Source organism: Oncorhynchus clarkii, chromosome 2, assembly GCF_045791955.1.
Source record: "Oncorhynchus clarkii lewisi isolate Uvic-CL-2024 chromosome 2, UVic_Ocla_1.0, whole genome shotgun sequence".
Lineage (NCBI taxonomy): Eukaryota > Metazoa > Chordata > Actinopteri > Salmoniformes > Salmonidae > Oncorhynchus > Oncorhynchus clarkii.
In genome coordinates, this window is record NC_092148.1 from 34,187,051 (window position 1) to 34,331,229 (window position 144,179).

Genomic DNA, 144,179 nt, shown 5'->3' on the forward strand with positions numbered 1-144,179 from the left:
TTGAATGACCTATAGGCACTCTCTCTCAAATTCCAAATTAAACTTTACGTTTTTTTCTATGTGGTTTGGAAACGGAGTTTGTTTGGTCGTTCAATTATGAACAATAGACCAATGAGAAGTGGTCTTGCTCAAAATGGGCCTATCACAAAATGTGCACCCTTTCTATCACATTGAACACCAACAGGAAACGTATTCTCAACGATAGATCTTGTCGGGAGTAGTACCTGCATGGTTAAACTGTGATTTCCACCAAATGACAAATGTCTATTCATGTCTCAAAAAGCTAGTGAATTGCAGTGCAAGTTATTCTCATTTTAGGATTTCAAAGAAAACATATAGCTAGCTGTATGGCTTTGACTCGGATGTATTTAATAGTCTAATTTGAATGGATAAATTGGGAAGACAATGATCATCATCAATGTTTTATCTTCGTCGTCATTGTCATTTGCTCCCAAGAAACAAGAATGCATGAACTTCAAAAGCTGCAAAGGCCTTACTCTGGGAGAATGTCATGTGATTGGACAACTATTTGCTCCACTAATGAATGTGATATAAAGTTAATAACTTTAACGGTTAAACAATCTACCTAATCAATTGACACAAAACTAAAAATAATTAACAAACCATTAGCATCACCTCAAAATACCTGAGGATAGGCCTACTACCTGTCCTGAAAAAAAATAAAAAATCTCAGGTTAGGCCTTACTTCAGATTTCCTGATACCCACAAGGTCCAGTGTTCACCTCCTGTTCTGGTAGAAATAGGATGTAAATGCTGTACCCCTTTGGACCACTAGGTGTGGCACTTAATCTTTTATTTATTCTAGGAAATTAGTTTGTCAGGTGCTTATCAGGACAACTGTCTACCACCAAATGGGAAGCAATATCCTACTCAAAATAAAGTGTTTTAGGAAATGACTGAGGTCCAGGGGTTACAGATTGGTGTAAAGCATTTGCTACGCTCCATACGTAGTCCTTGTATAGAAAGCACACGTCTAAACCTTGGATGTTTTCTTCTGAAAAGCCAGAGGTCAATTCAGTCTGACCAGTCAACAAGAAAATAAACAGTAAGGACCGTAAAAAAAATTGCAATGAATGTTTTAAATCACTACCAAAGGCTTTGTAGTGAAAACCATTAATGATTTGTATTTACCAATACCCTGCTCGAGTTATATAACATTCAAACAGAGCACGATTAAAAATGATTTATTGTAGACAATGGAGGGAGGAGCTGTGTCATATAGGAATATCAACCCCCAGACAAAACCAGAGACCGTCCGTGACATTTACCATTTTTACACATTGTCACACTGGTTTTATACAAGACACAGGAGACAAGGGGAGAGTGTTCTAACCTCAAGCAATAACACAATGCACGTTTTCCATTTCATCAGAGGATCCGCTTGCAAACCTTTTGTGGGAGGAAAACCTCAGACAATATGTAAAAACAAAATCGTGGAAGTTTCCTAGCCAAAACCAATAGTGAACTTCTGCCTGTTTATTACTTTATTCTCGTGCAGTGACAGACATTGTGGTCAAAGGGTTGTTTGCGGCAAGTCTGGTATTGGTCTGGACATTCTACTAAAACAACACAGGAGAGTGCACTGGTAAGGTGAACGATAATTAAGGGCTAGGATAACTTATTTTCATGATGCGTCATGGCGAAGGACCGGTAAACCAATCACTTTATCCTCCCCGCTGGCCTGGTCCAAGGTGACGTCAGTGTTTGAATCGTCTGGCTCCGAGCCCCGAGTGCCATGGAAGCAGGAAGCACCTCTTCCTTTCTCTCCAGAGATGCAGCAGCCTATGGAAGTTTCAGTCTACCGAAGGACCACCAGTCACACACAAGAGTAGTCACCTACCTGAAACCATCTCCCCGTCGAGAACAAGGTAAAGTTGAGGTAAAGGGAAAGAAAGTTACATGAGAACACAGAAGCTGAAGGAAGAGTTGGTGAGAGCAGGAGGTGAAGAGCGCTAGAGGCACATTAAACTGATTCGTCTGGCTAATGGAGGTTTACGAGTCCCTCATGTCCTCAGAGGGAAAGATGACTGGCAGAGAATATGACCACTATTAACTGTACATCACCTCTGTCTGCCCCCTCCTCCCACTTCCCCTGCTGTGTGACTGCCATGGTGAACTGGGCCACTAAAACACCATAAAACCCAATAGACTAAACAGTCATTCATCATTACAACGCATACATGAGCCGTATCACCCAAAACAGTATTAACTGTCCCACTCAGTGACTTAATGCGCACATTAAAACTTCCAAGTATTACCAATGCAAAGTCAGACCACTTAGGCCTCAACCGCCATCTGTAATGTCCAGAAATAAAGCAATCATTGGTGGAAATGGTTTTTGCACGTCTGTTTTATTGAATCACTGATGACTTGAACCAAGGGAGAAAAAAAAATCCTCTGCTCCTTGAGGGACAAGCAGAAAAAAAAAAAAAAAAAAACAGGATGTTGTTGCTGGATGGGAATGCTGTGTAGAAACAGGAATAAAAACATTCTCGGTGGTGTCTTGCTAAAAGCCAGTCTCTTGACCTGCCCAGTTGGGTGTCTAGGGGGGAAAAAGTTAGAGAAAAGGGAGGAGAGGTTAGACTACCAGTTGACAGACATACATTATTTTGTTTGAGATTTAATGAATTCTGTGTCCACATTACAAATAAATTATGTGACGAATTAGAAACATAGAAATCCCCATGAGTGTATGTAGTTGTACACTTGAAGTGGACTTAAAATGGAATGCATGCCGAACCCCCAAACAGCCCATCCAGACAGCAGGCAGTAAATGTATTAGAAGTGATTTGTAGCCCTGAGGATGTAATGACACTGTTGTTTGCGGTCTCTTGTCTAATTACAGAAATCACTTAATGAGGGCCTCTGCTTTTAATGAACAGAGTTATAGCAGCTCTCTTACTGCAGATATTCAAACAATAGGGAGGTGGTAACTAAACACATCAAAAGATACCTACTCAGAACTGGACATTTAAAAGGGGGGACATTTAAAGCACACTAGTTGGCCCCGTCGTGATTAGATAGTTATTATAAATATAATCTGAGAGGGTCGGTGAGGCGGTGGACTGACTCATTTAAAAAAGGTTAAGAATCTGTTTGACTGTGGTTTTACAGACATGTCCTTCTCTCCCCAACTTCAAGGAGCACTGCTGGCATGGGGAGAGGGTTGGGCTCAGGGATGTGCGCGATCAATGAAGATTGCCTTCGTGGAATAATCTTACATACCATTCATACACAGTCAAGATCAAAACAGACCGAAATTTGGACCCCAAGCCAAACATCTGTGGGGACCTGTACTAAGTGGAGGGAACTCCGTAGTCTGAGTAATGTTCAGTGAGGCTAGTGTGAGAATCAACCTTATTTACACAGAGGTAGCTGAGTCACAGCCCTGTTTTACAGCGGTGTTGACATCTACCTTGTCATTAGGCCTATGAAGATCAAAGGGATGATGAAAGTGCCCGCTAGCTCCGTTAACTGCTCTTACTGGCTGATTCCGTGTCAAGTGGAACGTTTTGATGAAGCTGGTTCGTCGACATTCTTCTAGCCCCGTTCTCTGAGCTGATCATTTCAAGAGGGCTTTGAACTCTGTCACCCACGTAAGAGACACAGTCAGCTGGAAAAGGAAATAGGTAGTCTAGTCTTTGACAAGGGATGGGATGGTGGGTAGTGGTGACAACTCGCTTACCTCGTTCCTGCTGGCATGGGCCATCTTCTTCTCGATGTTCATGGCCAGCATCTGGCTCCTGAAGGACAGGCTCTTTGTCTTCTCAATCACCTGCTGGTACGGCGACACAGCGTTGTTCCCCATCACCACGTGACCCTGGATAAGAACAGGACAGGGCGAGGGGCGCACAGTTAGGCCTAAACACACAGCGGGGAGAGCCAATCACATCTGGTCTCATAGACACCGTACCACCAACCGCCAGCCTCTCGGGACACATTTATGTAAATCTCAGTACACATCAAGGTAATTCTGTCATTCCAGACTGAGTGGCTAGGGTATGATTTGATGATTACAGAAAACTCTGCGCCGTGACGGGTATGCCAAAACATGCAAAACCCAATGTGGAGGAAAACAAGGACATAAAAAGGTTACGGTATTGTGGTCGCTTACTTCATACTGTGTTGATTTCCCTCCTATTATGCTAATAGAAGACAAATCCCATGCCTTGGTATTCTAGTCTAAAATCATTCTACAGTTATGCACTTATACTGCATCTTGAGGTACACCGCAGAATAAGCTCCCCGATTAGGAAGGAGTTTAATTTTTTTTTTTTAAATAAACAAATCAATTGCGTGGGAGCCGAGGTCATTGATTGACGAGGAAGACGCAGGGTGTCAGTCTTACCAGTTTGGAGTCTATCTTGGCATCCAGCCTGGCGTTGCGGATAAGGTTGACAATCCACCTCTCCGCCTCCTCGGGGGTCATGTTTAGCTTGTCTGCCAGCATGCTAAGGAAGAGCAGAGGAGAAACCGGGTTTTTAGAAGCCGAGTGGAACAATACACGTGTTCGCCGATTAAATAGGTGGTACAGACGTTTAGTTGCTAATTGTTTAAAGAAAAGTTCATATACACACAAATACGACGTCACATTAATCAATTGGGCCGTGGAAAGGTGTACCCCTCTGTCCAATGAGGCCATTTCTGGGCAATATTTGTCCCTTTAGTGGAAGAAAGTTCAGTACAGCCTCTAATGTACTGAAGCAGACCGTAGAAAAGTCCACTCATCCACTCAAGGAAAAAAAAGCCAAGATTAACAGTGTACAAAACATGCTCTTTCCATGAGAGACTGATCAGGTAAATCCAGGTGAACGCTATGATCTATAATTGAAGTCACTTGTTAAATCCACTTCAAATCAGTGTAGATTAAGGGGAGGCGGCATGTTTTGAGTCAACATGGGCCAGCATCCCTGTGGAACACTTGCCACCTTGTGGAGTCCATGCCCCGATGAATTAGGCTGTTCTGGGGGTAAAAAGGGGGTGCAACTGTATATTAGGAAGGTGTTCCTAATGTTTTGTGCACTCGGTGTATATGACAATCCTTTTCAGTGGATGTCTGATGCCATACCTCCACATTTGCTACACTACTCAATATGATGAATGGGCTGCATTAGGACTGTAACAAAGCTAACAGGACACCGCTAATACAATAATAAGTCATACACATTCTTAGGCTAAAAGGCATATAAAAGTAAAATACAATGACATGTCAAAGCAACGGGATCAGGGGAACATAGCAAATGGTCTTACGTGAACTAGAAAAGAGGATGTAATGACTCCCCAGGCTAACTCAATTAGGAGTCCGTTGGAATCCCGGGTTTCTCTCCCCCAGTCACTTTACTCTTTGATGTTCTCTCCTGGACACACACACACTTACATTCTCCCCACCTGGCCCAGAGCCTGCCATGACAGAGTGGGACCTGCTACTGTCCCCCAAATGAAAGCCAGGTTGCTGCCGGGGTGCTCTTTGATAGAGCGGTGGGACATGGATGTGTCACCGAGAGAGAGAGAGGTGGGGGGGCGCCTGGCGCTCTTTGAACCAAAGCCTCTTCCAGTGCAGCTGGCCTCCCTTGCGGCTTTGAAAATAACTAAACCCCCTTGATACTACTACCACCACCACCACCACCTAGACCCACTCTTTCCTGCCCTCCACATTTCCTGCTGGTCCCCCATTTCATATTAGGGACCTATAAATATACCCATTTCTTCCACCACCACAAGCAGTACAGTTCATTCTCATCCCACAACCCAGTCACCTAACACACAAATGGAACACACTCCGCTTTGAATGAACCTCATCAATACGCTCGTTTAACAGATACTAGTGTGCGAGAGACCGTGAGTTCTGTAAGAAAAGTGCACCCCACTAAATATAATTTCATGCTCCATTAATCAAGTTTCTTCTCCCCCACGGAGGAGATCAGAGAGACAGACCTGTGAGTAAGCCAGATCCTCGCTGCCCCAAACCACCTCTCACGCTATGGGTTCAGACCCAGTCCACAATTGTCGCCAATACCAGCAGGCCCGTTTCAACTGTCACTTCCCAAATGCTGACTTCTTTAAAGACTTTCTCCCTCGTAAATTCCCATTTGGAAATAACCTCATTTGGGATAATGTTTGCCTTACCTCAAGGCCCGACAGCAAAAACACATTCGCCACTGACCCAGCTTGGCATCTTTTTTGAAAAACGTAGCAAAACCACGTACAGAGGGGGTTGAAATTACATCAATGTCTGAAAGGGGCATAAAAAAAAATCCAACAAATAATAAACAGCATTACCTCAGCATAAAGAGGCACTGCCTCGGGGCATTCCAAGTAACAAGAGCGTGATGATCCATCACCACTTTCACCACAGCAGTGTTGAAGGAGGTGGGATACCAGAAGAGAAAAACACCAGTTAAGCATTGATTAACGTTGAATCCCCACGGGCTGGAAGGGCACAATCAACCTGTCACTCACACCCAAATAACTAAATCTGCCCCCCCCCCCCCCAATGCCTCGGCCGGAAAGCCGATTACGGCAAAATGCTGTGGAAAGCGAAATTGCACTTACGGCTCATTATGAAGGACCTAGCAAGCAGGAACACTGTCAGTTGTCCACTCACGTGAGTTTAGGTTGTGATGGCTAACATGTGTCTGCCATTCAGGAGTGACAAAAACACTAAGGAGAGACAGGCCGTGCCAGTCGGGGCAAAAAGACTCTGGTGTAGGTCTATAACAAATGTTCATGAAGTGTAAACTCGGCATTGATTGATAATTACAGCAATTTTCACAGCAAAAGCAAATTCATTTAACAGACAATCTGTGTTTAACAAAGTCTAACAGTAGTAGGCGTTATCCAACTTTTAATTCCCTTGTTGAAGACTGTACAAAACAGTCAGTCAAGAAACAGGGTAGGTGGACAAACTGCGTCTACACCCTAGTCCTGACACTCGCCACAATTTAATTAAATGATCTGTTTCAAAATATAACCCCAGAGATTTGCGATTGCCGCAGAGGGGTACGAATAGAGTGTTTGTTTGGCAATTCCATCAAGTGGAGGGCACATGTCAGTCAAACCAGACTCAGATCCGAGATCAAGACAAACATGATCCTGTTTCCTCACAGGGAGTTCACCTCGGCCCTAACTCCCTGCAGAATGTGATCTCCCCAGCAACACGCAGTGCCCCGGGTCTTAACTTTTATCTTAACCTGGAGCTCCAGAAGATGGGGAAGGGGATATGAATGGAAGAGGGGGGATGGGGGGGGGGGGGGGGGGGGCAGACCTACAAACTCAACTATAGGCATATCCCTTGGCCCTTAAGCCAACTAGACAGCCTACTTGACTGGTTTTGTTTTACACAGCCATAGCCCTGTTCCTTGGGGGGGGGGGGGGGGGGGGGGGGTCTCGCTTTCATTTCAACCTCTTACTCACTCTGGCTTCTCAGCGTTCAATTTCAGGCTGGGGCTGGGGAGACGGAAATACTCCTGTGAGTCTCTCAACCACCCTCACACTCGGGGAGAGGTTAGGCATGGGGGGGATAACTGTATTAGAGAGGGAAAACTCCCATAGAAGTGCCCCCCTTCTTAAAGTGGCTGGGCTCAGACGAATGCATTGTTAAACACTACCATATGATAGCATTAAGTAAATCCGAGCCATTTGGAACGACCCCCGCTTTCAGCTTGTTGGGGTAAAATACATTTTTCGGGAAAACGGAAAATGACCGTGTGGTCTTTCTAATGACTCAATTGTGAAGTGGAAAGATCTTCCATTTTACATCCAAGTCCACAACAATACTACTCCAACTATCAGAGAACTTAAGTGTTAGGAAAACAGTGATGGGTGATGGGAAAAGACGTCCACTACCTTTCCATGTGCCACATTTCAATGTCAGCTGACAGACCGTCTTATGCACGTACTGACAAAGTCACTGGACAGTGTACCAATTGGGGTCAATGAAATACGACTGGCTATCAACATTCAAAGGAAGTCAAATATGGTAATATTAAGTTTGTGACTTCAAAAAATGAAAACCAAATTGTAAAAACATACCCAAGTCTAGACAAAAGGATATGTGGATGCAATTACGGAGCATAAGATCAAATCGTGGGGTCACATTTTCACTGCCTCCTTTTTTACATGAGCCTTTCTGCATAAAGTAACTAAATTACCCGCACTTCTGGTCTACTTTTGGCCCATGCCATGGGCAAAAAAAGCAAGCTAAATATCTGTGAAACCTTCATAGCCAACAGCTGTAAAAATGTATCATTAAAAACAGGCATCAGATTCACTTGAGTCCATGCTTGGATGCAGAGAACTTCTGGGTAGCCGACTAATGACATGGAATTTGAGCGTTTGTCAAAAATAAACTACGTGTTCTGTCCATCGTCATCGCAACGATTTTAAATAAACACGGAAATCCCTGACACTGCCGATCGCCGCTGTGTTTGCACCTCAACTCAGCTTGTTACCTCAGCTAACAAAGACCTACAAACACAGGAGAAAAAAATTGGAAAAGTCACAATTCAACTTCCTACTGTTACCACTAACCTTTGTGGTCTTTAACAAGTAAATATATCCAATTGCAGCAAGTCTGCCAAAAAAAAAAAGAGCCGGGACTCCTAATCAATTCCAGACAATCTGGAGATTGACAGAGCCCTATCGTGTTCCATGGTTCAACCTTGACTACAGACCCCCACAGCTCCATATAACAGGCAGTGCGCAATCATTTCTGTCAAAAGTTACAATTCATTCACCCTTTCCATTCAATGTCCATTACAGCAAATTCCATATATTCCATTCAAAGTTTGAGTAACCATTTTTGCCTTAGTACAGTTACTATATCTTTCTAAACGCATTTCCATAAGCACAAATGTCCAGTGTAGACTAAAAGCATAGAGGTAAAAAATAAAAAAGTATATCAGACTAGAGTGCACCTAATCTGCATTCGTTATTTTCTAGAATTGATGCACAAGAGGTAGCCAAATCCTTAATTGTGGACCATTATCTTTTCCCCCTAATGCTCACCATAATTATCATTGACTAAATGTATTGTTTTGAGGACTATCCAAGGCAAATGTATTATACTGGATGTGACAAGGCTTAGGAAGCGAGTGAAAAGAAGAACTTCAGAACCCTCTGAACACCAGCCGCCCTGACCCAGCAAGACTCAGAAGTGGAGCTACGCGGTTCCTCTCCATCAGCAGCTGGCAAAATCTGAAGCCATCAAGAACCTGACCTCTCCCTGAGAGAAACTTGTCCTTGGTTTGGTCTCTCACTCAGGTGGTCTTTAAAGTTTAGTGAGCAGAACAACCAGGAAGCAGTTAACGCTCCATTGCCTTATCCATAAAATGTATATGTGGAGATGAGTATTTGACTGGGGAAGGGGGCAATAAACACTTGTGTGGGGGGCATTCCTGTAATCACTCCACATATCCACCCTCTTCCTGCAGTTGGTCTGCTTAGCAAGCTCATTGGCTGGTGATGACCTTCCTGTGTAAATCTTTAGCTAGTCTAAGCTGACCACTGCAGTGCATGGTGCACATCTTAGCATTTGGACAGTGATGGCAAATAACGGTACAGCAAAGACTGATCTCTTGCAATGTTCACCATACTTAAGTCCTGCAGCACCTTTCCTTTCTGTCAGTTCCCCAACTGGTGCTTTACGTCACTCCCTTGGTCTCACCTGATGCTGATGCACTGGTGGATCCTGCAGAAAGTCTCAAAGATGAACAGACGGGCATTCTCAATGAAGTCCTCCAGGCAAGCCACCAGGAAGAAGTCATTCACAAGCACCTGGAAGAGATGGAGGGAAATAAAAGTTAACAGTAACACAAATATTAGTGAGTATTTGTCTGTGTATGCATTTCTATAAATTACCACTGCAGGGTTTCAGGAAAGTAAAGCAGTTAAATTGAGGACAGAGTTAAATGACAGGTAAGCTAATTTGTAAACTCATTACTGCAATCAAGACTGGGTTCTGACTGAGTGGCCCTGGAGAGCCATAAAAGTGCAGGAGCAACAGGTTTCCCCCGTGCAGTCCATATTTGGGATTGAAGCCTCGATTTAAATTGTGGGAAAACCCAAGTCACCGTCAAATTAAAATGGAGCAGAAGAAAGCTTTTTTTTTTCCCATACATGCAGGGGGGGTTGGGGGGTGTCTTGCTCTAGCCACATTTAAGTAACCAAGCGATTTACTTTGGCAAAGTCTTAAAAGGAGAAACCCCCATCTGTTAAATGTTTTTTTTAAAGCCCAGGCCACTCGGGGTGCTCCAAAAATCGACCACAAATTTTTTAATTCAGCTGCCTCCACATGAAAACGGGAAACAAGAATGAGCCAGCCAATGACCACAGAGGCTGTGACTTATCACCTGTTCATCTGTGCCCAGGGGTGCAGGGTCAATTGTGCAGTGCGGGAGAAACCAATTTATACACCAAACTCTCAGGGGTTCTACAGCCACCATTGGGGCAAGAACACCCTCTGCTCAACATTAGAACACATGGGCTAGGGGCACTTCCAGGTCTAGCTACACTGACAAACGGGCTACAGAAAAATTGCAAAGTTTACACCGCCATAAAATAGCAGTCAGAGAGCTACTTTAAGTGTTCATGAACCCATTGTGCATTCAAACATTGCTTCAAAAGGCATACATTCCTTTGTGGTCATTACTGCGTTCCTACGGTCTTTGAGTACTAGTTCACATCACAGACCTCAGTCTTCATAAGTTCTCCAAGAACTCAAAACTCTGTTTGCCTAAAGCTTAGAGCGGTTTCCACCCTCCATTTCTGCTTGAAGAAAACTCAATTACACAGCACTATCAGGCAACACCACATTTCAGCTATGACAATGCTTATCTAAGCATGATAAACTTTGAACAGCTAAGTGTCCTAATCACTGTCATCTGTGATTTCGGCCCAAGATCCTCAAACAAGTTTTGAAAGGGCTAGAAGTGGCCTTTTACGCCTAATCTGATGAGCTCAACTTGGAGGTAGGTTCCCCCTCCGCTTTCAACATGCAAAAGTCACCAACATCTGACAGCGATTCCAGTCGGGGGGGGGGGGTGCTAGGAGAAAAAACACTGGGCGCTTACTTACATGACAGGGGGCGGATTCAAATAAGACTGGTCTCTCCACTTCACTTTTCAAATCAATTGCCACTCACTGTTGAAGGTTGCAGTGAAGACAGGGAAGTTGGGAAACAGTACCGGTATCTGACTATTACAGCAATCAGTATCACCCAGTAATGTATCCCTTTTGTTCTCTTCAATGACACCAAACTGATGCATTACACATGCAACCATCACTCCACAAATTTGACTGGATGTTCTTTTTTGTGGCGTGTGTCTGTCTGCAGAACCCCCCTGCTTTTATTGCTTTCAAATGAGGCCAGTTCGTGAAAATGTTTGCAGACCCACCACACTTAATGCACTTAAAGGTGGAGTGCAGCAGCTTAACTGTTGCACAGCCACCCACCTCGACAGACAGGTGGTCCTGCATGTGAACGGAGCGTGCTCTGATTAACCCTTTGGCGTGTACAACCACATATTTGCAATAATTGTTGAGTGGTCCCTGCAGCAAACCATCCCAAAAATGTGATTGGAACAGTAGCAACAGAACATATGATGCTAAAACAGCATGGTCTGTAAAGCATCTAAACAATATGTACTGATGGGAAATAAAGGTCTTCAACCGTATTCCTCAAATTCACCTTTTATTGTAAGAAATGCTAACGTCATCATCCAAACATCACACAGAACACATCCAAACTCATTCCATAAACCAGTCTAAATAACAGATTTCACCCCCCCAAAAAAACTACCTAACAGCTGGATTTGTTTAAAATTTGCTCAGAGGGGTTACAAGGGAAAAATGAAATATAGTTTGAAAACAAGATACGTGTCAGCTAGCTAACAGCAGCTAAATTCTTTGATGGCAGCCATATTTGTTTATATTTGACAAGCGAAAACTCCAATCCCATTCACTGTAAGACAAATAAATTACAGACAAATATGGCTGTGCCCATTGCATGAAAAACTTAGTTTGGCCACTTTTTAGTATATTACAAATATTTTATGTACTTGTTAGTGTATTCAAGGACCGAAGCACATTACTTTTAACCTTTTGACAAAACACAAAGCAAATCGATCACCAAATACAAGCCTACCGCCAAGCCTAACTTTAGCGGGGGGGGGGCAAACAGAAGTAGATGCAAGAATTCAAATATAACTCCTGGAAATGGAATACCATAGATATCATTCTGATACCGCATCAAAAACAACTGGGAACTTGGAAATTTCCAGCTTCTGAGCTTCCCCAGACAACTGAGGACTTGCAAGATTTGGAATGCATGATTTGTCGGCAGTACTTAAAAACATGTGAACACATTAGGCTCCATACATACGGTATGCTGCAGTAGAAACGACAAGACGAAATACAGAACATAAGGCATTTACTTTGATAGGAAGGCACACATGTCCAAAGTTATTATTGGTAAGGAAAACAATGAAGGCAATGCATAGGACAACCAGAAAAGGTGCCAGAGGAAAAAAAAAAAAAAAAAAAAATTGGGCCTGGTCTATTTTTATTTTATTTTTTTACCCCTTTTTCGCCTCAATTGGTAGTTACAGTCTTGTCCCATCGCTGCAACTCCCCTATGGACAAAGGTCAGGAGAGATGCGTTCTCCGAAACAAGACCCTGCCAAGCCGCACTGCTTTTTGATCAACCGCTAGCTTAGCCAGGAAGCCAGCCACACCAATGTGTAAGAGGAAACACTGTCCAGCTGGCAACAGCGTCATCTTGCAGACACCCTGACAGCCACAAGAAGTCACTAGAGCGCGACGGGACAAGGAAGTCCCGGCCGGCCAAACCCTAGCCTAACCCGGACAAAACTGGGCCAATTGTGTGCCGGCTTATGGGTCTCCCAGTCAAGGACAGCATGGGATCGAACCCGGGTCTGTATTGACTCCTCAAGCGCCGCAGTGCCTTAGACCACTGCACTACTCGGGAGGCCGTGCAAGGCCTGTTCTCACTAGAGATGCGCAATGTCTTCATACTTGATCTGGGGAAACACTGGGGAAGTGCTTGGGCACTATCTGACTCAGTAAAACCTCAAATTGTGCGCAACAGTGAAATGGGCTACTTCATGTGTGAATTCATTTACACACTAACTCAAACTTCTCGAAAATAATTTGCAATTGACAAGTTCAACCATAGCCTATAGATAATTAGCAGGCAGCATGCCTTGGTTTGAAGGCAGTGGGGGTTAACTGTCCTGCTGCGTAACAAATCAGTACATTGACAAAAAAAACTTGCGCTGGGGCGACTTTTACAGATATTTGGAACTCATGGGCGAAAAAGATGAAGGCTTGTGTGTGTGTGCTGGGCCTGCTCTGAGAAGACTGACAGGACACTACTCCCAAGGCAATGCTGCTGAAGCACCTTAAGGAGATCTGGTCTCCAACATGAGGAGTAACAGGGAGCAGCATCTGCTCCAACCACATGAAGTCTCTAAACAAGACCCCAAGCGGGGAAGTTGAGAACAACCTAGAGGGCTCTTTAAAAGTGTGCGAGTGTTCAACGAGCTTGGTGATTGAGGGCATGTGTAAAGTCTTCGCTGAAATGGGATACAGTTCCAATATTGTTGGTTGTACGTCATCTAGCGATTGCTGCCGCCCCCACCCACCGAGGCATTTGCACAGAAAAGATAGAAAGATCTCATTTTTGGAGGCAGTGCTTTGGATACTGTCAGAGCACAAATTTGTCAGAGAAAAACGATCAAATCAAAAAAAAATATCTATACAAGTTAGTTTAGGTATGGGTTCCTCATTCGTTAAGAATCAGACTGGGGGAGCTAGAGGCTCTTAATATTAGCTGAAAATAAGATGAAATGGGACCTTCAGTAAAGCCTAGACAATTTACTTCTGTGAAAGAGCCATTTGATCAGGCCAGATGTTTTTCCATTGAGCGTTTATCATCAAGAAGCAAAGGGGGCAGAATAGCCCAAAGTTTAGCCTTTGATTTATCTGCAGGTCCAAATTAACAAATCATTTGGGAAATCTCAATTATACCCTTATATGCACAGAATGAGGCTGGGAGATTATATTCTCTGAAATCCACACAGAGCACTGCACCAATTAGCACACCTGCTCGGTCTCCAGAACATGTCCAGCCCCTCTTCAGTAAATGAGCAATCTCCTGGGAATATTAAATCAAAGCACCACATAATTTACCCTAAATGATTGACAAATTCACACAATTATGAACTTCTGACCTGTTAGGAGTGGATGAAACAAACCACAATTTCTAAATATGTTCACAGGGACATTATCAACACTCACACCTAGGAAATCTTAATACCAATGGTGTATTACTAGTTCATAGTGTTATTCCGCAGCATTTCAATCTGAGTGGTTTAGTCTTCGACCTACACTCGAAGATTCTGAACTGAGTGATACGTTGGACAGAACTACTCCCAGAAATTCCCTAAAATGGGCAGCTAGCGTCTGATTAAAATAAAACAAATACTAACATTTCAACATTACCTTGGATGCTTTTTCCCTTGTTTGACCACAGTTGTCTAACTCAGTCTCCTCAAGCTATGAACAATTATGCCTAAATGTAATATCTTCAAGTGTTAGCATGAACCCTTATTTGAGTTTTGCTACAAAAGGAGAGACAATCCATTCCCATGCATACAGCTTTTTGTCTACAAACTGCAACCTTTCTAAAATTGCTTTCACAACAGAAGCCTTCTGTAGATGCAAGGATCCATCCTTCTGCTGGTGCGCCACAACGTACTTCAAATAAAAGGTGAAACATTTTGAGCCGAAGGGCTTAGAAAAAAAAATAAAAATCAGCCATGGTGGGAACAGACTAAGTAGATCATTTCTATCTTGCCATCCACATGTACTAGAGAAGTAATTCCTCTTGCCGAAGGGTCTTCCCTTGTACCTCACGTTATTTTGTAGTACTAATCTACTCTTAATGAGGGGCTTCAATTCAAATCAAGTCTCTGGCTAGTCCGCACAAACGAAACAGCCTTCCTGTAAAATGTCTGTCTTGTTTCATAAACTGGAATAAAAGGATTCCAGAAATGTTCCATACACACGAAAGGCTTCTCAAATTATGAGCACACATTTGTTTACGTCACTGTTAGTGAACATTTCTCTTTTGCCAAGATAATCCATCCAACTGACAGGTATGGCATATCAAGAAGATGATTAAACAGCATGATCATTACACAGGTGCACTTTGTCCTGGGGACAATAAAAGGCCACTAAGATGTGCAGTTTTGTCACAACACCACAGATGTCTCAAGTTGAGGGAGTGTGCACTTGGCATGGTGATTGCAGGAATGTCCCCCAAAGCTGTTACCAGAAAATGTAATGTTAATTTCTCTACCATAAGCCCCCTCCAACGACATTTTATAGAATCTGGCAGTACGTCTAACCAGCCTCACAACCGCAGACCACGTGTAACCACACAAGCCCAGGACATCCACTTTTGGTTTCTTCACCTGCGGGATCGTCTGAGAACAGACACCCAGACAGCTGATGAAACTGAGGATTGTTTCTGTCTGTAATAAAGCCCTTGTGGGGATAAACAAATTCTGATTGGCTTGGCCTGGCTCCTAATTGGGTGGCCTATGCCCTCCCAGGCCCACCCATGTGAAAGCCATAGAGAAAAGGGCCTAAATGAATGCATTTCAATTTCCTTATAAGAACTTTAACTCAATAAAAATATTGAAATTGTTGAGTTTATATTTTTGTTCAGTGTGTCTGTATGCATGTTTGGTTTTGTTAAACTAACACGCTGACCACACCACTCGCATCGGGAGCCGCGCAAAATAAAATTACACATATTTTATTCAAGCAAAGTTGGTTGCCAACCGCCATATAAAGTCCAAAGAAGAAGCATTGAGGAGAGATTACTAGAAACTCGGTTTACCCTTTTTATCAACATGTGCGTAACGGCACATGAACGAGCGGTCTGGTCAGCACGTAACTCTTAGAAATTAACTGGATTTGTTAGCTAGCTATACCTAGCTAGCATAAAAGCACACTAACAATCACTATGGAAACTAACTGTGTGAACATAAACCAGAGATAGTTAATCTCTGCATACCAATCTGAAAAATAAACCTAAATTCACCACCTACTACAGTCTGCACGAGTGAAGAGTTCTGCTGGAAGCAGCCACGGCAACAACCACCGGTAACCCTCCCACCATTCAATTTGACCCATCACAAAATGGTGGTTGGCGTTGACCAGAGTCGTTTTTGTACATTTTGAAAAATGTCCTCTTCACAGTCCACCGCGAGCCAACACCTCTGACGAATAGCTGGCTCGTTATTATTACCACATTTTTGGCACTGAGGACCAGGCCTAGATGGACAAAGGCGTTGCTGGAAGTAAAGTGCAGCCTTTATTTTTAGCTGATGCACTACAGTCACTTCAATGGTAGTACACATCAAGCCATTACACACCAAAACGAAAATAAATTATCCCAATGGCTGTCTATGACACACATCTCTTGAGTGTCTGAACGCCTCTGCATAGACCTTTGCTTATAAAGCTTTTACTGTTAACTATCAGGCTGATGGACAATTACACGCCATCATAAAAATCTGTCCAGACCAATGAGTCATAGGGTTTCCCAGAGGACTTCTGTATCACCCAAGTGACCTAATACAATTCTACCATCGGACAATATGTATAAGCCCATGTTTAAAAATACATTTAAAAAAAGCCCAACGCTGTGAGAAAGCATGAGAGGTTGGCTAATCTTGCATGATAACTAGCGGCGTTTACGTCTGTGCTAGCTACATGGGAACGTTGGAAGGACTGGTTGGCCAATCCAAATCAAGGAATATATAGAGAGCGGGACACAAAACAACCATTCTGAAAAGGATAAATTACTCATTGATGAGTGGGTGCGTGCCGGGGGAAAGCTGTGACTTACCGACTCACACTCCCTCAGTTTCTTCTGAGCGCTGTCAAAGTCAAAGTTCACATACAGGCACTCCACAAACTCTGTGATGGGATCTTTGTAGGTGTAGGACTCCTGGAAATGGAAAAGAAGATTTCTAACAATTTGCACATGCCGGTGTGTGCTCTCTTTACTGTTCAGCAGTGGACATAGCACAGGTTCGACAGGCAAGGCAGCATGCCTCCAACCCATTACTAAAAACAAAAGTCAAATGTGGAGAACCATGGCTAACCAAACAGTAGAATTTACAAGGCAGTGAATAAAAGCAGATTCAAAAAGTCCCCTAAACAATTCCAAACCAATGCTAGGGGGAGAGACCCAAGAAGACCAAAAAGACGGAACAAGCATAGAGCACATGTTTTAGTGATTACACAGAGCCCACCGAGACGGCGCTTATTTAGCTTTCAGAGCCATTGATCTCTGAAGAAGCTACCGATGTTGGGTTTGGGAAGAAATCGGTACTCTACAATCAGACCGTCTGCTGCCATTTATCAAATGTAATGGGTTCAAGACCTCTAGCCAGGACCAGATCTCTGATAGAGTATACTCTAAGAGAAGCATGTTTATCAGCCAAGGCCTTACACTGCTCATAGATGTGTGGATTCTGGCCTTTAATGGGGTTGGGTTAAATGCGGAAGACTTTTCAGTTGAATGCATTCAGTTGTACAACCCCTTTCCTTAATAGTTGGTGACATCGTGTGTCAAAATGGCCAATCCTACACTGAGGTTGGCTAACATGTTACTGTGATAGAAAATTTGTAAGAAATGTGTTTTGAGAAATTGGGGTAAGGAATGTGTTCAGATTGTTTATACCTGCTGTATGACCTTGACCAGATCTTTCAGGACCTGCCGCCGCTTGCGAACGTCTTTGTTTGTGATGACAGCAGTGGTCAGGTAACGCAGGATGTGTGGGCACATGGTCTGAATGGCGTTGAGGTACCTGAAATGACAAAACAAAAAGGTTATGACAAGAACAAATAATCAGGGGTCTTAAGGACTGGAGGAACTACATGGCAACAAAAAAAAGCGAGTTGATATTTATGGAGGTGAAGGCTATACGAAGTTGATAAACTGTTGGTGTATGCATAGGTTGAAGGGCATAAAGGTCTATTTTTGGTACACAATTAACTAAGCAATTAAGCCCATGCATTTAGAACTTCTGACCTTATCAACCAAACAGACATGTGCATTGTAATAGCGCATTCTCTGCATGACATGGTTTAAGCACTCCTTTTCATTACCCCCTGTATAGGCAGAGGGGAGGAAAGGAAACCCTGGCCTCCGCAGTAGACACAGATCACCGAGCAGGGGATCTGCCCAGTAGCTGAAACCCTATCCTTCAGGGCCTTGTTTTTCAGCCACAGGTCAACTTGCTAAGGGCTGAGCACGAGAGGGGACCTTGTTAGAAGCCAATTAGAACCCTAGACAACATTCTTACTCTGCAGACAGTGTTACAAGTCCTTTCCCAACACACTTCCGTACAAAAAAACTTGCACACATACAACCCCATTCCTTTTCAAAAGGAGTGTTCAACATGAGTTAATTGTATAACTTCTCTTCATCCTTATCTGAATAGCTATCATTGACCCCCCCCCATTCAATCCACAGACCAAACTTAATTTCTAAAGAGGAAGTGGGGTTTCCCTGCCACTTCCGGCTCCTTCAGCTCTGATAGATTAGGATGGAGAAACGTGTTTTTCAGAGGGAGGGAACACCGCAGACGACAGTTTAATTAGTTGAAACAATTACAGGGACAAGTGGGCCTGTGGCACTTGTGATGCTGGGGTCTAAAATCAGCAGTGAGCAGGCGGGCTAGGCGGTGAGCGATCCTCCACCTGGTTGGAGAAGCCCCCTTTCCTCTCCTTTTGTAGTTGTCGGACTTCGTGGCAGACCACAACACCCCATGCTCTGTTCCCGATGAACATATGCCTACTCTCTCTCGAGGGGGTCTCCAATAGAGAGCAATTCTAGACCTGCCAACCCTGTCCAACTTTTTAGAGTACCAGACGCGCGGGGCAAATTGGGAGATTCAACTTGTGTGCCGAATTGGACCCCCGCAAGCTAGTGCGTGCAGTTGGTAAAGTTCTATAATTGCGATCAGACTCCAACTCAAGTCTATAAAAAAGGTTGGAATACTTTGACAGCATTCCATTTACACATATGGTAAAAGTCAAACAAGATCTAATTAGCAGTTTCACATTTTCAAAATTGATAAAATCTCAAATCTAGTGCAGAGGGATTTTAGAAGCATTTCCTCTATAGCTAATACCGGACACTCATTAATTCTTCATTGCGCAGTCTTCTAAACTCCTGACTCCATTTAATGCCAAGATAATTATTTTTGATAATACTTTTGTAATGCTTTTTGTGACATAGTGGGGCAAAAAAGTTATCATAGGTACACTTCAACTATGACAGACAAAATGAGGAAAAAATATCCAGAAAAATCACATTAAAAATCCTACAATGAATTTATTTGTTATATACTCTTTGTTGGCAATGACAGAGGTCAAACGTTTTCTGTAAGTATTCACACACTGTTGCTGGTATTTTGGCCCATTCCTCCATGCAGATCTCCTCTAGAGCAGTGATGTTTTGAGGCTGTTGCTGGGCAAGACTTTCAACTCCCTCCAAAAATTTTCTATGGGGTTGAGATCTGGAGACTGGCTAGGTCACTCCAGGACCTTGAAATGCTTCTTACGAAGGCACTCATTCGTTGCCCGGGCGGTGAGTTTGGTATCATTGTCATGCTGAAAGACCCAGCCACGTTTCATCTTCAATGCCCTTGCGGGTGGAAGGTTTTCACTCAAAATCTCACGATACATGGCCCCATTCATTCTTTCCTTTAACACGGATCAGTCGTCCTGGTCCCTTTGCAGAAAAACAGCCCCAAAGCATGATGTTTCCACCCCCATGCTTCACAGTAGGTATGGTGTTCTTTGGATGCAGCTCAGCATTCTTTGTCCTCCAAACACGACAAGTTGAGTTACCAAAAAGTTATATGTTGGTTTCATCTGACATTCTCCCAATCTTCTTCTGGATCATCCAAATGCTCTTCAGACGGGCCTGGACATGTACTGGTTTAAGCAGGGGGACACGTCTGGCACTGCAGGATTTGAGTCCCTGGCAGCGTAGTGTGTTACTGATGGTAGACTTTGTTACTTTGGTCCCAGCTCTCTGCAGGTCATTCACTAGGTCCCCCCGTGTGGTTCTGGGATTTTTGCTCATCGTTCTTGTGATCATTTTGACCCCACAGGGTGAGATCTTGCGTGGAGCCCCAGATCGAGAGAGATTATCAGTGGTCTTGTATGTCTTCCATTTCATAATAATTGCTCCCACAGTTGATTTTTTCAAACCAAGCTGGTTACCTATTGCAGATTCAGTCTTACCAGCCTGGTGCAGGTCTACAATTTTGTTTCTGGTGTCCTTTGACAGCTCTTTGGTCTTGGCCATAGTGGAGTTGGGAGTGTGACTGAGGTTGTGGACAATACTGATACTGATAACAAGTTCAAACAGGTGCCATTAATACAGGTAACGAGTGGAGGACAGAGGAGCCTCTTAAAGAAGAAGTTACAGGTCTGTGAGAGCCAGAAATCTTGCTTGTTTGTAGGTGACCTAATACTTTTTCCCACCATCATTTGCAAATAAATTCATAAAAAACCCTACAATGTGATTTTCTGGATTATTTTTCTCATTTTGTCTGTCATAGTTGAAGTGTACCTATGATGAAAATTACAGGCCTCATCTTTTTAAATGGGAGAACTTGCGCAATTGGTGGCTGACTAAATACTTTTTTGCCCCACTGTACATACGAATTACAGTGCATCAGGTTGTGTGATCCTCGTAATGTTACATGGAAAATAGAACTAACGAGACGCAGAATTAAAAGTATATCACACTCGCAAATGCGACTAGTTAGTTTCGTATTTGCATTTAATGTATTTCACTGGCAAATGCGAGTGAACTGCTGGCACTTTAGAGCCCACTGAATGTCCATCTTATGTTCGCTAACGTTAGCTTGAAACAATTAGGGTGTACCTTTCCACAACAGTCAAAAAGGAAGGATTTCAACCCAGTGCGTGTGAGTGAGCGTGAATAATGAGGAGAGAGACGGGATAGGAGGGTGGAGATGAGGGGTAGAGAGCGAGATTTCATTAACCACCTGAGATTGATAGAACAATGTAAACCAACGGTGAGAGCTTGGATAGCATTACTAAAGTATTAGTTTCCCCCTTTGAACCTACATCATAGATCACCTCATGACAATATTCTCACCGTGAGTGCCCTTGAACTCAGTAGAGGTTTTCAATAACAAACTACGAAGGCCTGATGCAACTTTTGCTGACTGTGGGTAACAGAGGTCAAACATTAAACTAAGGCCTAGCCACCAACTTTGGCTAAAGGAAGTAATGGTCAAGGGGTGAGGGAATGAGGCCAAGCCTCACTGTGGAATTAAGTGGTTTCTTGACTGAAATTGCAACGCAAACACTCCCTCAAGTTTGTCCAAACAGATGTTTGTGTGAGCTTTTCATGACTAATTATTGGGCAGCCTTTCATTCATGTGTCACCAAGATGGCATAGCAGTCAGACGTCTTTTGTCCTCGTCTTGTCTCGTGTGTGTGTGTGTACATATATATATATATATACACACAACTTTCTTCGCATACCTTTTTATACATACACTGCTCAAAAAAATAAAAGGGAACACTAAAATAACATCCTAGATCTGAATGAATGAAATATTCTTAAATACCTTTCTTTACATAGTTGAATGTGCTGACAACAAAAATCACAAAAAATATCAATGGAAATCAAGTTTATCAACCCATGGAGGTCTGGATTTGGAGTCACACTCAAAATTAAAGTGGAAAACCACACTACAGGCTGATCCAACTTTGATGTAATGTCCTTAAAACAAGTCAAAATGAGGCTCAGTAGTGTGTGTGGCCTCCACATGCCTGTATGACCTCCCTACAACGCCTGGGCATGCTCCTGATGAGGTGACGGATGGTCTCCTGAGGGATCTCCTCCCAGACCTGGAGTATAGCATCCGCCAACTCCTGGACAGTCTGTGGTGCAACGTGGCGTTGGTGGATGGAGCGAGACATGATGCCCCAGATGTGCTCAATTGGATTCAGGTCTGGGGAACGGGCGGGCCAGTCCATAGCATCAATGCCTTCCTCTTGCAGGAACTGCTGACACTCCAGCCACATGAGGTCGAGCATTGTCTTGCATTAGGAGGAACCCAGGGCCAACCGCACCAACATCACAAGGGGTCTGAGGATCTCATCTCGGTACCTAATGGCAGTCAGGCTACCTCTGGCGAGCACATGGAGGGCTGTGCGGCCCCCCAAAGAAATGCCACCCCACACCATGACTGACCCACCACCAAACCGGTCATGCTGGAGGATGTTGCAGGCAGCAGAACGTTCTCCACGGGGTCTCCAGACTGTCACGTCTGTCACATGTGCTAAGTGTGAACCTGCTTTCATCTGTGAAGAGCACAGGGCGCCAGTGACGAATTTGCCAATCTTGGTGTTCTCTGGCAAAAGAAAAACATCCTGCACCGTGTTGGGCTGTAAGCACAACCCCCACCTGTGGACGTCGGGCCCTCATACCACCCTCATGGAGTCTGTTTCTGACTGTTTGAGCAGACACATGCACATTTGTGGCCTGCTGGAGGTCATTTTGCAGGGCTCTGGCAGTGCTCCTCCTTGCACAAAGGCGGAGGTAGCGGTCCTGCTGCTGGGTTCTACGCTGACAGACACAGCAAACCTTCTTGCCACAGCTCGCATTGATGTGCCATCCTGGATGAGCTGCATACCTGAGCCACTTGTGTGGGTTGTAGACCCCGTCTCATGCTATTACTAGAGTGAAAGCACCGCCAGCATTCAAAAGTGACTAAAACATCAGCCAGGAAGCATAGGAACTGAGAAGTGGTCTGTGGTCCCCACCTGCAGAACCACTCCTTTATTGGGGGTGTCTTGCAAATTGCCTAGAATTTCCACTGGTTGTCTATTCCATTTGCACAACAGCATGTTAAATTTATTGTCAATCAGTGTTGCTTCCTAAGTGGACAGTTTGATTTCACAGAAGTGTGATTGACTTGGAGTTACATTGGGGCGGCAGGGTAGCCTAGTGGTTAGAGCGCTGGACTAGTGACCGGAAGGTTGCAAATCCCCTGAGCTGACAAGGTACAAATCTGTCGCTCTGCCCTTGAACAGGCAGTTAACCCACCGTTCCTAGGCCGTCATTGAAAATAAGAATTTGTTCTTAACTGACTTGCCTAGTTAAATAAAGGTAAAATAAAATAAATAAAATAAACATTGTGCTGTTTAAGTGTTCCCTAGCCAGCTTCTTTACTGGCTAATCGTTAATATTCAGCTAACCACGGTTTGTGGTCATCAGCTATCCTTTAGCTCGAAAATCTATCCCCAGTTTTGTGCGGCTTGGATTGGAACATACCGGACCTATTTTTCTCTCCATGTCCCCGGATTTCAACCGCAAGCTCTGGACATTTATACCTGGATCTTGCAGCTAGCTAGCTGCTATCCGTGTGACTATCGGCTTACGTCGATTTCGGAGCAAACATCAACTATTGCGGAGCTAGCCAGCTGAAGAGTTCCATCAGTCACTCCTGGGCTACAATCACCTATCCGGACTCGTTTTACTGCCAACACGGAGCCCCACCGGGCCTTCACAACTGGACTACCGACGTTATCTGCCCGAGGGAGTTATCCAGCTGGCTCCTCCGTCGTGAGGTTACCTGAACGTCCATCTGCGGTCCGCTAATCGCTAGCTGTCTTATCGGCTGCTCTATATCAATTTTTTTCTTTCTTCGAATTGGATTGATCCCCTCTAGCACACAGAACCCCACTAATCCTACCGACGGAAACGCACGAGGTGGCTAAAAACAGACCTCCATCCAATGCTAGCTTGCTACCGATGGCCCGGCTAGATGTCTGAATCGCCGTGACCCCAAAGAACCTCACTACTCACTGGACCCTTTTGATCACGACTAAGCATGCCTCTCCTTAATGTCAATATGCCTTGTCCATTGCTGTTCTGGTTAGTGTTTATTGGCTTATTTCACTGTAGAGCCTCTAGTCCTGCTCACTATACCTTATCCAACCTATTAGTTCCACCACCCACACATGCGATGACATCTCCTGGTTTCAATTATGTTTCTAGAGGCAATATCTCTCTCATCATCACTCAATACCTAGGTTTACCTCCAATGTATTCACATCCTACCATACCTTTGTCTGTACATTATACCTTGAAGCTATTTTATTGCCCCCAGAAACCTTTTACTCTGTTCCAGACGTTCTAGACGACCAATTCTCATTGCTTTTAGCAAGAAAAATAACACCTCCCAGCTGCCCACTGCACTGAAGATAGGAAACACTGTCACCACTGATAAATCCACTATAATTGAGAATTTCAATAAGCATTTTTCTACAGCTGGCCATGCTTTCCACCTGGCTACCCTTACCCCGGTCAACAGTACTGCATCCTCCACGGCAACTCGCCCAAGCCTTCCCCATTTCTCCTTCTCCCAAATCCAGTCAGCTGACGTTCTGAAAGAGCTGCAAAATCTGGACCCCTACAAATCAGCCGGGCTAGACAATCTGGACCCTTTCTTCCTTCTAAAATTATCTGCCGAAATTGTTGCCACCCCTATTACTAGCCTATTCAACCTCTCGTGTCGTCTGAGATTCCCAAAGATTGGAAAGCAGCTGCAGTCATCCCCCTCGTCAAAGGGGGGGACACTCTTGACCCAAACTGCTACAGACCTATATCTATCCTACCCCGACTTTCTAAGGTCTTCGAAAGCCAAGTCAACAAACATATTACAGACCATTTTGAATCTCACCATACCCTCTCTGCTATGCAATCTGGTTTCAGAGCTGGTCATGGGTGCACCTCAGCCACGCTCAAGGTCCTAAACAATATCTTACCCGCCATCGATAAGAAACATTACTGTGCAGCCGTATTCATTGATCTGGCCAAGTCTTTCGACTCTGTCATTCACCACATCCTCATCGGCAGACTTGGTTTCTCAAATGATTGCCTCGCCTGGTTCACCAACTACTTCTCTGATAGAGTTTAGTGTGTCAAATCAGATCTGTCAAATCTGTTGTCCGGACCTCTGGCAGTCTCTATGGGGGTGCCACAGGGTTAAATTCTTGGACCGACTCTCTTCTCTGTATATATCAATGATGTCGCTCTTGCTGCTGGTGAGTCTCGGATCCACCTCTACGCAGACGACACCATTCTGTATACTTCTGGCCCTTCTTTGGACACTGTTAACAACCCTCCAGGCAAGCTTCAATGCCATTACAACTCTCCTTCCGTGGCCTCCAATTGCTCTTAAATACAAGTAAAACTAAATGCATGCTCTTCAACCGATCGCTGCCTGCACCTGCCCGCCTGTCCAACATCACTACTCTGGACGGCTCTGACTTAGAATACGTGGACAACTACAAATACCTAGGTGTCTGGATAGACTGTAAACTCTCCTTCCAGACCCACATCAAACATCTCCAATCCAAAGTTAAATCTAGAATTGGCTTCCTATTTCGCAACAAAGCATCCTTCACTCATGCTGCCAAACATACCCTTGTAAAACTGACCATCCCACCAATCCTCGACTTCGGCGATATCATTTACAAAATAGCCTCCAATACCCTACTCAACAAATTGGATGCAGTCAATCACAGTGCCATCCGTTTTGTCACCAAAGCCCCATATACTACCCACCATTGCGACCTGTACGCTCTCGTTGGCTGGTCCTCGCTTCATACTCGTTGCCAAACCCACTGGCTCCATGTCATCTACAAGACCCTGCTAGGTAAAGTCCCCCCCATCTCAGCTCGCTGGTCACCATAGCATCACCCACCTGTAGCACGCGCTCCAGCAGGTATATCTCTCTGGTCACCCCCAAAACCAATTATTTCTTTGGCCGCCTCTCCTTCCAGTTCTCTGCTGCCAATGACTGGAACGAACTATAAAAATCTCTGAAACTGGAAACACTTATCTCCCTCACTAGCTTTAAGCACCAGCTGTCAGAGCAGCACACAGATTACTGCACCTGTACATAGCCCATCTATAATTTAGCCCAAACAACTACCTCTTTCCCTACTGTATTTATTGTATTTATTTATTTATTTTGCTCCTTTGCACCCCATTATTTTTATTTCTACTTTGCACATTCTTCCACTGCAAATCTACCATTCCAGTGTTTTACTTGCTATATTGTATTTACTTTGTCACCATGGCCTTATTTTTGCCTTTACCTCCCTTCTCACCTCATTTGCTCACATCGTATATAGACTTGTTTCTACTGTATTATTGACTGCATGTTGGTTTTACTCCATGTGTAACTCTGTGCTGTTGTATGTGTCGAACTGCTTTGCTTTATCTTGGCCAGGTTGCAATTGTAAATGAGAACTTGTTCTCAACTTGCCAACCTGGTTAAATAAAAAATAAATGTAAATTAAATTAAAAACGAAGTAAAACTCAGAGAACCAGACTTCCATATCTGCTATGTTGTGGTGGCATGTCATACCTTCAGTTGACTACAATCATCGGTTCAATTACACAAACCGGCAATCAGAATGGGGGGATGCATTATAATAGTTTGTGTGTAAATTTTACGCAGTTCTGAGTTTTTCTGATCTGCAATACACATGGACTAACTTGCAGCTTCGAGAGTAAAGAGACCACACAAAAACAAACAGACTGAAACTACTTTTTTTTTTTAAATACCCCAAGTAGGTTTTTGAAGCAGCCCCCTTCCCAAAGTTAAGAGTAAACGGCTTCCTTTTCAAAATCAAGTCAGTCTAATAAAAACGTGTACTTTCTCCACAGTTAGAAGGACCTGACCCAGGCGGCTGCCAGCTGAACCACTTTTTGTCTCTCCTGGACCAGGAGCAAACCCTGGGGCCGAAGGTTCAGCCCTCTACTGTGCCTCTTCTTTGGGGAGAATGGAAGGAAATTATCCCTACCAAGGATGCCAGCAGGCCACATTTTAACAATCACCTCTTGGGTCACTCAAGGGTTTAGTGTGGATCAGTGAAGACACTGCGCCTCAGACTGTAGAGATGGCAGCTTCTACAGAGCAATATGTTAAGGAGGGTTAGTCATCAGGTCTAAATGAGCCAACAGTGTTTTACAGAACTCCAGTGTGTCAGAGATGAAAATACTTACTGTGGCTGATACAGGAAGAGCTCAATGATGTTGTCTCTGCCTTTGGGGTGGTTAAAGAAGACAAATAGGGACCAGTGGATCAGCCAGGTCCTCTGCTGAAGAGACTGGAGAGGGGAGCTCACCGACTGGACAGGAGAGAGTTGTCATTATTTACTAGTTCTGATTGAGGTGACAATACAGTATACTTGAAGACAATTAAAAGTTCAGAGTACTTTAAGAACGGGAGGTCTCAGTTCCCTTTTAAATGTTTTCCTTCCAAGCCAGAGGCCGCACCCCTGCATCCTTCCCAGCTATCCATCCAATAAATACAATTTAAAAAACTAGATCCACATAACTGCCCCATTTCCAGATCCTCTGGAGTCAGGACTGAAATGGGGTGGGGCATCAACCCGCAACATCGCTTTGCTGAAACACGAAGCGGTCAATAAGGGAGTCTAATCTACGTAAGGGAATCAGAGTGCAGTGTCAAATTATGAGAAGTTGGGCATTTACATTGTTATCGATAGTCTCCCTCAGGCGGGTGAGGTCTTCCATCGCAGCCTCCCAGTTCTGCATCAGGATCTCAGAGGCCAGCTTCCCCCACAGGGAGTTCAGGGCATTCCTGTCTGTGGCCGGGACCTGGGAAAAGACATGTCATACTTGTTAGAACATAAACAAAGCATCACCTCACACAGCAGCAGAAACCAACCCACCTGCAAAATGACCAGGCACTGGCAGATCTAATCCCGATAAATGCCTCAGTGTACAAACCGTGTGCTCGCACACACGCACGCTCCGGGACAGTCAGTGAAGTAGTGGCTGTTGCCACCGCCGCTTGGCTTTGGCAAGCAAAACTGTTCGGTGGAGTTACTTTTCTTATTTATACTGGATAAACGGATTAAATTATGTCATCCTGAGGGAATGGGACTTGACAGAAAGAGAAATGAATGTTTAGCTTTTTATAAAACCTAATTTGCTGCACTTTGTGATACGGCAACCGCTGCATTGCAGATGTTCCGCAATCCTTTCAGATTACCACCCTAACTAGGAGCACATTTGAAGCATATGTGAGCTTCTCCGTACAATGTACTAAAACATTGTTACTGTTATTTAATTAATGCTGCAACTCTTGAAAAATGTGCAGGGTGGCACACGGCCTTGGGAAGACAACACACATCACTAAAGATGGACATAGGGCATTTCAGCTTTGGCCCTACTCTGTAGTCAAGAAAGGAATGTCATTTAAATTTAGCTCTGCCTAGTTCAAGCTACCACCTTGGTCCCTGTGGTTGTGACGTTTCTGGGGCAGGGTCAGCAGGTCAAAGGTCAGCTTGTCGGTAACATCTCCATACCACAATTACATGGTTCAGATTCTATCTAAAAGGAAATGGTTGAAGAAACCTTGAGTTCACAACTGGGTTCAGATATTAATCCCTTAAAATAACTCAATTGGATATTTAAATTAGCAGTTGCAATTGGAGAGAACATTGAAGATATACACACAAAATGAGAGTAGATGGAATGAGGGCACATCTAGCATCTTTGAGGGAAAACTCTATCGCTGTTTCTCAGACCTCCGGTCAATCCCCTCTTGCCTTCAGCCCCTCTCTGAATGGACATTAATGAAGTGTGTATGGTGCTACTACTTCTGGTGGTTTGTGCAACATCTGATAACTTTGATCAACAAGGCTACAAGGAGAAGCATGCAGTAGAGGCAGAGTTACCAAAATGTCTATCACTTGGAGTTCACCAACAACAGAGGTCCTGCTCCAGCCACAGTAACCTTGATGCACTGTGACCAGCAACAGCCTGGGTTTCTCAACACCATCTGGGAGGTGTTCATAATTAACGCCGAGCCAGGGTAATCCGTCTAGATAAATGACAGCGTTTGGATGCTTAATTTGATGGAAAAGGGCATCGAAAACAAATCTGTTAATGCCCTTAGGAAATGTCCCCGATTGGCTATCAAGCTTTTAAAAAAAAGTCCTAACCAGATAAAATGCTTTTCCAAAGTCTATGCCTGGTACATTGCCAGGACACTTAATTTCGTTTAGCTGTACAAACTGCATGTCTTGAGGAATGTTTCAATAACTTCTACAGCTTTTCAAGCATGTTAAAATATAATTGCGATAACCTCGTTCTGTTATAGTCACAGACATTATTTAACCAGTTTTAGAAACTTGAGTGTTTTCTATCCACACCTCTTAGAGCCATGTGAGACGCTAGCGTCCCACCTAGGCAACAGGAAATGGAAGTGCGCAATGCCAAATGCTAATAGTACTCGATAAAACTCAAACTTTCATTAAAACACCCATGCAGGGTACTGAATTAAAGCTACACTCGTTGTGAATCTAGCCAACATGTCAGATTTTTTAAATGCTTTTAGGCAAAAGCATGAGAAGCTATTATCTGATAGCATGCAACACCCCAAAATACCTGAAGGGGACGTAAACAAAAGAATTAGCGTAGCCGGCGCTACACAAAACGCAGAAATAAAATATAAAACATTCTTTACCTTTGATGAGATTCTTTGTTGGCACTCCTATATGTTCCATAAACATCACAATTGGGTCTTTTTCCCCGATTAAATCCGTCCATGTATGCCCAAAATATCAATTTATATAGCCCATCTGATCCATCCAAAAGCTCTGTTCCAAAACGCAACGTCATTTTTAAAAATTAAATAAGTTGCCTATATTCTTTGACAAAACACTTCAAACTACTTTTGTAACCCAACTTTAGGTATTTGTAAACGTTAATAATCGATCAAATTGATCACTGGGTGATCTGTATTCAATAGCAGCTTCTCTAGAAAACGTTGTCCTTTCTCTCTCTTCCAAAAGTCTCTTCCTGTATACTGGACGAAAGGAAGGATCTACTTCTCATTACACAAAGGATTTTTGCCAACGAAAATGGCAGTATTGGCGACATCGTGTGGAAGTTGTAGGAACTGCAAACTCACCGTTATATATTTTTGCTTGCAATAAACAATTCAGAGACTGGCGGATTAATACTTTTCTGTGGTTTTTGTGACCAAGTTTTTCTTGGGATTTCGCTTGCTGTTCACGTTCTGTTATAGTCACAGACATTATTTAACCAGTTTTAGAAACTTCAGAGTGTTTTCTATCCACACATACTAATCATATGCATATACTATATTCCTGGCATGAGTAGCAGGACGTTGAAATGTTGCGCGATTTTTATAAAAATGTTGAAATAATTCAGGGGAGCTTTAAGAGGTTTTAACACAAAAGGAAAACCTCACGTTGAATCATGCCATCTATAGTCTTAATACAACTCTTCCATTATCACAGGCTAAATGCATTGATATATTACATGATGCTAACAAGAAACAGTTGAAGGGATAGCCATCCTCAAAGTCATGAGTTCCTGTTTATTTGTTTTTACCTTTAACTAGGCAAGTCAGTTAAGAACAAATTCTTATTTAGAATGACGGCCTACACCGGCAAAACCTGGACCAATTGTGCTTAATCAAAGCTAGGCCTCCACCCTATGGCTCATGGGAACCGCCGGCCCACAGTAGCTTATGATAAACACCAAACGCAGTCAGTGACAAGAGTCAACCAGGAAGTGAGGGCGGGTGCCTGCTGTAAGGCCACAGTAACCTAGACGCAAACCACCACACCCGCTTCTTTCAGACAACAGAGTGGACTGTGAGACACAAATGATCCATGGATGGAGAAGGAAACCAGCTGGGATCTCTTAGTGATTGAGAAAAACATAATCAAGAAAGGATTAATACATATTTATATTACATACAACAGATAATTTCACCTAAGTGTTGTTTTACAAGGTCAGACATAGCAGTACAGCGCCCCCGAGCAAATTATGGTGCCTTGCTCAAGGGCAAACAGATTTTCACCTCATCGGGTCGGGTATTCGAACGAGCAACCTTCCAGTTAGCGGCCCATCGCTCTAACCGCTAGGTTACCTGCTAGGCTACATGAAGACTATTTGGCTACACAGTAACTTTTCAAATGAACTGCGACATAAAAAGGGTGATCTGTGGAAAAGAATACTGGTAAGGAAAAAACAAGTGGGGAAAGTCAGCAGCAAGGTAGTCTTCCAGAGTAAAACACACAAAGAGGAGCAGAAGCCCATTCATCCACTCACAACAGTAGAGTCCTTTGATCATAAAACAAAACTTGGGACTGCTTTAAAAATTGTTTTTTTTTTTTTATAAAAAAAAAAAAGTGAGACCTCATAAGAAAGATTAAGCATTATAATTTAGGAGAAAAGCCAACCACGGTGCCAATTTAAAGCGTGTTGTTTCATCTGTCAAAAAAAATTATATATATAAAAAAAAGTTTGTTTGTTTGTTTTTTCTGCCTTGGACGTCCCTGCCTGCTAGGTTTGGCCGATCTCCATGTCATTATGGCAGCTTTCTACACACTGCCTGACATTCACTGGTGGCCACGCAACAATAGTTTCAATACCAGGGTTTTTCCAGCAGTTACCTAGAGTTTCCATTTGTTGGCGAAAAGAGGCACATTTTCACTTACTGACCAGCAACAATAAATTTACTGTGCTGAAGAGCCGTCGGGACACTCAATCTTTATTCGCAACATCCAATACCTACATTCACTGATGCTATGAATAAGTTGCTCTTTTCGCGCTACGCCACACTGTAACAGAACCCGAGGCCTGGATTTTGCAAGCCTGGCTTCCTCTGTTTAATTGACTGGCTTTCCCACGTTTGATGACTTGAGGAGCCTGAATACTTGTGCACATACCATGGGGAAGTCTGAGAAAATGGGAGGTCCACAACAATAGGGGGGGGGGGGGGGAGAAATAGGGCAGCAGGTATGAAGTATAAAGACGGACATGTAGGCATTTTTTGTAAAAAAAATAATATTTTTTTTATTTTAAATAAATGAGCCTTTGGATTGCCAAGAGGAGGCAGCGGCTATCTAGTAACAATAACTGCCCTGGCTGAAATTGAAAATGAGGGGCTAATGATTTGAGCAGTAAATTAATTAATAATCTACATAACTTATTTAGACTGAGCTAAAAACCATAAACTGTGCGGAGAGGGAGCGCATCGATTGCATGCTTTGATGTGTGGGGGGGGGGGTTGCTCATGTTTAATCAAGAGCCGCCATCATCTGGTCTTCAATGTCTCTCGCTAGCATACTTAAAATGTGAGTGCATCACATAAAATGGTTCCTACAGTAGAAATTAACCTCATTGGCCAACAGATTATTTTTTGTTTGGAAATTAGGTTTGACGCCAAGGCTTTCTGAAGAACATTAGGCGACTTAACTCAAAGTCAACGATAGCGCAAAAGGTCAGCCGAGCATTCAGACAATGAGTAGCCCTTAGATGCCACTGGTCCTGGAGAGAGACTAACAAAGGCAGCACTGAAGATCTGGTGGCACCTTCCACTGAGGTCACAGGATGTCCATTCCCAGGACTTATCTAGTGTTACACCACTCTATTGTGACACAAAACACTCCTCTGGCCTCCCCTCTCAGTCAGGTTACCACCTCTCTTGGCCTAAGAGGTTTCCAACTCTTTACAGCAGTGCACAGTCCTACTGCACCTTTCCCATTCTCTGTGTAGTTCATCTTTCACTGATTTCTGAGGGCAGCGGGAGAGAAGCCACAAACACCAGCGCAATGATCCCTTTGTTTAGAGGAAATAAGATGTACGCATGTGTAACGAGAATACTGCCAGTACTTTCAGTGAACTGTAATTACTATCCACCCCAACCCTATTTGGTATTATCTGATTTCCAAAGCATTTTACTGCTGGTGAAAATGATTTAATCCCTCCTCCATGCACCACGGACTCTCGTATGTTAGCCAAAACAACAAAAAGGAAATACTGTGTATAACCACACAGGTTGAGGAACGCAATGGAATTAGCTGCAAAACATTAAAAACCAGCAATGTTATCAGTTAACCGAAAATACATTTGACCGGTCAAGCTCGGTCTATAGGTTCATTTTCATAATTTAGTGGAATTAAATTGGCACCGCATATAAAGTATAGTTAGAGAGGAATATTACCTAGCAGCTCCCCAGACAGCAGGTTGCCGCTTGAAGCAAAATTCAGACCTTTGCATTTAGAATTGTACATTAGTGAAAACAGAGTTGAGTCACTCGTATTTTCTGTTGGTCACGTCAATTTTACTGTTTGGAACGAATTAACCGGGGTTAGTTAGTAGGCAAAAAAATGTGTACATCCCTAATTCAAACAAGATAGGCCTAAATGAGTGGACTTTGTAAATGTATAGCCTAACTGGTAGGCCAGTTCTTTGTTTAGTAAACCTGTTCTCTCAGTCAGTTGATTATTTTTGAGTGTGCCTATTGTATGTACGCATGTACACACTTTTTCAAAGCCCACCAGAACACCAGTAACTCATAAGCCTGACAAGGAGTTATCTGGCTATCAGTGTTATAAAATCAATAAGTCGTCCACTGCAGCCCGCCCAGCGAGAGGACTAAAGAAAGATTATGAAGTCTGCTGCTGAACACTTGGCACAGTAAAAAAAAAAAAAAAAATATCCTACCCTTGTCCTTGAACGTCAACTCATCCTAATACTGAAGACGTGTGGAGAATTGAATGAGGGAATGACGGCAGTTTTTCACATGCAATTAACGGAGGGTGTTCTCTTCCACCTGCTAGCCCTTTGAAAAATTAAAGAACCTGGCCAAACAACCGAGCAGTGAAGTAGGAAATTACATTTTTCATAACACGAGTCAAGCCAAAAAAGTATACATCAACAGAAACATTGTGTAATTCCAAAAATGCAATGTTAAGTGGATGTACACTGCTCATAATTTATGGCGTTTGACACTGTCCACTGCTGGGGAAAAAAATACAAATCACATGAACAAGTGATTAATGCACAAAATGGGAGTCGTTCCTGAGAAACTAATACTTCTTAATGAAGCTTCAATCATTGTCTGTTTGCCCTTAAAGAGCTTGCTAATATATAGCACTGACCAATAGTGTCCATTTGTCAGTGGTCCAGTTATTATTCCAAAAACTACTGATGAAAGTTTCAAGGGTACAAATCTGTAATATCAAATAAATTAAAAAATTTCTCGAGATCTATTAACTTGCTGTGAACATCTAGTATCCAAGGTCGCCAGTTTGATATTTCATAAGAGTACACTGAAATAAGGGGTACTAGACTTACCAGGACACGGAAGAAGTAGAGGTACTCGGCAGCCCCAGAGTAGTTTCCACACTCGTACTGGAACTTGGCATATCTGTACAGAGTGTCCAGGTACTCCTGACGGAACTGGAAGAGAAGAGGGCTGATCAATGGTTTCGTCCGATAACTATTTAGAGCATATACACGAGACCAGCAATTGTTTATGATGACCATATTGTCATCTTTCTCACAGGCCTCATGTAAGATTATAGTCCAAGATGAGAGCCATGGTGTTACATCCAGTCAATGCCAGACCACCCCACTGGGAACAGAGTGGCTGAACTAAGGAGGGCAATTCTAGAATCATGTTCGATTTCAGCACCCATTCTGTTTGATTACCATCACTAATTATTGGGGTCAGCATGTAGCCGAGCAGTTCATATCTGTATTTATTATGGATCCCCATTAGCTGCGGCCTAGACCATTTACACAAGTGGGAGTGTTGCTGGTTCGAATCCCTGCTCAGACAGTAAAATATGGTGCAGAGTGCACGGTCAACCAGAGGTTTGCTGGTAACATCCTTGAAACCGTTATCTGCTGCACTTGAGCAATTTCACTGTGTAATTGTGTGTACAAGGAGCTCCATGTCAACATCCCATACGGACTGTCACAACATTACTATACGTAGGCCTATTTACTTTTGTCACCTGTGGCTATTTGGGAAAAGTCTTCAACAACCGACCTGAGCCCTATACTACGGATAAGGTATGAGGAGTCAACTTTGGTCAAGTCTGAGTTCAACTTGAGTTAAGTGGCTAACTTTTTAGCCAAGAAAAATTTCTATGAGTACAAATCCTTCAGAACGAACCTACTCTGGGGCAGGCTAACTCAGAGCCAACTCCATTTATCCTGAATCTAGTGTGAGCCACTAATTGAGGACCAATGAAATCAGATACCCTCGCAAAGAGTCATCCCCATCTTTACGCCGTAACAATGATAAATGTCCATTAGGTGGGTGGGGGCCATGTACATGTTCATGGGGGGTAGAATATCTCTGAACAGTACACTCCTGCTAACTCAGGACATATCACAGCGTGCTGCCGTCAGTTTGGGAACCGAGGCCAGTCTCAGATGCAGTGTGGCTTTGACAGGCAGTGGTTGCGAGCCACTGCGAAGCGGAGGGAGACCGCCCTTTCCAACAGCCGAGTGGCCTTCGCGCTGCAGAGGTGCATTGAGGACAGAGTGCAGGTCAGCGGGATGCCAGGGTGGGAGGATTCCGGGGGGGGGGGGGGGGGGGGGGGGTCACGCCAAATCTAGACAACCAGCATTTCTGCGGGTAGACCAATGTGTCTCGAGCTGTTCTGTATATTCTTAACAATTCACCACAGACTGTAAAATGTCCACAGATTTTTCTGCAAGCTGTAAAGCCCCTAAAAAAAAGTTAACGTTTTGGGAAGTCATTACATGTCTCCCTGCTTGGGCCTTCCCGCCCCCCCTTCCCTAAATAGCAGGTTCACACAGGAGTCATGAGAAACGCAGTTTAGAAGTGAAATGTCAGCAAAGTGGTCCAAACTTACGCTGTGTTTCTCCGCCAGATAGTTAAAAAGGGCCTGTCCATCCCTGAAAGAAAAATTATTTCACAGTTAGTGGCCTTGTTTCATTAGAGTTGGCTGATGCAGGTTGGGTGTTTTGAGCCCCATTCAGATGTACTTTTTCAATTTCTGGAATGTAGCAGGTCTAGAGTTCAGGGCAAATCAAGGGCCTTTCATTTTCAAGCTTTGAGCTGCACCTTTTGGCCTTCAAGAGTCTGACAGGGAAGCAAAAGTACTTTTATTTGGTGTGAACATTCACAGGCTGTTTAAAACATTCAACACGGACACCATTAAACTCATGGTCCAACAACCATTAGGGGGGGGGGGGGGGGGGAATCAATCTGACTTTACAAAACTGGAAATGCAGTCTTATTTAGAGTCATAATCTATGGTGTTATATGCCATAAACTGAGTCACCTTTCCCGTCTACATAGGGGAGGCATCAAAAACACACTACATGACCATAATTATGGTGAAACATGCTCAACAAACATCTCATTCTAAAATCACAGGCATATATAGGAGTTGGTCCCCCATTTGCTGCTACAACAGCCTCCACTGTTCTGGGAAGGCTTTTCACTTAATGTTCAGCCACAAGAGCATTGGTGAGGTCGGGCACTGATGTTGGGCAATTAGGCCAGTCACACACTTGATGTTCCAATTCATCCCAAAGGTATTTGATGGGGTTGAAGTCCATGCACTGAGCAGGCCAGTTAAGTTCTTCCACACTGAACTAGACAACCCATTTCTGTATGGACCTGGCTTTTTCCACAGGTGCATTGTCACGCTGAAACAGGAAAGGGTCTTCCCCAAACTTGGAAGCACAGAATCTTCTAGAATGTCAGTATGCTGTAGAGTTAAGAACTCCCTTCACTGAAACTAAGGGGCCTAGCCCGAACCATGTAAAACAGCCCCAGACCATTATACCATATTACTCCTCCAACAAACTTGACAGTTGGCACTAGGCAGTCGGGCAGGTAGCTGTTCTCCTGGCATCTGCCAAACCCAGATTTATCCATCGAACTGCTTAATGGTGAAGCGCGATTCATCACTCCAGAGAACGCATTTCCACTGCTCCGGAGTCCAATGCTGGCAAGCTTCACCCACTCCATTCAACGCTTGGTATTGCTCGTGGTGATCTTAGGCTTGTGCGGCTGCTCGGCCATGGAAACCCCTCACGAACAGTTCTTGTGCAGACTTCGAGGCAGTTTGGAACTCAGTAATGAGTGTTGCAACCGAGGACCGACAATTTTTACGCACTACATGCTTCAGCACTTGGCGGTCCTGTTCTGTGAGCCCTACCATTTCGTGGCTGAGCAGTTGTTGCACCTAGACATTTCCACTTCACAATAACAGCACTTAGTTGACCAGGGCAGCTGTATCAGGGCAGAAATGTAACATCCTTGTTGGAAAGGTGTCATCCTATGATGGTGCCACGTTCAAAGTCACAGAGCGCTTCAGTAAGGCCAGTCTACTGCAAATGTTTGTCTATGGAGATTACATGGCTGTGCATTCGATTTTATACACCTGTCAGCAAAGGGTGGGGTGAACTAGCCGAACCCAGTAATTTGAAGGGGTGCTCAGATATATGTATACACCCCCCAAAGAAAGTACTCAGACCCCTTGACACCGTTTCATTACAGCCTTAATCTTAAATACCCCATAATAACAAAGCGAAAACAGGTTGACTTTTTTGCAAAAGTAATTAAAAAAAATAGCTTACCCTTTGCTATAAGACTCGAAATTGAGCTCAGGTGCATCCTGTTTCCATTGATCATCCTTGAGATGTTCCTACAAATTGGAGTCTACCTGTGGTATATTCAATTGATTGGCATGATTTGGAAAGGCACACCTGTCTATATAATGTCCCACAGTTGACAGTGCACGTCAGAGCAAAAACCAAGCCATGAGTAAGAAGGAAATGTCCGTAGAGCTCCGAGACAGGATTGTGTCGAGGCACAAATCTGGGGAAGGGTACCAAAAAGTGTCTAACACTGAAGATTCACAAGAACAGTGTCCTCCATTAGGGATGTACCGACATGTTTTAGTCGATACCAATATCCAGTATTTTCCGTGCCCAAAAACACCAATATTTAAAAAAAAAATCCTTATAAGCATTGTAGTACAGTTAAATAGTTAACACACACACACACACACACACACAGCGGTCTAAGGCACTGCATTTTAGTGCAAGTGATGTCACTACAGTCCTTGGTTCAAATCCAGCAAGTATCACATCAGGACGTGATTGGGAGTCCCATAGGGCGGCGCACAATTGGCACAGCATTGTCCGGGTTTGGCTATCGTTGTAAATAAGAATATGTTCTTAACTGACTTGCATAGTTAAATATTACACAAAAAGTTATTTTGTTGGCATTTACATGTCCCCATTACCAGTAAAACATAATCCAAACCCATTTGTTCAGTCGTTTCATTCTCAGCCAGGATTTCATCATACAGTGCCTTGCGAAAGTATTCGGCCCCCTTGAACTTTGCGACCTTTTGCCACATTTCAGGCTTCAAACATAAAGATATAAAACTGTATTTTTTTGTGAAGAATCAACAAGTGGGACACAATCATGAAGTGGAACGACATTTATTGGATATTTCCAACTTTTAACAAACCAAAAACTGAAAAATTGGGTGTGCAAAATTATTCAGCACCCTTAAGTTAATACTTTGTAGTGCCACCTTTTGCTGCGATTACAGCTGTAAGTCGCTTGGGGTATGTCTATCAGTTTTGCACATCGAGAGACTGACATTTTTTCCCATTCCTCCTTGCAAAACAGCTCGAGCTCAGTGAGGTTGGATGGAGAGCATTTGTGAACAGCAGTTTTCAGTTCTTTGCACAGATTCTCGATTGGATTCAGGTCTGGACTTTGACTTGGCCATTCTAACACCTGGATATGTTTATTTTTGAACCATTCCATTGTAGATTTTGCTTTATGTTTTGGATCATTGTCTTGTTGGAAGACAAATCTCCGTCCCAGTCTCAGGTCTTTTGCAAACTCCATCAGGTTCTCTTCCAGAATGGTCCTGTATTTGGCTCCATCCATCTTCCCATCAATTTTAACTTTCTTCCCTGTCCCTGCTGAAGAAAAGCAGGCCCAAACCATGATGCTGCCACCACCATGTTTGACAGTGGGGATGGTGTGTTCAGCTGTGTTGCTTTTACGCCAAACATAACGTTTTGCATTGTTGCCAAAAAGTTCAATTTTGGTTTCATCTGACCAGAGCACCTTCTTCCACATGTTTGGTGTGTCTCCCAGGTGGCTTGTGGCAAACTTTAAACAACACTTTTTATGGATATCTTTAAGAAATGGCCTTCTTGCCACTCTTCCATAAAGGCCAGATTTGTGCAATATACGACTGATTGTTGTCCTATGGACAGAGTCTCCCACCTCAGCTGTAGATCTCTGCAGTTCATCCAGAGTGATCATGGGCCTCTTGGCTGCATCTCTGATCAGTCTTCTCCTTGTATGAGCTGAAAGTTTAGAGGGACGGCCAGGTCTTGGTAGATTTGCAGTGGTCTGATACTCCTTCCATTTCAATATTATCGCTTGCACAGTGCTCCTTGGGATGTTTAAAGCTTGGGAAATATTTTTGTATCCAAATCCGGCTTTAAACTTCTTCACAACAGTATCTCGGACATGCCTGGTGTGTTCCTTGTTCTTCATGATGCTCTCTGCGCTTTTAACGGACCTCTGAGACTATCACAGTGCAGGTGCATTTATACGGAGACTTGATTACACACAGGTGGATTGTATTTATCATCATTAGTCATTTAGGTCAACATTGGATCACTCAGAGATCCTCACTGAACTTCTGGAGAGAGTTTGCTGCACTGAAAGTAAAGGGGCTGAATAATTTTGCACGCCCAATTTTTCAGTTTTTGATTTGTTAAAAAAGTTTGAAATATCCAATAAATGTCGTTCCACTTCACGATTGTGTCCCACTTGTTGTTGATTCTTCACAAAACAATACCGTTTTATATCTTTATGTTTGAAGCCTGAAATGTGGCATAAGGTCGCAAAGTTCAAGGGGGCCGAATACTTTCGCAACAGTGAAACAGTGAAGTTCCAGCTCTGTCTGTCCGTGGCCCCTCTTCCTCGGTGCGCATGGTCACCGTGTCAGTTTCTATCTTGTCCAGCGGTGTATGTAACATTTCACGTAAACCCTTTGTCTGCATCGAAGTAGTGGTCCTTGCACATAGCATTAATGGAGCATGGTGGCAACAGTAAAGAGGCTCAGAGAGAATGACACCGAATCGCTTGTTCGCAGCATCGAGTACTTTTCCAAGTTTATTGCAGACATACTGTGGGGTTATGTTGAGCAGGCATTTCAATGCCATGGCAGGGTATCACTTTGGCTGCAGACGCAGTTGATTAGCTTATTTTGAGTCAGTTGTACAAATGGCGCTTGGAGTGTGTTCATGTTTCAAACAAGTTCTCAAATGCCATTGAAAATGGCAGCAGCAGGTTGAGAACCAGCACATTCGAGCATGCAATACGGCTTTCCTCAGTATGAAATCTCGCCGACCCACTGTGCTGTCAAACTCAGCATGCTCATGGTGCTGAAGTCGCTGGTCCAAATGTCAGTCGTGAAGCTAATAGCAATGGCACCCATAGCAAGTAGCTCATGGATGAGTTTCAACAACACTGTGCAACTCCGGTAGGGCAACAGCTGAAAAATAGCGCCAACTTGGTAATGTGCACCGGTGCTCGACCAGTTGGCGAAAGCCATAATCCACAACAGAAAGGTTGAACGTCAAGGGCAAAGAATTCCATTATCTTGGCATTAACGGATTTCACCTTTGAATTGTCACACTGAAATTTTCTTGATCTTTCAAATGACTGCTCGACCCGAACTTGTTTAGTTGTTGGAAGTGTGCGCTTAGTATTTTTCTGCTTAGCGCTGTATTTTTTGTGGCGTCATTACATCTACCGTAGGTACATATATTTATATAGGTAGGCATGTCAGCTTTCATATCAGTTTTGCACATCGGCGTTAAACTAGACATCGGGCCGATGTTGGCATTTTTAGCTAATATCTTCCGATATGCTCACCGATATATGCATCACTAGCCTCCATCATTCTTCAATTATAGAAGTTTGGAAGCACCAAGACTATTCCTAGAGCTGGCTGCCCAATGGAAGTAGAAGAGCCTTAGTCAGGGAACTGACTAAGAACCCGATGGTCATTCTGACAGAAGTCCAGTGTTCCTCTGTGCAGATGGGAGAATCTTCCAGGAGGACAACCATCTATGCAGAACTCTACCAATCAGGCCTTCATGGTAGAGTGGCCAGATGGAAGCCACTCCTCAGTAAAAGGCACATGAAAGCCCACTGAGTTTGCCAAAAGGCACCCAAAGGACTTTCAGACCATGAGGAACAAGATTCTCTGGTGTGATGAAACCAAGATTGAAATCTTTGGCCTGAATGTCAAGCATCACATCTGGAGGAAACCTGGCACCATCCCTACAGAGAAGCATGGTGGCAGCATCATGCGGTGGGGATGTTTTTCACCGACAAGGAATGAGAGACTAGTCAGGATCGAGGGAAAGATGAACAGAGAAATATAGGAGATCCTTGATGAAAATCTGCCCCAGAGCACTTTGTCAGCCAGTGATGGTCAAGCAAATAACTGCTGATATCACGGTAATTGACCGTTAATTAACAAACATTTAACATCTTCTGGCTTCCACACAGCTTACAAGCCACTGATGCAGACCTTTGGAACCTCTACAATTTAACAAGTCTTATAAATCCATGTAATTTACCTTACACCTTCACAATAAAGCCATTATGTTATACGGGTCTAAACAAGATGAATAAAATGTATTTCAAAACAGTACATACTCCGATTTGTCCTTATGTTAGGTACTGATCTGGCTGTGCTATATGGCTGTAGGCTACAGTAGATCATTTCAGGCAAGATTCGCTTAGAAGAAGTCCATGGCATTATTTTATAGTATGAGCAATACAATAGAAAGGATATTTTCTCCAAACGATGAAGGAGTGCGCACATGAGGCTGTTCTGTTATGAGCGGTTAACAAAGAAACAGCTAATCCTATATGCTTAGAGTTATTTATGTAACTTTAGTTATGATTAAGGTTGGGCTATATACACATGTTTGGCTTGTTAATACATTCTCTGGCTGCATGATGCAACTAATTATGATTTGGAAAAAGTTACATAAAAAGGTATGAGCTCTGCCTCTTTTCTTTTCTGTAGGAGCTACACACTTCAGTCTCTCATTCATAATTTGACAAGCACTTAATGCCTCGAATTTCCCTACAGCAACCCGTGTAGTCGTATTGCCCACCCCCCACCAAAAAAATGTCATGCCGTTTGCAGCCATTGTGGCCTCGGGGTGAATATAATAACAATAATCCCGTTCTCCCTGCTTGCTCCGAAGAACCTCTCATGGACCACTGTCACTGATTGGGTCTTTCTCACAGGCTACAAGTGAAAACAGACACATTGGGGACGTAACTGAACGCGTCCTTATCCAATTCCGAGGTGCATATTGAAGATATTGGAAGAACTGTCCACATTTACTTTGTCAGCTAACAAGATGAGTAGGCCTAACAAACAGCTAAAGCTCTAGCCGATGCCATGTACCCCATGGTACAAAAGTTGACCTATTCTACGCGAAAAATAAATATTCCGAACATAATCTGGGACAGTTGTGGGATGCGATAGAGCCAAAATGAATACAACCACTAGCATCCCAAAAAAACGTATTCAAACGCACGGAGGCTGACGCAACAGATCAGAATGTTTAGCTTAAAATGCTAATAAACCTATTAGGCTATTTTGTCACATTATAAAGCACAGCAATGCACAGACTGCAGTAGAAGATGAGCGCTAACGGTCCATTACCACCATTACCAAAAATGACCTCAAATGCAATTATGATGTACTGCTTTTATTATAAAAAGGGTGCATTTATGGTCAAAATGATCTTCTCCAATCTTCCAACTCACATGCCGGATATGTATGCTAGTTAGGCTCTACACCAGTTTTAAAGCGGATTGATGTGCTTAATTTTAAGAAGTTATTTGGCCACCTTAGTTGTGATTACAAACCTCCTTAAAAACATGGTGCGTGTGACTGATTTGAAAAAGTCCAACAAAAAAGTATGCATTGTTTCTTGCCTTAACCTGGGCATCATTCAAAAGTGATAATGTATAATTCACAAGAAAAAGGCTAATATTTTCACCCATCATACTATTTTGATTTAATCTTGTCTATACATATAAATGACTTTCCTAGTTAAAGTTTTTTTTTTTTTTTAATTGTTTGAAATTTGTTTTGATTTAGAATGGACCATTATCTTGCACCCGACTTAAAACAGGGGCAAAAAAAATACATGACATCTATGCACTTAAATAGCGAACGCTTTTCCTGTGGTTCATTTTCATCCCAGCCAGGTAATACACCTGTTGTAAAGCGAAGTAATGTGCTTAATATTAGGAAAGTTGAGAAATAAATAGGCTTAGCCTATAGAAAGCTGGTGGGATCCTTTTTTATAGAAGCCATCACTGTTTTCTCACAATTGCATAGCCTATAGAAATGTTGAGCAACATGAGCCCTCATGAAGTGTTCGATTAGATGTCAGAGTGATGAGGCAATAGAGTGCCGAGTACCAGGCAATTAGCAAGTTTGGTAGGCTACTAATGACCATCAGCAGCATCAGAGCTGGGAGAAGCGTAATTACTGTGACTAAGCGGTCACATGGAATTTGACTGCCTTCATGACTGCCGGTGTGGTGGTAATATGGTCACCGTAACAGCCCTAGTCTTCACCAAGACCTACCCCAGGTTCTCACATCCACAACTGCCTTGCAAGATATAGGAACAATGGCAAGAAACCCCACATATCCAAATGTAAAGATCTACATTGTGCCTTATTAAACCCTTTCAAAAGAGACACAGCATTATATTACTAGCACCAACTTTGGGACCAAAAAGAGCAAAGAAGCAATGGAAATTGACAAACTCAAGACCCATTGAATTGTTTAATTTCCTTAACCTATCATCAGAAACAAGGCAATAATCCAGAAAGTGAGTGACAGAATTTGGCTAGGCCTAAATGATATTTGCTTCCTGGAGATATTAAGTTGAGGGCAGGCCTCCTATTAAGCATGTTGGCAAACAGTGCACCTAAGACGATTCGGAATAGAAAATAGCTGTAGCACAAAAAGTTTGAAGTTACATTCACAAGGCTTCAAACTCCCATTACAATGGTCAGTATAAAATGCCTGCTTTGATAAACAAACATGTCTCAAAACCAAACCTTTAATAAACAATTCAAGATTGGCAAGTGGATGAAAAGTGTCCTTTGATGTACTGAACTCACTCCTGCCAAGAAGCCAAGTAAAAAATGAGGACTTGAATTTAACCGAACTATTTTAATTACGGCAAAGTCAGCGCCATCCTTAACATTCACCGCAGCATCGTGTATCGGTCTCCTCGTCTGCTGAGTTAATGTAACCCTAAAGCAACTCCAGGGAAATTTATCCAAAAAGTAGGCATATCAATTTTTTGGATTACCATCTCAATTTAACACCACTTGAACTTCATTCATTAAGCCTGCAAAGTCAGACAGCAAGACCACTACTCTGGGAAATCATGAATTGCAAAAAATAAAAAAGGCATTGTCCATGATTGACCATCTATAAAATGCAAACGACAACTCCAAAACCATCCATTGGTTAAATGGTGGGACAGGAGGATCAAACTCACCTGGTTGACTGCATCTGTTTTGTGGTCTCTGGGTCCTCAAACATCTTCACAATGGGCTCCGTCTCACCCTGCAGCTGCTTCAGCTGAGCCACCACAGTGATCCTCTTCTCCTTTAGGGCTTCACATGGACAGACAGAAACCATTAGAGGCTTTGACCAAGGCAATACCCGGGAGAATACCATTACATGCAACATTAAAGATTTGTGTCTGTTTATACTAGTTTTTGGAACAGTGTTGTATTAAGCATGACTAAAATGTGAGGGGGATGGTGTGCAATCAGTTTCACCGCCATCTTGTGATTTATTGATGAAACAGGGTAAACACTGAACAATACATAATCATTATCACTGTACAGCTTTCTTTAACAAAAATGTTAGGAGGTAGACTACGCAGTGTACAGTCTACTTACTGGCGGGGATCTCTTTCTCAGGGAAGAGGTTTTTGTGAACATCCATGGCAAAGTCCACCATGTTGGTCTCGCTAAGGAGATCCAATTTTCCATGAAGCAGTTCCTTCTCATTGTAGATCTGAAAGTGGAAATAGTTAAAGGGGTAAATGGGGTTATTTTGTCATGTACAGTTTCAAATTCTTATCTTTACCTACCCAGTTTAAGAGAACTGCTGACAACGACAAGTTCAGGAGTTCAGCTACTAAGCTGACTAACAAAGTTAGAAAACGTGTTTAGCTGTAATGGATGCCTGGTTGTTAAAAGGCAGCCACCAGAGGGCAATGCCACCCTCATTTTGAAGCAATTCCTGCCCTAGAGGGTAAATGCTTGTTTTGGTTAAAAGCTACCTGTACATATTCACGAATTGGAGCTGGGAAAGAACGCTGTGGTGATTTCCACACGGAGTGGAGAAACATTAACAAATAGATTACTGTTAGTGTAGCTAGCTAGCATAACCATAGCTAGACATCTTGCTAATCTTATCTAGCTAGCTAACATTATCGGTTGCTCGTTCAAAAAAAAAAAAAAAACTTTTTTTTTTAACTACACCGTATTCAAAAGATTAACCAGCTCTCTAGGCTGAAATCTTTGCCACAGATGGAAACTAGCATCTTTGACTTCACCATCAATTGTGATTCTCTTGGCCTCTTCAATAAGAGACATGCATTTTTTTTTTACATTACACTGCACACGGTGCAACCTTTGGTAGGTAGGTTGCAGTACAGCAGATCAAAATCAGCTCATGGTTCTCAAAGGGGAAGTGAACTGATAGGCAACAATGACTAATGCACATCGCAAATACCTTGAGGAGCATCGGACACGAAACACCAATACAGATTTAACAGGCCAACAAAATAGATACAAGTTCCTTGAATGTTCATTATAGTATAGACACTTGTGGTTTAGCTGCACTAATCAAAGTGGCGAAGCATGTCGTGAAGCAATAGTTTAGTGGTTAAAACCATTCATCTTGGGGCGACCAGGGGAGCAGGGTTGTAAAATGAAATCATATCACGCATTTATAAAATGGTCATATATGTTTGAGGAATACAGAGCAGCAAAAAAATGTATGGATACTTTACCAAACAAGTTTACACCCCTTATTGCTCCATGGCTAAGGCAGCCAAGTGCATGCTACTTCAAAAAGCATTTTGCTCAGTTGCAACTTGAAGATTAAGAACTTGCAGGTGTTGCTGATTAATAAAAACAATGCCATGCTGGTAGGTGGTAACATTCAAATAAAAGCCAAGATCAGAAAATTAACATGTGCTAATATTTTTCCGTCCATCATATCATAGGAGAAACACAGAAAAAAAATCCTATGTCCCCATTTCGGATTTCCCACTTCAAGCCCAAATACATCATACTTTGACTAAAAACAATAACTTCAATTTTAAGAGCTGTCCACACCAAGGACCATAATTATATTATTTTTTGTTATAATAATTCAAATGAACAGGAGAGTTCACACTACAACTACAAAAAGAGTTGAGAACGATAATGATAGCTATCATTTGGATCCACTTTCAGAGTTAATTTTTCCCTGTCCACCCAATGACAAAACAATGACAACCAATCAAAAACGGCTTCTATTTTTTTTAAAATTATATTTCACCTTTATTTAACCAGGTAAGCTAGCTGAGAACAAGTTCTCATTTACAACGACCTGCGACCTGGCCAAGATAAAGCATAAAATCGAAGCGTTCTTGGTGCACGAGGCTGCCCGGAGAGGAGATGAAGCAGAGCGCACCGTATGCTTTCCTGAATAACTGAGCATATTTGTGGCCACATTAATTCTAGTACGATTTGGGAGACTGAGCCACAAACAGAAGGCCATATTTTCCGATGATAACCCCATCTGTTAACGCCGATACATCCTGACAAAATACACATTATGACTGTCCTGCTAATATGCCTTTCTGGACCTGGTAAACTCTCAAAATATCTAGCTTCTTACTTCAGCTACACATCTCTAGCCTCTCTTCCAGATGTTTCTGTGCGCAATAGGCTATTCAAGCCTCTCCGCTATTTCTCTTCGCGTGAAATCTCAGGAAAAGCCATAGGATATTTATTTGTTTAATTGTTTATACTAAGCCTAACAGCCTTTCTCTTGAGTGAAGGAGGCTTGCCCTTGCTAAATGTAAAATAGTCCTAGGCCAAATGAACTGTCGTCATGGTCAGACATGAGCACAGCGAAAAAGAGCCAAACAAATGGACAGTCATTCGAAAAATGGAATTCACTTGCAAACCACGCTTTAGTGGCTAAACTGTTCGCCCCATTACTAAATTTAAATATGAGTTTCTATATAACATGTACATTGAAGTATTATGTGTATTATGTGCAGTTACTAAGAACACACCCTGAAGCACTGAAAAGTCTTGTTAATAGGCCTACAGGGTGCTGTAGGATGCATTGATTGATTGGCAGGTGTCCTGCAGAATGATAAATGATATGCTGGTAGGCTGGACACCTTACATTTTTAACAATGCTTTTTTTCTGATAAAAACTAGTTTATTGCATCTGCCGTGGAGCCCTGTTTCATAATATTACCTTATGTCCCAGCTGCTTGCCATAGTTTTGAAGTAATCACACAAAAAAACAGGCCTTATGTTTTGGGCATTTTCACCCTGCCAGCTCCTATTAGTTCTATTGAGTACCAACTCGCCTTCCGAACGTTCTATTCCCAGCCTAATGTTCTACGTCCCAATGCCTGCTTTGCCATTGTTGACAATGGAACCTGCTGGTTGTTAAAATGTAAACAAAAAATTACTTGTGGAACTCTGAGGTTGTCCCATTGGGAAATATATACATGTCTTTCTATTTAGCCAAATATCTTGCAATGTGTATGGATATTTGGATATTGGATATTTTCAAATTGTACACCATTTTAAACATGAGAATCTCTTTCTGATTATTTAAGGCGGTACAGCATACTCCGCTGTCATCAAATGCTAGCAAAAAAATACCTTTTGCCCTTGGAACGCTGAGCTCCCCCCATTGTTTTCCTATGGAAAGGATGCCGGTATATTTCGCTAACTATCTCGCAATACGTATAATTCAATTTTTTTCTTCCTTCTTGCCCTTTGTCCTGTTGTCTGTGCCCAATAACGTTTGTATCATGTATTGTGCTGCTACCATGTTGTGTTGTCATGTGTTGCTGCCTTGCTATGTTGTCTCAGGTCTCTATGTAGTGTTGTCGCTTTTGCCGTGATGTGTTTGGTCCTATTTATAATACCACCCCCATCCCAGCAGGAGGCCTTTTGCAGGCTGTCATGTCATTGAAAATAAGAATTTGTTCTTAACCGACTTGCCTAGTTAAATAAAGGTCAAATAAAGAATGCAGATATAAGCTCACTTGGCACAATCGAGGTGTGGATGTTTAAAGGAGCGCCAAGTCTAGGTCCAATAGGCTTCTAAACAGCTTCTACCCCCAAGCCATAAGACTCCTGTACATCTAGTCAAATGGCTACCCAGACCATTTGCTGTGCACCCCCCACCCCACTTTGCACCACTTCTACGCTCTGTTATTACCGATAAAGAGTCACTTTAATAACTCTACCTACATGAACATACTACCTCAAATAACCGGTACACCCGTTTCAGTACCCCCCTGTATATAGTCTTGCTATTGTTATTTCACTGATGCTCTTTAATCACGTCTTACTTTTACCTCATTCTTAACTGTATTTTTTAAAACTGCATTGTTGGTTAGGGACTCCTAAGTCAGCATTTCACTGTAAGGTCTACTACATTCGGAGCATGTGACTAATAACATGATGTTTACCTTCTACACGAGTTATTATTTTTCAGTTTAGTCCTAAAAACAGATTGTGGTGATATAAAAAGGGATCCATTTAGGCGTAACGGAATTCTAAACGTCACTCCAGTTAAAACAGACTCCGCGAACGTTCATTTGCTATGAACTCGCGAAAGTGTTCCAGTTTAGCCAACGTTCTTCGCCCATTTTTCAGCATTGGGATTATTTTGACTCGTTCTAGTGTGGATGCTCGCCAAGGTTTATAGCTATGTATAATTTATAGTTATTTGTGTGAATAGCCCTTTATTGACTTCAATCGTTGTGCAACGTCATGGGTAAGCTCTGGGCATCGTGAATTTCTGTTATTGCCTTGTGGTGACCTAACTTTAAGGCATATCTAGTGTTTATAGTTAACTAGTCATCAACCTTTCTAGGTAACGTTAACGTTACTAGATAACTAACAATACGAGTTAATGCGTTAGCTAGTTGAAAAGGACACTAGTTAAATACATTCTCGAGACGAGGATCTAGCTAGCATCTAGGAGTCATGTAACTAAGATCTTCATATATATATATATATATATATCAATGTTGAAAAGTAAAAGCTCAATACATGTAGCAAATGTTTGTTCACTAGACTAGCCAGATAACTTGTTTAATTTAAGATGCAGCAGCCGACAGTAAACCCGGTTAACGTTTGGCAACTAACTACTGTTAGCCTAGGTTTTAAAATAAAGTTAGCTAACGTTAGCTAGTTTATGTAGCGCGCTGCAGTTAACGCTATGCCATACGTTAATATAAAGCAAACTTGACACCCAACAAAGCGTTTACTAGATCACATATATAGCTAACAGAAGAAGCATATGCTAGTTAGCAAGCTAGCTCGTGCTATTGTCTGTGCTGCTGGACCTGAAACAGCGCGAGGCCCCAATTCATGGGCGACTCTTTCACGCACGTGGCATTTACATGGGTTATTTACACACTTCTACCGAAAATCTAGATTGCATGTGCAACCTAACATAACACACGCATTTACCTCTTTGACAGAAAGGAATTCCAGCAAAGGAAAGACGAGATGTCTGTCCAAAAAATGGGCAATTTTGGTGGTGAGGTCGTACTCCGCCATTTTCACTGCGAGAGAGGAGGAAGTAGATTCGAGAACGTGTTACGTAAATGACCAATCAACGTCACTTTCAGCTTCAGTACCTGCACGGATTGGCCATATTGATAACAATTCTACTATTTTAATGAGCATAACGACGATTATGACCATGTCTAATTATACTGTACATTATCTGACCTGGCGGTTCCAACAAAGCGAATTGGAGACATATTGGTAGCATTCAAGATTAATTGTAGCGTTCAAGATTCACATTCAAGATGTTTTTTTTTTCTTAGACAGTTTTGTAGACAAGATAAAACAAATGAGTGGATTAAGTAGCCTTCAACTGATTAAAACAAATGTCCAACACTGATAAAGTACCTCGCGGGTCAGTGCAAACACTGTCTCACAATTTTCAAGTCCTAATTTAGTCTATTTATTTCGAATTGTTCCTGATAATGGCATGTGCATGAAAGCATTTTATCCTAATTGGATTTTGCAATTAGCGTATTATTAAGTTATCCCTTTGGCAACCAATTTGTTAATATTGTTTCACTTTTGTTGTGAGTGTACAACTCCTTCTCTTGTGACTCGCAGGGCTGTCTCATGAAGATGTTGTATAATGTGGTGTGCACTACGTGCACTCTCATATGGAAATGTATATTCAGCTTTTCTCCTGCATAGGCCCACTCAAAAGAAAGCATGACTATGTAGTAAACCATTCAAGACTACCATAATTTCACTGTAGTGTTGATACAATGAAACATTTCATTTATGAAGAGAGAGTTCTTTGCCAAGTGAAAACATTGGGCCTCCCCAGAACCCACCAGTATTTCTCCAACAGAGAAGTATCTAATAGAGTTCACCAAGCTCAAAGACTGACTCTTCACAAGGAAATAAAGCACATGGGAAAACACAGAGATTCAAATAAACATAGACATGATTAAATAATAATAATAATAATAAGGCAAATTAAACATTTAGTTTTTCTGTCTGTCTAAAAAGTTATTGGTTGTCTTGACGAGCCTTTAAAAGCAAACCAGATTTGATTTGATTTGAAAAGCAAACCCTTTTTCCCCTCACTTCAGCAGATGCCTCATAAAGATGCTCATGTGTTGGCCATACCTAGCATTGAAGAGCCAATATCAGATACTAAAGGGCAAATCTCTAATAGGTTCCACTACAACCTTGTTTGCTTGACAACCACATGGCACTGTCTTATAGCACCAAACAATTGTCCCCTTGTTACTCGGAAGTTCTCTCACTCTCTCTCTCTCTGCCCTGCGACTGCAGGTAGAAATTAGTCATAAACAGACACCACTCACCATGGCCGATGCTGTTTCACCGAGGCTTCAGACACAGCCAGCCCTGGCATAAATCCAGTACTCTTTAAAACTCGAAGAAGAAGATGAAGAAGAAAAAATTCAGCAAAACAATAGCACTGCTCCTTTGTGTCCTCTGCCCAAGAGTTTTGAGTGAGGCTTTTGTTTCAGTGAAGGATCTTTCAAATATTTTAATTGTATTGTTAATTTTATTGTTTTTGCGCTAATTTCACTAATGTCCCTGTAATTTGATCTCTAGATGCTCTCTAGTTTGTTATTTTGTCCAGGGAGTGATTTAAACCTTTAATTTCCTTCAACATTTTATGTTGAGCTCTCACAATCATCAATAACTGACACACTGATCATTTTGCATTATTTTGGCCAATGGTAAACTATATTTACCCAGCCAGTTCTGAGGTGGATAAAACATTTGCCAAAGAATAGATCCATCTTTCAAAAAGACAAACATGCCTCCATTTGGCAGCCACGCGCCTCCATTTGGCTCACGTACTTGTAGGCCTAGCAGTGACTTCACTATGAAAATTGCTTTTTTTGTTTTATGATATAGCCTAACCTTTTTAGCATTTGTATCACCACTGACTGAACAGTGTTCCTTTTGTGAAAATGGCACCAAATGACTTTTGCTTACTGCTTTGACAAATCTGCCTATTCACGTATTTGCCAGTTTTACTCTTGGGAGTCCGTCCATGAAAATGCCTGTGAAATTATTATTCATGGATTATTATGAAGAAATTACCAGCTATTACTAAGTGGTTTGGTTTTACTCAGAAGAAGTGGACTGTTTAGTCTTTTATATTTTTTATGTTAAGATTTGTCTTTCTCAGTTTTTTTAATCATAAGATATAGATATTGAGATATTTTGCCAAGTGAACGTGTAAATATCATGACAACCAACCCTGATACGATTGGTGCTTTGACAGCAGATTTTATATTTGACCTATTTTGTTAACATACCCAACAAAACACACCATGGTTCAGAAATGTACAAATTAATCTGGAGAAGGCAAAACCTAACATTTGCGAACAACAGCCAATAAATATGTTTCAACCATAGGTTAAATACCACAAGCTAAATTATAATTTACAAAGAATCTTGTGTTTGAAAGAGTGATTCAAACACTAAATTGTTTTGTTTTCTCTTAATTCAACCAGCCACTGTTTTTAATGAAGGTGCCCTTGGAAGTATGTTGAAAAAATCAAGGCAAGGGAATACTCGCTCCTCTTAAGATTGCATCAGTTTTCTGTTGAAAGGAAAACATTTTATTTCAGAAGCTTTTTACATTTCCCCGTAGTAGAACACTAAGGGGATATTGTGCTGGATTTGAATTATGTGGCATGCACATTTCATTTCATAAAAGTTATCATACAAACTACACAATTTACCCCAAATAAACATCTATCAGGTTTCAGAGTCACACTAAAAGCTGTGATCACCTTCCCTTGCTGGACCCTTTCAGCGGGTTACTTCCCTACTCTGAAAAGCAGAATTAGGCCTATGTGTTTTACAGTGAATCATACCCAATTGTGGCTTGGTGGAAGTTTTAGGAAACTGTGAGAGCTAAGGTGATTAACACATCGAGGTTCCAACTAGAGGGAAACACTTACACAGCAAATAGGGGACCTGCCCGCGTTAGTCATTTGAGGTTACTGAACCGGAGCCTTTCTTGGACCTGAACACTGCTCTGAGGTCTATAGACTTCAGGGCAGACCACATTTTGAATGTTGTTCTTTTATAGGGCTACTGTACTTTACTAATGCACCGAGTGAGCTCATAGCTCACAGCCCATGCTCATGGGTGCACAGTTGACATACAAAGATATATGCCCTCAATGGCGGGCTGGCTGCGACAAAGGTTTAAAGTGCTATACTGCCCAAAACTAAGGTGGTCTTGCCTATCACATTGGAATCTTCTTGAATGTTGTGTTTACTCACTGTGTATGGAAATGGGTGGTAACGTGACTGCGGTACCGAAGTAGTACCGAATGTTGCTACTTTTTTTACTACTTCTTCTGTCTGGAAACTTTGATGCGGATTCCTCAGAGTGTACTTTGTGAATGCAGAATGCACACCTACGCACTCTGCCCCTTTTTGACACCGAGAAGTGTTAGCATACATAAACGTGCACACATAATTATTTACCTCTAATTTATTATATTTTGTTCTCTTATTAGATGGGTTCCAGTCTGGACCGTCCAGAACTGGAGGGCCTAGTCCAAGTTCTTGACAGACTAGAATAGAAACTGAAACCTTGGTGCCAGACTCTGGAGACCGCACCAGGAGGTTGGGGTCAACCCAAAGCAGACCTTTCCAGCTGGAGGGCCTGACACCACACACTCTGTCTGTGTATTGCAAGGCCCCGCTGCATGCGCCTCAGTTCAGCTTGTAGCTGTGGGGAGTTATTGTTGAAGCACAAAGTTGAACCTCCCCTCCCCCATTGTTCTGCATCACACTCAATCTCTGTGGGGGAGGCAGGGTGGTCTCCAAATTAGTGATGGCGGCTGGGCTATATTTCTGACTGTACCTCAATCTAGTCGACCCCTGCTAAGGTGCTTCTCGTCAACCAAACCATGTAGGAAAAGAAAAAACACATAACTAATGAGGAGATCCCAACAAGACACAGAAATATCACACATGCATGCTAATGAAGAAAGGGATCCAGAGTGGAGCCTTGTAAAACACTACACGAATAACTGACGTAAATACACAGACCCACTTGCTCATTTCTGTTTCCTTCAATTAAAATGAAAAGGTTGTGAACGCCTTTGGAGACTGTGTGGGTTTGTGGCCACACATGATCCATTTGTCAGTATATCTCAGTCCAATAAAAGGATGCTGTCAGAAACAACAATATATTCCTGCATGCAGATAAATGATCCATCTCTTGATGTGTGTGTCTTTCAGAGGAAAAATACTTTTCAGCTTTTCCTAACTGGATCAACTTAAAGGGCCAATAGTGATAAGCTAGGGATTCCATGAAAAACCTCAGCTCTGTAGTTCTCTGAACGCCTCCTCAGTCAACGATTCCAAGAGAGGGATAAAGGCAGACAGTGCCAAAGACACCCACCGCCAGCCTCTCTTCTCTCTATTATCTGTCAAAAAATTAATCAAAACGATCTGAAGACAAATGCCTCTGTGCTGGATGTTGCAAAGCCAAGCATCTCCTCTCAATCTGAATGCCAGTATCTCATATGAATTTCAATTATTCTTTTAGATATGCATCACCTCGCGCGCAGTCTGTGTCAGGTTATAAATCAGCAGCCCACACTCCTAATCCAGAGCCCAATGCTGACATCAGCAGATTCCAATTCGATGGCAGTGGGATCGGGGTTATCCACCGAGCCAGGGGGCCAGAAAACAACACAAACTCACAGGCAAGGCACCCAGTTGCACCAAGCATGGCAGAACATCTGCACAGCACATGTCCACTTTTTACACCAAGAGTAACATGTAAATACTTTTCTAACCCCAAAGAATCCTCACATATGGCCATGTGTCATTATGTCTTAGGAAACAGAGGAGAAGTTGTGTGTGTGTGTGTGTGTGTTGTAAGGATGTATGTTCATATGATGCTGAAATCCTGTAGTTAGTAGAGAATATTTCACCCCCTCGGCCCCAACCCTACAGTACCTCACCAAACCCTGTTCCCATGCTCAGTCCTCATGATATGCATAGCTTGATTTACCATTTAGAATTATCTCTGAAAACATGACATTACAGGGAATGCAGTTATCTCCAAATGTGTGGTCATGGATATTCTTACTGGAAAAGAAATGTGAAATCCAATAACTCCATGATCATGCCATTTAGCAATGGCTTCCGCCAAAGAAGGGATAAGATTAATTTATACTTCTTCATCTGGATTCAGAATTTCTGGAATGATTGCAATTACATATATTTATGTAAGTTAGTTGAAGGCTCAGAAGAAAACCAGTCCCAAAACAATTGGAGGAAAGTAGTTATGAGAGTGAACAAGAGTCATAACTTCTCTAAATGGTAAACCTCAACTCAGACCCCCGGGAGGAGGTGGAAGTGATCCATGTTTCAAGCTGTAACAATAGCTTTGGGCTAAAGGTCAGACCGCTACTGCTCAGGATACCGTTATCGATAAAGATACTCCAATTTAGGCTCTACTCAGAGTAAACTTTTTTTCCTAATCTTAATCAGTTCCAGTATAAAGTTATATGAGGAAATCAACATCCAAACATGAGAGGCTCTCTACAGTAGATGACAGATTGGTCACTGTATGGGGTATCATATGTGCGTGAGAAGTCAACATTCAAAGTGAATCTGTATCCTTTCGTTAAGAATACAGTCATTGATAAAGAAGAAATAATGTTCCATATTGCAGCATAATATCAAGCACTTTTTTTTATTGCTAACAAAGGTTGGTATTGAAAGATAATGAAACTTTCTCTCACTATTGTTTAATTAAAATGGACAAGTTAACTCCACTAGACTGCTCAACTACTAGGATAAAGTCAAGGAAATCTGAAATCACCTTCAAGCCTCATACTTAATCAGGGATTTAGTTGATTTTGTACCTCTAAAATCAACCCATATCTTGATGGGACATTTAATACCTGCCTAAATTGCAGTGGGTTACTTGTGGGTGAACACGCCTGGACACACACGGGGAATGAGTCTTGAGAGTCTTCTCTTGCCTGGTGATGTTAAACTTGTTTAAAATGAATTGAATGAGAAACAACGGTGACATTAAATTCAATCCAGGAACACATAATGTACTGCATGTGGTAATACACTACTCTACTATGAGCAATCACACTACTACACTAGGTGTCAGGGGAGCCATAGATCCTGAGCTTCTAACTGTGTGAGTAATGTCAATTACTTGTGTGGGGGCTGACATTGAGCTGAATATTGTTCTTGGCATTGAAACCTAAGGAGAGGGAGTGAGAGAGTGAGTTAGCTAAATTGTGATGGGCCACAGTTTCCCCGCTCTGGGCCTCTCACGCAGGCTAAGGGTGAGGTCAAAGGGTGCTACGGAGAGGAGATCATCAGCGGCAACGTGTGCTGAAGTCATCTGTAGAGAGTGATTCTCAGTGAGATGAAAGCAACTTGGTCAGACAGGGGTCGTAGTCAGCTTTCAAAGCAGACACAGCACAGCTGGCTCCAGAGGGTTAAGCCCAAACGTCGTTGCTAATTGCGTCTGTCTTCATTTCCCGCAACTGTATGACACCGGTGAAAAAGAAAGAAAAGGCTGGAAACTAACAGGAACCTTCCCAAAACCGCAGAGCACCTAAACGCCACATCAATGTTCAGGCCGTAACTGTTCATTTTAGTGATTGTCAACTCTGATTGCTTCTGCCAGAAATCAGAATATAATGCCTGTGCAGTGTTTCTACTGTAAGCCTGTCTTTTTGAAGACAAGGAAAGGCGACTGAAAGGAAAATAATATGTACAGCGGGCAAAACATTATGAACATGTTCTTTCCATGACATGGACTGACCAGGTGAAAGCTACGATCCCTTATTGATGTCTCTTGTTAAATCCACTTCAAATCAGAGTAGACGAAGGGGAGGAGACAGATTTAAGAAGGGTTTTTAAGCCTTGAGACAATTGAGACTTGGATTGTGTATGTTTGCCATTCAGAGGGTGAATGGGAATGGTAGTAGGTGCCAGGCACATCGGTTTGTGTCGAGAACTGCAACGCTGCTGGGTTTACCATGCTCAACAATTTCCAGTGTGTCTCACGAATGGTCCACCAGCAAAGGACATCCAGCCAACTTGACACAACTGTGCGAAGCATTGGAGTCAGTATGGGCCAGCATCCCCGTAGAACGCTTTCAACACTGTGTAGAGTACATGCCCCGACGAATTAAGGCTGTTCTGAGGGCAAAAGCGGGGGATGGGGTGCAACTCAATATTAGGATGTTGTTTTTAATGTTTTTGACACTCAGTGTATTGTCTGTCCCATGTGCCGTATGTGGGGCTCTCGGAGCATGAAAACCTACGTAAGCAGCAGTCAAGGAGCACAATTTGGGTTTTCAGAACGGTTGCTATTGATCTCTCTTCATCGTGACATTCTAGCTGAGTGACCCTCTCCAAAGTAAACATCAGCCATATATTGAGATTTAATCATTTTTCTTTCACTACCTCCAGATACACCTGCATCTCATGCTGACAACGTTAAAGACAGCTTGTTAAACCTGTGCACAGTACAGAGGGCCTTTACCATCCTGGCCTCATCCTCTGAGTCAGGCCCCACCGTCTCTTCTGGTCGTTGGTGCGGGTCGGGAAGAGAGCAGGGCCCTGGCCTTTAACAGCACCCTGGCAGAGAAGGGAAGGCCCTTTACCCAGAAGGACAGTGTTTGCTTGTTTTAATGTGGTCGCCTCAGTATTTTGGTTTCCAGCAAAAACCCGACCATATATCAACTGACTGCCATGTGCAGACTTGAAAATTACAAGTCCACGGATCGTTTGAGCTGAACGTAAGTTCAACCGCACATAATGTTATTTTTTGTATCCCTGACAGAGATGATGACATTTTATAGTCCTCTTGTGCACTTGTACTTGCCCAATAACGACCATGCTCTGCCTTTATACAATGGCAGTGTCCTGTAACAAAACATAGTCCTGTTGATCTCAGACAATAGAACATTAACAAAGTATCTACATTGCAGTGATCGGTATTGGGGATGACATCAGGATTCTGAAATGTTTCTGTAAGTGAGTTTGTGTTGAGTCCACCTCAACAAGTGCCTAATGTGATAGAGGAGTGTGGCATGTAACTAACAAAGTCAGAGACATGGGATCGACAGTCAGAGGCCCCTTGAGAGGGAAATCAAGAAAGGAAAGGGACAACACAGCATCTCAAAACCCCTTTCCAGTCCTCCCTGGTAACAACCACAAATCTAACCAGGCCTCATGAAAGCTAGGTGTAAGATGAATATAAATTTAGCGTGAGCAGCATTGCAGAGCTCGGCGACCTAAACCTCTGGAGAGGGCTAGCGTTACGGTTCAGGCCCTGTTTTGTGGTCAGTTAAAACAAGGTAATTTTAGGCCCAGTTACATGAATAATAACTGGAGGTAGTGTGTTAATCAGCGCTGTCAGATCTAGTACCTGTGTATGATGGGGGAAAGGGTCAGAGCAAGTGCATACATTGCTTTTGTTTACATCTGGTCCTACATCCAGCTCTGTCATAACTCTTATGCTAAACAGTCTGTTATGATCCTCTCCACAGGGATTAAAGTGAGATTTTGGAAGTGTTGAAACTGTGGTCTGCTCTGAGTGTCAATTGTTAAATTAAATAGACAGGGACCTGATGTATCTATGCATCAGATAGTAGGATTCAATTACCCCAATGATTGAACAGTTGCCTCAAAGGAAACATCCATGATAGCCTTGCCTGCTCAATTACACACAGCAGTTTGAAGATGGCATGTGAGCAAGACATGCATAAAGTAACATTTTGTCCTTCTCGCTTACCATTCCCCTTCATCATAAATTATTTGACTTTCATGAATCTACTCATTTCAATAAAAACTGACAGTTTACACCCCACCACTCAATCACATTACACTCATGTTAATAGCAGACAAAACAATAGAAGCAGCAGAAATATTAAAGTCCATAGAAATGAATAAAATACACTGAACATGTCTCAAAAATATGTTTGACTATTCTCGAGCTTGTACGTAGATTGAATGATCAATTGTTTTTACACTATTTAGAGTAAAGGTTCAGTGAGCAAAATAAACAAGCCACACCCAGTTCAATGACGCTGAACCTGTGCTGCCAAGAAAGATGGCGTCGGTATCAGAAATGTACGATGTAACCTGGGAAGGTAAACACAGACGATTAAACGTTTTAATGTACTGTATGACTGAAAGTGTGCTGTTAAATCCTTGTATAATTCGACGTAGTGCATTTTAACTATCGTTCAGGGGATGTAGCTGTGTATGTCCATCTCATCAAGCCAACTGCTAACTTGTTAGCGCAGCTTGCTAACACGAGAGCCACTTGGCTAGCACATTATTTATGCCTATTTTTTTTTTATTTTTAGCAACGTTAGATAGCTAACGTTAAGCATTGATTCATCTGTTATTGTTATGTTGTATCCCATTGTCGTAGCTAACAGTCCACAGCATGTGTGAATTTACAAGGATTGCACCCCAGGCTAAGTTAGCTAGCCAGCCTAGGTACCTAACGTCTGTCAGCTGATTATAACTAAGTTAGCTAGCTAGCTACCTGCTGTCATTGTTCTGCCTCATTAGATGGCTTGCTAAAATACACGGTCTTGCAACGGATACTACTAATAGGCAGGGAAAACCTGTTTTGGTGATTCTTGTCCATCATCAAAGTAAATCACAGCACGTTTTTGTAATCTTTCAACAGTTAACTGATTAGCTAAGTATAATGCCATTGGAAATTAATGTTGTAAATGTAATTTGTGTAACTAAAAATGACATTTAAAATGATGCTGTAGCTGCTTCCTGTTGACTAGACATATTGATAATTAGTACTTTGCCAAAATACTGCTTTAAAGTGTCCAAATCAATATGCAGGAACAGTGTGCCTTTGGAAAGTATTAATTATCCTTGACGTGCGTTATTTGTAACTTATTTTGTACTTACTGTTTCTGCCACTGTCTCATGACGAAAAGTGCTTCTAGAAATCAGGACAGCGATTACTCTCACCTTGTGTATATAAATACTTTTTTATTTAACAAGTCGGACGAGAGGGATTTACTCCTGACACCCGACAAGGCCCTAGGTATGCACATCGGTGTTAAACTAGACATTGGGCCGATACCGAAATGCTTACGATATATCGTGCATCCCTAGTACATACCCCAACAAGAAGCCATGGATTACAGGCAACATCCGCACTTAGCTAAAAATGTAGTTCTGTTCCTTGATTACCCCTGGCAGTAATACAAACTGTCCACACCATGGAAACTCAGATAAAAAAAAAAATCACATTTCTCACTACCATTTTTTATGTAAAAAATGCTCCAAAGCACAATTTAACCAGCCACTGTGTCCATAGGGTCTGTGCAGCAGGCTGGAAGTGTGATGTCCCTACTACTAATAGATAGCTACTACTATTACTAGCTAGCTAAAATCAAAGCCTGCGTGTTGACACGGAAGGACAGGGCATTGTTATGCGAGTTTTCCAGAGTTTAAGCTTGCTTGCTAGGTAGATATTTATATACCTTGCTAATGAGCTTTGTTTTACATGTATATACAGTGCCTTCAGAAAGTATATGACTTTCTCCACATTTTGTTACAGCCTGAATTTAAAATTCACTGGGCTACACACAATACCTCAGGATTTTTAAAATGTTTAATTACTACCTCATCTCTGTACCCCACACATACAATTGTCTTACAGATTCAACCACAAAGACCTGGGAGGTTTCCCAATGCCTCGCAAAGAAGGGATCCTATTGGTTGATGGGTAAAAAGAGAAAAAGCAGATATTGAATATCCATTTGAGCATGGTGACTTTAAAACAGTTAGAGTTTAATGGCTGTGATAGGAGAGAACAGGATGGATCAATAACATTTTAATTACTCCACAATACTAACCTAATTGACAGTGAAAAGAAGGAAGCCTGTACAGAATGACAAAAATATTCCAAAACATCCATCCTGTTCGTAGTGCTGAACGATTAGGGCTTTTTGAGTTTGATTATTAAAAAAATGATCACATTCCGGTTTTGTTTGTTTTAGACTTTAAAATCATTATGCATTATGTGGGTTGAATTCTGTAACACAGAATAAAACAATTAATGCAACTCCCATGATGGTAGTGACTGCCCATTACTGCTTACCACATATTAACTATTTATTCACGTTACATTACTTAAAATATTTCAGTTGTGTATATTACATTTGTTTTATTTGATGACTTTATTTATTTTCAATTCATCTCATCTTTATAGAGCTGCTGCCTATGCTGTCTGACAAAATAAAAAATGTTGTACTTCAAAGTAAATAAGGCATACTTTTATGACAGCTGAATACCAGCTATCAATCACTTAGATCATGTATTATCAGTTAGAGAACTCACAAAGGAGCAACTGCGCTTTATCACAATCGCACATTCTTCTGTCTTCCGTAGCAGGCAAAAAATAAACTAACCGGACAAGTAGATGCACAATGGATTATGGTCATTGTTGTTAATTACCACTTTTAATACGCTAAACTATGTAGAATATGGGCCTGTTGGAAACTACAACTTCCTACTACATCACACAGTTCGGGCATGATCCGATGTATCTCTAGAGAAACTGCGATGTGCGCATTGAGCTCACAGAAAAAAAACTAATGTAAAGTAATACTGCAATAAATGTGGCACAGTAATTAACTTCTTGTCCTGAATTCAAAGTGTTATGTTTGAGGCAAATCCAATACAACAGATTACTGAGTACCACGAACCATACTTTAAAGCATTGTTGTGCAGCATCATGTTATGAGTATGCTTGTAATCGTTAAGGACTGGGTAGTTTTTCAGGATAAAAATAAACAGAATGGAGCTAAAGCGTTGTCAGAATTTCTGTTTGTAATTTCAGAGCGTTTCGCTATCGGAGCGTTCAGGGCGTACACTGGACACTCTGACTGAGTAGGGTTGCTCCGAGCGTTCTGACCTCACAACGGCAGTCAAGCACCCAAGCTAACGTTGGCTACTTCCAGACACAAATGAGAATCTCACTCTGACCATTTTACTTGCCCTAGCAGACCTGGTTTGGATGTTATCGAGAGCGTTGGTAACTGTGCTGCTGGCAACAATTTTAATTGTGCTTCACCAGCGTTTACTGATGTTTTACCGACGTTTACTGACACCGGCCATATTCAACGGGTGTTGAGCGTTCGTAAATTCATCAGTTATTCTGTCGGAATGGATAGCCAGAGTAAATTTACGAACACACCCCTTGTTCGGTGAGCGTTGTGTCAAGTCACTCCGGTTCAAACTGACTGGCGTGTGCAGAAAGTATCCAACTGATCTGTCGATAGCGCCTGCTACATTTGGGTCATCAATGTTGTTGAGAAAAGTAGCAAAACTTTTGTAGTTCTCGATGGCAAATGTTATATCTTTCAAAAACGGCACGGTAGAGAGGACTGTCACAGCTCACGTTATAGACAGACGCATTCTACATGGCCGACCAATCCAAACTCATCTCCCGGCATGTCCAGCCCATCCATTATCTCAGCCAAACTGATTGAACAGTCCAGGTGTGCAAAGCTCTATAGGCTTACCCAGAAACACTCATGAAACTCATGAAATACTTTCTGATGACACTGTATGTCAGGAACCAGTAGGTAGCCCAGATTTTTAGAGAGGTGGACCAGTAACCAGAAAAAGTGTGCACTGAACTGCATACTAGAGTAGAAGGCTGCTGGGTCAGGATCATTACCATCCACTACCTTTGTGCTATTGAGCAAGTTAACCCAATTGCTCCAGGGGCTGATGGTGTGCTGCTCACTCTCGTGTGTGTGCGCGCGCTCTACCTGATTCAATATGATGTTATAGGAAAGCATGACATTTTTATATTGCCTGAATCCTGAGAAATGTTTTGATAATTGTGTTCACAGAAATGAGAGACAAGCTGCGGAAGTGGAGGGAGGATAACCACAGAAACAGTGAGCAAATCGTGGATGTTGGTGAAGAATTGATAAATGAGCATGCGTCCAAACTTGGAGATGACAGTAAGTACATATGCATTAAATCAAGAGTCACAGCAGAACAATTTCTAGTGCAGTTGTAGTTGGCAGAATCTGTTTGTACACAATGATCCACAACACTAGCCATCCATCACAAGATGTTTGGGAGACAAGGACTTGATTTGTCAATTTGGTTTCATTCTTGATTTATTTTATTAATTGAAGAAAAAGGAGCATTATAATAGGAAGGATTTAAACTTTGATGTAGCCTAGACGTATAGGTGATGTATAGTGTTTTCAGGCATCAAAGACATACACAAAGCCAACATTTACAGTCAGGCAGCATGTTCAATATAGACATTTAGTGGCAGAAGGGGAAATTAATTAATAGACTGTATTCTCAGTCTGGCAGAAAGCATGCAAATACTGCAATCTAGATTTAATATTGACTGCTATGGTTTGTGGTTTCACTGCAACATGATTGCTAGAACAGGTTGTACAGTAGGCCTATGACTGATTTGGTCTTGTCACAGTTCTCTGCTCATGAAAGCAAGGAAGTGCATCAATCTCTCAAATGACTGGTTGTCCAAAGATTGATTAATTCAGTATGGAATCAAGGAGTACTGGCTGTTCTTTTGTACAGGCATAGAATAGCAGGGAACCAACCTGAGCTCATAAGGATACTGCTGGAGAGATGATTAAGCCTGTGTTATGCTGTGAAGACATTGTATACATGTAGTTCTTTACTCAGTACTTTGTTGAAGCACATTTGGCAGCGGTTACACCCTCAAGTCTTCTTGGGTATGACGCTACAAGCTTGGCACTCCTGTATTTGGGGAGTTTTTCCCATTCTTCTCTGCAGATCCTTTCAAGCTCTGTCAGGTTGGTTGGGGAGCGTCGTTGCATAGCTATTTTCAGATATCTCAAGAGGTGTTTGATCGGGTTCAAGTCCAGGCTTTGGCCGGGCCACTCATGGACATTCGGAGACTTGTCCCGAAGCCACTCCTGTGTTGTCTTGGCTGTGTCCATATGGTCGTTGTCCTGTTGGAAGGTGAACCTTTGCCCCAGTCTGAGGTCCTGAGCACTCTGGAGCAAGTTTTCATCAAGGTTCCCTCTGTACTTTCATCCGTTCATCTTTCCTTCGATCCTGACTAGTCTCCCAGTCCCTGCCACTGAAAAACATCCCCCTAGCATGATGCTGCCGTCACCATGCTTCACCATAGGGATGGTGCCAGGTTTCCTCCAGATGTGACCCTTGGCATTCAGGTCAAAGAGTTCAATTTTGTTTCATCAGACCAGATAATCTTGTTTCTCATGGTCAGTCTTTCGGTGCCTTTTGGCAAACTCCAAGCGAGCTGTCGTGCCTTTTACTGAGGAGTGGCTTCCGTCTGGCCACTCTACCATAAATGCCTGATTGGTGGAATGTTGCGGAGATGGTTGACCTAGAGAAATTCCAATACTCTGGCAACAGCTCAGATTGGCATTCTTGTGGCATTGTGTTGTGTGACATCTGCACATTTTAGAATTAACTTTGTATTGTCCCCCAGAACAAGATGTGTGTGATCATGCTGTTTAATCAGCTTCTTGATATTCCACGCCTGTGGAATGGATTATCTTGGCAAAGGAATTCTGAAGTCTCTGATGGCACAGCTGGCGCTGCAGTACAGCGCCCTTAACCACTGCTCCACCCGGGAGGCCTCCGCCACTGTTTTCATCAGCAAACGTAATGATGGTGTTGGAGTCATGCACTTTTTCTTGTAGCTCTTTTTGGAGCATTGGTAACGTGTCTGTCTCTGGCACTTTGAATGCCTAGTTCTCACCTCGGAAAGCTTATACTTCCCACCCAAAACGCTACGATATTGATACATTTCTCATGTAATTTGATCGATTTGCTTGTGAAAATCAATTTGTGGTCCATAAATGGGGCAGTTGGTGCCTCAATACAGTGGCTTCAGAAAGTATTCACACCCCTTGACTTTTTCCACTTTTTGTTGTTTTACAGTCTGAATTTAAAATGGAATCAAATGAGATTTTTGGTCACTGGCCTACACATAGTAACCCATAATGTGAAAGTGGAATTATGTTTTTCAAAAAAGGCGGAAATGGCTTGAGTCAATAAGTATTCAGCCCCTTTGCTATGGCAAGCCTAAATAAGTTCAGGAATACAAGTTTGCTTAACAAGTCACATTCAGTGGCAAGGAAAAGTATGTGAACCATTGGTCATAGAATTTGATCTGATCATCTAATTCATAACAATCCAAACACAGTCTGCTTAGACTAAGAACACACCAACAATTATACGTTTTCATGTCTTTATTGAACACACCTTGTAAACATTCACAGTGCAGAGTGGGAAAAGTATGTCAACCCTTGGATTTAATAACGGGTTGACCCTCCTATGGCAGCAATAACCTCAACCAAATGTTTTCTGTAGTTGCAGATCAGACCTGCACAATGGTCAGGAGGAATTTTGGACCATTCCTCTTTGCAAAACTGTTTCAGTTCAGCAATATTCTTGGGGTGTCTGGTGTGAACCGCTTTCTTGAGGTCATGCCGCAGCGTCTCAATCGTGTTGGGCCACTCCAGAAGGCATATTTTCTTTTGAAGCCATTCTGTTTTGGGTCGTTGTCCTGTTGCATCACCCAACTTCTGTTGAGCTTCAATTGTCGGACAGATAGCACTACGTTCTCCTGCAAAATGTCTTGATAAACTTGGGAGTTCATTTTTCTGTCAATGATAGCAAGCTGCGGCCTCCCAGGTGGCGCAGTGGTCTATGGCAGTGCTAGCTGTGACACCAGAGAGTCTGGGTTCGAGCCCAGGCTCTGTCGCAGCCGGCCGCAACCGGGAGGTCCATGGGGCAATGCACAATTATCCCAGCGTCGTCAGGGTTAGGGAAGGTTTAGCTGGCAGGGATATCCTTGTCTCATCTCGCACTAGTGACTCCTGTGGCGGGCCGGGCGCAGTGCACGATGACCAGGTCGCAGGTGTACGGTGTTTCCTCCGACACATTGGTGAGGCTGGCTTCCGGGTTGGATGTGCGTTGTGTCAAGGAGCAGTGCGGCTGTGTTGGGTTGTGTTTCGGAGGACGCATGCCTCTCGACCTTCACCTCTCCCGAGTCAGTGCGGGAGTTGCAGTGATGAGACAAGACCAAGCACCACTAATACCACTTGGATACCACGAAATTGGGGGAGAAAAAGGGGTGTTGTAAAAAGAATGCAAAAAGAATGCAGCAAGGCTGCCCCAAACCATGATGCTTCCTCCACTATACTTTACAGTTGGGATGAAGTTTTGATGTTGGTGTGCTGTGCCATTGTTTTTCTCCTTCCAAACAATTCTACTTTAGTTTCATCTGTCCACAGAATATTTTGCCAGTAGTGTTGTGGAACATCCAGGTGCTCTTTCTACAGAGGCAAAAAGAATGTTGTCGAAGTTTAAAATGAAGAGAAGGGAGGGCTAGAAATGTAATGTTTGGAAAATATTTGGTGAAGTGGTAACAGGATGATAGCAGTGCCAGCTATGTTGTGTGAGGATTTTGAAGCACTACATAAATTCAACAGTCACAAGATGGGAGTTCAAATAGGCCTATGGCATGTCAAGGAAACTGTGGTCTACTGTTTAAATGTGTTGAATGGAAACTGAAATCTGGACACTGACTAAGTAAGTCTATAACCTCACCACATAACCTTATTAATAACGCGTACAGAATTAAGCATTTCTTGCTGTACAATTTATACACCAAATGTAGGCAAAATTTGAACTTGGGAACAGGAGTGAGAAATATGATTTATTTATTTCTCTGTCTTGAGAGAATGCAATGCTCAATTATATACCATCTGTAGAGGTGCTGTCTTTATCATAAAAGCTGATAGTATTTCAATCACATAAAATATGCACCAAAGCTGAACTGAAATCTTAAGTCTTTTTCACAGCTTTCTTTTTCCGGGCAACATAAAATGACAAAGGAGAAGCTACATGTATCTAATTATAGACAAGTTGACTAACAAATAGCCAACCAAAATGTTGAAAATCAGGCAAAACAAAATTCTGCACCCCCTGTCAAAAAAAATATATTCTGCTGTCTTTGACTGTAGCCTATAGCGCTTTCTGTATTTATACAGAAAAAGGAGCATTATACATTTGCAAGAATTTCTAAAAACATGTTTTCACTTTGTCATTATGGGGTATTGTGTGTAGATAGGTGAGGAGAAAAATCAATTTAGTCCATTTTGAATTCAGACTAACAAAATGTGTAATTCAAGGGGTATGACTACTTTGAAGGCACTAGTGTAGCCTCAAGTTGTTATTTTTAATCCAAAATAATCAATTTCCACCTCAAGGCAAACAGTATAGGCTAGTATCTTTAAAGCTGTAATCCGTTTGAAACCGCCACATTCGTTTGGGTTATAACAACAAATAGTCACTTGAGACACTGTTAGAACAGAGGGGTATACTGCAAAGCAGGATCAATAAGTGAGCCAGCTATCATTGAAAAGCAACCAGAAATGACACATTTCTCGTTCATTAAAAAAGCCAAACTTGTGTTTTTGTCCATTGAATCAATTAGACCATGCCCATTTTTAAGTTTCTTTCTAAAAATGTTAAGTTATCCAAATATTTAGGCTAGTTAGCTAACTCCTTGATCCTACTTTGTAGTATACCCCTCTGCAGAATATGTACTGCGTTTTCTTTTTGCGATGATGATGAACATTCCTCCGTTTCATCAACAAAACAAAAATGATAAGACGCTGGGTCGAACAGTGGTGTTTCACCTTATTCACCTCCAGCTTTAATGTGTCTCAGTTCTCAGAAGTCTAGGCCTATTCAGTATTTTTAGTAGGCTTACCAATGTGACTCAACTTTTTTTTAATTGAATGATGCAGAAGCTTGGTAAGCCTTTTCTTGATTAAAAAAAATAACCCATATGTGATGGTTGGTAGCGGTGCACTCAGGTTTGCATTTTGGCTATGTGAAAGCCTGCTAGTATCTCACTATGTAGTCTTGCTGAACGACTCTGTGAAAGTCTATTTTCCTTGTACTCATTATGATTCATTCATTAGTCTTTATAGAGCAGGGTAAACACTTAACATGCCCCGGTTTTATTGAAACCAGTTCTTAAATTGGCTGTGAAACAAGATGGCAATTATCAAACAAGAGTTGGAATCATAAAAAGGCAAGAAACTTCAGGCGTTTTGTTTGTTTTGGCATATCAGTGTTCTTGTTGGGTTTTATTGTCCTTTCTCAGTTTACAGTTAGACAGCATTTGGCAGAGGACGTCTGGCGTGCTTGTCAAAACAGACATTTAGCATTAATTCCATTAATTGGATCCATTAGCCAAGCCTATTATTAATCACTGTCTTTTACTGTTACAGTTGATTGATTGAATAAGCACTTCAATAAACATTTCCTCCTTTTAAAACCACTGGATGAAATGTATCGGGCAATGTTGATAACCGTTGTGAATAAGGCGTCGCACCGTAACTGGTTAGGGGTATCACAGCGAAGTGGGGGGGAAATGACATAATATTCTGTTGCCCTGGATAACAGCCGTGTATGCTTTCTTTCTCTGTGTTTTAGGAAAGGGCTGCGTAACATTGTCTTTTATATGGAGTTGTACATTATCTTATGATGTTTAGAACATTTTCTATGAAGAACGAAATCTTAGAATACTAGCAGAATTTGATCTATAAAGCCTTAAGATGGTCAGTGGTCTTTCACCATGATTGATTCTCTAAATTAAGCTTAATATAACTTTTTGTTGTTGTTTTGAACTGCATAAAACATACACGGGAGAGATTTTCCCTTCTCCATCCAGTCCTGTAAATACATGGTTTTATTTCTATGCTGCACATATTGTTGATTATTAATAAAAACGAGTGAGGATTGAGAGAAATTCTAGAGGTTGACGGATTATGATTTTTCAACGCCGACACCGATTATTGGAGAACCAAAAAAAGCAGATACCAATTAATCGGTCAATTTTTTTAAATATTTTTTTTAACATTTATTTATTTGCAATAATGACAAATACAAGAATACTGGATGAACACATTTATTTTAACTTAATATAATACCTAAAAAAAAAAATTTTAGCCTCAAATAAATGATGAAACATGTTCAATTTGGTTTAAATAATGCAAAAACAAAGTGTTGGAGAAGAAAGTAAAAGTGCAATATTTGCCATGTAAGAAAGTTGACGTTTAAGTTCCTTGCTCAGAACTTAAGAACATATTAATGCGGTGGTTCCTTTTCACATGAGTCTTCAATATTCCCAGGTAACATGTTTTAGGTTGTAGTTATTATAGGAATTATAGGACTATTTCTCTCTCTACCATTTGTATTTCATATACCTTTGACTATTGGATGTTCTTATAGGCACTTTAGTATTGCCAGTGTAACAGTATATCTTCCGTCCCTCTCCTCGCCCCTACCTGGGCTCGAACCAGGGACACATCGACAACAGCCACCCTCGAAGCATCGTTACCCATCGCTCCGCAAAAGCCGCGGCCCTTGCAGAGCAAGGGGAACAACTACTTCAAGGTCTCAGCGAGTGACGTCACCGATTGAAACACTATTAGCACGCCTCCCGCTAACTAGCTAGCCATTTCACATCGGCTACACCAGCCTAATTTCGGGAGTTGATAGGCTTGAAGTCATAAACAGCTCAATGCTTGAAGCACAGCGAAGAGCTGCTGGCAAATGCAGGAAAGTGCTGTTTGAATGAATGCTTACGAGCCTGCTGCTGCCTACCATCGCTCAGTCAGACTGCTCTATCAAATATCAAATCATAGACTTAATTATAATATAACAAACACACATTAATGACCTAAGGCTTGTATTTCTATGGTAAAATCCGGAAACTATCAATTCGAAAATAAAACGTTTATTCTTTCAGTGAAATCCGGAACTGTTCCGTATTTTATTGAATTTTATCCCTCACTAGCTTTAAGCACCAACTGTCAGAGCAGCTCACAGATTACTGCACCTGTACATAGCCCACCTATAATTTAGCCCAAACAACTACCTCTTTCCCTACTGTATTTATTTTATTTATTTATTTTGCTCCTTTGCACCCCATTATTTTTATTTCTACTTTGCACATTCTTCCACTGCAAATCTACCATTCCAGTGTTTTACTTGCTATATTGTATTTACTTTGACACCATGGCCTTTTTTTTTTGCCTTTACCTCCCTTATCTCACCTCATTTGCTCACATCGTATATAGACTTGTTTCTACTGTATTATTGACTGTATGTTTGTTTTACAACAGCACAGAGTTACACATGGAGTATGTGTCGAACTGCTTTGCTTTATCTTGGCCAGGTCGCAATTGTAAATGAGAACTTGTTCTCAACTTGCTTACCTGGTTAAATAAAGGTGAAATATACAGTGCCTTGTGAAAGTATTCGGCCCCCTTGAACTTTGCAACCTTTTGCCACATTTCAGGCTTCAAACATAAAGATATAAAACTGTATTTTTTTGTGAAGAATCAACAAGTGGGACACAATCATGAAGTGGAACGACATTTATTGGATATTTCAAACTTTTTTAACAAATCAAAAACTGAAAAATTGGGCGTGCAAAATTATTCAGCCCCCTTAAGTTAATACTTTGTAGCGCCACCTTTTGCTGCGATTACAGCTGTAAGTCGCTTGGGGTATATGTATCAGTTTTGCACATCGAGAGACTGACATTTTTTCCCATTCCTCCTTGCAAAACAGCTCGAGCTCAGTGAGGTTGGATGGAGAGCATTTGTGAACAGCAGTTTTCAGTTCTTTGCACAGATTCTCGATTGGATTCAGGTCTGGACTTTGACTTGGCCATTCTAACACCTGGATATGTTTATTTTTGAACCATTCCATTGTAGATTTTGCTTTATGTTTTGGATCATTGTCTTGTTGGAAGACAAATCTCCGTCCCAGTCTCAGGTCTTTTGCAGACTCCATCAGGTTTTCTTCCAGAATGGTCCTGTATTTGGCTCCATCCATCTTCCCATCAATTTTAACCATCTTTCCTGTCCCTGCTGAAGAAAAGCAGGCCCAAACCATGATGCTGCCACCACCATGTTTGACAGTGGGGATGGTGTGTTCAGGGTGATGAGCTGTGTTGCTTTTACGCCAAACATAACGTTTTGCATTGTTGCCAAAAAGTTCAATTTTGGTTTCATCTGACCAGAGCACCTTCTTCCACATGTTTGGTGTGTCTCCCAGGTGGCTTGTGGCAAACTTTAAACTTTAAACACTTTTTATGGATATCTTTAAGAAATGGCTTTCTTCTTGCCACTCTTCCATAAAGGCCAGATTTGTGCAATATATGACTGATTGTTGTCCTATGGACAGTCTCACACCTCAGCTGTAGATCTCTGCAGTTCATCCAGAGTGATCATGGGCCTCTTGGCTGCATCTCTGATCAGTCTTCTCCTTGTATGAGCTGAAAGTTTAGAGGGACGGCCAGGTCTTGGTAGATTTGCAGTGGTCTGATACTCCTTCCATTTCAATATTATCGCTTGCACAGTGCTCCTTGGGATGTTTAAAGCTTGGGAAATCTTTTTGTATCCAAATCCGGCTTTAAACTTCTTCACAACACTATCTCGGACCTGCCTGGTGTGTTCCTTGTTCTTCATGATGCTCTCTGCGCTTTTAACGGACCTCTGAGACTATCACAGTGCAGGTGCATTTATACGGAGACTTGATTACACACAGGTGGATTGTATTTATCATCATTAGTCATTTAGGTCAACATTGGATCATTCAGAGACCCTCACTGAACTTCTGGAGAGAGTTTGCTGCACTGAAAGTAAAGGGGCTGAATAATTTTGCACGCCCAATTTTTCAGTTTTTGATTTGTTAAAGTTTGAAATATCCAATAAATGTCGTTCCACTTCATGATTGTGTCCCACTTGTTGTTGATTCTTCATAAAAAAATACAGTTTTATATCTTTATGTTTGAAGCCTGAAATGTGGCACAAGGTCGCAAAGTCCTTTTTTAAAGGGTGGCATCCCTAAGTCTAAATATTGCTGTTACATTGCACAACCTTCAATGGTATGTCATAATTATGTACAATTCTGGCAAATTAATTACGGTCTTTGTTAGGAAGAAATGGTCTTCACACAGTTCGCAACTAGCCAGGTGGCCCAAACTGCTGCATATACCCTGACTCTGCTTGCACTGAACGCAAGAGAAGTGACACAATTTCCCTAGTTAAAATAAATTCATGTGAGCAGGCAATATTAACTAAATAGGCAGGTTTAAAAATATATACTTGTCTATTGATTTTAAAGAAAGGCATTGATGTTTATGGTTAGGTATACGTGGCTTTTTTTCGCGAATGCGCTTGTTAAATCATCACCCGTTTGGCGAAGTAGGCTGTGATTCGATTAGAAATTAACAGGCACCGCATCGACTATATGCAACACAGGACAAGATAACTACACATGGTTGATGATATTACTAGTTTAACTAGTGATTATGTTAATAAGATTGATTGTTTTTTACAAGATAAGGTTAATGCTAGCTAGCAACTTACCTTGGCTTCTTGCTGCACACGCTTAACAGATAGTCAGCCTGCCACGCATTCTCCTTGTGGAGTGCAATGTAGTCGGCCACAATCGGTGTCCAAAAATGCAGATTACCGATTGTTATGAAAGCTTGAAATCGGCCCTAATTTATCGGCCATTCCGATTTAATCGGTCGACCTCTACTTGAAAGCAATTCCCCAGGATTCAAGGGCTAGATAGCAGACATTATTTTAGGACTGAGTGGTGTTATGAGTGTCTGGGTTGATAGGAAACCATGACTAGATAGCAGGCAGACATTTTCCCTGTTCAAGATATTGTGATATGCAAATGAAAGTGAAAAGTTGGAAGTGAATGCCCACAGTTGAAAAGAAGCATGCTTAAATCCCCATTCCTGTTGAGTCTTCACTTAGGGCCAGCTCCTGTCCTTCCTATGATCCAGTAGAAAAATACGAAAGCACTTTGTTAGTCAGACTGTTAATACAGTATTAGTTCTATGTCAATTGATCATGTTTTGATGTTCCCGCCTGACACTGTACTGGAATATTAAAACAGTGCTTTTTCTCCTGTGCCCAGTATGGATAATTTATGAGCAGGTGATGATCGCTGCGCTGGACTGCAGTCGGGATGATTTGGCTTGGGTAAGTGAACTACCGACAGCTGCCACACACACCCAGCGACTTCAAAACCCATCTCTCACAGTCATTTCTATGTTGTCACCCCCCATTGCCAAATGTGAGAATATTTTTATTTGGCCAAAAATATTACCCCATTTGTCTGTACTTTGGAAAAAAACATTTGCTGAGCAGTGTTGGAATAATGGAGGGTAAAAAAACTCACTATAGATGAACACAGTGTTAGCTGTAAACCTTTATGGAGTTTAACTCCCCCTTTCCTTGTTGAGTCATCTGCCATCACAGAGTTAACTAATAGATATGTTACTGAAAGTGCCTTCAGAAAGTATTCACACCCCTTGACTTTTTACACATTTTGTTGTTACAAGGTGGGATTCAAATGTATTTAATTGTAATTTTTGCCAATTATCTACACAAAGTAATCTGTAATGTCGGTGGAAGGACAATGTGTAAAATAATTATGAAAAATAGAACACTAATATAGCTTGATTACATGAGTATCCATCCACCAGAGTCAATACATGTTAGAATCACCTTAGGCAGTGGTTTTAAAAGAGTCTTAATGGGTAAGTCTCTAAGAGCTTTGCACAGCTGGATTGTACAGTATTTGCACATTATTATAAAAACACAACAAACAACTTGAGAGAATAAAAAAATAAAAAATCATTGCTAGACTAGGCCACTCAGGAACATTCAGTGTCGTCTTGGTAAGCAATTCCAGTGTAGATTTCAAGGGGTGTGAATAGTTTAATTGAAAGTCTATATATATATATAAAAAAAGAGTTCTTAACAGGGCGTGTTTTTTTTTTTACCCTCGCAGGTGTCGTCTCCTTCAGACATGAGCTCGTCGTCAGAGCAAGGGGTGTGAATAGTTTCTGAAGGCACCATGATTTTTCCTCCCATATATTTTGTTGATTGAACAAGGGGAGAGATTGATACAAATGACCTTGTCCATCCAGTCTGTTAAATACATGGTTTTATTTCTAAACAGCACATATTGATTATTGTTAATAATACAAGTGTCAGGCTTGAGGACAGAAATTGTACTTGAAAGCAATTTCTCAGGATTCAAGGGCTTTATGAAAATGTATTACATTTTAATATGACGAGAGCAAAAAGTGAAGACCACCACACTTTTCTAATATAACATTGGGAATTTCAAAACCAAAGTTATTTCTAATGAGTGTTTTTATCCAGTTTATTTTTAAGATCTGATTATTTGCAAATCCAGCACATGATAAAATGAGATTATTCTGTTTTACTCATTTTAGTACTGAATCGTAATTTATGGGTTTCTGGGTTGATGACGAACCATGCCTAGATAGCAAACAGACATTATTTTAGGACCAAATGGTGGTTGAGCGGGTTATGAGTTTCTGGGTTGATAAGAAACCATGCCTAGATAGCAGAAATTCATCATTTTTCCTGTTCAAGATATTCTCATATGCAAACGCAAGTGAAACGTTTGAAGTGAATGCCCACAGTTGAAAAGAAGCATGCTAGGAGAGCAGATGGGGCCTATTCCTGTTGAGGCATCACTTAGGGCCATCTTCTGTCCCTCAATCAAATTTGCGTTGTTGAATATAACATTTGTTCCTGCTCAGTTTGATTTAAATTTAAGGGTGCATGTTCACTGCAAAGAGCAGGAACCAATGGCATTACCGTAGACATTTGGATTGGAATTCAATCAAATTCGCATTGTGGAAATATAACATTGTTCCTGCTTAGTTTGATTTAAATCAAAACATGCATTCCCCACTCTTCTAGACTGATTTGAATCTGACTAAATGTACTATTGAAGCCTAGTTAATGTCCTGTCAGTTTTGCTCATATCTGCTTAAATTTGAGTGATTACATAAACTACATTTTTTGGGGGGGTGATGGGAATAGTACAGTGCCTTGCGAAAGTATTCGGCCCCCTTGAACTTTGCGCCCTTTTGCCACATTTCAGGCTTCAAACATAAAGATATAAAACTGTATTTTTTTTGTGAAGAATCAACAACAAGTGGGACACAATCATGAAGTGGAATGACATTTATTGGATATTTCAAACTTTTTTAACAAATCAAAAACTGAAAAATTGGGCGTGCAAAATTATTCAGCCCCCTTAAGTTAATACTTTGTAGCGCCACCTTTTGCTGCGATTACAGCTGTAAGTCGCTTGGGGTATGTCTCTATCAGTTTTGCACATCGAGAGACTGACATTTTTTCCCATTCCTCCTTGCAAAACAGCTCGAGCTCAGTGAGGTTGGATGGAGAGCATTTGTGAACAGCAGTTTTCAGTTCTTTCCACAGATTCTCGATTGGATTCAGGCCTGGACTTTGACTTGGCCATTCTAACACCTGGATATGTTTATTTTTGAACCATTCCATTGTAGATGTTGCTTTATGTTTTGGATCATTGTCTTGTTGGAAGACAAATCTCCGTCCCAGTCTCAGGTCTTTTGCAGACTCCATCAGGTTTTCTTCCAGAATGGTCCTGTATTTGGCTCCATCCATCTTCCCATCAATTTTAACCATCTTCCCTCTCCCTGCTGAAGAAAAGCAGGCCCAAACCATGATGCTGCCACCACCATGTTTGACAGTGGGGATGGTGTGTTCAGCTGTGTTGCTATTACGCCAAACATAACGTTTTGCATTGTTGCCAAAAAGTTCAATTTTGGTTTCATCTGACCAGAGCACCTTCTTCCACATGTTTGGTGTGTCTCCCAGGTGGCTTGTGGCAAACTTTAACCGACACTTTTTATGGATATCTTTAAGAAATGGCTTTCTTCTTGCCACTCTTCCATAAAGGCCAGATTTGTGCAATATACGACTGATTGTTGTCCTATGGACAGAGTCTCCCACCTCAGCTGTAGATCTCTGCAGTTCATCCAGAGTGATCATGGGCCTCTTGGCTGCATCTCTGATCAGTCTTCTCCTTGTATGAGCTGAAAGTTTAGAGGGACGGCCAGGTCTTGGTAGATTTGCAGTGGTCTGATACTCCTTCCATTTCAATATTATCGCTTGCACAGTGCACCTTGGGATGTTTAAAGCTTTGGAAATCTTTTTGTATCCAAATCCAGCTTTAAACTTCTTCACAACAGTATCTCGGACCTGCCTGGTGTGTTCCTTGTTCTTCATGATGCTCTCTGCGCTTTTAACGGACCTCTGAGACTATCACAGTGCAGGTGCATTTATACGGAGACTTGATTACACACAGGTGGATTGTATTTATCATCATTAGTCATTTAGGTCAACATTGGATCATTCAGAGATCCTCACTGAACTTCTGGAGAGAGTTTGCTGCACTGAAAGTAAAGGGGCTGAATAATTTTGCACGCCCAATTTTTCAGTTTTTGATTTGTTAAAAAAGTTTGAAATATCCAATAAATGTCGTTCCACTTCATGATTGTGTCCCACTTGTTGTTGATTGTTCACAAAAAAATACAGTTTTATATCTTTATGTTTGAAGCCTGAAATGTGGCCAAAGGTCGCAAAGTTCAAGGGGGCCGAATACTTTCGCAAGGCACTGTATATGAGGATGTTTTGCAACGATTCCCTATGCATTGCAAAGAATTTTGGCTAAGACAACTAGATTACGGAAAGTTGTCCAATCACCTGCTCCCAGTGAGAAAGACCATGACTGTTGTTGGACAGGTCAAAAGATCCGGGCTGCAGGACAGACTTTCCATCTCATCCAGGATATCCTTGGACATGACGATAACGATTCCTCACCTCTGTCATGAGTGTGTGAAAAAACAAACTACAGTTCCCTCATAGAGAAAAAAACGACTCACCGTAAAGAGCATCCTGCCTCTCCTTTTTATAGTAAAAAGTGGTGAACTGGTGAACACAAGACAACATGGTCTTCAACCACGTCAACTGCCGATTTTCTCAAGTTCTTCAGGACTGTGTTGTTTATCTTTTATCATGGATCCCATGAATGGAAACCATCAACTATCCCTCATGCCCTGCTCTCAATTGTCTGGGCGGACAGGAATGCGTCATCAAAAAAAAACACAACACTGCATATGACATCTCAAAACCATTCATGTTTTACATGGATACAGTATATTTGTTCGTGTTTAAAGATGCAGTGCATGTAATACGCTGTCGATGGTGGAGAACAGCAGGCAGGGGAAGCAGTAGTCGGCTGCTAGCATCGCAGCCACAGAGCCAGTCTTTCTTTTGATACCATTCAGGTTGAAATGATCGTGCTATTTTCTCCCTAGCTTTGATGTAAGTCCCTAAGCGCAGGTGTTGGTCTTCCATCCATTAATATCCCATTTTGCTAGAAAATTCATTTTGAAAACCGTTTCAGATGCAGTATGTTAGCCATCCTGATCAGATACTATGTAATTCAGAGCAATTTTAAAGTAGAAGCAGAATATGTACAGTGCCTTCATAAACGAATGCAACTGCCAAAAGGCGGAAGATGACATGTGACGTCCACAGGCAGAATCCTTCCTGCCTAAAAAAAACCATCCTGTGGCGTACTGCAATATCATTGAATAGTCCCCACGATATGCAACTGTTCAGGGGACGTCAGGAACCAATACACACAGTCAAGTCAGTCAGTCAGGAAAGCAAAGGCTAGCTTTTTCAAACAAAAATGTGCATCCTGTAGCTCTAACTCCCAAAAGTTTTGGGACACTGTCAAGTGAGCACCTCCTCCCAGCTGCCCACTGCACTGAGGCTAGGAAACACTTTCACCACCGATAAATCTGCGACCATCTATAATTTCAACAATCATTTTCTATGGCTGGCCGCGCTTTCCACCTGGCTACCCCTACCCCGGCCAACAGCTCCGCACTCCCAGCAGCAACTTGCCCAAGTCTCCCCAGCTTCTCCTTCACCCAAATCCAGATGGCACATGTTCTGAAAGAGCTGCAAAACCTGGACCTGTACAAATCAGCTGGGCTTGAAAATCTGGACCATCTCTTTCTAAAATTAGCTGCCACCATTGTTGCAACCCCTATTACCAGTCTGTTCAACCTCTTTCATATCATCTGAGATCCCTTAAGATTGGAACGCTGCGGCGGTCATCCCCATCTTCAAAGGGGGAGACATTCTAGACCCAAACTGTTATAGACCTATATCTATCCTGCCCTGCCTTTTTTCTTTTTTTTTTGTGAATTTTTCTCCCCAATTTCGTGGTATCCAATTGTTAGTAGTTACTATCTTGTCTCATCGCTACAACTCCCGTACGGGCTCGGGAGAGACGAAGGTTGAAAGCCATGCGTCCTCCGAAATACAACCCAACCAAGCCGCACTGCTTCTTAACACAGCACACATCCAACCCGGAAGCCAGATGCACCAATGTGTCGGAGGAAACACCGTGCACCTGGTTAGCGTGCACTGCGCCCGGCCCGCAACAGGAGTCGCTAGTGCGCAATGAGACAAGGATATCCCTACCGGCCAAACCCTCCCTAACCCTGACGATGCTAGGCCAATTGTGTGCGTCGCCCCATAGACCTCCCGCTCGCGGCCGGCTGTGACAGAGCCTGGGAGCAAACCCAGAGTCTCTGGTGGCACAGCTTGCACTGTGATGCAGTGCCCTAGACCACTGCCCCAACCGGGAGGCAAAATGCCCTTCCTTTCTAAAGTCTTCGAAAGCCAAGTGAACAAACAGATCACTGACCATTTCGAATCCCACCGTACCTTCTCCGCTGTGCAATCTGGTTTCCGAACTGGTCACGGGTGTACCTCAGCCACACTCAAGGTACTAAACGATATCGTAACCGCCATCGATAAAGATTGTACTGTGCAGCCGTCTTCATCGACTCTGTCAATCACCGTATTCTTATCGGCAGACTCAACAGCCTTGGTTTCTCAATTGACTGCCTTGCCTGGTTCAACAACTACTTCTCCGACAGAGTTCAGTGTGTCAAATCGGAGGGACAATTTTATCCGGACCTCTGGCCGTCTCTATGGGGGTGCCACAGGGTTAAATTTTCGGGCTGACTCTTTTCTCTGTATATATCATCGATGTTGCTCTTGCTGCGGGTGTTTCTCTGATCCACCTCTATGCAGACAACACCATTCTGTATACATCTGGCCCTTCTTTGGACACTGTTAACAAACCTCCAAACAAGCTTCGATGCCATACAACACTCCTTCCGTGGCCTCCAACTGCTCTTAAATACTAGTAAAACTAAATGCATGCTTTTCAACCGTTTGCTGCCCGCACCCACCCGTCCGACTAGCATCATTAAGTCTGGACGGTTCTGACTTTGAATATGTGGACAACTATAAATACCTAGGTGTCTGGTTAGACTGTAAACTCTCCTTCCAGACTCACAGTAAGCATCTCCAATCCAAAATTAAAACTAGAATCAACTTTCTATTCCGCAACAAAGCCTCCTTCACTCATGCTGCCAAACATACCCTCATAAAACTGACTATCCAACTGATCCTTGACTTCGGCAATGTCATTTACAAAATAGCCTCCAACACTCAGCAGATTGGATGCAGTCTATCACAGAGCCATCTGTTTTGTCACCAAAGCCCCATATACCACCCACCACTGCGACCTGTATGCTCTAATCGGCTGGAACTCGCTACATATTCGTCGCCAGACCCACTGGCTCCAGGTCATCTATAAGTCTTTGCTAGGTAAAGCTCCGCCTTATCTCAGCTCACTGGTCACGATAACAACACCCACCGTAGCACACGCTCCAGCAGGTATATCTCACCGGGCATCCCCAAAGCTAACACCTCCTTTGGCTGCCTTTCCTTACAGTTTCATGCTGCCAATGACTGGAACGAGTTGCAAAAATCGCTGAAGCTGGAGTCTTATCTCACTCTAACTTTAAACATCAGCTATCCAAGCAGCTTACCGATTGCTGCAGCTGTACATAGCCCATCTGTAAATATCCCACCCAATCTACCTACCTCATCCCCATATAGCTTTTGTTTACTTTTCTGCTCTTTTGCACACCAGTATTTGTACTTGCACATCATCATCTGCACATCTCCAGTGTTAATTTACTAAAATGTAATTACTTGTTACTATGGCCTATTTATTGCCTACCTCCTCACGCCATTTGCATACACTGTATATAGACTTTCTTTTTTTCTATTGTGTTATTGACTGTACGCTTGTTTATTCCATGTGTAACTCTGTGTTTGTGTCGCACTGCTTTACTTTATCTTAGCCAGGTCGCAGTTGTAAATGAGAACTTGTTCTCAACTAGCCTACCTGGTGAAATAAAAAAAATAACTCCGATGCACAAGTCATGTCAATGAGTTTGAAGGGCGGGAGAAAGGCACAGCGAGGCTGCCTTTCCCCAGGCCTCCTTGCGCAAATTTGTGAAGTAAGTATATGTTCAGAAATCGATTATATCATGCATAAAAAGCATGACAAAATGATTATTGATCAAACATATTTATTTTTCATTAGTTCTATTTTTATTAATTTCACAGAGTAGGCCCTGCTTACCCTGACCGCACGCACGTCACTCGGGCTGTGTATGTTAATATATTCAAATTTGCATCAACATGCCCAGACGATCAGGCGGAGTATTTCAATGGCGAAAGGAGGCTCAGGGAAATAAATGATAAAAAAATATATTGGGCGGCAGGAAGCCTAGCGGTTAAGTGTTGGGCCGGTAACCGGAAGGTCTTAGCCCTAATTTCTTCTGTAGGGCATATAAAATCTGTGTTACGGAAAACGCAGACGGAATCACGGAATCCAGATTGTCTAAAGTAATTCAGAAATATTCAAATATTTATTTAACTTAGTAGGAAATCAACTAAAGGTATTAGAAAATGTATTAATTTGTTGAAGTGAATCATAAGATATGAATATACATCAGTGATACTTATTTTCCTGCAACCATGGGCACAGGAATGCCCATGTTTGTGCAATATGTCTAGTCTGCACTTTGTGTAGCCCTTAGCGGTAATGATAATGATAATCGTCTGCTGATAAATGAAAGGCTTTCCCCAAAACCTTTTTAAACTGAATGTTAACTACAAAGTAGCCTATGCCTACCTGGCAGAATTACATCATTATTTGCATCAATTCAGAGGCCATTTGTTTTGCAAACTCTGCAATCACACTTGTAATAAAGGGTAACTACACCCAAAATGCAACATTTCTTCCCCCAAACCTCAAAAGTGGTGTCCTGATGTGGTTTAAGCGTTGTTGTGGACTTGTTTTTGTTTTTAAGTGTGATAAACATGGAAACTGAAACCTGGAAAAACAGAAAGGAGAAAATGGAATTTGGGAAAAAATGTATTGGAATCAGGCACAAAATATAACAGATTTTAAAGTGCCCTACTCCTTCCTGTAAGTCGTTCTGGATAAGAGCATCTGCTAAATGACTAAAATGTAAATTTCATTTCTCACCTAACTAGCTGTAAGACATGCTTTGGCACTTTGGTGACTAAGGGCTGGATGTGTCAATGTGTAGTTCATATATGCATAATCTATGAGCAGAATTACTGTTTTACCTCAATTAGCCATAATATAATATATGCCATTTAGCAGATGCTTTTATCCAAAGTAATACGTGCATACATTTTACGGTTAAATAAAGGTGAAATAAAAAATACATTTTACGTAGGGGTGGTCATGAAATCCCTAGTTTGTGCCATTGTGTCATTTTCCCTACATTTCCCCCCCCCCACGTTGTCCAATCCCTTAACAGTTAGTTCTTGTCAGAGCTTTAGCCCCTCACATTTGAGTGACAGCTATCAGGAGGCCTGCCCAGCGTTATCTGCGGGGCGGACCCAATGGCACAGTGGAAACCGCAGAGACCGATTTATAGAGCGAGCAATGACGTGGTGCACATATGTGATGAAGTACGCAATTTTCAGGGGACCACTTTTGGTTCGTGAGTGCTAGTTTCAGAACTACTGGCAAAAAGGTTTACAAAAGTAGCGGAGAATCTCTTAAATGAATGCACTAACTGTGTAAGTCTCTCTGGATTAAGAGTGTCTGCTAAATGACTAGAATGTAAATGCAAAATGTTATTTTCATGAAATTAAGAGTGATCATTTGCAGTGATTTAAAAAATACAATTACAAAGACTGCATGGGGGATTTAAGTAAAAGAAAGTGTATGTGTCCTGACTGTTTGTAGCATGTTGCACCCAGTCAACTCTAATTGCACCTTCCCTCTGCCCACTTCCCTTGCAGACTTGTCTACAGGAACTGAAGAGGCAGTTTCCAGGTAGCCAACGAGTGAAGCGATTAGCGGGCATGCGGCTGGAGGCTTTAGAAAAGTAAGCTTCAGAGTCTCTCACTGTAACATGGCTGAAAGACTGAATTCAAATGGATTTACCCTTTAATCCGTTTTTGACAGCACCCCATTTGATTTGAACGAAACCTTACATAAATATTTGCCCATTGCAGAGGTGCTCAGAAAGTGACTTTGGCCTGAATGCCAAACATTCAAGAGATGAAGGTGCTCGGTTGAATGCATTCAGTTGTGCAACTGCCTTGGTATCTATCCCCTTTCCCTTTCAAAGTTGACCCATTGAGACATGTCTTCATCACTGGAAAAGAAAAACAGTTGAGATTTATATAATTTCAAAGTTTACAAACAGGATTGTCAAACTATTTTAGAATTATTTTTTTTTAAATCGTAGGGCGGTACACAATTGGCCCAGCGTCTTCTGGGTTTGACCGGTGTAGGCCGTCATTGTAAATAAGAATTTGTTCTGAACTGACTTGCCTAGTTAAAAAAAATGAATAATGTCGTAGCTTAGGCCCTATTTTACATTATCTAAGGTTTTTGTGTTGTGCACGCCATCAGTTGAGAGACAACTTTCTCTTGAACACAGGTTGGTTGTCATGTTTTGGCTGATAAATGGACTAAAATGGGAATGACATTTCAAATGGTACCACAAAGATGGTTGGAGGTCCACACATCACAGAATGTTGACTTGAATTGGAATATGTTATTTTAAATGATACTGTCAATCCTTCATAGGAAACCTATTGAAATCATAGAAATGTAGAGACTGTAATAGAAAAGGCATGACCATTTTTAAGTTGAAATTCGCTGGTGGGTAGACCGGCGGTCATATTTGTGGTTGTAATTAGAAATACAAATGTAAATTCATTTTACATTTCAATGATGTACTGCCTAAATTGCAGTGGTCAGAAGGGATTTGTCCATTATATGAATGATATTGCTGTGATTGAAATAACACTAGGGCTGTCCACTACAAAAAAAAAACAATCGATTGGTCATAATTTTTAAATGTGTATTTTCCCATATAGACACACCCTATGTGTTTTTAATCAAATCAACTATATATACTGAGCTTGTCTAATGCTTTAAACCTTTACACTCGTACCCGTATGTATACAGGTTTAAAATTGAAGATTTGGGCACTAATAAGTGCCTAAATTGGAACCTAGTGGCTGTACAGTAACATGCTAGAGCTCTGACTGATAGCCATTCTGAATTTGAGCACCTCGCACGACAATTAGTTGCCTCTTCCCTCCCAGTAATTGGGCAACTTTTGCAAAAAAAATGTGTTGTGTTGAGGGAGGGAAATGCTGTAAATTTAAGATGACTCGATGCATTTTGAAAGATGAGACATTCAAAATTATAATAAATACCACATTGATGTCATACAAGCTAGCCAAACACCCGTCAGTCCAAATGTGTACTTCACATTTCCAAACTCAAAACTCCTGTCATAAACAGTGTCAAAATGTGTGATCACTATGTTTGATGTGGGGTTACACGTAGAGGTTGACCGATTTAATCGCGTGGCCGATTTCAAGTTTTCATAATCGGTTTTCAGCCTTTTTGGATGCCCATTACATTGCAATCTACGAGGAAACTGCGTGGCAGGCTGACCACCTGTTACCGAGTGCAGCGTCAAAAGCACCTTGTGGCTGCAAGGAGCCAGGGTAAGTTGCTAGCTAGCATTACACTTATCTTATAAATAACAATTCATCTTCACATACTCACTAGTTAACTACACATGGTTATTACTAGGTTAACCTCTGGGAACTACCCATCCTGGATCCGGGAGAATTGTCATCAACTACACTAATTAGCATAGTGCAACGGCCAAATAATCTTACTAGAAAATATTCATGAAATTACAAGTGAAATATAGCGAAACACAGCTTAGCCTTTTGTTAATCACCCTGTTGTCTCAGATTTTGAAATTATGCTTTACAGCCAAAGCAAGACACGCGTGTGTAAGTTTATCGATAGCCTAGCATAGCATTATGTCCAGCTAGCAGCAGGAAGCTTGGTCACAAAAATCAGAAAAGCAGAAAAGCAATCAAATTAATAGTTTACCTTTGATGATCTTCGGATGTTTTCACTGACGAGACTCTCAGTTAGACAGCAAATGTTCCTTTTGTTTCATAAAGATTATTTTTATACCCAAAATACCTCCGTTTGTTTGTCATGTTATGTTGAGAAATCCACCGGAAATAGCGGTCACGACAACGCCGGGGGAAAAAAAAAATCAAATTTATATCCATTATATCGACAAACATAGCAAACCTTTTTATAATCAATCATCAAGGTGTTTTTTCAAATATCTATTCGATAATATATCAACCAGGACAATTGGCTTTTCAGTAGGACCGAGAGGAAAAATGGCTACCTCTGTCTTTTACGCAAGAATCACTCTGAGAGGTCTCAGCTGGCCACTTACGCAATGTGGTCCTTTACGCTCATTCTTCAACATAAAGGCGTGAAACTACGTCTAAAGGCTGTAGACACCTTAGGGAATACGTAGAAAAAGGAATCTGGTTGATATCCCTTTCAATGGCCAATAGGGATGCATAGGAACACAACGGTTTCAAAATATGAGTCACTTCCTGATTGGAATTTTCTTTAGGCTTTTGCCTGCAATATCAATTCTGTTATACTCACAGACAATATTTTTACAGTTTTGGAAACTTTGGTGTTTTCTATCCTAAGCTGTCAATTATATGCATATTCTAGCATCTGGTCCTGAGAAATAGGCCGTTTACTTTGGGAACGTTATTTTTCCAAAAAAATAAAATAGTGCCCCCTAGCTTCAAGAGGTTGAGTGTAGGAGGCAGTATTTTGATGTTTGGATGAAAAACGTACCCAAATGAAACTGCCTATTTCTCAGGCCCAGAGTCTAGAATATGCATATAATTGTCAGATTAGGATAGAAAACACTAAAGTTTCCAAACTGTACAAATATTGTCTGTGAGTATAACAGAACTGATATTGCAGGCGAAAACCTGAGGAAAATCCAACCCAGAAGTGCTGTTTTTCCTGAAAGCTTTCTGTTCCATTGCCTGCCTTCGCTCAATTTAAAGGGATATCAACCAGATTCATTTTCCGATGGCATCCACATGTTGTGAACAGTCTTTAGACATAGTTCCAGGCTTTTATTTTGAAAAATGAGCGAGAAAGATCGCGTCATTGTATGGCTGGGTGCCAGCAGTGTTTTGCATGCGCAACAGTTTGGAGCAGACATTTTCTCTCTCTCTCCTATTGAAGAAGGTACAGTCTGGATGAAATATTATCGATTATATATTGTAAAAACAACGTGAGGATTGATTCTAAAAAACGTTTGACATGTTTCTACGAACTTTATGGATACTATTTGGAATGTGTCTGCTCGGTCGTGACCGCTTGAGCCTTTGGATTTCTGAACATAACGCGCCAACCAAATGGAGGTATTTTGGATATAAAAATAATCTTTATGGAACAAAAGGAACATTTATTGTGTAACGGAGTCTCCTGAGTGCAAACATCCGAAGATCATCGAAGGTAAGTGATTCATTTTGCTTTTCTGACATTCGTGACCAATTTACTTGGCTGCTAGCTGTTTGTAATGTTTGTCTGCTGAGAGATGTCCTTACATAAACGCTTGGTATGCTTTCGCTGAAAAGCTTTTTTGAAATCTGACACGCCAGCTGGATTAACAACAAGCTAAGCTGTGTTTTGCTATATTGCACTTGTGATTTCATGAAAATGTAATATTTTTAGTAATTTAAATTGAATTTGGCGCTCTGCAATTCAGCGGGTGTTGACAAAAATGATCCCGCTAATGGGATGGGTGCATCAAGAAGTTAACATGCAAACCAGCATTGCGCCAATTCAACAGCGCACCGAAGATTGTTTCAGAATGGAGGAAAGCGACTGCTATCCAATGAAGGAGAAAGCGCTCACTAAAGATTCAGTTCATCACCTTGGAGAGCTCCATCCACTGCAGCGGCCTCTGTCAAGCATTTTCAATCTGTCAACTAGAATCTGCAACTCAAAAAACAGTAGACTAATTTACTGTTTTCAAGTATTGTGTCTTGTTTGTTGTCCAACTATGGTAAGCAACTCTTTTTTTGCCGACATCCTTTACTACAATGAAATGCTGCCGTACTGCAGACTTGTTTGTTATTTTGTCTTAAGTTAGGCTTAAAAGAGCCCCACAGTGGATGTTTTTTATTTTATTTTTTATTTTACCTTTATTTAACCTCTTGGAACTCCCCATACCGGATCCGGTATCAGGAATACAGACTCAAGCTCATTACCATAACGCAACGTTAACTATTCATGAAAATCGCAAATGAAATGAAATAAATATGCCATCTCGCAAGCTTAGCCTTTTGTAAACAAAACTGTCATCTCAGATTTTCAAAATATGCTTCTCAACCATAGGAAAACAATAATTTGTGTAACAGTAGCTAGCAAACAAAGGATTTAGCGTTAGCATAGCGTTAGCATCCAGCACGCAACATTTCAACAAAAACATAAAAGCCTTCAAATAAAATCATTTACCTTTGAAGAACTTCTGATGTTTTCAATGAGGATACTCTCAGTTGGATAGCAGATGCTCAGTTTTTCCAAAAAGATTCTTTGTGTATTAGAAATAGCTCCGTTTTATACATCACATTTGGCTACCAAAAAAAAAACGAAAATTCAGTCCTCAAAACGCGAACTTTTTTCCAAATTAACTCCATAATATCGACTGAAAACATGGCAAACGCTGTTTAGAATCAATCATCAAGGTGTTTTTCACATATCTCTTCATTGATACATCGTTCTTGGACACATGCTTTCTCCCCTGAATCAAATGGTAAAGTGGAAGCAGCTGGCAATTGCGCACCGAATTCGACGCAGGACACCAGGCGGACACTTGGAAAATGTAGTCTCTTATGGTCAATCTTCCAATGATATGCCTACAAATACGTCACAATGCTGCTAAGACCTTGGGCGAACGACAGAAAGTGTAGGCTCATTCCTTGCGCAATCACAGCCATATAAGGAGACAATGGAAAACAGAGCTTCAGAAATTCTGCTAATTCCTGGGTGATGCATCATCTTGGTTTCGCCTGTAGAATGAGTTCTGGGGCACTTACAGACAAAATCTTTGCAGATTCTGAAACTTCAGAGTGTTTTCTTTCCAAAACGGTCAAGAATATGCATAGTCGAGCATCTTTTCGTGACAAAATATCGCGCTTAAAACGGGAACGTTTTTTATCCAAAAATGAAATAGCGCCCCCAGAGATCCAACAGGTTAACTAGGCAAGTCAGTTAAGAACAAATTCTTATTTTCAATGACGGCCTAGGAACAGTGGGAACTGCCTGTTCAGGGGCAGAACGACAGATTTGTACCTTGTCAGCTCGGGGATTTGAACTTGCAACCTTTCGGTAACTAGTCCAACTCTCTAACCACTAGGCTACCCTGCCGCCCCATGTGTCATAATACCCATAAAACCTAGCGGTCATTTGAGGAAATGGTTTCCACCATAAATTTTTCCCATAGGGAATTTTTTTTGAACACTTAAATAAGGGCTGTGTTTAGTATAGGCTTACCTTGGTGAGCTGTGTAAATCTCTCTCGGACAAGTTGACTATTTATCAATATATTCAGCTCTATTTATTATTTCAAAAATGCTAATTAGCCACAAAGTAGACATCATGCAAGACTACAAATCCTTGCAAGGTCCTGCACGTCATCTCTAGCTGATACCTTTGCTAATAGATAATATGTCAACAGTTCACAGAATTGTCCAATTTAAAGAAATGTAGCCAATTTATTCATTCCTAAATGTTGCTAAAATGTAATGGTTAATCCAGAGATGCTTAACTTTGCCTCGATTCGTCAGTAATTACGCATAATTATGTAATCACCAATTGTGAATTTAGAATAGGGCAGGGCATTCTTTTGTATTAATCTGTTCTGTACCCTACAGTGCATTTAAAGTATTCAGACCCCTTCCCCTTTTCCCTATATTTTGTTACATTACAGCCTTATTTTAAGGTGGATAAAATTATAATTTATTCTCATCAATCTACACACTACCCCAATATGACGAAGCAAAAAGGTTTTTTTTTTGTTGAAACTTTTGCAAATTAACAATAAAAAAGAATAATACTTATTTACATAAGTATTCAGACCCTTGCTATGAGACTCGAAGTTGAGCTCCGGTGCATCCGGTTTCGATTGATCATTCTTGAGATGTTTCTACAATTTGATTGGAGTGAATTCAATTGTTTGGACATGATTTGGAAAGGCACATTCCTGTCTATATAAGGTCCCACGGTTGACAGTGCAGGTCAGAGCAAAAATCAAGCCATGAGGTCAAATTAATTGTCCGTAGAGCTCAGAGACAGGATTGTGTCGGCACAGATCTGGGGAATGGTACCACCTCTGCAGCATTGAAGGTCGCAAAGAACACAGTGGCCTCCATCATTCTTAAATGGAAGAAGTTTGGAACCACCAAGACTCTTCCATCAGCTGGCCGCCCAGCCAAACTGAGCAATCGGGGGAGAAGGGCCTTGGCCATGAATTTGACCTAGAACGCATTGGTCACTCTATCAGAGCTCCAGAGTTGCTCTGTGGAGATGGGAGAACGTTCTAGAAGGACAACCATCTATGCAGCCCTCCACCAATTAAGCCAAACAGAAGCCACTCCTCAGTAAAAAGCACATGACAGCCTGCGTGGAGTTTGCCAAAAGGCACCTAAAGATCTCTGTCCATGAGAAACAAGATTCTCTGGTCTGATGACACCAAGATTGAACTCTTTGGCCTGAATGCCAAGTGTCACATCTGTAGGAAACCAGGCACCACTCATCACCTGGACAATTATCATCCCAACGGTGAAGCGTGGTGTCAGCAGCATGCTGTGTGGATGTTTTTCAGTGGCAGGGAACTGGGAGACTAGTCAGGATCGAGGGAAAGATGAACGGAGAAAAGTACAGTGATCTTTGATGAAACCTGCTCAGGACCTTAAACTGGGGAGAATGTTCACCTTCCAACAGCACAACGACCCTAAGCTCACAGCCAACACAACGCAGGAGTGGCTTCGGGACAAGTCTCTGAATGTTGTTGAGTGGCCCAGCCAGAGCCCTGACTTGAACCCGATCGAACATCTCTGGAGAGACCTGAAAATAGCTGTGCATTGACGCTCCCCATCCAACCTGACAGAGCTTGAGAGGATATACAGAAAAGGTTAGAAACTCCCCAAATACAGGTGTGCCAAGCTTGTAGCGTCATACCCAAGAAGACAAGGCTGTAATCGCTGCCGAAGGTGCTTCAACAAAGTACTGAGTAAAGGGTCTGAATACTTTAAAAAAATAAAATTTGCAAACATTTCTACAAACCTGTTTGTGATGTGGTCTTGTGTGCAGATTGATAGGGGGGGACAATTCAACCATTTTAGAATCAGGCTGTGAAGTAACAAAATGTGAAATAAGTCAAGGAGTCTGAATGTTTAACGAACTGCACTATATATCAGTCCACCGAATCCAAATGAAATGTTGAGAGAGGAAGGGACTGCATCGTTTGGATACATCAAGCCGGTGACAATGCTACGATTATCAGCACAAAGTCATCACTGAGAGAGTAGGTGTGTCCAAACTTTTTACTGGCATATATCTGGGGAAGGGTTTAAAACAATTTCTAGAGTGTTGAAAGTTTCCAAGAGCAAAGTGATCTCCATTATTGGTAAATTATTGGAGCTACCCAGTCTCTGCCTAGAGCTGTCCGTTCAACCAAACTTAGCAACCAGGCAAGAAGGTAATTGGTCTTTCTGAAGGCATTGTATGTCTTACAGCAATATTTCCAAACCTTTTTCATTTACTGAACCAACAATTGCATGTTTCTCTTCATGGAGTACCCCTGAGGCACTCCCCCTATGAGCATTTTATCAGTAGCGCCTATGGTCTCATGTTTCTAATCAAGTGCCCCCTGTGGATAGGCCAAGTACCCCCCCAGGGATCCTAGTACCCCTGGTTGGGAACTACTGTCTTAAGGTGATGGACTGTGCCATCCCAACGGTCTCCGCAATGGATTAGTCCACTGAGACTGGCACAAATCAGACAGGTGTCTTGTGTGCCTTCAATTTTTAACAATTTTAACAATGTGAAATAGGGTCTAAGCTACAACACAATGCGAATATGGAAAAAATTTGTGTTTTTAGATAATTGACATTTAAAGTTTATTTATTTATTATGGAACCTTTTTTTCTTCCAATAAATAATACAAGTTTGACCACTTTTTGTAAGCTTTTAAATTATCTATAACTCAACCGTTTATATTTTCCAGTGATGAAGGCATGGATGTCTCATGGTAGGGAATGGGAAATGGTTGCACTTTGAGCACCTCTATCTCCTGAATGTTTTGGCATTCAGGTCCAAGTCACTTTCCGACCACTTTTTCCATGGGTGAACATATGGAAAGTTTAGTTTAAAGCAAAAGGGATGCTGTCAAAAATTGATTGACTTAAACTGAATTTACCCTATAGGCCTGGGGTAAAGGGGGGTGTACTGTAGATCCTAAGTGGTACGATGGTCTGGGTGAGTGTGTAAGTGTGTGTGGTGGGCTCTGTTTGTGTTGGAAACAACCATTCCGCTGGAAAAATGGGGGAGAAAAAATAAGTGAATGCTTCAGTGCTCGGCCCTTTTAGCCTGAGCGAGGGATTCCCCAGGAAGGAAGTGGTTTGCTCCCACTGCTATTCTGGGGGTCCCTCAATCTTCTGTTTAAAAAAAATATATATATTATCTTGTTGTGCTTTTCGTCTCTGAGCTGAGAGACGAGGTCTTGCCTGGCTGTAAATATTTGCATGTCACCACAGTTTCAGCTTTGTTTCTTCTCAGCACTGTTTATTTGTACATCTGCAATTGTGATTAATAAAAACCGAAAGGGAGTGAATGTAAGGGAACAAGATAACCGCAGTATTTTTGACTGGAACTGGAGTAAGGGTAATTCAATTTGTTTACCACCCCTGATCACCATGACTCGTTTATCGGTTATGTCGGAGTTGATGTGATAATTGAACTCCTGCACTGTCAGATTAAATAAATGGCACACACTGGCCTCTAATTGGCTTCAGGCGGAGGTACACTGGAATGACACAGCTTCAAACAACTAACTATCCCTCACCCCCGACACACATACACTGTGTTTCGTTGAACCCCCCCCAGTAAATAAAGCATATCAAAGTGGCTCGTGAGTGGTTGCCTGGTGCCATCTGAAATCTCCCAGAGTGCAGTTGAGTAATAAAGTGGATGTGAGGGAAGGAGTGGCACTGGAAGTGGGGCTGCTCACTGCTAATGGGAAACAGAGTTGCTTCTGTTGTAGGTTGTGGTGAGCAGAACAGGTTTTGATCATGGAGCCCTGGCTTTTTGGCTGCTAAACCGTTAGCATTGCAGTTCACCTCTAATAAAAAAAAACTAGTTCAAAATCATCCCTGCAGACCCATGATTTGACATGACAAGTGAAGTGAACACGCCTCCCCACCTCCCTGTTGCCAGGAAATGTCTGCATGGTTTGATATTTACAGCTCATAACTCACTAATATTAAACAGAATCGTATGGATTCCCCCTTTGCTCCGTAACTTTAAAACACACATTGTGTTGAATATAGCTCTGATCAGACTTGTATGTAATAGAAGGTAGCCTATTATTCTACACGGCTCAAAAGAAAGGCCTTTTAAAACGCAACTAAACAGATTGATTTGAATCACCTTTTGAGCAAATCACAGGCAATAATTGTCTATACACTCTTCAAATCAGTGTGCTTCCCTACTCTTTGTGTTGGTTTCTTGACTCATTGTTAAGTGGTGTAAGCCTCTCACAATGCAGGCTATTTGAGCAGCAACAGTAATGACTGTTTATTTCTTCTTTTTAGATCGCTGCTGATTTCGGCAAGGGTTCACTGTGTAACCATAGAGACCGGCTGCATTGTGTACAGGAACTTGATTGCCTTGAACTCTGTTTGATTTCAACACCACCTAATTTGTCTTGACTGGTCAGTCTTTTTTTCTTTCTTCTTCTGCCTTTGAAGGTATGAGGATGCCAGCAAGCAGTATGATTCAATACTGCAAGACGATCCCACCAATACGGTAAGAGAGGAAAAACACACACTTAATTCTTATTTTGTTACAGTTGTGGTCCAAACATTTTGGACAGCGTTGAATCTGCTGAAAAGCTTTGGTATTAGTGGTGCGAGTTTGCATAGTTAAACTCCCCTTGGCCTTTTTGACCTCAACCACATTGCTGATCAGGCTCTCACCTACACAAATGACAAGTGTTTGAGGGAGTGGGAGAGGGGGGAGTGGTTCATGGTCTTAGGCAGTGTTGGACATGTGTGGTGGAACTAAGGCTAACCTAAATGCCTGCTCTTTGAAGACGGTGATATATAGGTAGTCCTTAGACCCCTCCTGGCTTCAGGTTAGGGGTGTTAATGAAAAGGCATTTTACCGCTCATGCTTATCAGTCTCTATAAGTACATTTTCATAGTTTAGTGGTATTAAATTGGCACTTGTGTATTTTTGTTAGTCATTATGCAATATTATTTATTTCACGTGCACAGCATACATAACCTTGTTGGAGGAGCGGAATAGCCAATCACCTTTAAAAACAGCGCGAGAGTAGCTCCTCAAAGCTGGTACTTGAGTGAAACCAGGGAGGGAGATCGTTCAAGATTGACTTCGAAATTGGACGTCTATCAATGTCCTGGGGATGTCGGGAAATACCTTCAAAACCGGCCACTAGGGGCAACAGTAAGCGCTATTACCAAGTTTTTGTTTTGTTAGGGCTTTGTGGACGAGGATGGAGGATGTGCCTAATCCCACGACTCGTGTGAGACTGCGAGAGCTTGAGTGAAACATGCTTTTGTAAGCCCATTAAAAAGTGCTAATATTTTTGCTTCTCAATCTCAACTCGTTATTAAAATGCACCTCCCTTTCATCATTTGAGTGCAACGGTAGGTAGGGTATCAGTGTGTCACACACCACTTTGCAATGTACGCATGAGGCATTATAATTGTATGAAACCTGAAAGTTTTACTTTACCTCAAATAATGAGGCATGTCTTACCTTGCTTCAAAGTAGCCCAGTAGCCAAAATCCATCCATAGAAACGTGGAGGCAATTATTTTGACTTCATCATGCCGTTAACCAGCATTTCTCTCCTGATTTATTGATTTTCATATCAACTTTATTTCATTGTCCAGAAGCCAGTGGCCATCTTAGTTGTTGCTATTCGAGTCCCCCTCGTTCTATGTTTCTAACTGAGATTTTCATCTGTCACATGGAACCGCTTGCATTAGGTGTGCTGTTTTAGAACAGGGTTTTCCTGCAAATTGATTTTTGAAAATGATGAGCTGCTTCATTACAGGAGTTCCATGTTCCGTAAGGCTAAAACCTTTTGACTGAAAGACGATAGGCTTGCTATTGTTGCATGGTTCTCTTAAAGAAGAATGTATATTTCTTGTATGCATGCATAGTATTTTTTGTTAGTCACACAATTTTACTGTCTGGATTTTTTATTATTATTTTTTTTTTTTTACAGTTTGTTGACCGGTTAATGAGGGTCGGTTAGTCGACATTGATATGTGCATCCCTTCAGGTGTAAAGCCCAGCGTTCACTTCTGAACAGTAGAAACAGATATAGGAAGCCGTTTTTGGTATTTACTCGTGTTCTTGTTATATTATATCTTAAGCCCATGCACTATGCACTGTGAGATTTGTAGAGTATCTGGGCTCTGACAAGGCTGCTACTTTCCCACTATCTTGATCGTCAGTTCTATCCACATGTTGTCTTTTGTCTGTCATCTGTATTTCTGTCTATCTGCCAATTAGTCTGCATTATCATAGTGATGTAGCAAAACTGTTAACACAAAACAATTCCAACAAATGCAACCCTCTGGTTTACGCAGCAGTTTACCATTTGAGTCCATCATATTATAAACGAGTATAGCCTTTAGATATGCACTATTGTTGCCTTAAATTCCATATAATCTTCTCTCAATTTATATTGAATTTCAGATGAAGGACTTGCAAGACCATGTCTATCCAGTGTTCTGCCAATCCCCGACCACCAACCCAAAACACATTGTACCTGCTGTTAATTGTTTCCATAAGGACATGTGGCCACGCAAGAAAATACATGTTTTAAAGGGTTTTCAAAAGAAACCATGACCTTATTTGTTTTGGCAGTCCTCCTGTAGACATTCAACACGTTTCTGCGTTGCACCGACACATGGTCTTGCTTAAATATATTAAACATTTTCTCTTGGCTGGCAAAGTGCGAGAAACGAAGCGTAAACATTTTGTTTTTTGGACACCTTGTGAGGATTCTGCACCTCATCGACTGTCTGTTTCAAACAAACGGAGGCCTTGCTGACAAAATCAATAAACTTGGGTATGCTCTGATGCAGTCACCTCCCCTTCTTTCTGGTGTGGAAGAATTGCCCCCTCATCTCTATCGGTTCCCTGGAGTGTAACGGTCTTCTCCTCCTCGTTCAGACCCCTTTTCACCTTCACTTTGTCATTTACAGTCATTCTTTATTTTTCTCTGTTTCTGTTGGACCAAACCAGTCACCGTTCTTCTATTAAAATGAGAGTTCTATTTGTTTTACACAGGTTAGATCCACCATGTCCTCTTTCAATTATAAGCACATTGAATAGTCTGTCATGGAAGACAAGACAGGTGGTGGGAAGGGAAGCTCAAGTTAGTTTGTATAGGCCGTGATGCCTCCAGAGCAACTGCTTTTGGTCGTCAAGTTACCAGTGCAGGCACTTCCACAACCTCAACATTTTTGTTCAGTATATTTATTGCTAACACGACATGTAAAGTGTTCGTTTCATGAGCTGAAATAAAATATCTTTTTTTTCCTTCCATATGCACAAAAAGCGTATTTCTCTCCAATGTGTTTACATCCCTGTTAGTGAGCATTTCTCCATTGCCAAGATAATCCATCCACCTGACAGGTGTGGCATATCAAGAAGCTGATTAAACAGCATGATCATGACACGTACACCTTGTCCTGCACTCTACATTGTGCAGTTTTGTCACACAACACAATGCCACAGATGTCTGAAGTTTTGAGGGAGCGTGCAATTGACATGTCATTGAATGTTAATTTCTCTACCATAAGCCGCCTCCAATGTTTTCGTTTTTGGCAAGCGTCCAACCTATGGAACTCTGGGTCTTTGCGTGTCAAAAAAGATACACGTCAAATAACACTTTTGACCAATCAGGACCTGAATATGACTGCACTTCACAACAATTTAACGCGTTCATAATTTTTTTTACGTAGTTATTATACATTGATTACACTATCACTCGTATTTCATATGTCACAATGATTCATCCATTTACGTATGCTATGATGATGGTAAAGTTGCCTCGCTCACCTACAGTGCTGGTCAGAAAAAAAGCTAATGGATGCAAACAATGTTCTTCCTCAAAAACATAGCACAATGACAGTCTGTTTCAGTAGCTATAGTAGAGCTAGATAACTATATAGCTAGGTATCGTCATCTAAAATAACCCTAATTTCTAAAAGTTCTTATTTGATTAATGGTGGTCGGACCCATCTATGTGAAGCTAGCCACAATAAGGATTAGCCACAATAGTGGTCTTTGCGGTTAGCCTTCAAAAAAAAAGTTTGTCATTGACAGTGATGCAAATGAGTACAAATAGTAGAATTATGCCATAATTGAATAGATCATAATAAACAAGGTTACAATGTTATATGAAATCAACAAAAGACAATTTGTTAATTTGACAAAAATCTGTTTAAATCACACTGGATGTATTAGACTTTAGAATTGCATTAGGGGCATACTTATTTCACTGTACAGCCTTACCTATGGATTCTGGATCAATGACATGGGGTATCAGTCTACACAGTGACACCCAGAGAACATTAGCGTTGTAGCTCTTCTTGCGGGACTCTGAAACAACTGAATTGAGCCACGTTTATTGTCAACCTACTATGTGTATTAAACATTATTCCAGAGGAGAAACAATACTGCATGGATGTTTTGGAGTCTGAAAACTCTCATAAAATTGAGTATTGAGTAGACTGATACCCCATTTCATTGATCCCCAATCCTTAGGTAAAGCTGTTCAGTGCAATTTGAATGTCAATACACACAATAGGATGACTGGGTAGGTGATTTCACAGTCACAGTCCCACGATAAGAGCTACAACGCTAATATTTGTGTAAACTCTTCACAGTTGTGTTCTGTGGGTGTCACCGAGTAGACTGATACACCTTCCAACCTTGTTTAACATTGTCTAGTCTAAATATGGCATGATTCCACCAATTGTAACCTTCTGCATCACATTCAAAGAGGTACTTTTATTTTGAAGGCAAAACTCAAATTCCACTGTTGTGCCTAATCCTTACTGTGGCTAGCTTCACAACAACCCGGTCCGGTCGAGCCTCACTAGCCAGATTAAGTTAGCTGGCTGTTTCTAACGTTAGCTTTGGGTAACAGGGTTAAAGTAGTTGCTATTTATTTTCATGAACTTCAGTTCAATTTCAATAGGTGAACAACTTAGCTAATACTTACTCGCAAAGCTGGTTGTATTGGTGTTAGCTAGGTACCAAGCTACCACAGATGTAGCGGTCAAACAAATGTAATGCCTTATTACCTTATTACCAACGCGGTATTGTAAACTCATCGTTCGTGGCCGGAGTTTGCAGACTTTTTTGTACAGCTTTGACAGTGCTACTGATAGTAGTGGTAGCGCTTGGCTTGCACGTGCAAATTCAGCACAGACAACATCTATAATAGAATTGTGTTATTTGTCAAATTAAAATGTTATTTAACGCGACCCAAACGGCATTCCATACCAACTGGCCTCACAACCGCAGAACACTTGTAACCACACCAGCCCAGGACCTCCACATCCGGCTTCTTCACCTGCGGGATGGTCTGAGACCAACCATCCCGGGCAGCTGATGAAACAGGAGTATTTTGTCTGTAATAAAGCCCTTTTGTGAGGAAAAAAACTCATGGTGATTGGCTGATCCTTGCTCCCCAGTGGGTGGGCATATGCCCTCCCAGTTATGTCAAATCCATAGATTAGGGCCTAATGAATTTATTTCAATTGAATGATTTCCCTAGGGTCTAAAGTTTTAGAAATGGTTTTGTTCGCTGGCTTTAAACAACAAAATGGCATAAAAATCAAGTCAGGTGTTTGTCAAATGTGTTCAATCGTGGATTGCCCAGCCTACATATTTTGCTGAACTCCTCTGGCGAACTCCAATCCACAAGTGTCTGTGACAGATGGAAGCGAGATTTCAGTATGTTTCCACCATCAGGTTTATATTTACAAAAGTAGTAATGGTAGCTAGATTTAATTTCAAGCTAACTTTAGATAGTTGTTTTCCAGTTGGGAAACACTGAACTCTTTTAAATGAATACTTTGGGTTTTTGGCAATGAAGCCCTTTTATCTATTTCCCCAGTCAGATTAACTAATGGATACATTAAAAAGGGACATCAAATTTGTATCTCTCACCCAGTATTTTTGTAAGCCCATTAGCTAGCTAGCTAGCGTTAGCATTGGTAGTTCTGTCAATTAGCCTAATTGTGCTTAGTTGTTCGTGCCATTTACTATATTTGAGTATTATGGCTGCAAACTGAACTAAGGCTGGGGGGGGGGGGGGGTGAACTGTAAGAGACTTACGTTATATACCAGTATCCATTCATTGACCGGTTTGGATTTTTATAACGGTATTTTTATGTATAATTTAGTAATGACTCAAAGTAATTATGTCAATCATCCGTATTTATTAACAGTAAGAAACTACTAACAGCTGAGAACTAATCGCTAACTTGCTAGCACGCAAGTCAATGACTTCGACTGCCTGAAATCGCTGACTAACCCTAGTGGCCAAAGTAAGAACTGCAATTTAAACTGAAAATGCACAATCAAAAAGGAGAATAATATTTTTTTTGTTGACAAAATAGAGGCATAACCACATGCACAACTGCAGAGCATTTAGCGCATTCTAGACAGTTAACTTAATAATTATAAGATATCTAGCAGGCAAACATTTAGTTGTGAATTCCTGTAACTAGATCACCTGGCACGTGCTGCACAACAGTGAGTGACTCAAGGCTCCGGTCTCTCATTGTTGTCTGCTTGTTAACAAACACCATGTGACTGGGGTCTACCGGTAAGCTCCATAATGGAACAATGATGTGGTAGGTGAAATGAAGAACACAATCTTTTTTCTTCTAATGTATTACACAAGTTGACTGCGAGTATTTACTTAAAATGAAACTACAAATATTTAAATGTATTTAAAAAAAACGTGTCCTTTTCCAAATACCCTGGTATACCATAAAACATTTCAACCTAAACTGAACTTGGAAGGGCAGAGTAAAATCAGCCTTTGCAAAGGACATTGTTTTAGGCAGACTTTGCTGAAAGTCTACCAGGTCCTGAATTATCAAAGGCTTTCTAGGAGCTCTACCTATGACACATAATAGTTTACTTAATGGGTAAACTAGTTAAAATATGCATTGCCCTTTTCATTCTTTGGGTAGTGAAATCTTCTCCCATGGGAAATGGGAGGTGCCTTGGGAATTGTATCCTTGAGGGATTGGTGGGTACTAGTACTCGCTAGTCAATCAGAGCACCACCCAGGCAATGTCCTGGGGATGTGATCGGTCTGTTTCCTGATCGCCAAAGGCAGGATGGATGTCACCCATAACACCAGCGCCCTTTTGTTAAACCTGAAGGCGGGAATGGAAACAGATACGCACTGTCCCCTGGTGTCTTCCAGACCAGTTTTTTTTCTCCCACCAACCCGTCCTGGCTGGTGAGGGTGTGGTGTAGACGGGGGCTGACATCATTTAGGTCACCTGTCTTTGAATGAAGGATCTCCACTGCTCCCAGTCCAGCATGTTCTCTAACATGTTCTGTACGATGAGGGAGGGGATGGAGCTCAAAAGAAATGGCGGAAAATTGGCGACCACAGCAAGGACTTGTGAGGCATCCCAGCATGCCGAGCTGGAGATTGGAAACTGAGCTGTTGTAATTACAGGCTGTGGAATAGATGTGGTACCCATTAACCAAAATTGTTGAATCAACAAAATTGCTCAAGGTTTCTCTGCCATGGCGGTGTCCAAAGAATGTGTCGAACTCTTAGCCCTTCTATAGCTTTATTGTGTTCCAATACCTACAGCAATGATCTGGCGAAATTCTAATTTGCTTGCGTAAATGCATTTTTGTGCTTCTCTCGTCTTTTTTTCTTTTTCTTTGAGAACTTTGACTAAAAGGCTATAGCCTAGCCTAGTGTCTGTCCACCACATTTTCATACAAAAGATAACTTCATTTATTATTCATTCGGAGTCCAAATGACACTGTGGATGATTCATCTGATATATGGAATTCCGGCCCTCATTTCATCCTAATTGGTGTGTAGAAACATAGCTAGTATTTATTGAGAAAGCAATTGAGGTCACTGAGAATCCCTTACTGAGGTTGAATGGGAATTGTATGCAATTAGTGTAGAACAAGATAGTTTTTACGGAGGTCAAGATGCACTCAGTTTTCTACCGAGCTGAAACTAGATCCTGTTGAAAATGAAAATATTGGCTTTTTGCAACCATATGATTTAGGCACTATTTAGACAATGCTTCTGTATTTGATTTCTGGATGCCTTAGTATACTTTGATTACAAGTAAAACTCCCTAAGCTCTTAGGCATTTGTAATAGCTTATTCGTTTACTGTACACAAATGTTTTACTCTGAATTTAGTGTTATTGTTGCTTTTAATATATTAATACCTTCACCTACTAGCTATTTCACAACAGTGGCACAGAGCGTCGTTCATGGTCCCTCCCTTTTGTCTCTGTATTCTTCTCTCTCTCCATCTCCTCCCTCCATTCTCAACCCCTCCATCTCTCCCATGTATGTTATGTAACATTATTATAACACAGGCTATCTAGGTGTCCAGTGTAGTCCTCACAGTCAGAGCCTGGGTTGTGGTCAGTCCTTCTCAGCGAGAGCCAGGGGTGATTTAAACAATCCTGTGCTCCTCGAGAACCCTAATTAAAAAAGAATCATGACAACAGCAGGATTATCCCTGCTGCCAGGTTCGTCTGGATCATTAGTTTGGAGGGGGGGGGGGGGGGGGGTGGTTTGGAAGAGCTCCGCATTTAATAAAGATCTGTGTGACTCCTTCGGGGTGTGACTCCTTCGGGGCTACCAACTTCCATATGTTCTGAGTGAGCCCCAAGTGGTTCTTTATCGGGAAAGAAAGGACTGGGAGAGAAAGAGAGGAAGGGGGAAAGAGAGGGGTGTGGGGTAGGCCAACAATTGCAACATCCACACTGAAAGTTGGTGTTCTGACATAGTTTTGGTATCGGACGGGGAAAAATACATATGTTAGCAATTTGGTTAGAAGTGAGTATAAATTCCTTAATCTCACATAGCATCAAGCCCCAGTAGAATATGGTCCATGTAGAATAGTTTGATCTTTTGAGGAGATATGTGTTTTATGAGCAGAGGGGGAAGAGAAGAAGTAGTTGGTGTCACCCCCCTTCCCCTACTCACTCAGATTGCTCTATAAATGAATCCTAATCCTTTTGAATAATATTTTCTTGACAATGCTTGTGTTTAATTGTGTGAGGACCACTCTCAAACAGAAATTCACATGGTATGTGTTTATTTTAGAACAAAGGCAAACAATAAGACAGGTCAAGAATTATCTAGATATTTATCAAAGTTGGCTGACTTTAGGTGAGTGTGTGTCCTGTGTGTGTGGGCTATGTAAGAACCATAGCCAGGCTGTAGTGCAGGTCCCTGTCCCAGGGTGATGAATAAGTGGATTTATTGTGACGGTGGTGTCAGTGGATTCCCAGATTTATGGCAGCTCAGACATGACTCATGCACAGCCCACAATGGCTTTGGTTTTGAGTGTGGGAGAAAGGAAGCCCCACTCAATCAAATGCCAGTCCATAAATAAAGTGGTCCGTGGCAGGCAGGGCAGCACCATTCTAATGGCAACAGCAGCCCGCCGTTAGACACACACACACACACACACACACACACACACACACACACACACACACACACCCTCCAAAATGCAGCCTGGAAAAGTCAGAGGGGACGTAATACTTTCTGATTCAGATTGATGAGAATCCAATCCACTTTAAGGTCACTTCAACATCGAAATGAAAGAAAAGGCAATTGGAGGCTGAAGTAAGTTAGCTAGGCTTCAGAAGCTCATTCTGAATGCGCTGGCCATTGGATTTGGGCTAAGGCGCTGTTTTCCCCACTTAGTGGATGACTCACCACTATATCTCAGACTCTAAGCTCACACGCCGACTCTTGAATGTTGACTCATAATTTGTGTTCTTCCTTCCACAGATATAGCCATTACCTCTTATGAGATGCTGGCACATCAATTTTAAAGATGCAGTCAATATCTCTCTCCTAATTTGAAGATATCTCTTAACTGAAATGTTATGATTTGATACTGAACATCACCACATCACCACCAACGCTGTTGGCTGATGTTTCCGTAGAGAAAATGTAAAATCCTGATTCCCACCACTACAGTCCTCCACTCCACATAGATTTGGCGTTCTGTGAACTCATGATCCCTATCCCCAGGGGGCTCGGCTAGGAGCAGAGGGGGGTGGCTTTGACCAACCCCCCCCCCCCCCCCCAACTTCCACCTGAGCACAGTTTCAAGACTCCCAAACTCATTTAACACGTACCCTCCTCTTTTCTCTCCTCTCCCTTTTATTTGTGTGAGCTCTGATGAGACCGCCTCTCCTCGGTCAAACACTTGAGGAGCTAAGACCTTACTAATCCTCTGTTGATGCTGATCTCCACAGGCGGCGAGGAAGAGGAAGATCTCGATTCTGAAGGCCCAGGGGAAGAGTGCCGAGGCCATCCGCGAGCTCAACGAGTATCTGGAGCAGTGAGTAGTGTTTTACAAGGAGATTTGGACGCCCTCCTCCTCACGCACACCTCCTCTGGTCTTTTTAATTAAAAGGGGGTTTGCATTCGATTTGAGCCAGGCTGGGCCACAACCTGTCCATGAGACCCCCTCAAGTCTACTTAGCCCCCCATCTTGGGAGCTCTGCCTGTCTGTCTATGTTAGCCTAGTTATACAATGCCACGATTTGGATTGATTTGAAACGTGGCGATTTCAGCTATTGTACTTTACATTAGAGTGGTTATTGTTGATGATCCTTTTGCTAAATAAGTGTGATGGTGCTGAAAAGCTTCCTCAATGGGAGACTCCCTAAATTTCTCACTGTTTTACAGGTTCGTCGGTGACCAGGAAGCGTGGCACGAGCTGTCGGAACTCTACATCAACGAGCACGAGTGAGCATGGCATTTCCTTATCGCATTCGTTTAACTCATCTACATGACTTGTGACGTTTTGACTGACTTACTCCAGTGGTGAGAAGAACCTGTGATCGTTCCAGATTTTGAGTGTGTTCTCACTCTAGTGCTGTGCCAGCACTCCCTGGTGTCAAGACCTTGAGGCAGCACCTTATCATATCTCCCAGGGGCATCTGTCAGCTTCTAACAGATTCAGGGGGGGGAGAGACGAGAGTGGGGAGTGTCTGTAAGCAGTAACTCCTCTCCTCTCCCAGTCTCGGTGGCTGAACTGACGGCTTGATCCCAGAGGGGATATATTAGGATGGGCACAATGGAGAGGGGCGTTGAAATACCTAACTCAGCCAGGGGTCCGCATTGGGCCCCTGTCTATGTTTGTCACATGGAGAGGAGGGTAATAGGATTTTGACCTTAAGCCCCCCGCTCATACATATGGGGTGAAGTCAACCCCCTACTGATATCTCTGTTGCCAGGGGTAATTGTCAGCCTCCCAAGACAAGAGCATTGCAAGATTTTTTTTTTTGTGTCACTTTTTATCCCTCCTTAGTTGTCTTGGGGAATTAGGAGTCAGGGAAGCAGCCGTCTTTCACGGAGGTGTGTTTGTGTGTGTGTATAAGCAGCACACCGGCTCTGTGGTCACCCTGGCAGGAGGGCAGTGTCTGCAGGAATGTTTAGCGCAGTGAGAGAGCTTCTTATTGGATATTTCATGTTTTTGTCCCGAGGGGCTTTATTGCTGTAGTAGAGAGAGGACATCCAGGGGTGAGCGGATTATCTCCCAGCTTAGCCAAACTTTTGTAATATCACCCCATTCACTTCCCGAGCCCCTTATCTACAGTCGTGTCCATTTCTTTTCTTTCTTTTCTTTATTTTGGGTTACAAACTCCCTTTTTTCCCTCACCCTCTTCCGGACAGCATGGCATTATCGCCTCTCTTTTCCACAGAGAGAGAGGGAGGGAGAGTGGCTGCAGAGAGATTCCCAGGAGAAGTTGATGGCATTTTCTTTCCAGAGACAGAAAAAAAACAGAGGCTGATGGGGAAGAGAAATAAACGCCTCTGCCCTCACTGTGTAGCGCCCCGCAAGCTAAAAATATACAAATCACTCATGGTTTCTCACCTGACATTGTTACATGGCTCTACAGGCATCAGTGTTCAAACATTGACAGTAATTAATAGCCTAACACAGTGGGAACCTTTTTTTTAAATAATCCTCATACCGCTGAGTGATATTCAAACGTTGAGATTGTGCCTTTCTGTTATTGTTGCGTTGAACCGCTGAGACGCTTCGACTCATTGGGAATCATCTGAGCTTGTAGTGCTGTTGAATTAGTCTTTATTTAACTACTGTCTATCGGTTCAGATTTGCCTGGTCATCCAATGGCGCATGATGACTTTCTGTGGTGAGTTTGCACAGTCTAATGGAGGAATCTTGATCCGTTTGCCCAGTCTAGTTGGGAAAAAGCTTTGGGCTGGAATTCAGTCAAACTGGTATTACAGTTGGTAGCACCAAAAACCAACCATTGTTGGTGTTCAAAGAAAACAAAGCCAATGTGTGAGTCGAACTAAAAGTGCCACCACCACAAGCTAGCAGCGTGGTCTCTGAGCCCAGGCTTAGGGAGTTGGAGCTGAGTGGTGGTGATGATGGTCGGAGGGTGAAGATTGGAGGGTGCGGTAATGCAGTCAGCCAGGGCTTTGCCTGGTGATGGAGGCGGCCTCTCCTCTCGCCGCTGCAGGCTGGGGCCACTTCAGGAGCACATCTGAAAGTCTTTATGGGGAGGAAGTGGTAATTGTAAACAGCCCCCCAACCTTCCAAATACCCCGATCTCCCTCGCCCCCCCACCCCGCCCCATTCTCTCCCTCTCATTCGAACTTGCCCCTCACACTCCCCTACCACTCTAATGCTGCTGCTCTCTGGCTTTTGAAGTCCTTTAGACAGATTCTAAATGGGCCGATAGTCTCTTCATGTCGTGCGAGGGCAGCATTTGGGCGTTTCTGTTCCCGCCAATACACCCAGCTTGCGTCAGAGCGTGTATCCCCCCCCTCCACTCCTCCCTCTGTCAGTGAAATGGCTACAAATTTGCATCCTTATCTTGCGTCATTTATGATCCCACCACCACAAGCACCATTTTTGGTTTTTCTGCACATTTCCAAGCACATACAGCATATGCTGGATCACGTACAGTCTCTCTCTACACTACAATTGAGTGCTGGGTTTTGTGTTTTGTCCGATTTTGGTTTAATAGCCCTGTTTTACTGGGTTCATATAGTCTGTCAAGGCGTGGGAAATTGTGTGTGTGTGTGTGTGTGGACTGTGTAATTCTGAGTGTGTGCTGGAGAGATAAACTTGCATTCCCTTGGATGGGTCCCCTGAAGGAGAAACTGTGTATTAGATGTGTAATGGTTGTAGATTAGCGTGAGGTCAACAGCTCAGCAGTCTGCTGAGAAGTGATCTCATCTGAGTAGGGCACAGTGTGCCAGTTTCTACTGTAGCGCTGACCTCAGGAAGGTATTTAACTAGACATTACCAGAGTGAAAAACACATCGCCAGACAGACAGATTGATCCTGTGTGTCTGGAGACCCCCGCTCCTCTCCTTTTCAATGTTCCACTTTCCAAAACTGAAGAGTTTCGCCAATATAGACATAACCACATAGGCCACCAGATCCCCTTAGTCTGCAAATAAACTTAGTTTGTTGGATGCATCTTCCTAGACTCAAACTTGCCAAAATGGACAGTAAACCAAGGCAGCAGTATAACTTTCTGCCGAACAAATTTACACTTGGATTGGAATAGGTAAACTACATCAGAGATGAAATAGAGCACATTTCCCCCTTACTATTTAAAAGCTCAAAGATTAAATGTCCATCGCTAGTGGTCATCAATCTATTCATTGTTCCCTTGTTTCCACAGCTATGGAAAAGCAGCTTTCTGTCTGGAGGAGCTGATGATGACTAACCCTCACAATCACTTGTACTGTGAGCAGTACGCTGAGGTAGGTATGACTTCTGCATGTCCGTCATCAAGCGGCCTAACGATGGAATAAGGTTTTCTCCCAGCCCTCTACGCGAATGCTCTCTCTCACATGGAAGAGCAGGCCGTTGCACTTAACGGTCAGCAGGAATACACGCTCATGAATGTCACAATGTTTACACGGCTTGTCATGTCGTCATGCTTATTCAGATGCCGTGTAGGCAAGCCCCCCGGCCGGCACGCCTCATACCCATATTTGAATGCCTTGTCTCACAGGTGAAGTACACCCAGGGGGGGCTGGAAAACCTGGAGCTGTCCAGAAAGTATTTTGCCCAGGCTCTGAAGCTGAACAACAGAAACATGAGGGCCTTGTTCGGTCTGTATATGGTGAGTTCGCACATCTAACCGTCACATGATAGAGACGTGAGGGAGGGGGGTGAAAGAGCAACAACTCATCCTTTTTCTCCTGTTGTTTGTCAAACTGTGCAGGCCTGCTACTGCCTTTGTGTAGCGACCATAGAGCCCAGCTTTCAGATAGGTCAGGTCAATGCTTGGAAAAGTCTGCCCCGTCAAGCTCTCTATTTTGGTAATATTACCCCTCTAAGCTTTCATACGGGACTTTTTTCATGTTTATGACCAAAAATAAATAAAGATCAGTGGCAGGATGAAAAAAAGGAAAGAGAGGGCGACTGCCTCCCTCCCACGCTCTGTCAGTCCCGGCAGCCCCCGGCCCAGGTTAACGTTTTGATTTCGTCTGAGCCAAATGCCCCCCTTTCATCTCCATATTTATTTAAACAGGAAGTTGTCCGTTAGCACCAATGCATCATATGTAAGTGAGTCCTGACATAAGAACACAAACGGAGAGTGGGTGGATGGCCAGAGCAGAGAGAAGCAGCGACACAGGCCTTCCAGTGTTTTCTCTCTATTGCAACAGGGGTTCAAGCAGGTAAAACATCTCATATCCGGAAAGGGGCACAACCACTGGATCCGTTCATGGTCTTTGAAGGGATAGCTTCACTTTTATAGACTACCCTTTCATTTTTCTTAAAGTAGTCAATGGGGTTAAAGTTAGCTAAGGTTATTTAAACAAATTCAAACTGTAAATGACTGTCTCTCCAGGCCCGTAGACTACTTTCAGGGTAAATGGAGAAAGAAGTAGGTCTAAAAAGGTCTTCAAGGTGCTAGCTAGCCGCAGAACATGCTTAAAAAAGCAGCATCAATTCAAGACCTTCAGATCCCTTAACCTCCAAATGTATTCCTGTTCACCTATGGGGGAATTCCGACCCGAGTTAGGCGCACGTAAATGGAACGGAATTATCTTTGTATGCACTTTTCTCTCGACACGTTGGTAAGCGCTAGGTAGATGAGTAAGCCATTCGGATAAGGGGATTGTAAATAAAAATGACAATTGTTTTAGATCTATTTCACCATGCCACTGTCAGTTCTACCCACATTTAGAACTGTCACTCTAGTGTTCCTTTCCTTAGATTTTTCATTATTCCATAGTTAGTTTAGCTTTCTTTCCTCTGTCACATTTGTGCGCTAGTAGTTGTGGATCATATTGGGCTAACGTATTGCAAGTTGCGCAGTCATTTGGGACATGCACGGTTCGCAACGACTGGACTGTTCTCAACACAGTTCCATGATTAGTGTGGATTATTAGGGTGGACTTAATGACTACTGTTCAACCACTGCGGTACACTTTTCTTACCTTCCAATATTTTATGGATTGAACCATTTGAATATGTCAGCGTTCAGGATGAATCGAACCACTGTATTTTTGATTCACCAATATAGTTTGTGCGTGTGGTTTTTAAAAATGATTCATAAATACTTTCCTAACCGTAAATAATATACAAGATCAGAATATTTTTGAAATCTAGCAATTGGTGTTGAAAATGCGACAAATATGCATGTATTTAGGCCTACAATGCTTTCTTTCATTGATCCCTAATATTCTGAACCGTTCTCTCTATATGTATTTTAGTGAATCTGTCGAGACAATTCAGATTAAAGGTACACCACATTTAAAGGGATGGCTTTAGATAAATGTACTGAAAACTCCACGAGAAAATCTGTTGTCCAGCAAGTGGGAAAGTTTGAATTAAATGTATTCAGTGCGTGCAAAGGAACCACGCCTGCAAAGCCCGTTATGCACCTGTATAAGGTAAGTCTGAATGCCAACTACTGAAGTGCATAGGAAAGGCATACATAGTTACGTAGAGGACTTTATGTTCCTCTGTCAAATCATCCACTGCCACTATTTTGGCCTAACGCTGGTTTCAGGTTTAAATTTGATCATAAAAAAAGTTAGTGTCCACAAGGTCCAGAGTTGAAATCCTTGACAAGTGCAAGTTAGTTCCTGACATGCGATTGTGCCAAGGCAATGACTTTCTGACCATTTCATCTGATTCTGGCTGACAGTGAAGCTTCGTGAACACCACCAAAGGGCAGCTCCTCACCGAAGAGCTATTTGATTGGTTCAGCTTAGTCGTTCAGAGCACCTGATTACACCTGAGTCGTTGGTAGCCGTGACCACTGTGAGGTTAGTGTTAGCCAGTGCTGTGTCTCTGCACTAGCGGGGATCTTCACACGGAGGACGACATCATTCTGGGGTAGTCTGTCGGAGCTGACATCGTAAGCCGGAGGTTAGGAAGAAATCCAGAAGCAAAAGCGTTTTTAAAAAATAAAAGGGGGGGAGCAAGGTTGATTTGGGGTGTAGTTAAAGTTTCAGTATGACCATGGGGACTCCTTTGAAGTGCTGCCCGTTCAAGCCTAGTGGGGTTTGCACTTCGGAGACGATGGCAGTAGCATGGGAAAGACATGGGTTTTGTGGTTCTGAGGGGAGCTGGGGCGGGCAGAGAGCATGATTCACATCGCGCTTCGCTCGCCACAGCACCGCGGGTTCTGAAGACATACTGAAGACCCTGTCATCACCGGCTATCTATGGTGTTGGAGAAATTAGGGCCCATTAGGTGATACTGCCCTTGGGGGCTGGGGAATTAAATAAAGCACTCACTTTTTCCTCTTCTGTTCACGTTTTTTACGTGTCGTCGGGCCAATTTTTTCTCGTCCTGCCCACGGTGGAATTGGTTGCACATTCATCTCAATTATGCTTTTATTGCGATTTTGACATGACGACACCTTTCTTTCTTTCCTCTCCTCTTTCCTCTCTCCCTTGCTTTCCACTCCCTTCTTCTTCCCCTGTGTAGTCAGCAAGCCACATTGCTGCCAGCCCCAAAGTGAACGCCACGGTGAAAAAGGCCAATGTGAAGTATGCTACTTGGGCCACCAATCAAATCAACCGAGCCTATCAGGTGAGTTATGCCAGGTGTCTACTTTAATAATGAAAGCTACACTATTTACATTTTAGTCATTTAGCTCTTATTCAGAGCGATTTACAGTAAAGTGCATACATTTTCCTACTTTTTTTCCCCCATACTGGTCCCCCGTGGTAATCGAACCCAGAACCCTGGTGTTGCAAGCGCCATGCTATACCGATTGAGCCACATGGGACCTTTCCCACTTGCCTTTACCACTTTACTGTTCTTATACCACAAGGGTAGTCAACCTTGGTTCTGTACTGCCACAGGCACTTCATGTATTTGATTGAGATTAATCTAGCCAATCACTGTTGGTGAGGTTATTGGCAGAATTAGGTGTGGTGCCTAGGGCTGTTGCGGTGACCATATTCATCAAAACAGTCATGCTTTTAAAACGCACTGTTAGGAAAAAGATTTCACCTCTCTGTGATGGTCAATTTGAAGAAAGAAGTTTAACAACAGGTTGAAACTGAGTGAAAACATGGTTGTTGTGGATGTTGTTTCAAAGCCAAACACAACGAAATGGACAGTGCTTTCTAAGGTGATGATTAATTCAAAGCATTAAGAGGTCACATGTAGGACACCCATACATATATTACAGCTTATGCATAAACATTTGCCTATGTATGAGCCTATGCCCGAAAAAGAAACCTGAATTAAAATAATGATTGTGCCATTATACAAGACATAGCCTACCGCATATTATGCAAGGCAGAATTTAAAAAAATGAAAAGCATAGGATTTTATGTCTTTTGTACATTTTTCTAGCCGATTCTTCCCAAATTGAAACAAATTCACTGAGTGTGGACTGTATTATTATGCATACTGGATGGACTGGTTACCATTGCGGTGCTCCAAACGTTCTATCCATGAGTCTGGGAGAGAGTGTATAGGCTTAGGCGATGGTGTTGGTTCATTGATTGTGCAGGGCGGCTTACAGAGTTAGCCTACAATTATCGTGAATTAGATTTTTTTTAAATATTTTCATAATCAATTGGCTGGTACATTTACCTTTTTTTACCTACAGAATATCTCACCACTGTGCATTTCCATGTCCTCTTCTCTCCTTCATTCCTTTCTCGAGCGAGCAGAGATGGGGAGCTGTCAACAGTTTAATTAAATATGTTTTGTTGTGAAAACATGTTACTATCGATGTTCCCGAACAGATTTCACTTGTTTTCCCAAATGAACACTTAGTAACTGCAGGAACACAAGTTGGAGATCCCATGGCATACAGGGTTTGGGCGGAGTATTACCTGTCACGCAGTGAGAGGCTGTATGTTCCTCAAACAATGGTTGATGCGTGTTCTTATAAGTCCAGACATTTCTATATGCAATCCCGTGTGAAAGCAGAGTTTTGATGGTTGCCACTAAAAAGAGGAGGATCCCAGCTGCTACTATATTTAGGCGCATTGCTCAGCTGCTCCACTATTAAACTGGAGTAGCCTACCCGACATGATTTAACTGCGGGAAAGCGGCCTCCATTCGCTATCCAAGTGCATATGGGTGACTTGTCTTTTTTTCCCCCTTCCACTACCCATTTGATAATGGGCCATTCTAAGTCAAAACCAATTTGACATATTAGTGAAGATTTAATTGAGAAAAGTCTGATGGGTGATATATGATCACTTGATGAGAGAACAGGGTGTGCAGCCTGAGGCAAGGAATGGCAAAGTTTTTTAGCAATAAAATAAATATATATATATATATATCAATAGCCTGTAGTTTCATCATGCAGCCCATATATGTTTTGATTTCTAAGGTTTGAATCATTCACAACTAACTCTAAATATAGAGTATAGGACCTGTTTCAATTATCACTTTTACGCCCAACATAGCCACTTCATATGCGCACTGTCCTTTCTATTTTAGTTCAATTATATTATACTTACAATAAAATCATAACATCGTACAGCCAGATAACATACAGTAGGCCGACTCATATTCGGTTCTTCTGAAATACATTTTCTTCATATCATAATGTTTCTTTAGACCTGCCAAAAATAATAATAATTCAGTCTCTTACTGTTTGGGTAGATTTCAGCTAATGTGTTGACTTAAGACCACAAGGCCCGCTCTGATATATTTTCTTGTTACTGTGCCTGTGTTGACTCATGTAAGATTTGAGTGGAACTTAAATGACCAGTAAAAGTCATTATTATTATTAGCAATGATTTAGGAATCCTTGTGAGTAAGTATTAGCTAGGTTGCCACTTGTTGTTCGGCTATTGAAATTGTACTTCAGTTCATGAAAATAAATAGCTAGCCAGCTAGTTAACTCTGTTGTCTCAAGCTAACATTATAAGCAGCCAGCTAGCTTAATCTGGCTAGTGAGGCTCGACCAGACCAGGTTATGTGTTGTGAAGCTAGCCACAGGATTAGGCACAATAGTGGAATGTGCGGTTTGCCTTCAATATAAAAGTATGTCATTGACAGTGATGACAAATAGTAGAATTATGTCGTGCTTTTATTTTGAAGGCTAACTGCAAAGTCCACTATTCTGGCTAGCTTCACATAGATGGGTCTGACCACCATTAATCAAATAAGAACAGTCTTATAAATTAGGGTTATTTTAGATGGCACTTAGCTTATTACATAGCTATTGAAACAGATTATGTGGTTTTGCTATGTTTTTGGGGAAGATCATACCAGCATCATAACATGCGTATCGATGAATTGTTGTGATAGTGTAATAACTGTAAAAAATGTATGAACTCATTAAATGTGATGTACAGTCATATTCAGGTCCTGATTGGTCAACAAGCTTATTTGACATGTCAAATAGTGTTAGATGGTATATTTTTTGACACGCAAAGACCCAAACGATGTTCCATAGAAATCCTGGTTGAGAATGAAAGGACTGAACAAATGAACAACGAAACAGCACAGCAAGTAAGTGAAAGAGATAGGTTTTGATTATGTTTCACTGGTAATGGGGACATATGTAAATGCCAACAAAATAACATTTTGGTCAGTGTGTGTTTAATCTTTATTTAACTAGGCAAATCAGTTAAGAACAAATTCTTATTTACAATGACAGCCTACCCCGGACGATGCTGGGCTAATTGTGCGCCGCCCTATGGGACTTCCAATCACGGCCAGATAGTGACTGTAGTGACACCTCTTGCACTGAGATGCAGTGCTTTAGACCGCTGTGTCCATGTGTATGTTAACTATTTAACTGTACTAGAATGCTTATAAGGCCGCTATAATTTTTAATATCGGGTGTTGGTATCGTTTTTCTTTTGGCAAGGAAAATATTGGATATTGCTATCAGACAAAAATGTCATCGGTGCATCACTAGTATCTAACAATTTGGGTGTAGATTAATCAAGAACACTTAACTGTGTTGGTTTTCTAACACTAAGTGTTGTCAATCAATCAATCAGGTACACTTTACAATATTAAGCTCAACATCGTGGGTGTGGAAAATGTACACTGCTCAAAAAAATAAAGGGAACACTAAAATAACACATCCTAGATCTGAATGAATGAAATATTCTTATTAAATACTTTTTTCTTTACATAGTTGAATGTGCTGACAACAAAATCACACAAATTATCAATGGAAATCAAATGTATCAACCCATGGAGGTCTGGTTTTGGAGTCACACTCAAAATCAAAGTGGAAAACCACACTACAGGCTGATCCAACTTTGATGTAATGTCCTTAAAACAAGTCAAAATGAGGCTCAGTAGTGTGTGTGGCCTCCACGTGCCTGTATGACCTCCCTACAATGCCTGGGCATGCTCCTGATGAGGTGGCGGATGGTCTCCTGAGGGATCTCCTCCCAGACCTGGACTAAAGCATCCGCCAACTCCTGGACAGTCTGTGGTGCAACGTGGCGTTGGTGGATGGAGCGAGACATGATGTCCCAGATGTGCTCAATTGGATTCAGGTCTGGGGAACGGGCGGGCCAGTCCATAGCATCAATGCATTCCTCTTGCAGGAACTGCTGACACACTCCAGCCACATGAGGTCTAGCATTGTCTTGCAGTAGGAGGAACCCAGGGCCAACCGCACAAACATATGGTCTCACAAGGGGTCTGAGGATCTCATCTCGGTACCTAATGGCAGTCAGGCTACCTCTGGCGAGCACATGGAGGGCTGTGCGGCCCCCCAAAGAAATGCCACCCCACACCATGACTGACCCACCGCCAAACCGGTCATGCTGGAGGATGTTGCAGGCAGCAGAACGTTGTCCACGGCATCTCCAGACTCTGTCACGTCTGTCACATGTGCTCAGTGTGAACCTGCTTTCATCTGTGAAGAGCACAGTGGGCCAGTGGCGAATTTGCCAATCTTGGTGTTCTCTGGCAAATGCCAAACGTCCTGCACGGTGTTGGGCTGTAAGCACAACCCCCACCTGTGGCCCTCATACCACCCTCATGGAGTCTGTTTCTGACAGTTTGAGCAGACACATGCACATTTGTGGCCTGCTGGAGGTCATTTTGCAGGGCTCTGGCAGTGCTCCTCCTGCTCCTCCTTGCACAAAGGCGGAGGTAGCGGTCCTGCTGCTGGGTTGTTGCCTTCCTACGGCCTCCTCCACGTCTCCTGATGTGCTGGCCTGTCTCCTGGTAGCGCCTCCATGCTCTGGACACTACGCTGACAGACACAGCAAACCTTCTTACCACAGCTTGCATTGATGTGCCATCCTGGATGAGCTGCACTATTTGTCTATTCCATTTGCACAACAGCATGTGAAATGTATTGTCAATCAGTGTTGCTTCCTAAGTGGACAGTTTGATTTCACAGAAGTGTGATTGACTTGGAGTTACATTGTGTTGTTTAAGTGTTCCCTTTTTTTTGAGCAGTGTATTAACATTTTAAGTGTTTCTATTTGTTTTTTTTAGTAAATGCACAAGGGAAAATACCATGTGTGTTTGGTCTCCACTCTGAGCCAGAGCCACACCCTCATCAGCCAGGGAACAGGAAGAGGGGCCCGGCTAGCAACCGGTTGGGCTGTGTTTTGTTTTAAGTTGGCTGGTAATGGCAGGGGCAGCAGAGCAGCGGGACCCCACCCTGTGTGTGAGAGGAAAAATGACAAGGCGCAAGGTTGACTAGACTCTTAACTCCTACTCTGAGTTTTTTTCTCCTCCTTTTTAAATGGGCACTGGGCTATTTGAAAGGGAGCCGCTGTGGAACGTTGTGGGCCTCCGCAGGGCTGGCCTGACTGTTTGTGCTGACTGATTGATGGGGGCTTTAAAGGGTTACTCGTGTCAGCCGTCCCGCTTTTATTACCCACTCACTGTACCTGGTGATTGTCATACCTCAGTGCGAAGAAAGGCGGCAGGTGAGTGGTGTTGTGGAAGCAAACGCCACAATGGGGTCAAAGCGACTGGGGCAAGGCCGTTAAACATTTTATTACTGAAAACTGAAAGGCTTTGACATGTAAAGAACCCAGAGGAGAGAAGTCCTGATAGCGTCATATTTATTATTATTTTTTACCCCTTTTTCTCCCCAATTTCGTGGTATCCAATTGTTTAGAAGCTACTATCTTGTCACATCGCTACAACTCCCGTACGGGCTCGGGAGAGGCTAACCCAACCAAGCTGCGCTGCTTCTTAACACAGTGCCCTCCAACCCGGAAGCCAGCCGCACCAATGTGTCGGAGGAAACACCGTGCACCTGGCATCTTGGTTAGCGCACACTGCGCCCGGCCCGCCACGGGAGTCACTGGTGCGCGATGAGACAAGGATATCCCTACCAGCCAAACCCTCCCTAACCCGGACGACGCTAGGCCACGACAGAGCATGGGCGCGGTTGCGACAGAGCCTGGGCGCGAACCCAGAGTCTCTGGTGGTGCAACTGGTGCTGCAGTACAGCGCCCTTAACCACTGTGCCACCCGGGAGGTAGTGATAGCGTCATATTGACTCAAAACAAATAAACGTTTTGAATTACTCTGTCGTTGTTAGAATCTTAATATCACAAACAGAATTTGTGTTTTAAAAGGACATGTCAGTTTTTTTCCACCCTGCCCGTCATTCACCGCCAGTCAAAGTGCACAGCTGATGGCCCATCCAAACTACACCTAAACTATACTGAATGAAAATATAAATGCAACGTAAAATGTTGGTTTCATAAGCTGAAATCAAAGATCCCAGAAAGCTTATTTCTTTCAAATGTTGTGCACAAGTTTGTTTTACATCCCTGTCAATGAGCATTTCTCCTTTGCCAAGATAATCGATCCACCTGACAGGTGTTGCATATCAAGAAGCTGATTAAACAGCACGATCATTACACAGGTGTACCTTGTGCTGAGGAGAATGAAAGGACACTCTAAAATGCCACAAATTTCGGAGGTTTTGGGGGAGTGCAATTGTCATGCTGACTATAGGAATGTCCACCAAAGCTGTTGCCAGAGAATTGAATATTCATTTCTCTACCATAAGTCGCGCCTCCAACATCGTTTAAGAGAATTAGGCAGTACGTCCAACCGGCCTCAAAACCGCAGAACACGTGAAACCTTGCCAGCCGAGGACCTCCACATTTGGCTTCTTCACCTGCAGGATCGTCTGAGACCAGCCACTCAGACAGCTGATGAAAGTGAGGAGTATTTTTGTCTGTAATAAAGCCCTTTTGTTCGGAAAAACAAATTCTGACATGAACTTCGATTTAAGGCAGCCCTCTGCTCATGATGGTAGTATGGCAGGCCATTTTGGGGTCAACAAGACGTGTGACTGTATTTTGGATAAGAACTTCTGGTCTGAAACAGGATGTTTTTTTCTTACTGTAAATCCTGTTGCGTTTTCCAGTGGACGGGTAAACCGAACCAAGCTGTACCGGTTGCAACCTATTCTTGCTTTTGACTCACCTTTCAGCAGGGTTCTGGTGGATTTTGTTGGTCTTTTGCCCCAACTGGTAACCAGTTTCTCTTAACCATCTATTTCTTGAACTGCATTGTTGGTTAAGGGCTTGTAAAGTAAGCATTTCACTGTTGTATTCGGCGCATGTGACAAATCCATTTTGATTTGATCATGTGTGCTGACACTTTTCCATTCCACTAAGGAACATCAAGAGAGGAAAGTTGGTATGTATATTACAGGACTTTCCCTTTGAAATGTCCGTGGTCAGGACAACTTGGTTGCTGATTTGGTTTTCAAGGATGGGCAGTCGATACGTTTTGTGTTTAGCCCGTGTGTAGCCCTGGCTCACAATTGATTTTGACTGCACATTTTGCCGTTTTGGAGACCAGTTTTGTTTTGATTGTGCTCGTTCGAAGGGGATGAGAGTTATAGAAGCATATGTGAGTTTTTCGAAAACACTTGTGTGTTAGGCAACTATAGGAAAGAAAATTGAGGGGGCTGTTTTGTCTTGTATTTAATTGACAGCCAGTAGACGCCATGTTTATATTGGAGAAGGCAACTCATTTTTAGTAGTGATGCGTTTATGTTGGTTATGTTGTGCAATAGAAGTTGTTTTCTGTTGGTGGTGAGCAACTATAGGATATATTTGTAGTCTGAAGGGGGAAGGTGTTACAGGTTTTGATTTTCCCATTTATGTTATGAGGTTGGTCTTTAGCTTGTTCGCATCGATTGCCGCCATTGTGTTACACCTGTGCTGGTTGCCATCTTGTTAGTTGGAAGGTATTTCACCTGTGCTGGCCCAGATGCTATTTAAGAGTGGCTGGCCCAGTGCTCCAGTTGTCTTGATAGATGTGGACGGTTAACACCTCTAGTTGGCTCTCCCTATTTTGATTTCGAAGCAAACAATCCTCTATCTGAATTCCCTGATTTTCGTTTTGCTCCACCTTTTTGGTTTGCTTCCTGTCTTTAAGTTTGGTGTGGGTTAATCTTTTTTTTTGACTCTTAGTGGGCAAATTTAGTGGGGAACTCATGGTGGGTGTCTTTTAGGTCCCAGTTGTTGATATGCAACTTTCAGTGGACACCCCAATGAGTGTCTTTTAGAACCCCTCCTAAAACTCCACCTGTTTCGTTTTAGTTGTCGTCAGTGACTCTTTGTTAGTTCACCCTTCTGTTTGAGTGACATTTTTGGTTTTCTTGCAGGGGAACGTAACAAATAGAGTCCCAGGATATTAACCAAGGTATGGTCAGTATGCCAGGGTTCTCTCCAATCAAGAGGGATGCTGTGCCACTATGTAAAGATTTATAAGAAAATGTAACCGATATTTAGCAATGATGGAGTAACTATCTCTGATCGGCAATGAATGACATGATTGCGGAACAGGCGGTATCCTTTTCCTCAATTAATTCAGCCTGTTTCTAAAATGTGCTGTCTCGACACACAGTGCATCCGGAGAACGTCTTTGTTGAATCATAGGACTCGTATGGGCAGCAAGTACGAAATGGCACACATTATTTTATAGCCTGAACTGTAGGGGTTTCCTGTAGGGAAAGTTTAGTTGTGGTATATTGGCCATATATCATCACCCCCCCCCCCCCCAGGTGCCTTATTGCGGTTATAAAACTGGTTACCAACATAATTAGAGCAGTAAAAATAAATGTTTTGTCATATACCACTGCTTTTCAGCCAATCAGCATTCAGGGCTCGAACCACCCAGTTTATAGTGTGGTTTTCATAATGATTTTATTGAGAAAAGGCCAAAGATGTCCTCCGATGCGTTGCTCTGACTTGTCTGTGTGCTCTCCGCCCAGCAGCAGATGTGGCCTTACACTCACACACAAGACACACACAGACGCTGCTGTCCCTGTGCCCAAGTAGCAGTTATTATAATGAGAACAGAGGTGTAGTCTACCGCACAACTCACTAATGCCAAGTCCCTGTGGGTGTTGTTGCAGGGGACATGTCCTAGCCTAGCATGGCTAAATTTGGTTCTCTTAGTCTCTGTAGTTTGGGGACAGGGCTGAGAGGAGAGGACCCCCTCCTGAGTCCCGATAATAGCAGGGCTGATTGTGGTTTAATTGGGAGATTGAGGGGCTGTGTGTGTGAGTCACAGAGGAAGTCCAGTCTGGCACACACACACACACACACACACGGAGAGAGGGAGGCAGAGATTAGTAGCAATGCTTTATGGGTTTGTTTGGGGCTGTCCAGGCGAGGGGCCGTGAGACAATGAGTCATCAGGACGTCCTGGCCCTCCCTCTCTCTCACCTCTCCTCCTCCTCACACACAGACACCCGGCTTTTTTGCAACAGGCCAGGAACATCCCTGACTCCAGGTGGGGCTTCTCTTCTCTTGGCCCCGTTAGTCACTCTGGAATTGCACATGACCAATCTTTATTCATCATGGTGCTTCACTTGTTTCTGTCAAGTTATCATTCTAGGTTTGTCAGGCTGCTGGTGTGACATTCCAACGTTTCCCCATTTATGCTGTGGAGTTATATACACTGAGTGTACAAAACATTAAGAACACCTGCTTTCCATGACAGACTGACCAGGTGAATCCAGGTGAAGGCTATGATCTCTTATTGATGTCACCTGTTAAATCGACTTCAATCTGTGTAGATGATAGGGAGGAGACAGGTTAAATAATGTTTTTTAAGCCTTGAGATAATTGAGACATGGATTGTGTGTGTGTCATTGAGGATAAATGTGCAAGACAAGATTTAAGTGACTATGAACGGGGTACGGTAGTAGGTGCCAGCCGCACCGGTCTGTGTCAAGAACTGTTACGCTGCTGGGTTTTTCATGCTCATCAGTTTCCCGTGTGAATCAAGAATTGTCCAAAGGACATCCAGCCAACTTGACACAACTGTGGGAAGCATTGGAGTCAACATGGGCCAGCATCCCTTTGGAACGCTTTCAACAACTTGTAGAGTCCATACCCCGACGAATTGAGGCTGTTCTGAGGGCAACTCGATATTAGGAAGGTGTTCCCAATGTGTGGTATACTCTGTTTTGTTTAGTCTGTTTCAACCTGATGTGGTGGAGCGTGATATGGGGCTATGAGGTTATCGTGACACTAAGTGTGCGCTAGTGTTTTGGCTTGGCTGGCTCTCCTTCAGCCAGCCCCGTGCTTTGGTCTCTTTAAAGATGTGATGAGCTGATGTTTTTTTCTCTTCTCTCTGTCATGCAGCTGGCCGGTCGCGGGACAAAGGAGAACAAATGCTCCGTGAAGGCCGTGGAGGAGATGCTGGAGTCCATCACCATGTCCTAGGCCCCACCCCCAACTCTTACACCCCACCCCCCCCTGTTCTACATGGCTCAACAAGGCAGCTCTGTTGGCTTCCCCCCCAGACTCGACCACCACCTCCCCTCCCCCTGTTATTAGATGATTTAAAGCAGGACTGGAGCCTTATATAGTGCAAATATTGTGCACTATATGAGATATAGGGTGACATTTGAGATGTAGGACAGGTAGAGGATGCTCCCTCATTGTGATCAGAGACTGAGATGTGAGTAGAGAAGAGGCTGTAATAAATGCTAATGAGAGGGCTGAGACAGGTCCGTCTGTATGCAGCTAGGCCCTCGTCTGTAAATGAAATAAAATCAAATGTTTTTTATCTAAACTATAGTTTTTATTTCTCTGTCAGTCCATCCAGATGTCTTAATAAAGGTTTGAATTGTTTGTTGTCTGGAGCAAATTTTCTCATTTCAGTGGGTTGGTCTTTTTGGTTTTTCCTGGGTCCTATTAGGTTTTGTGTATAGGACCAATCTTATCAGTACATTTGCTCAACTGTTAATGATAACGGTGGATTCGTTACTTTTATGATGATAATAATGATAAAATCCTCTCTGTAAGCTTTCTCTGAACTTATGGTGATTGAGCCCCAGCCACTCTAACCACTCTACCCCACCAGTAGCAACAGCAGAGCAATCAGCTCCACTAGAGCAGTCTGCTTAAACCATTTTCCAGTGAGCGGGAGAGGTGTCATTAAACGGGCAGCAGCGGGGCTAAGGCCTTTGCTTCTCACACTGGATCCAGCTGTGAATCCCGCCCTTCAATTACCCAGACACCATAAGGGCTCTGTAACTGCAATGCTCGGTGGCGCGGGAGAACACCTCTGTCATTTCAGTTTAGGGAGACCCAGAGCACACGGACTGGCTGCCAGTAATTAAAAAACACAGACAAATCAAATTCATGAATCTGAGAACGTTCAGTGGTGGAAGAAAGTACCCACTTTTCATACTTGAGTAAAAGTAAAGATGCCTTGAAATAAAATGACTCAAGTAAAAGTCACCCAGTGAAATACTACTTGAGGTAAAGTCCAAAAGTATTTGGGTTTAAATGTACTTAAGTATCAAAAATAATAATAATTTAAAATGTCATATTAAGCAAACCAGACGACACCCTTTTCTTGTTTTTTATTTATTTACGGATAGCCAGGGTCACAGTTCAACACTCGGATATAATTTACAAATGAAGCAATTGTGTTTCGTGAGTCTGCCAATTCTGAAGCAGTAGGGATGACCAGGGATGTTCTCTTGATGTGTGTGAATTAGACAATTGTCTTGTCCTGCTAAGCATAAAAAATGTAACGAGTACTTTTGGGTGTCAGGGGAAATGTAAAAGTTGTCAAATATAAATAGTAAAGTACAGATACCCCCAAAAAACTACTTAAGGAGTACTTAAAAGTATTTTTACTTAAGTACTTTACACCACTGGGAACATTTATAACTGAAGGGGAAAAAATAGATATTAATGCTGTGAAAAGGAGGTCTGGTTTCCTATGCCACACTCATTTGTGATTGTCGGACCCGGGCTGGTCCAAATGAATGTCTTGTTTCTCGCTCACCCGTGCAGGGTCAGCTGGTACTTCCATCGCTTTTTGTTTATTAAGTCGCAGCAATTGTCTCATAATTTCAACTCGCAGACTGATGGAAAAGTTGAGCGTTGAGTTTATTGCCTTTCTTGGACAGCTTTGGGATTTAAAGAGGTCGCGGCGCTCTAAGCCGACGTGGAGAAAGCCATTTTCCCCCCAGTTTTTAATACCCTGGTCAGTGTATGACGTGTCTGCCTTTGATTTTGAACACCAATCTGGCAGAACCAATGAAAGCCAATGGACTTTTTTCTGAGCATAAACTGATAGTGGTCACTTTTACAGGATTCGCTGAAGGTAAATGACACCTTTGAAGAGCTAAAGGGATGTTTAATTTGAGAGAGGATGTAATTTACTTGCTGAGCCAGGCAACTAGGTCTGTTCTTGTGGTGAGGGTAATTAAATGCCTGTAAATGGTCCATAAAGGCTCATTGTCAATCCTAGTGATGTGTGAATGATCAGCTCAATGCATTGACACGGAGACACTGTCCAATAGTGACTGATGCAATAGTGCCATCTGTAGTCTGGAGGTAGAACTTAAAGAACTTCTGGGAGTTCAAGGAAGAAGTTCAGAGAATATGGAGTAATGAATATGAGTGTCGGAATGCAAGGTTACACTCTCATCAGAAGTTCTTTCCTACACGTTATAATACATTTGAAGTGTTAGCCTATCTTGATAAGCATCTTATATGTAAGGATCATGATCAATTACAGACCCATGGATATGAAAATGGTCTAATTAATAAGTCTGTCAAAAGGTAGAAATTACATGACGTATAAATGCACTCCCACCAAGTCAGTTGCCGCGTTCACACACTAGTCGGAACTAGGAAACTGAAATTTACGAATTGCTAACTGGTTGAACGTGTATAACTACAACCAGATAGCAAGTCAGAAATGTACGAGTTTCCTAGTTCCTACTAGCACGTGAACGCGGAAAGTATTTTTTTGGAAGTGTGGCAGCACAATTCTGATCATGTGCAAAAGAGCTGTTCTGATTGGTCAAAAGACCAATTAGTGGAAAAAGATCGGATTTGGTCTGCCTGTGTAAACGCAGCCTTACAGTCCTGTTCTGTTTGTTTTTTTGTACTCTACATGTACTGTAGAGTCAGGTTCAGTCTACAGCTATGCACCACACACACAGAGCAATGTGAAGATTCCCAGACAGACCAGCAGCAGGAAGGGAAACCCAGTCTGCCCTAAACTATTGGCTCTGCTCAGTGGGTTACAAAGTGCAGTGGATTAGCCATTAGTGTTGCCTGTAATCCCTTATTCCCAAAGAGATTAGCCTGAAGAGGGCTTGCTAGTGTCTAGAGGCTCTATTGGATCCAGGCTCCACGGTGGTCAGGTCAGCTGAAGTGGATAATGCTCTGTGATGAGCTTACACTGTGACTTAGCCGTCCTCGGCCAGAACATCAGTCAAGATCGGGATGATATCTGAATTCCGCTAGCCACGGATTGGACGTCTTGATCGGGAGCTAGAGACACGATTGGAAGACCTCCAGAAAAAAATTCCTGAACCATGCTATACATATCTAATTTTTTTTTAACCAAAGAAATCCATATACTAAATTATATTTCTGCCAGGCTTGAAGAGAAGGAAAAAAATAGGATGTCATCATTAATGTGAACTATGAGTATGAGTGGATGTTCTCGAGTAGCTTTGTGTGAACCATCTGTCGGCGCAGTGAAACGTGTTGATTCTGGGACCGAGGCGAGGGCCGGGCGAGGGTGTGGAGGATGAGCAGCCATCCATGGTAAGGTCTGGAGAGAATTTCTCAAGGTGAGGGAGTGGGGTGGGTGAACGGGGGAACGGGGAGCCCATCCGCCTCTTTCTGGGGTTTTTTTTGGGGGGGGGGGGGGGGGGGGGGGACAGGCTGGGACTGCTAAAGATGGATGAGGCATGCGGTGCTATATCCTGCCTTGTCCAGTCACAGAGTGAGAGCGAGGTGATGAAAGTGTTTGGATAGGAACGGAGACCCCGGGACCAACGAGTACGGATTGCTCAAATAACACCTGACAAAGTGGAGAGATGTCAGGGGCTCGTCTGTCAGAAACATACATGCCCACAGATGCAGATGCTGTCTAAATAAGAAGTGTCATCGGTGTTACTCAATTTAAATGTGAGCAAAATTATTAATCATATCACTTTAGTAAATCATTTTTAATGGGTTAATGATCTCAGATTTGACCATTTGTGGCCTATGAAATTTCTCAATTACCTAAAATGTGTCATTGATGTTACCGTCTTTAGTGTTACTAGTCCTATTGGTGGCACAGTGTTATCATAATGGTACATTTTATGTAAAGTCATTAAGGTATTAGTTCAGAGACGGAAGATGGACCCAAATACATTTAAATATATATTTTTTTAAACATGCCCAAATGCCATCGCAATTCATGAATGACTTTTTCCTATAAAGCTATTCAATGACTTATCAGTACGGACCAAGATTCCACAGGCTTGCGTGTCTAAATCAGGCCTATCATGAGGATCAAAAGCAGTATTTTATCTTGAGGTCCTGGTCTACTGATGTGATCAGATTCATGTTTTACCTACACGAAAGGCTTAAACCCCGTTTGAAAAGAGCATAGAAGATCAGCATGTTGCTCCCAAAAACTCAACAAAAAGGACTGCTTTCAATCTATTGTTCTGATCCATGAATCTATGAATATTAGCTCCACAACAATAAATTTACCCCCAATTTATGCGCATCTGTTTACACAGAGATACACTTGAAAAGTCAACAGTAACTTATTGTGATTTCAAGTAACTTTGTTTTCCAGGGTGAAATACATATGACGGAAAATCTGTTTTGACAACCAGTGACCCTCCAGTTTCATGCCATGAAAAACACAGAGTTGGGTTTAGAATTGAGTAAATTTCTCATTCAACTAGTTGAGACGGAATCTATGCCACACCGCAGCGTTTTGACATTAGTAGCGAGTATGGTTATTTCAGTATAAAAGATAGGTATCACATAACTTTCCACATTGGAAAATAAGAGATCGCTATTGCATAATAAAATGGCAACATTGCAAAAATGAAACTGTGAGGTCAATTGGCAAATTACTAAATGCTAACCTTTCTCTGTTGCTGCACAATGTCTCCTTTCAGAACCCTGCCAATTCACAGATTCTGAATAAACTGAGTTTACTCTCAAAGGGCAATGATGCTGGGAAATAGTTTTCTCTCAAAGCCAAAGGACAACTCACAGCCAGTGTGTATGTGTGTGTGTGCGCTTGTGTATCTCTTTGTGCGTGTGTGTGGTCATTTCTGAGATACTGTGAGCTTTGCATTGGGAAATGAGACTGGCTCTGAACGCAGCTCGTCTCCCAGGCCACTTGACCATGAGGCTCCAGACGGCTGCCATATCCTTCCAGCCAGGAGATATTCTGTGGCCTCTAGAGGCCTGTCTCTGCTCTGGTCTGGTCGCTGGACCCTGCGTTGGGCTCCACATGGCCGTGGTGATGGGTTGGCCATCCACATGCCGTGCCCAAGCAGCATCCTGTCTGCACACTCCGTCACAGCACATGGCATGTGCCGAATTAGAGAGATAGAAAGGGGCAGGCTGCTGGCTTCAGTAGACAGTTGTTCTTTCCAGCCCAGGCTTCGCAGACCACAAATCCTCTCTCAGAGCGTCTTCTCGGCCAGAAGGCATGCGGCTTACCCCACAAAAGGCCTAAGACCTAATTACAAAAAATAAGGAAAAAGCAGGATCGGCTACTGATTGAGCTTCCTGGGTGAACGTTGCCGGCAACCACAGGGATATGTTGTACCCGGAGCTGGATATAAGAGAACGACTGGGAGGATGGAATAGTCAAGAGAGTTGGGGATAGAGAGAGAGGTTTCTGTAACCTAGAACACTTTTATGAATGGCGCCCTCAAGCCGTTACACGTTTGCTCGCCAACATGGTGGGTGTTTTGTTTTTCAGACACCTTGTCAGTATTTTAACTCACAACAGAATGCAACACAACATAGCCAGGTAGGTAGGTATGGGTAACATATCTTTAACTGCTTCAACAATGCTTGAGTCAAAAGAGTTCCAGGGCCGTGTGCCAGACCTCATTCCTTATGGCAACAATGGGACACGACAGGAATTCTTCTCCATATTTCCCCAATTTCTCCTTTGATGTGAACACTTCCTCCCCGGGGCTGTGATTTCACTGTGACAGCTGCACTCAGGACCCACACGTCGCAGGCCTCGCCTGCCTGCCTCCATCATGACTGCTTTTCTTTATCATCTTTTTAACCTCTTTTTTTGGGGGCCTCAATAGCACACTGAAGTAACCTTCACCCATCTCTGGAAATGTGAGTATTGTTGTTTTTCATTACAATAACGTGTTGCTTCTTTTTCCGAATCTCTAAAACCAACAACAGCGTTATTGACGGCGTCCACCTGGGCTCGTGAGGATCTGTGGACACACCATGGTTTGACTTATCAGTAGTCTGGTTATAGACCTCGCCCCGTGGAAGAGATTCAAACTCCTCCACTGTCCCTTGGGGTAATTGGCCACTGCTAATTCCCAACAATGATAGTTGGGAAACATGGAAGAGTTTAAGACAAACCCCAAAGATCTCGTCTGAGCAGACGGGACCCGCTACTCTTTTGTGTGATTTGTTCATCGGGTTGAAATTGAAGATCGAGACTGACGAACAACTGTGCTCACTGTACATTTGCAGGACAAACTGTGGAGAGCTTAGGATGACAGAGCGGTTGGTTGCTCTCTGTCAGTGTATGGTGTGCATTTGATTCACTCTGTTACTGTATGGCATGCTAAGGTTGTCAAACATATTCTGTTGGATACATATTTGGCAGGGAGTATATAAGAAGTAGCAAAAGTAGCAACTAACATTCCTCTCTCGCTCTCTCTGATATCTGCTTCTGAGAGAGGATGAGTTCCTCTGATTGAGGTGACATACAATCAGATTTATTTTTTGGGCTGACAAGATGAATAGCAGAGCGACGAGTGATGAGATTTTAAAAGTTTTGTTAGTGCTGTGTGTGTACGCGTGGGTGCACATACACACGCTTACGCAAACACACACACACATTCTCCTCCCAGTAAACTTGGCAGGAGGTAAACGCTACCATCTGTTTGTGGGGAGAGTTGAGGTGATCGTGATGGGTTCAACTTAGTCTCTATCTCCGAGACAGTAGCAGGGACTCTTCTCTTCATTCCTTGAACAGAATTACGCACTGGGGCAGGCTGACGCTGCAATTACTAATGAAAGCAAGGGCCCTAATTATTATGCTGGAAACTTCACAGCTTGTTGTTGTCTAGCATTTTATGATTTTAAATAAGATTTATTTAGTTGAAGATGTGCTTGTTGTCACATTGGCTCTTAATTTACGATATGTTGACTGATGGTATATTATTTAAGAAGCTTGTTCTTATCAATAACACACTCATACTACTCTAAAACCTCCATCATACTATTGTTGCCCAGCTGCCCAGATATGCGAGCCTACCAGATGGGCTAAATGCCTTTTATGCTCACTAAGATGGCAAGCAACACCGAAGCATGCATGAGAGCACCAGCTGTTCTGGATGTCTGTGTGATCTCGCTCTCTGTAGCCGATGTGAGCAAGACCTTTAAACAGTTCAACATTCACAAGGCCGCGGGGCCAGACGGATTACCAGGATGTGTACTCAGAGCATGCGTGGACCAACTTGCAAGTGTCTTCACTGACATTTTCAACCTCTCTCAGACTGAGTCTGTAAGACCTACATGTTTCAAGCAGACCACCATAGTCCCTGTGCCCAAGAAAGTGAAGGTAATCTGCCTAAATCACTACTGCCCCGTAGCACTCACGTCGGTAGCCATGAAGTGCTTTGAAAGGCTGGTCATGGCTCACACCTTCCTCCTTAACACCTTCTACCCCCTGCACATAGCCTCGCTACTGTTGTGTTACTCTTGATAAAAAAATGTACTTTACTTTATTTAGTAAATATTTCTTGAACTGCATTGTTGGTTAAGGTCTTGAAAGTAAGCATTTCTGTTGTATTCTGCGCATGTGACAAATAAAATGTGATTTGATATAGCCTCATTGTTATTTTGTTGTGTTACTTTAAAAAAAGTTTAGTTTATTTAGTGAATATTTTCTTAACTCTGTTTTCTTAAAACTGCATTATTGGTTAAGGGCTTGTAAGTAAGCATTTCACGGTACCTGTTGTATTCGGCCCATTTGACAAATACAATTTTCTTTTATTTTATTTGTTGTCTGTGATTGTGCCGACTGGGTGTGCAAGATCTTTTATGCATATGTTGTCTTCACAAAATATTTTTCCTTTTTCCCTCCTATTTCCAATTACTTTTTATGAACTGCTGATCGGGAATGTTCTGTCTGGAAAGGATATTTTAGTCTTGGGAAATATAAGGGGAGAAAAATAACATATTTATAGAGAGAAAAAGAATATAGCAGGTCCAAAGAGAAAGGTTAGCCATATGCTGAGCCAATAATAGAAAGGCATTAGAAAAATGAAATGAAAGAACTTATTTTTATGAGTTGGGTCCTCTACCAAATGAACACTTTAAATCATTGGCCAGAAAATGAATATAAAAATCATTCAAAGTCATTATCAATGGCACCCTTTTATAGACACAATTGTGTTCAACCAGACTCTGTAGGCTCACATTACGAATACTAATCATACACAGACACTACAAAATATATATCCAGGCATATTCTTAATGGCACTAATGATACTTAAATGGAGTTGAAATTAGCAGAAATATATATTTTTTTAAACAAGTGGATGCTATGCAAGTATGCAGCTGAGTTATTAGAATATCATTCAGAGTTGGCCTTCAATACTTGTTTGTGGGACGTTTGAGGTGACTATTTAGTTGAGAATTTGTATTCATATTACAGGATTTCTCATTAGCTTTAATTAATGTATGTATTATATATTATTTTCACAAGGGGTATCTATGGGTGAAACATGGAACATTGAAATTAAATGATCATTAAAAAATCTCAGGAAACATTTAATTGGAACATGGAACATTGGAAAAACACCAAAATCGAAGCATTGTATAATGCCTCACATTTACTGTGGTGGCCATTCCATCCCCTTAAGCAATCATTAATTATGATTCAAAACATAAAGTGGCAATGAGTCATAGAAAATGTAAATTCAATGTCATATTTTTAAGTAATATCATCACGCGGTCTTGAGATAATATTACACGACTGAAAGCGCTCTGGTTGGAGAAGTTGTGCATTCAGCATATCGAGTGGAGCTTCAATGTCACCACAATGAATCTGAAGAGGCGATTGAGTTCTCCATAAGGGGGGGGGGGCTAATTTCTAGTGACTGTTGACAAAATGATACAGACAAAATCTGCAAAGGCCAAGGGGGACCGTACGTTCAATTAAACAACCATTATGGTCCTTGTTCTCTGCTACTGATAGTATTTTGTTTAACTTCCGCTAAAAATGCACAGCTAAAAATGTAAAGCTACAGGAGAAAGCATATGGTTGCACATAGTTGCTGACGTATGTTCTGACATCAAAGTTTATTCACATTCATACACTTTGTAGTTGAACTTACTTTGCTGTTGCCAACAACAATTACTTTCCCCAGTGCAGTGAGTAATGATGGTGGTGCTGTACAGTGCATTTTCTCTCACTCACACACTGCCACACTGCTTGTAACAACCGAGAGTCCAATTGAAGCAGTCAGTACGGGCGGGGGAAAAGTACTTCAGCGAATCTAGCAACTCGTTTTTCAAAATAAAAGTCAAACAAATTATTATTATTTGGGAGGGACATGTCCCCCTTGTCCCCCCATCACCTAAGCCCTTGCACATGAGGAAACACTGTAGTGTCACTCTTAAAGAGAGACTGTGAGATTCTGGCATTTAAAAGGACCGGACCCTTTTTTTCAGAGACAGCTGGGGTTCAAACTGTAGAACCCAGTTCCTACAATATAAAAATAGATTTTATCAAACAAAACTATGCTACATTTTATCTCTCAGGATGACAAATCAGAGAAATATTACTGAATGTAAGTACATTATATCCCTTCAGAGGTGAATGTATCAAACCAGTTGCCATGCTAAAAGTGTTTTGTTGTTGTGCACTCCTCAAAAAATAGAATGGTATTTTATCACTGTAATATCTCCTGTAAATTGGACACTGCAGTTAGATTAACAAGAATTTAAGATTTCTGCCCATACATGTCTATGTCCCGAAACGTTGGCTGTTGTTTACCACATCATTCTAGTCACATTAGCACACATTAGCAACAACTGTCCCGGTTTAGGGACACCGATCCCTTAACCTTGTGCATCACCACAGTTGATGTGTTTAGTTTTGCTTCTCTCATGGAGTATTATCAAGGACTTGAGCCCAGGAGTGTATATGTTACCTTTACGTATAATCCACATAGTTTTGACCCCTGGACTTCCTGACGGGCCGCCCCCAGGTGGTGAGGGTAGGAAACAACATCTCCATCCGGCAGATCCTCAACACTGGGGCCCCACACGGGTGCGTTCTCAGCGTGGCCATGCACGCCTCTAACTCAATCATCAAGTTTGCAGACGACACTACAGTGATAGGCTTGATTACCAACAATGACGAGATGGCCTACAGGGAGGAGGTGAGGGCCCTTGGAGTGTGGTGTCAGGAAAATAACCTCACACTCAACGTCAACAAAACGAAGGAGATGATCGTGGACTTCAGGAAACAGCAGAGGGAGCACCCCACTATCCACCTCGACGGGTCAGTAGTGGAGAGGTGGAAGGTTTTAAGTTCCTCGGCGTACACATCATGGACAAACTGAAATGGTCCACCCACACAGACAGCGTGGTGAAGAAGGCGCAGCAGCGCCTCTTCAACCTCAAGAGGCTGAAGAAATTTGACTTGTCACCAAAAACACTCACAAACTTTTACAGATGCACAATCGAGAGCATCCTGTTGGGCTGTATCACCGCCTGGTACGGCAACTGCTCTACCCACAACTGTAAGGCTCTCCAGAGGGTAGTGAGGTCTGCACAAAGCATAACCGGGGGCAAACTACCTGCCTTCCAGGACACTTACACCACCCGATGTCACAGGAAGGACAAAAAGATAATCAAGGACAACAACCACCCGAGCCACTGCCTGTTCACCCTGCTATCATCCAGAAGGTGCGGTCAGTACCGCATCAAAGCTGGTGCATCAGGTGCATCAAAGCTGGGACCGAGAGACTGAAAAACAGCTTCTATCTCAAGGCCATCAGACTGTTAAACAGCCATCACTAACATTGAGTGGCTGCTGCCAACATACTGACTAAAATCTCTAGCCACTGTAATTAAAATGTTGATGGAATAAATGTATCACTAGCCACTTTAAACAATGCCACTTTATACACTGCTCAAAAAAATAAAGGGAACACTTAAACAACACAATGTAACTCCAAGTCAATCACACTTCTGTGAAATCAAACTGTCCACTTAGGAAGCAACACTGATTGACAATAAATTTCACATGCTGTTGTGCAAATGGGATAGACAACTGGTGGAAATTATAGGCAATTAGCAAGACACCCCCAATAAAGGAGTGGTTCTGCAGGTGGGGACCACAGACCACTTCTCAGTTCCTATGCTTCCTGGCTGATGTTTTGGTCACTTTTGAATGCTGGCGGTGCTTTCACTCTAGTGGTAGCATGAGACGGAGTCTACAACCCACACAAGTGGCTCAGGTAGTGCAGCTCATCCAGGATGGCACATCAATGCGAGCTGTGGCAAGAAGGTTTGCTGTGTTTGTCAGCGTAGTGTCCAGAGCATGGAGGCGCTACCAGGAGACAGGCCAGTACATCTGTAGACGTGGAGGAGGCCGTAGGAGGGCAACAACCCAGCAGCAGGACCGCTACCTCCGCCTTTGTGCAAGGAGGAGCAGGAGGAGCACTGCCAGAGCCCTGCAAAATGACCTCCAGCAGGCCACAAATGTGCATGTGTCTGCTCAAACTGTCAGAAACAGACTCCATGAGGGTGGTATGAGGGCCACAGGTGGGGGTTGTGCTTACAGCCCAACACCGTGCAGGACGTTTGGCATTTGCCAGAGAACACCAAGATTGGCAAATTCGCCACTGGTGCCCTGTGCTCTTCACAGATGAAAGCAGGTTCACACTGAGCACATGTGACAGACGTGACAGAGTCTGGAGACGCAGTGGAGAACGTTCCTCCAGCATGACCGGTTTGGCAGTGGGTCAGTCATGGTGTGGGGTGGCATTTCTTTGGGGGGCCGCACAGCCCTCCATGTGCCCTGGGTTCCTCCTAATGCAAGACAATGCTAGACCTCATGTGGCGGTGTGGCAGCAGTTTCTGCAAGAGGAAGTCATTGATGCTATGGACTGGCCCGCCCGTTCCCCAGACCTGAATCCAATTGAGCACATCTGGGACATCATGTCTCGCTCCATCCACCAACGCCACGTTGCACCACAGACTGTCCAGGAGTTGGCGGATGCTTTAGTCCAGGTCTGGGAGGAGATCCCTCAGGAGACGATCTGCCACCTCATCAGGAGCATGCCCAGGCGTTGTAGGGAGGTCATACAGGCATGTGGAGGCCACACACACTACTGAGCCTCATTTTGACTTGTTTTAAGGACATTACATCAAAGTTGGATCAGCCTGTAGTGTGGTTTTCCACTTTAATTTTGAGTGTGACTCCAAATCCAGACCTCCATGGGTTAATACATTTGATTTCCATTGATAATTTTGTGCGATTTTGTTGTCAGCACATTCAACTATGTAGAGAAAAAAGTATTTAATAAGAATATTTCATTCATTCAGATCTAGGATGTGTTATTTTAGTGTTCCCTTTATTTTTTTGAGCAGTGTATAATGTTTACATACCCTATATTACTCATCTCATATGTATATACTGTACTTTATACCTTCTACTGCATCTTGCCTATGCTGTTCGGCCATCGCTCATCCATATATTTTTATGTACATATTCTTATTCATTCCTTTACACTTGTGTGTATAAGGTAGTTGTTGTGAAATTGTTAGATTACTTGTTAGATATTACTTTATGGTCGGAACTAGAAGCACGCTACACTCACATTAACATCTGCTAATCATGTGTATGTGACAAATAAAATTTGATTTGATAAGTCAAAATGCTTCGACCTCTCACATTCGAATCACAGTTCAAACTCAAGAGAACAGAAAGTTGGAGAACTAATGTGTTCAAATCTGCCTCTCAAGTCAGCTCCATATGGGCCCTTCTTTTTTTATTTCAAGGGAATATGTGGATACCATATTTTTGGTGGGGGTCGGTTGGTGAGAGAGGTAGAGAGGCAGAAATGGAGAGTGGGAGCACAGTAAAGGCAAGCCTCAACTTCCCCTTCTCTCTTATCCTTTCTCTCCTTCCCCTTCTCCCATTTCTCCTTCTCATTTCTCCTTCTCCCCTCTCCCCTGGAAGAACCCTGCCCTGGTACATGTGTGTTGGGTTTGGGTATAAGAGCGGTGCACAGCCTGGGAATCAGTCACAGGAGATTAATGAGGCGGCCTCCATAAACCACAACGTCCCGCAGACAGGTCGGCCATTTTTCACACTGACAGATCAAGGCTTGGCATTTTTGGCATATTTTATGTTAACACTTAACTCTCTAAGAGACCAAGGCTACTTGGTGCAGAACAGACATTAACGTCATAGCCACCACCAACTCCCCTGTGCATGTCAACGACCCTGTGACCTGAGTCTCTTGTAGGTGTTCTCTCTCTCTCTCTCTCTCTCTCTCTCTCTCTCTCTCTCTCTCTCTCTCTCTCTCTCTCTCTCTCTCTCTCTCCCTCTCTCTCTCTCCCTCTCCTCTCTCTCTCTCTCTCTCTCTCTCTCTCTCTCTCTCTCTCTCTCTCTCTCTCTCTCTCTCTCTCTCTCTCTCTCTCTCTCTCTCTCTCTCTCTCTCACGCACAACAGAACGAGGTGAGGATGAGGAGAGATAGTGTACTCCATAAGCGGTGGAGGAGAGGAGATGTGAGGAGAGGAGATGTGAGGAGAGGAGATGTGAGGAGAGGAGATGTGAGGAGAGGAGATGTGGTATGTCCCTGCCAATTTCCAACCTTAATACTCTCATTTATGGCATGCTCCCCGCAGCTCTCCCTGACATCTTAGCCTGCTTTGAAGTCCTGGGGGCGGGGGGCACTCATATGTCACTCATATGTCAGCCAGTGAAGTGGAGAGCCAAGGCTTTCTGATGGATGAATGCTTGGTGAGGATATATTTAGGATACCCGTGGACCGGGGCCCAGTGGAGCGCCTACTAGAGGATCTCATCCGTGGAGCCCAGTCAGGTCGGAAACATGCTAGAGTCATGTCCTGAACCACATCGTGAAATCGTGATTAACACAAGTCGTCTGTCTCCAAATAAGCCCCTCTCATGGTTTTCCAATAAATGTGATGGCTCAATAACGGGAGAACGGAGGTTCTGGGTCGAGAACGTCCAAAACAGAGCATGATTGACGGGACTCCATTTTTGTGTTGAGTTGTTCACACAATCCGACAAACCCGATCACATGGAAAAGGCTGCTCATGAGAACACTAAACACATGCTCTTGGAACCATATACTTTTCAAACATTATGATGTTGTTGGTATGTTCTATCTGGCCTTTAGATTCTATGGTGTTTTATCTTTGCGTTGTTGCATCCTTGCTTATGGAAAAATTTTGTGACTGTTCCCATGCAGTGGTCAGTTCCCATACTGATCCCAGCAGGTCATAGATCCCACAGTCTATCCATTTAAAAATCAGCACATTCCTGAAATCTCCTTGTGACAATTTTTCTGGGCGTGGGGAAAGGAGGTTTGAGCAATGGGGGTGGCGCCTATTAACCAGTCTGTGGGAATGTGTATATGGTTTCTGTGTCCGATTTGTCTCCTGGAGAGCGCTTGGCTCGACGTGCCGGGTTACTAAAAAGGCTCATTAGGGCCGGGGGACAGGTCTCAGGACAGCAGTGAGCAATGGGTTTCCAGGAGGGGCCGGAGGGGGGTCAGTATGGGTTGGCGGGAGTCTGGGAGAGCGTGAAGCTCAGGACACATGGCCGTCCGCACTCCACACGATAACATGCAGGAGAAAGAAAGGGAAGGCTGGGAAAACATGTGCGTGTTCTAGATACATCACATACCTGTGTTTCTGTCTCTGTCTTGAATATCTCTGACCTTTTCAACTGAATTTGTCTAGGCTGACTCTTTCTCTCAGTCTCTCTCTTTAGGCCTCTCTTTCTTTCTCTCTTGTTCTCTATTTCTTTCCCCCTCACAGTCCCTCTGCACTGTAACAGCTATACAACTGAGACAATGTCTTATGAGAGCAATACATATATATGTGTGTGTTTCCAGATGTATAGGAGAGAAATGGAGGATGATAATGTAGGTATGCATTGCACGGTTTTGTCTTTCGACAGGAAATTAGCAAAGCAAATCGTCCCATCAGTCCATAGGAGCGGGTGAATTGCATGTGTTTGATCCAGTCACTGGGTCTAATCATTACACAGGGGACAACGTACAGTACATCTTCAGTCTACCGCACATGGCATTGTTATTACATGCACTTGAACTGTGGACATGATTGTATTTCATTGGAAAAACAACACATACAAAACTTAGTAGTGCTACTGCAGTTGATGTTTGAGTCGCTTGAGACTACCTCAGATAAGTATCGTATACATAAGTCTTGCGGGCGGTACTTCATTTTACAGACAAATTTAAAAACCTCTTTAAATGATTTCTCCTGTGAACTCCTGCACTAACACATTCTAGCCACTCTGCAGGTATTTTTTTCTAACCCAGCGCCGTATTGGTCTAATGGAAATCACTTTAAACACACACTGAATGCTCTTTGTATCCAGGTGGGTTATGCCCACAGGTGCTTTTGCTTCCAAAAAAAATGAAATGCATGCAAAACTGCTCCACGTAAAAAAGCCAATGGTTAATTTGTTTACTTTCAACAGCTCTACTTCTCTTTCATGTGTTTGGGGAGCTACTGGCGCCTGCCAGGGACTTTTGGGAGGCACGGGGTTAGCACCACTCACGGGTCTGGAATTGAAAAGAGCTTCAGGTCCAGCAATCACTCCCATGTGGGCGAACCGAGCCCATGAAGGGCTGGACTGATATGAAATAACACAAAGGGCTGAGTCAGTCTGGTATTGTGATTCTGAATATCCACAGTGATAAGTGCTATCTCTGAAACCCATTATATTGGGGGCAGTGACTTGTCCACTTCACATATAGATGAATCAAAAACATACGACCTCTGTTAGCATCGATCCCTGCACGTCAACAGACATTAATCCTCAAGTAATACAGTACATGCTTTGTATATGATACATCTGTGTGTATCTGACTAATGACAGACCCAACCATGTACAGGAAAAACACTCAAATGGATGCATTCTTTCTGCTCCACTTGGCTCTGCAGTAATCACAGTGCATTTTGGGTACGCTGTCTCCTTAGTCGTTCACCTGTGTGTATTTGACTCACGACAACCCAACCATTGATACTGAACAAAAATATAAACACAACATGTAAAGTGTTAGTCCCATGATTTATGAGCTGAAATAAAATATCCCAGAAATGTTCCAGATTTTGTTTACATCCCTGCATTTCTCATTTGCCAAGATAATCCATCCATTTGACAGGTATGGCATATCAAGAAGATTATTAAATTACATTATCTTTGCATAGGTGCACCTTGTGCAGGGGACAATAAAAGGCAACTCTAAAATGTGCAGTTTTGTCACACAACACAATGCCACAGATGTCTCAAGTTTTGAGGGATCGTGCAATTGGCATGCTGACTGCAGGAATGTCTCTACCATAAAACGCCTCCAATGTCGTTTTAGAGAATTTGGCAGTTTGTCCAACCGGCCTCACAACAGCAGACTATGTGTAACCCTGGCAGCACAGGACCCCCACATCTGGCTTCTTAACCTGCGGGATCATCTGAGACCAGCCACCCGCACTGTGGGTTTGCACAACCAAAACATTTCTGCACAAACTGTCTGAAACCATCTTAGGGAAGCTCATCTGTGTGCTCGTCATCCTCATCACGGGCTTAACCTGACTGCAGTTCGGTGTTGTAACTGACTACAGCGGCAAATGCTCACCTTCGATGGCCACTGTCACGCTGGAGAAGTGTGCTCTTCACAAATTAATCCCGGTTTCAACAGTACTGGGCAGATGGCAGACATAGTGTATTGCAACGTGTGGGTGAGCGGTTTGCTGATGTCAACATTGTTAACAGAGTTCCCCATTGTCATGCCATTCATCCGCCACCATCACCTCATGTTTCAGCACGATAATGCATGACCCCATGTCGCAAGGATCTGTACACAATTGCTGGAAGCTGAAAATGTCTAAGTTCTTCCATGGCATGCATACTCACCAGAGATGTCACCCATTGGGCATGTTTAGGATGCTCTTGATCGAAGTGTACGACAACACGTTCCAGTTCCTGCCAATATCCAACAACTTCGCACAGTCATTGAAGAGGAGTGGGAAAAAAAAATATGTGGACAACCATAAATACCTAGGTGTCTGGCTAGACTGTAAACTCTCCTTCCAAACTCACATTAAGCATCTCCAATCCAAAGTTAAATTGAGAATTGGCGTCCTATTTCGCAACAAAGCCTCCTTCACTCATGCTGTCAAACATACCCTAGTAAAACTGTCTATCCTACTGATCCTTGACTTCGGAGATGTCATTTACAAAATAGCCTCCAACACTCTACTTAGAAAACTCTCCAACTTTAAGAGAGTTTGCTAAGTCAGAGCAGCTTACAGAGCAGCTTACCGATCGCTGCAGCTGTACACAAGCCCATCTGTAAATAGCCCTTCCAACCAACTACCTACCTCATCTCCATATTTGTTTTGGATTTTCTGCTCTTTTGCAAACCAGTATTTCTACCTGCACATCCTCATCTGCACATACAGTGGGGCAAAAAAGTATTTAGTCAGCCGCCAATTGTGCAAGTTCTCCCACTTAAAAAGATGAGAGAGGCCTGTAATTTTCATCATAGGTACACTTCAACTATGACAGACAAAATTAGAAAAAAAATACAGAAAATCACATTGTAGGATTTTTAATGAATTTATTTGCAAATGATGGTGGAAAATAAGTATTTGGTCACCTACAAACAAGCAAGATTTCTGGCTCTCACAGACCTGTTCTACTTCTTCTTTAAGAGGCTCCTCTGTCCTCCACTCGTATTAATGGCACCTGTTTGAACTTGTAATCAGTATAAAAGACACCTACCTGTCCACAACCTCAAACAGTCACACTCCAAACTCCACTATGGCCAAGACCAAAGAGCTGTCAAAGGACACCAGAAACAAAATTGTAGACCTGCACCAGGCTGGGAAGACTGAATCTGCAATAGGTAAGCAGCTTGGTTTGAAGAAATCAACTGTGGGAGCAATTATTAGGAAATGGAAGACATACAAGACCACTGATAATCTCCCTCGATCTGGGGCTCCACGCAAGATCTCACCCCGTGGGGTCAAAATGATCACAAGAACAGTGAGCAAAAATCCCAGAACCACACGGGGGGACCTAGTGAATGACCTGCAGAGAGCTGGGACCAAAGTAACAAAGCCTACCATCAGTAACACACTACGCCGCCAGGGACTCAAATCCTGCAGTGCCAGACGTGTCCCCCTGCTTAAACCAGTACATGTCCAGGCCCGTCTGAAGTTTGCTAGAGAGCATTTGGATGATCCAGAAGAAGATTGGGAGAATGTCATATGGTCAGATGAAACCAAAATATAATTTTTTGGTAAAAACTCAACTCGTCGTGTTTTGAGTACAAAGAATGCTGAGTTGCATCCAAAGAACACCATACCTACTGTGAAACATGGTGGTGGAAACATCATTATTTTGGGCTGTTTTTCTGCAAAGGGACCAGGACGACTGATCCGTGTAAAGGAAAGAATGAATGGGGCCATGTATCGTGAGATTTTGAGTGAAAACCTCCTTCCATCAGCAAGGGCATTGAAGATGAAACGTGGCTGGGTCTTTCAGCATGACAATGATCCCAAACACACCGCCCGGGCAACGAAGGAGTGGCTTCGTAAGAAGCATTTCAAGGTCCTGGAGTTGCCTAGCCAGTCTCCAGATCTCAACCCCATAGAAAATCTTTGGAGGGAGTTGAAAGTCCATGTTGCCCAGCAACAGCCCCAAAACATCACTGCTCTAGAGGAGATCTGCATGGAGGAATGGGCCAAAATACCAGCAACAGTGTGTGAAAACCTTGTGAAGACTTACAGAAAACGTTTGACCTCTGTCATTGCCAACAAAGGGTATATAACAAAGTTTTGAGATAAACTTTTGTTATTGATCAAATACTTATTTTCCACCATAATTTGCAAATAAATTCATAAAAAACCCTACAATGTGATTTTCTGGATTTTTTTTCCTAATTTTGTCTGTCATAGTTGAAGTGTACCTATGATGACAATTACAGACCTCTCTCATCTTTTTAAGTGGGAGAACTTGCACAATTGGTGGCTGACTAAATACGTTTTTGCCCCACTGTATGTGTAGTGCATCTATCTGAGGCTGTCTGGTCAGAAAGTGTATGGCATTGTTGCCGCCTGTAGCATTGAATGCAAGGGAAGACAGTGAGCATTTGGCCTCCCTACTAGCCAGTCTGCGTTGTGAATGGTCCTGGCGCAACAAAAACAAGTGTCAGTTTGGCCAGTTTGGATCTGGCTTCAGACCAATCACATCACAAGCCAAATGTCATTATAAACTTGAATTGTTGCATCTTGTTGTGTTGTTGTCCTCCGGTGGCTAGCCAGCTAGCTAAAATTGTCCCTTTCTTAAATTAGCCATGGATGGAGATAAGGATTTCGACTTTTACTTACAGTAATTCTCCTTACAGGCCAATGATTATAACGGCAATTCTGCTCCAACCATAAATTCATACATTGTGCCCCTGGCTTGAGAGGATGTAAGTTCAACATGTAGCTAGATGTAGTATGCAAATGTTAACTAGCTGGCCTGGCACATCATTGCCAATGAAAGGAAGTTAGGATAGCAAGCAAGTATTTTCGCCAGGTAGCCAAGTACAACTGTAAGGTGTGCGTGTTGGTGGCAGGGAAGTCAGGTGCAGGAGAACGAACTTGGTATAATAAGAATTATAAACAAACTACAAAACCAAAATACACAAAAAATTATAAAATGGGTACAAAACCCGTCGCGCACCAACACATAATAGCACTAACATACAAGCAAACAATCTCCAACAAGGACATGAGGGGAAACAGAGGGTTAAATACACAACATGTAATTGATTGGAACCAGCTGTGAAGGAAGACAAGACAAAACCAATGGAAAATAAAAAATGGATCAGTGATGGCTAGAAGATCGGTGACATCGACCGCCGAACACCGCCCATACAAGGAGAGGGACCGACTTCAGCAGAAGTCATGACAACAACAAAAATTAAAATGTGTACTGTATGACATAACCGTTTCGGCAACATGAAAGAGAGGAGGATGGCATTGGCGTTTCTCTCTCTCACACACACACACACACACACACACACACACACACACACACACACACACACACACACACACACACACACACACACACACACACACACACACACACACACACACACACAGAAATCAGTACCATGGACAGTCACATCATATGTAGCTTACGTTAATTGGACTAAATAGATTTTGGTATCTTTTAGTTGTTACTGTATTAGACTAAGCATGGGTGATTAGTTGAAATGGTGTTGGAATAGTGTAGGCAGCTCATGTTTTCTTTGTGCCTTGTGGTAACTCCCTGTGGTTCTAAATCAATAGTTATAAAGTAGTCCGAAAATGTCAGAAACATTACCTTGCTTGTTACATGCAATATGTTTTGTGGACTTGCGGACAGGTGTTGCTCTCCGGTTTTGTAATGAAACAAATGTGTGGTTGAATTTATTCTGCCACTGTGTCTTCTTATTTTCTTGGCCTTACACCGTACTCAAACCGACTGCGCGTGTGCGCCATCGTGCGCAAATTGATTTTGTCCCCCCACACCAAACGTGATCATGACACGCAGGTTAAAATATCAAAACAAACTCTGAACCAATTATATTAATTTGGGGACAGGTCGAAAAGCATTAAACATTTATTTCAATTTAGCTAACTAGCTTGCAGTTGCTAGCTAAGTTGTCCTATTTAGCTAGCTTGCTGCTGCTAGCTAATCTTTTCTTTGATATAAACATTGAGTTGTTATTTTATCTGAAATGCACAAGGTCCTCTATTCCGACAATTAATCCACACATATACTGGTCAACCGAATCGTTTCTAGTCATCTCTCCTCCTTCCAGGCTTTTTCTTCTTTGGACTTTATGTGGCGATTGGCATCTCATACCACGATGACCGACTGAACTCATTTCATCTTTCAATCACCCCCGTGGGTATAACCAATGAGGAGATGGTACGTGGGTATCTGCTTCTATAAACCAATGAGGAGATGGGAGAGGCAGAACTTGCCAGGCGATCAGCGTCACAAATAGAACTGACTTCCATTTTAGCCCACGCTCGTTGGCGTGCGCAAGCAGTGTGGGTGCAATTATTGAATAACATATATGTTTAAATTTATTTTGCGTACGCGACACGAGCGGTGTGGTCAGCATGTTAGGCCTATATATCATGGTCTCAAGGCATATGAACTATCAGGTTACAGAGCAAACAACGCAATTATTACAACACATAGGTTTTAATATGGCTTTTTTTCTGGATTTGTCACGGCTTTCTTCTGTTGAAGGAGAGGCGGACCAAAACGCAGCGTGGTTATTTAGATACATCTTTAATGAAGATGATAAAATGAACAATATACAAAAACAAGAAACGTGAAAAACTGAAAACAGCCCTATCTGGTGTAACAAACACAAAGACAGGAACAATCACCCACAAAACCCAACACCAAACAGGCTACCTAAATATGGTTCCCAATCAGAGACAATGACTAACACCTGCCTCTGATTGAGAACCATATCAGGCCAAACACAGAAACAGAAAAACTAGACACACAACATAGAATGCCCACTCAGATCACACCCTGACCAAACAAAACATAGAAACATACAAAGCAAACTATGGTCAGGGTGTGACAGGATTGGCTTCCTCGGGGGTTTTACCCAGGCACAGCTACTGCATGAGGCAAATTGTGGTCACACCAGGTACTGACTGGTTTTCTGATCCATGCCACTGCCTCTTTTTAAGGTATCTGTAACCAACAGATACATATCTGTATTCCTAGTCTATTAGGGTCTAATGAATGTATTTCAATTGACTGATTTCTTTATATGAACTGTAACTCAGTAAAAAAAATTGTATGTTGCATTTATGTTTTTGTATTCAGAAAAACACACTTACATACAGTTGCATGCACACACATACATTCACCATTTATGCCAAATGATTCATTGTGGCATTGTATTCATTGTATTGTTTTGCCAGTGTCTTCCAGCAAACCCAAACATATCCGAGAGGGCCAGTAGTTCAGAAGAACGTGAAACTGGGACATCCAGGACATCCGGGTTAGTGATTGATGCTCCTCGTCTCCACATCCCTGGCGAGTGGAACATCTGAACTCGATCAGAGAGGGTGTATGCTCGCGCCTCGCACGGAGGCCTGTCTGAACCAGCCATACAGAGGGGACACCAGATCCTCCGGGTGCAGAGCAGGAAAACTCACGCTGGGTTGTATATTGGTCCCAGTGGGGCCTCCCATTTTGGGCCACGACTCCTGAGAGGATGGCCTCCAACAACCACTATGGGGCTAGATTCCACATGTGCGTGTTAACTTCTGTTACTTCTACCTAGAGGGAAGAAGAGAGATTAGCAGGTGTTATGTGTTTCGTAAAAAAAGAGGACGGAGAGCCCCCTCACAACACGAGACTGTGATCATGACCTAGGTCAAACCAAATGACCTGTTTTCTTTAAAGGGAATAAAAGGAAAAAGAGTGGAAATGGCTGTGTATCCATCCAGAATACTGCACTGAGTCGTATTTCATAACTATTGCCAAAATGATCTCTGAGCATCTACTTTGAACTGTCACTTAGACGGTTCATTGAGAGCGTATTGGTTTTTCCATAATATTGTCCTTCATAAGAGACCACCGTTCCAAATCAAATCAAGTGATGCCATGGTACGGTGAATTCAATCCAACAGCCAGTATAACGATGCAATGATACTTTATCCATCCTAATACTGCCAGTGGCCTGTTAGCCTGGTTAACAGTGTTTATGTAACATCTAATTAGTCATTACCATGCAATGCAACGCCAATCAAACAATCATATTCACACCGGCCCGGGCACACTTGTAAACCGACACTGGCTGTCTCCATAGACATATTTTTTTTTCTGTGATGATTGCCTAGCACTCATGGTTCCACCATCATCTTAAGATCACATAACAAAATGTGAGCTGTTCTGGCTGAGAGTGGAGAGTGGAGTTCAGCTTCTCCATACATTCTCTGTTCTCCTTTAGCTTCGGCTTTACTGTCTCGCCTTTAACACTTTGGGATTTATGGAGGGGCCATTCTTACATCCACCAGAGGTTTATGAATCCAGTAAAATGTTATTGTACGCAGTCTAAATGGTTAGACCACAGAACATCCAATCATGGGCTTTTAACAGTCGGTATTGACCTGTTTTTCTGCCTAGGCCTTCTCTCGTGGAATCCAGTCAAAAAAACTGAAGAGAGAGTGAAAGAGGGGCCTTATTCAGCCCAAACCTTTGATTTGGTCTCACAGAGCAGAGCGAGCAGGAAAAATTACATTCAGTGCTTCTCCAGAAATCTCGGATGTCTACCATGGTTCTTTTATTGTTTCAGTTCAGCTTGGACTGGTGCGGTGATCAAATCCTCAGTTGCTGGGATGTTTTCACATATCCCGACATGAACCGAAGAACACACAAGGTCAAATAGTTTATGTATTTTCATGTGGTATTCAGCAAGAAATACAATATTTTTTTGATTTTACAGTGTATGATGGAGATTGACTATCATAAATATTGACATACTGTGTAGCTAGCAATGTAATTTTGATAAACAGGCATGAGTTCTTTCTCCACTGAATTGAATGACTTTGCCATTAATACAATTATCTGCCTGTTTTCTGTCTGTCTGCTGTCTACAAAATAATAGCAGTGTAATAACAATGTCACAATAATAACCATGTAGGTATTATCTCAATTATGTTGCTAAGTCAGGATGTCAATATTACAACTCAGGTTACATGCGTGTAAGAGGAGACGTAAAAATTTGTATTTGTTAGGGTCCAATTCTAACATTAGAAAGGAACTTATTTTTGTGTGCAAATCTCCCATTGATATGAATGCATGATTTATGCTAGAGTGCGTGTTAACGTGCGTGTCTCTGTACTTGCTTTTCATCTGGCCTGTTTCCTTTATTTATGTTCATTGTTGTTAAATAGAATTGTCGATAAATCCACTTTGAGTGATGATTCAGACCAATGACTCGAACTTTGAGGCTATTCCTCATAAATGACGTAGAACTGATGTGAGACGAGTCACAACATTGGTTGGTTACTTGGATTGATGACATAGAAACATTTAGCCTCTGAACATTGACACTTCTATGCGTCGGTTCACCGTAATCCATCTGTGAAAATCCATCCCTTTCAGTGAAAACAAATGACAAACATGAAGTCAACCTTGAATATTGTCTTCTCAGGGGAAATCTCTGGGTTATTTCCATCACTTGGAATGGCATTTTGTGCGTCATCGATACTGGGTGCCCTTCTCAATTTAGCTGTGTATCCTGTCGGCCATCTATGTTGGTCATCAGGCTGATGCTCATCCTTCCGCCTGTTAAACAATTCCACTCTGAGGCTTCAGTGCCCGCTACACACCACTACACACCACTCCACGCCATCTCCACTGCAGCAGAGCCTCTCTCTTTCTCTCCCATGGAGGTCTGCATGGACTGAGCGCACAGAGACTCCATGTTTACTGGAGGGGCCATCTGAGTTTTCATCTAATCAGAGGGATATTGACTAAGTCACTCATCAAATAAGGCTCTCCAGGCCCAGGATAGAAAATAGAAAAAGTATGTCTGGCTGGGGTGGTTAAGAATAGATTTGGTAAGGGTTTCTTTGTCATATTGGCTGTTGTTTGCGGTGAGGATCTATGTTGTGTTGGCTTGGTGTTTAGATCCAAAAACTTGGCCTTTTCATTGAGCCATGCCCCCATATCCATAAAGTCACGTTTAAGTTGCCAAAGACAGGTTGGGGATGAGCTGATTGCTGAGTGATTATTCCTGCGCTTTGTCCATCTTTAGCCTCAGTCGTTTAATTAACAGGATAAAAATGATTTTGGCAGCTAGTATAAGGGCACAAGGCGAGACTCAGATGCAGACACAGGAGGCAGATGGTTAGAGTCTTTGAAGTTGATTAATAATCCAAACAGGGGTAGGCAAAAGAATGGTCGTGTACAGGCAAAAGGTCAAAACCAGTACAGAGTCCAGGAGGTACCGAAGGGCAGGCAGGCTCGAGGTCAGGGCTGGCAGAATGGTCAGGTAGGCAGGCAAGGGTCATAACCAGGAGGACTA

General features: G+C 42.4%; 2 protein-coding genes across 2 annotated transcripts; one reads left to right on the forward strand and one right to left on the reverse strand.

Moving 5' to 3' along the window:
* Positions 1 to 2,353: 2,353 nt before the first annotated feature.
* LOC139367068 (eukaryotic translation initiation factor 3 subunit E) lies at positions 2,354 to 50,045 on the reverse strand. The gene is made up of 13 exons (XM_071105047.1): positions 49,888 to 50,045; positions 45,055 to 45,172; positions 44,646 to 44,763; positions 35,881 to 35,923; positions 34,346 to 34,450; positions 27,692 to 27,817; positions 27,200 to 27,324; positions 17,801 to 17,927; positions 16,961 to 17,062; positions 9,686 to 9,795; positions 4,370 to 4,472; positions 3,707 to 3,841; positions 2,354 to 2,563 (listed from the first exon to the last, which is right to left on the reverse strand). The coding sequence occupies exons 1-13, from the start codon at positions 49,975 to 49,977 to the stop codon at positions 2,528 to 2,530; spliced, it is 1,338 nt and encodes a 445-aa protein (XP_070961148.1). The 5' UTR covers positions 49,978 to 50,045; the 3' UTR covers positions 2,354 to 2,527.
* Positions 50,046 to 59,032: 8,987 nt separating this feature from the next.
* On the forward strand, positions 59,033 to 119,412 carry LOC139381025 (ER membrane protein complex subunit 2-like). Its single transcript, XM_071124264.1, has 11 exons — positions 59,033 to 59,101; positions 62,855 to 62,968; positions 73,014 to 73,078; positions 82,199 to 82,284; positions 92,308 to 92,365; positions 102,120 to 102,205; positions 102,556 to 102,615; positions 105,540 to 105,621; positions 105,876 to 105,986; positions 108,812 to 108,916; positions 118,921 to 119,412. Exons 1-11 carry the CDS (start codon positions 59,062 to 59,064, stop codon positions 118,999 to 119,001), a joined length of 888 nt encoding a protein of 295 aa, XP_070980365.1. The 5' UTR covers positions 59,033 to 59,061; the 3' UTR covers positions 119,002 to 119,412.
* The last annotated feature ends 24,767 nt before the right edge of the window (positions 119,413 to 144,179 follow it).

Bases quoted from the DNA above. Each gene is read 5' to 3' on its own strand.
- LOC139381025 (XM_071124264.1), top strand. From the start codon at position 59,062: ATGGCGTCGGTATCAGAAATGTACGATGTAACCTGGGAAG. The intron at 73,079-82,198 runs GTAAGTGAACTA...CTTCCCTTGCAG, and splicing joins GTCGGGATGATTTGGCTTGG to ACTTGTCTACAGGAACTGAA. The intron at 92,366-102,119 runs GTAAGAGAGGAA...TGATCTCCACAG, and splicing joins AAGACGATCCCACCAATACG to GCGGCGAGGAAGAGGAAGAT.
- LOC139367068 (XM_071105047.1), bottom strand. From the start codon at position 49,977: ATGGCGGAGTACGACCTCACCACCAAAATTGCCCATTTTTTGGACAGA. The intron at 17,063-17,800 runs GTATAAACAATC...TTCCATTTCCAG, and splicing joins TGGTCAAGGTCATACAGCAG to GAGTCCTACACCTACAAAGA. The intron at 4,473-9,685 runs GTGAGACCAAGG...GCTCTTCCTTAG, and splicing joins CACCAGTGCATCAGCATCAG to CATGCTGGCAGACAAGCTAA.